The 144,179-nt window shown below is 40.6% G+C and overlaps 1 protein-coding gene and 1 pseudogene across 1 annotated transcript; both read left to right on the top strand.

Moving 5' to 3' along the window:
• Positions 1–47,326: 47,326 nt before the first annotated feature.
• Positions 47,327–54,003, top strand: LOC108710190 (annotated as a pseudogene).
• Positions 54,004–66,321: 12,318 nt separating this feature from the next.
• On the top strand, positions 66,322–134,156 carry LOC108710191 (glycine receptor subunit alphaZ1). The gene is made up of 9 exons (XM_041586033.1): positions 66,322–67,629; positions 109,411–109,541; positions 111,469–111,536; positions 122,937–123,160; positions 123,345–123,427; positions 125,893–126,030; positions 127,843–128,057; positions 129,116–129,262; positions 133,754–134,156. The coding sequence occupies exons 1-9, from the start codon at positions 67,574–67,576 to the stop codon at positions 134,042–134,044; spliced, it is 1,353 nt and encodes a 450-aa protein (XP_041441967.1). The 5' UTR covers positions 66,322–67,573; the 3' UTR covers positions 134,045–134,156.
• Positions 134,157–144,179: the final 10,023 nt, after the last annotated feature.

Here is a 144,179-nt window from a genome sequence, read left to right as displayed (position 1 = left end):
ATATATGAATGCTGCTTGAAAAAAGTGACTCCGGTGTTTTTTCTGGAGACGGTAATATTATGGATATTTAGACAGAATGGGAACAAGGTCACACAGCTCGATGGCGGGTTGAAGAAAACAGTGTGCAAATAATGCCTACAAGGCCAACGTATACACTACTACAGCGGTGGATACGGATTACGTAAAATATATGAATGCTGCTTGAAAAAAGTGACTCCGGTGTTTTTTCTGGAGACGGTAATATTATGGATATTTAGACAGAATGGGAACAAGGTCACACAGCTCGATGGCGGGTTGAAGAAAACAGTGTGCAAATAATGCCTACAAGGCCAACGTATACACTACTACAGCGGTGGATACGGATTACGTAAAATATATTATGGCTGCTTGAAAAAAGTGACTCCGGTGTTTTTTCTGGAGACGGTAATATTATGGATATTTAGACAGAATGTGAACAAGGTCACACAGCTCGATGGCGGGTTGAAGAAAACAGTGTGCAAATAATGCCTACAGGGCAAATAATGCCTAAAAGGTCAACTTATACACTACTACAGCGGTAGTAAAATAAAAAAAAGTAAAATAAAAAAAAAATGAATATTAAAAAAAAAAAATTAAAGTTGGTGCTGCTGAACTACTAGGAGCAGCAGATTAGCACACCAGTCCCACTCCCCAACACTGCTAGACTAATAGCACTGGGCTCTTATAGTAGTAGTAGTAGTAGTAGTAGTAAAACAACAAAAAAATAAATAAAAGCAGTCCTTACAAGGACTACTGTTATTGCAGCAGTCAGCAGATGAGATCAGAAGCAGGACAGCTGCCCACTGCAGCTACATACAGAGCACTGCAGTAGAAGGTAGATTACTAGCCAGCAAAGCTACCTAAGCTTAAATGTCCCTCAAACCCCTGCAGACTTCTGTCCCTCCAATAACAGAGCAGTATCAAAACGATTACTAGCCAGCAAACTTTCAACTGTCCCTGAAATCACTAACAGGCAGCAGCTCTCTCCCTACACTATCTCTTCAGCACACACAGGCAGAGTGAAAAAACGCTGCAGGGCTTCGGTTTTTATAGGGAAGGGGAGTGGTCCAGGGAGAGCTTCCTGATTGGCTGCCATGTACCTGCTGGTCTGGGGTGAGAGGGCAAAAAAAAGCGCCAACAATGGCGAACCCAAAATGGCGAACGTCGCGCGACGTTCGCGAACTTCCGGCGAGCGCGAACACCCGATGTTCGCGCGAACAAGTTCGCCGGCGAACAGTTCGCGACATCTCTACTAGTAAATAGATAGCATATCCTTTTATAGATCACACTAGGAGTGATAGAGAGGTTATTTAGTTGAGCAGCTCAAAGCTCCGATGAGGATATTAGAGGGATTAAGATCCCAGGGTATTACTGACCCAGAGTAGGGACAAAGTGTTGAGACTAGGGATGATAGGAATTCCCCTAGACTGCCACTCAAAGAGATCATGAAAACTGGGCAATACCTCTCACAAGCTGCAAACTCTGCTGATGTGTCCCTGGCCTGCAGGGATTCAGCCTATACTGGTACTGTGAGTATATGCTACCTTTATGCTGTCTGAATGTTCTAAGCTCCATTGTGGATATTTGCTATGTGCTATGTTAAATAAAGACAGTTCATTGGTTAAGCATTAAAGAACTACTGGCACCCCTCATTTGTGCTATCGCATCTGGTTACAGTTGCACTACACCCTGCCTCCACCCCGATGTGAGGGCTTAACCCTGAGAGAAAGGGCCCCATTTGTGGCATTATCCCACAACGGAAAGTAGCTAAAACTGACTACAGCAAAGTCAGTTTACTATATCGCTTCATACAGATTCACTCACAATTCCATAATTTTTTCTTGAGTTTAGCAAGAAGAACAAAGGTTATGCTGCAGGTATGCCATTCATGAATCTCATTTGCAAACGTCAAATGAACTCTAAGAACTAAACTCAACATGTAATATTACAGGAACTTCAGCTGTCCTATATTCATTGGAGTCTTATAAATTGTGAATACTCTTCCAAAAGTTATCATTTATAGCCTGGAATAGGCCAATCTCTGCAGACAGAACAGATAGTCTCTTCTATGGAATAAATCAGACGGTGCTCTAAATTCCAGGCAATTATCATTTCATCCATAGCTACGAATGGCTTTGTTTTAGGCATGGCTAAAATGGACCATGGGGATATGCACTGACAATGATGAAGAATGGAGTAGCATACTGTACAGCATGCAAGAGATTAAAGTGAATAGATATAACCTGTAGGATATTCGGGACAGAATGTTCTTTAAGGAATTTCACAAGGTCTTTCAGCTCAGGAACTGAAATCTCTTTAGTTGTCATTGTACTTACCTGTCTTTTGTCTCTTGAAACAGATAATGTTTTCATTAAATTCACGCAAAGCAAAAAATTTTGTGCAAAGGCATAACTTTTCGCATTGTGAATAGTTTTTCCGTAAGCGACTTTTATTTCATTCTCACTACAGTACAGTAAAATCTAAAACTAACGCTATGGCAAACTAAGCAGCAAAAGGCTCTGTTGCATAAAAAGGATTAATTTGGTTTTTACTTAAAAGGAGAAGGAAAGTCTCTGTTTACGTGGGGGTGCTAAAAGTTAGGCATCCCAAGTGATTTGATATACTTACATATATACTTATATACTTACCTCACACCCCAGGCCGGTGCTCCTATCAGCAGAAAACTGCACTGAACCAGAGTGCAGTTTTCTCCTGATAAGAGCACTGGCCCGGGGTGTGAGGTAAATATATATTATCACTTGAGGGTGCCTAACTGTGTTTTGTGCATATAGTACTTTCTTGCAAAACCTCACAAAAAAAACCTCTGATTGCATCATCATATTAATTACAGATCTCCTAAAACCAAAGCATTAAAACTGTGCAATTCAGGGCAGAGAACCAGACAAAATTTAAATTTCAATTAACTCAAATTTTCAGACTAGCCTTAGTTCTGGCCCTGCAGACAATGCACATGCTACCCATGTCATACATGCTAGCTACCACACATGCAGTTCACCACTGCACAAAATAGTGACCATGCATGGCGAAATAAATGCACAAGACAGCTGTCATGCCTGCAGTCATTGACAGGCTTTGCAAGCTCAAGTGCATGCAGAGCACCAGTGCGTAAGGCAACTAGCACACAAGTAATAGCACATAAGCCAGCTCTACACTTGCAACCCCTGGCGCACAAGTCACATGCAAAACACTGGTCCAAAAGCCAGCTACATTGCAAGTAAGTATCAGAACACAAGGCCAAACACCAAAATAAATGCACACAAGACTGAAGCAAAGGTCCCAAACATTGACCCAACAGCTGCTGAATACCAATAAGCACAGGAAATAGCTATTGCCTATACAACTCAGGGCAACCACCAGCTAGCATGTTGATGGAAGTCAGCAACCATGCATGCAAGGACCGTAGCCAAAGCCATAAGCCTCATGCACCAATGATGTTGCCCTGCCAAGAAATTTCACATCGCAAACAGTCATGCCTGCCAAACATCACAGGAAAGACCAGCAGCCACAACTACCAAAGCAAAGACTAGAAGTCATGCTTGCTAAGGCCCACAGCAAAGGCCAGCAGTCACATGCACCAACGGTCATAGCCAGCAGCCACAGATGCCAATGGCCACAGCAAAGGCTGGCACCCACAAGTGCAAAGGGCCACAGAAAAAGCCAGCAGCCACATGCACCAAGGGCAATGGAAAAGGCCAGCAGCCACATGTGCCAAAGACCACAGAAAAGGTCAGAAGTCACATGCACTAGTATAGCAAAGGCCACAACACACATGCTCCAAGAACCATGACAAAAAGCCAGCAGCCACATATGCCAAGGGTCATGGAAAAGACCAGCAGCCATAATATCAAAGGCCACCAGTCACGTCAACCAAGGGTCATAACAAGGGCCAGCAACCTCGAAAGCCAAGGGCCATAGAAAAGCAAGTGACCACACAAGCCAAGGGCCATAACAAAGTCCAGCAGCCATGCAAACAATGGCCATAAGTAGGACCAGCTGTCATGCAAACTAAGGGTTATAGCCAAGTGCCATTGCAAGACCAGCGGACATACAAGCCAGGGGCTATAGCAAGGCAAGTGGCCATGCATAGCAAAGGACAGAGGCCACATGAGCCAAGGACCATAGCAAAAACCAGCAGCATTGCATCCCAAATGTTAGCACAAAAAACAGCTGCCAAACAATGTTGGCTCATAATATGCTAGCAGACACTAGAGTAAATTTCTGCCAACACACTTATTAAAGGAGAGACCAGTTAACAAAACTTAGTAGTAGGGGTGAGTGAAAAATTTTGCAGTGAAAAAACACCCCTAGAATCCAATGTATAGTAAAAAAATGTGATTTGAAAAATGTCCGGTGAAAAAATGGCCATTTACGTCAATTTGTCAAATGTTTTGCTGTTTTGCAAATCTTTGGCAAAGCTATACAGATTTGCTCCTTAACTACCCAGTAGGTGTAGTTGATCTACAATTGGACTCACACATAAGCCCACCAGATAGGAATGGAATCTCTAAAGATAAAACCTATATCTTAATGCACCACAGATATAGGAAAACTGGCTGTAAAGCGCAGAATCATTATAAGAAAGGAAGGAGGTACAGAAATAGGAAAACTGTCTGTAAAGCGCAGAATCATTATAAGAAAGGAAGGAGTTACAGTAAAATACTGTATCAACAATAGAAATGAACTATAACTCCCATCTTGGAGACTTGGGGACTATTCAGCATCTTGTAAGGTACAGACTCATTGTAGGAAAGTAAGGAGGTAGAATACTGCTTCTGCAGTGCAAACCCCCAGTCAGTCCTGGAAGCACCCAGAGATGCCAAGCAATCCTATGTCATGAAGGAGATAATGATCTCCATCCAGTCCTGTACTTTTTTAGGGGCATATAAATTATGCTATGTAAAGCAAATCTTGCTTGATAAATAGTTCATCAAGGTGTGTACTCCGTCCAAACATGCATTTGACGCCATTAATATCCATTGCTGAAGACCTTGTGTAATCCATTAAAGTCAATGGGAAATTTCAAGTGCCCAGCAAGTTCTGACGGAAGTCACTCTAGAAGCTGTATTTTTGCCATATTTCGGTAGCCAATGTCCTACCTCTTAGTCTGGGAGGGACAATACTACCCATTTGTACTGACATGAATGGGGCACAGAAGGAAAAGGTTTATTTATAAATTTTAAACTAACAACTGATAGCAAAACTTGTATTCAACCCCTTAGGACATCTTGTTTTAAGATAAACAATCCATCCTTTTTTAGTATTGATTCTGCATTGTTGCAACCTTTGATGGGAATTTTAGCATGGTGCTCATCTTGCCTCATGGCAGAAACGACCCTACCCCTAGTTCTGACACTGTTCTAAAGTGCCTGGCAACTGGGCTACTTTGTTTGAATTGCTGCATCACTCTACACTTGAGGGCCCTAGTACTGCAGCCAAGATATTGTTTTGGTCAACTCATACAGGTTAATAGATAAACTACCTTATGGGAGTTGCAGTTCATATAATCATTCAATTTTCCTTGTTATGCTGCTTGAAAAAGAACTAGAAATGTAAATATAGTGGCACATTATAATCCACATTTGTAACACCTTTTTACATTTAGCCAATCCCTACTACTATTCCTCTTTGATAAACTCAGTGACAAATAAGCTCTTCTTTGCAACTCATTTCCAGCCTCTACTGGTTATACTGTATAAATCTGGATCATTTATAAAGAATTGGTAAATTCCTTTTTATTACCCATTTAATGTTATAGTATTGATTGCTAAATGTAGCTGCAAACACATTCTCTAACAGTTTCCCTTTTTTAGGTTGATTGGTCAGTAGCTCAATTTGGGGTGTTTCCTTAGCCTTAAAAATACTTTTAAAAAATGCTTTTAAAAATGATTTTAAAAAAGCATTCCGTACATTTTTTTTCACTATACCCCTGGTCCTGAAAGGTTTTTTTTACCATATACTGTACTCTCCCTCATTATAAAATTATCCAATATACAGCAATATTGACCAAGGGGTATGCCCTTGAAAATATGTCCAGGATTTACAGAGTATTCCCCACACAAAGTTTATGGTGGTATTTTGAATTTCCAATCTGGTTTTCACAACAAACACAAAAGTCTAGAAAATGTACAGAATCCACATTAGACTCATGGATAAACTTCCACATCCACATCTCCAAGATTATTTATTGTATTAGAGAACTGTCTAGTATCTCACTTCCATATAAATATTAATACATGAATGTACCAATATGCATTGAATTATGTTACCAGAACCCTCATTTTGACCTCCCAAGATGCAGGACTCCTCCCACCAAACAGGTTGGCAAAGGTGTGTCCAAATCATGCTCCCCATTGAAGTCCTGAGATAAAAGACCCCATTAAACATAAAGTAATTGTGGGTCAAGAGATAGTGAATTGAGTAGATATGAAAGCTTTGACTGTATCAGAAAACTGGCTATATCTGTCCAAATCAGGGCTGGGTTGAGGCACCAGGCACCATAGGCAACCGGCCTGCCACCAAGCACTCGCATGCACCTTAACAGAGTATTGCGCAGCAGAGGTGAGGGCAGGGGAGGGAGGAGAAAGCAGCAGAGGGGAGGGCAGAAGAGGGGAAGGAGGGGAGAGAGACAGAGGGGAGCAGACATAGACTAGGGGGTACATAGTTACATAGTTAAAACGAGTTGAAAAAAGACAAAGTCCATCAAGTTCGACCCCACCAAATGAAAATCCAACATCCATACACACACACCCTCCATTCTTTTACATAAATTTAATATCCCAATACCTATACTAACTATAGAGTTTAGTATCACAATAGCCTTTGATATTATGTCTGTCCAACCAAAAAATCACTCAAGCCATTCTTTTTTTTAAAAGTTTTTATTTTTGCATTTTCAAAACAAACAGACATACACACACGAAAATAATAATAGGACATACATAGTGAAAGTAGAACCAGCAGTCAGAATATCATCACAAAAGCAACACAATCCTAGTGCGTCTCCTCATATTCCAACCAAGCTCCCCAAATGCCCTCGAACTTCTTGGGGCAACCCCTAGCAACATAAACCAATTTCTGGTAAGGGAGGATAATATTAACCTGTCTCCTCCAGAAGGTAACGGTCGGGGGGTCCACTGATTTCCAATGTAGGAGAATAGATTTTTTAGCATAAAACAAAAGCTGTAAGTAGCACAGTTTGACTACAGCTTTCAAACCCAGATCATCCATAACGCCCAAGAGACAGACTAAGGGGGTCCTAAAACTCGGGACATCCAAGACTAGAGAGATGTGCTGCAGAACCTCTTCCCAGAACCCCTGAATCCTCGGGCAATCCCAGAAAACATGCATAACAGTGCCTACCTCCTGGCTGCATTTATTGCATTGGTCCGAAACCATAGGATATATTTTCGCCAGTCTATACGGTGTAAGGTATACTCTGTTTAGAAACTTGGTTTGTATATACCTGTCTCTAACTGATATGGTGATATCTGGGACCTGCTTCAGCGCATCAATCCACATCTCCTCTTCCAGGCCCGGAATATCCTCAGCCCACTTATCCCTAATCTTCGTGAGAGGATCTGGACCAGCCTGTTCTAGTATGACATAAAACCGGGAGGTAGGTTTCCGTAGGTCCACCTTCCTCAGATAAACCTCTAACGTAGTCTCAACCAGTGTAATGGGTCTAGTGGGGAATTGGGTGGTAAAGGCATGCCTGAGCTGAAGGTATCGGAAAAACATGGAATGCGGCAAGTGGTAAGTGCCCTGTAGGCTCTGGAACTGCTGCAATTCCCCATTGACCACAATATTGTTCAAGGTTTTAACCCCCCGAGTGGCCCAGCTGCTGATATCCGGCAGATCCTGTAAGTGTGGAAGAGCACTGTTCCCCCAAAGAGGCGTCCAACAGGACCACACAGGTCTTGCCTTCTGGGCGATCCTCAGCGCTTTTTGGAACACTCCCACAACAGTGGCCATAGGTGTAGTGATGGAGCACTGCGAGGAGGACCCTCTATACAGTAATTTAGTTAGAGCTTCCAAAGAACCCATTGTCACTGCCTCAAGCATAGTGCAAGGATTGTCGGGCTGAGGAATAGTCCACCAATGCGCATAGGTAAGTTGACTCGCTAGAAAATACGATCTGAGATTGGGCAAAGCTAGGCCGCCACCAGATGTGGGCGCCTGTAGGGTTCGAAAGCCCAGCCGTGGATGTTCACCCGCCCAGAGAAACTTACGTAGAATGGAGTCAAGATACTTAAACCATTAATTCCGGGGCATTATTGGGGAATTGTGAAATAAATATAAAAATTTGGGGAGAAAAACCATCTTAAATAAATTAATCCTGCCAGGGAGAGAAAGAGGCAAATTCTGCCAGACCTCTGTCTTTGCAATCAAAGATTTGACTACTGGGGTCAAGTTATGCTCCTCAAATTTTTTGAAGTCTGCCTGTATCACAATTCCCAAATATTTAAAGGAGCGTACCACCTTCAGTTGACCTAGTCTCTCCGGCGTCCCTGGGGGTAGTGGATCAATCGGGAAAATAACTGACTTTGACTGGTTGATTCGCAGCCCCGAAAATTCCCCAAACTCCGCAATGCTCTCCAAAGCCTTACTCAAGGCCCTGCCGGAATTAGCCAAATAGAGAAGCATATCATCAGCATATAACTATAGTTTCTCCTCAATCCTGCCAATTTTCAGACCTTCCACTTCCGGGGAGTCCCTAAGTCTCGTTGCCAAAGGCTCTATGGCCAGGGCAAACAGCAGTGGAGAGAGGGGGCATCCCTGCCTTGTCCCCCTCCCCAGCTGCACCACATCTGACAGCAAACCATTCACTAGCACCCTAGCCTTAGGTTTTAAGTATAATGCCCGGACCCAGTCCAAAAAGCGCTGGCCAAAACCAAATTTAGTCAAAACCTCCCATAGATAAGCCCATGATATAGTGTCAAATGCTTTTGCTGTGTCAATAGACACCACTATTCTGCTGCCCTTGTTTCTGTGGTCTAAAGCCAGGTTGTTATACAGCCTCCGAATATTGATATCAGTAGCCTTGCTAGGCATGAAACCTGTTTGGTCCGGGTGCACTAACTCAGCAGTTACCATTTTCACCCTATTAGCTAGGACCTTCGCAAATATTTTGGCATCACAATTTAGCAATGAGATGGGACGATAGGATTCACAGCATTCTGGTGGTTTCCCCTCTTTTGGTATCAGGACGATATGGGCCATATAACATGACTCTGGCAGTGCCTTGGTTTGGGAGACATTATTAAACAACGTGGTGAGCCTGGGAGTAAGGATTTTAGTATGAGCCTTATACCATTCAGCAGGAAGGCCGTCCGGACCCGGGGAGCGTCCCGTTGGCATATCCGCAATAGCGCTCTCTACCTCTTCAGCTGAGATGTCCCTCTCTAGTTCGGCCACCATAGGACGTGAGAGACAAGGGAGGTCAATTTGAGCCAAGTAATCAACCAGATGTTCAGTAGGGATTGGGGGAAGGGCAGCGTACGTATTATGGAAGTACTGCCTAAATCTGTCAACTAGCTGCTGCTTATCCACAAGCAGATCCCCCCCTTCTCCTTCAACACTGTGTATGACTGTATGCGGGACATCCCCTTTAGCTAGCAGAGCCAACAGCCTCCCATTCTTATCCCCCTTATCATACCATGCAGCCTTCCTGTAGAGCTCACTCTGGGAGAATTTATCAATAAGTAAGAGGTCTATATGCCTCTGTGCTGCTGCCATCTTTTCCTTAACCTCATCCGTGGGAGATGCAATCAGGTCCTGCTCCCGCATAGCCAATTCCACCTTAGCAGTCTCAATGTCGGCCTCGGTATCTTTCCTCTTTGCCGAGATTAGAGATACATATTCCCCTCTAGTATGAGCTTTCCCCGCATCCCACACTACATTCTCTGGGGCCGTCCCAGGGTTATCCTGCCAAAAACCTTCCAATAATGGGGTGTATCCTTCAGCTACCTTAGGGCTAGAGATCCACTTAGGGGAGAGCCTCCATAGCGAGGCAGTAGCTACATCCCGTCCCTCCAGATTGAACACCACAGGGGCATGATCAGAGCACACCCGAGTAGCAAAATGAATAGTATCAACTTTCCTAAGTAAGTCTGCAGTAACCAATATAAGATCAATTCTCGACAAGGCTGAAGAGGAGGTGGTATAACAAGAGAATTGCTGCCTGCGGGGATTTTTCCATCTCCATACATCAGTGAGGCCGGTTGCGTCCAACCATTGCGCTAGGGCCCCGGAGTCGCTTGCTATGGGACGGAGTCTATCCAAGACTGGGTCTGGGACCATGTTAAAGTCCCCCGCCCAGATCATAGGAAAGCTACCCAAAGTTGCTACCTTGTGTAGGATCTCGTTAAGAGTTTGTATATCAGCTGGGGGTGGAAGATACACATTGATGAATATATACGTGACACCGTGTACTTGGCCTTTAAGGATCAAATATTTTCCCAGTCTATCCGTTATTACCTTATCAAATTTAAAACTAAGGGATTTCCTCACTAAGATGGCCACTCCCCTAGAGTATGTGGAGTACTCTGCATGGTAGATATTAGAGACCCAGTGTCGCTTTAGGGCCCTTACCCGTTGTCCCACCAGATGAGTCTCCTGCAACATGATAAGGTCCGCCCCTGATTTCCTAAGCTGGCTTAATATCACAGACCTTTTAACTTTGTCATTCACTCCCCTAATGTTCCAGGACAGGAGCTTGAATTTAAGTTGTACCGCCATTGACATGTGCTAGAAAAGAGATACACTTGAGAAGGAGGAGAGCACCCACGTCTCCCATCACATTGGTACTGAACTGCATCCGGTTCCACTTTGGCAAACGAAAGGGGTTAAGACAAACATACAAAACATATATAACCACAAATCCCAAACCTTTCCCCCCACCCGGTAATCTCCATAAACAGAATAGGAGATACATCATTCCCCAAAAAAACTGTATCGAGTGAGAGCTCACAACTGTAACCAACAATTAGTCCATCAGTATTCACTAAGTCCCGTGAAACTGCAGTGTTCAATTCCCTTCAGAAATCTTAAAGGGTCTTAAAAAACGTAGCAAAACAGAAAAATCAGAGATTCGCTCCGCAAAGTACAAAGTACCAACCCTCGGTCAATATTAGCGGACAGAAAGGGGTAGTGGTCATCGTAGGCATAACTTGTTAGGAAATGAGAGGACCCCAGAGGCCCCGCAGTCACGGACAGGAAAAACTAACAGGGGAACCATCTCCAAGTAGCATGGGCCTAATCAGATCCAGGCACTGGGAACAGCAAAGCAAATTACTCACAGCACCCTCCGGTCGGGACAGGCCTTCGTTCCATCAAGGCTGACGAGGAGGACTGTCGTGCGGCCTAGGCGGGCTCCGCTGGTTTGCTCTAGGATGGGCGTCCAACCAATGCTGGACATTGCCGGGATGATCGAAGAGCTGCACTTTGCCGCCATCCGCAACCCGCAGCTTGGCCGGGAAAATCATGTTGTAGGAGATCCCCATATCACGTAAGCGCCTCTTTACTCCAACAAAGGTATTTCGTTGGCGTTGCAGGGCAGCTGAATAATCCGGATAAAACGACACCCGAGCACCCTGGTAGTAGATGTCACCCTTGGTTCTAGCAGCTTTCAAAGCCGCGTCCCTGTCACGATAATTCAGCAATTTGATAAGGAAGGGTCTCGGAGGGGCACCAGGTGGCAGGGCTCTCGTGGGTACCCTATGGGCTCTTTCTGCCACGAACTGTTGTGAAAATATCTCATCTCCCAGCATCTCCTTCAGCCAGCGCTCAGCAAACAGTTCAGGAGACTGCCCCTCACTTCTTTCAGGCAAGCCTACCACCCTGATGTTGGAGCGCCTTTGACGATTTTCCATATCTTCCAGGCGATCAGAGGCCTGCTTCATCAGTTTGTGTAACTGGGTGATCTCATTAGGCAAGGGAGCAGTGCGATCCTCCACAGCCCCCACCCGCTCCTCCATGGCACTTGTTCTTTCTCGAATGTTCTGGACATCATGCTTAAGTAGCGAGATTTCCACCTTCACTTCCTCTATCTTAGTGGTAAGGGCTGCTGTCAGTGTAGCTTGGCAGGTAGAAATGGCAGCAAGTACATCCTGCATGGTAGGTTCCGTGTTGCCCTGGCCTCCTGCCTCCGTGTCTCGTGCACAAAGCTGCTCAGAAGGGGAGGTGCAGGCGCCATTTTGACTTGCGCCATTATCCAGGGCCTCAGGCTCCAGCACGGCCTCTGTAAGCGGTCTCGGGTCTTTCTTACCTGCCGCAGGTCTTGACGCCATCTTATGCGCTAATGGGGAGCCCGCGCTAGCAGCGTTGGCTATCCCCCTGGAGGCAGATTTCTCCGGAGAGGGAGAGGAAGCGGAGGATGTGCGAGCGCCATCTTGCTTAGAGCCTCTGGCGTACTGCTCCAATTTAGCAGCCGTTTCGGAGCGCACCCGCTGGCTGCTCTGTGTGTTCCGCCTCATCTGCAATACCTGGCGTGCTACAGCGTCCAGCGATCCAGTCAGACCAACGATCGTGCGGATTGCGGGTCAGTTATGGGCTGTTCAGGGTAAATGACAAGCGGAGCTCCTCTGCTGTGCGGCATAACGGTTCGGCATGCGGCTCCGCCCCCCCACTCAAGCCATTCTTAAAAGCATTAACTGAATCACAACATCACCCGGCATTGCATTCCACAACTTCACTGTCCTGACTGTGAAGAACCCCCTACGTTGCTTCAAATGAAAGTTCTTTTCTTCTAGTCTAAAGGGGTGGCCTCTGGTACGGTGATCCTCTTTATGGGTAAAAAGGTCTCCTGCTATTTGTCTATAATGTACTTGTAAAGTGTAACCTTGTTCAATCGCAAGCGCCTTTTTTACAGAGAAAACAACCCCCAACCTTGACAGTCTACCCTCATAATTTAAGTTTTCCATCCCTCTAACCAGTTTAGTTGCACTTAGTCTCTGCACTTTTGCTCACTCTCTTTATATCCCTCTTAAGGACTGGAGTCCAAAACTGCACTGCATACTCCAGATGAGTCCTCTATAAAGAGGCATAATTATGTTTTCATCCCTTGAGTTAATGCCCTTTTTTATGCAAGACAGAACTTTATTTGCTTTAGTAGCCACAGAATGACACTGCCCAGAATTAGACAACCATCATACCTCTGACTCTGAGACAACAAACATTTACTTTAAAGGCAGAATTTCCTATAACAGGTACCTGCCCAGCCTCCCCTCCCCCTACTTTTGAACCCTATGCAGGTGCCTTTTCTGCCTTCCCCTAGTTCTGACCCTGGTCCAGATGAAATTTCATGCAATACCTATGCAGAATGCTAGAATACAGAGAAAGGTCTACTGTTTCCCAATTAATATCTTGCTCTCATTGTATATTAGACAAACTCCAATGTAAATGCTTGTTGTCTCAGAGGTATGATGGCAACTTAAGTAACAGGGTTTGTAAATCTTTGTCAGTGAAAGTTGACAGGTTCTCATTCAAATACCCTTAGCCCAATACACTCAGTTGGCAGCAAATAGTGCACAATGGGTAACAGTGGGAGAATCAGGAACCAAACGATCCTTTATCCGCTCACTAAAGACCTCACTTGTGAATCTTTCATTGGCTAGAGGAATTGATAAAAATAATATTTTGTGGGATTAGTTTTTATATTTTGAGAAGTGTTTAAATCATTTAACTGGCAAGGGGATTCTTTCTCATAGTGGCTAATGTTTCAGGTACAACATATCCCCTCTATCAGCATTCATGTTTATCAGTACTATCTGTAATTAACAAAGCCACTTTCCCCTCTCACTTTTTTCTTTTTCGAATCATGCCAGTTTGGTTATCCTGCTAGTTCATTTAGTACCCTTAGCCCCGCTTATTGAAATCTATCTAAATATTCACCTTGATGGACAGGGTAAAAATTAGATTTTACTCAATTTACTCAAATTCACCTCAGAGGGCGGGGAGGGGTTTCTCATGTAATGATCAGTGAGATTGTTGTCTATGATTAAGTACATGTTTGTTTATAATATATGAACACATAAAGCCAGTTTTTATGCAGTGGATTAGATCGTACTGTGATGTAACTCTGGGACTACAAAAAACTGAAGCAGCAGCACATGACCACCAGAGTGGCTGAACAGCTCTTCACTTCTTCTTCTTTGTTCTCTTAATCACTTCTCCTCACCTACTATCATCTATTCTTCCTTCCATTTCTCCTCCTTATGCATACAAGGCTAAATTGGTGGGTGAGCAGGAGGGCCCTATAACACCTGGGCCTATCAGAAGTGGACAGACAATGCTTTTTCATTGTCTGTTCCACACTCAGCAGACAGTGGACAGAGGAATTAATCTCTTTCTCTATGACACTTCTACTATATCCATCAACCCACCCAGCAATTCTGCAGTTTCATAAAGTAAAGTTTGATAAACCATGGCACGGGGCCTTTGTGAGTTGGAGAAGTAAGAATATTTACTGTATGCTCTGGAAATGTGCCTGGTTGTGCTGTTCCTTATTTGGCTTTTTCAGCAAAAATGGGCGGCAAAATTGCTTCTCTGCTGCTCAAATTGTGTTAGAGTTGCATTCATTTCTCACTTTTATTGCATTTTTCAACCCCAGACTCCATAGATCAGGTTGTTCTCTATACAGATATTTTTTGCAGATATCACTGATCGATCATATTTTATACTTGACACACAGGCTCACGCTAAAGCACTGTGTTACAAATCAGCATTTCCCTCTCTCTCTGTCTCAGTTCTTAATCTTTATGATCCCCATAAAACTGTACCTGCAAAGCAGCATCAAAAAAAGGCTAAGAGAACAACTCTCCCTGCAGCAAGACCAGGTGTGCTTGTGCTTGAATGTGTTTGCAAAACATTTATAAACGAAGACTGGGGACAGTGTGAACATTAGTGTACCCCGCATAATTGGATATGAGGTTGCACGACTGGGCATCGAAGGAAGGAATAACAGGGCCGCTGGATATTTTACAGTTTTACTTCAAGCAGGCAGTGTATGAAACTTACATAGATGCAATACCAACTAGCAAAATATATATACATATTTTTTTTAATTATTATTATAGATGTGTTAACATTCTGGCTTATTTGATCCTTATACACTGTAAAAGTAGGATCTATTGTGCTGGCACGTCCATGTCATTGGTGTACATTGTATAATACCAGTCACATAAAGGCTTAAAGTGACTGAATGCTCTCCAATACATTCTACAGCTCTCCAAAAATAGGAGGTACCAAAGCTTAATTACAGATGCAATACCAGCACTGTATTATTCTTCTGATATCTAATATAAGGAGGTTAGTTAGTAATTGCTGCTAGTCCCAGAGAGCTGGGGAAAAGCTATACATTTTGCTTTAAGAATCCATCTTTAGACTACAAGGCCCAACACGCTTGAACCTTTCAGTGAAGCAAGGGAATTAATGACGGGGGTTGGGAGATGATGCAAGGGGGAAGGGCAGTGATGTAATGGGAGGAGTATAGTGTGCTGGAAAAATTATTAGCACCTGGGCCCCATAAGTGGTGGGCCCTGCCAAAAAGTAAGTCAGGGCATCTGTGAAAAAAATGGGCCTTCCATGCAAGGCCATACCTTTTATCTGACCCAATCACTCCCCACTTATTTCAGAATTCCACCCATGACCCATACAAGCCTCACCCCACTGCAGAACACAGTTCACCCCTTTTGCAGTCCACAAATCCTGCTTTTTCTTAATGGGACTACAATAGACCCATGATGGTAGCCCTGGCCAGCAGTATTCCCCTTTAAAATAGGGGCTTACCAGCAGTAGGGAAATATGCATTTTAGACACAGAATGGAGCTGTGGAAGAGTGGCTGTGTTCAGCATAATTAACGTTGTGGCGGGGGTTAGTATGCTCTGTTTTATAGCAATAGGGCCTGTTTAATAACAGATGGGTATATTTTATTTAATCATAATCCATCTTAAAAATTAATTAAAAAAAAAGCATACTAGAATATACTATATTCATCTAAAGGCACAATAAATTATATTAGCTGGTGGCTTGGTTTCCACAGCCTTGGCAACAAGGGAGTTAAACAGCCTTTATTTACCAGCAGGAGGATGTGACATGAACTGTATAACTCACGGCTCTTTTTGGTGTGCTGGATATGAAACACTAGGGTGAAATTCACAAATCAGAATACTGTTTGGCTTGCTTTCTCCTCCCACGCACAGGAAGATAAATGGTCGTTCCATTTGCCTTTTGCATTAATCCAAAACATTATTTCATTGTGCCTGGCTGAGTTGTACTACACATTGCAAAGAAACTCACCTGCCTAATATATTTTACATACTGTCCACTAGGGCCTAGCACGATAATGCTGACAATGTTGCAAGGGAAAAAGGTACCCAGTGACCCCTTTGAATAGATGACTGTATCATGGCTTGCTGTGTGCATCCACAAATGAAACCTTCTTTTCTAAAAGTCTAGGCTCTGGGGAAAATGTTAATCTCTTGCCCTCCAAACTAAAGTCATTTATTGCTTTTTGTTTATTCAGATTGAATACAGTCACATGGAAGTGCTCACAGATATTAAGCTTCTCCCTTGATCAACAGTATTAAATGTTGTTGAAATGTTGTGTAGGGGAGAAGAGAAATCCTTCCCCTGCTTTTCTGTCTGTGACATCATTCAGCCCAGAAACAGGCTGGAGAGCAACCTGATTAGCTGGACACCGCAGTGCATCCTGGGAGGAGAGGGTGTGCCAGACTGTGAAGCTGTGTGTGTAGGCCCTGCTGGATCTGTGTGTGTAGGCCGTGTGATTGAGTCTAACACGTGCTGTGGAGAAAGGATCAAAAGGGAGAAAAGTCCTGCAAGAGCTGCTGGATCTGTGAGGTCTGCAGGAGTGCAGAAAGAGGCTGTCTGACCCTGCCACGCTGCTAAAGCTTCAGAGGAGGAAAGTGCCATTGGTGAGAGTGATTCTGGAGAAGAGTTACTTGTGATTCCAATGTGATCTGCCTCTGAGAGAAATCGCTGAGTAAATCCCTTGAAGAGAGGATTTGCCACAGTACTTAGCCTAACAGGAAGACAGGCCTTGTGTAATTTTGCCTGCTACGTGGGAAGCTGCTATTTACCAAGGGAAAAGGTACTCTGGGAAAGGTAGCGCTACCAGGGGAATAAGAGCTCTGGGGAAAGGGACATTGCATTTTGAACTGTGTGCTTTTTAACCCTTCCAGACAAGTGGGACTGTGATACTATACGAACTGTGTTTGAACAGATAGTTAAAACCTAATAGGGATTTAGGTGGTGTCCCTTATATTCCCAACAAGGCGTGACTTTTGTATTAGTTACTACTTTACAGTTTATATAAAGTTATTATTATTGTTATCTGCAAAGTGTGTGTGTTTATTATTTCCTAGGGGATTCCTCTGAGGTACGTTCCTCAGTGCTCCCTAGGTGGAGGCACTGCGCTGTGATTCCTAGTTCCCAGTACTTTTCGACTTGCAAAAGGGACTCAGGGCCCCTGAATTGCCAAGGAAGCTATTATTTAAAGGGACAGTAACCAAATTAGCGTTACATTTTGGAGGCACCGCTGGGATTCTGCCGGGGTCCTGTTGAATGTTCTTATAGACAGCCCCAGAGAGATAGATCGTGACCGTGTTCCCCCTGATATTGATGCTGAAAGTGAAGGGCCCTGGAAGATTGTTCTGCCTGATATGTCTGATGACACAGATGAGTTAACTTCCCAGGGTGATGCCCTTACTACCCAGTATGCAGTGAAGGCACCGGAGAGTGTGCAGCTGAACAAGATGTTGTTTGATTCGCCAGCTGAAAAGAGTCACATAAAGAGATGTCCATCTTGTGAGAGCGTGGTCTCCAAGGGGAGTCGCCATAGTTCTGGTGGCCGGCTGGATACCCCAGAGATTGTGAGCGCGCTGGGACAACTTACTGACCAACTGACACAGCTAGCCTGGAATGGTAATTTTAAGAGACTTAAAGTGTTTTCAGGTACCAATCCTGTACCCTCAGATGAAGAGTCCTTTGAGAGTTGGAGAGACTCCACTGTTGTGTCCGTGAGAGATTGGACTGGGCCCGAGACTACTATGAGAAGGAAGATCCTTGAGAGTCTTCGCAGCCCTGCCGTGGATGTTGTTAAGTCCTATATGGTTGGTCACCCCGATGCTACTTCGGGTGATCTGATTGAAGTCCTGGAGGTGACGTTTGGCCCTGTAGAGAGTGCTACAGAGATGCTCTATCGCTTCCACTCTACCGTCCAGAAAGAGAAGGAAGATTTGTCTGCTTATCTTGTGCGGCTAGAACAAGGCCTGAGGCTGCTAGTGAGCCGCGGTGCAATTACAGACGATGAAATGGATTCTATGAGAATTCGCCAATTGAAAAGAGGGACCCTGAATAGTGACCCTGTTGCCATGACAATTAGAGCACACTACCAGGATAAGCTACCCCCTGGGTATGTGGCTCTGATGGAGAGAGTTCGGCGAGAGGAGGCTGATGCCTATGTGAGGGTCAAACGGAGTTCCACTGCAGGGCATACAGAGAAATCCCCTGCTGAAGCAAAACTGGCAGAAGAGAACAAGAAACTTCGCAAAGAGTTGGAGGACTTAAAAGCTCAATTGTCTGAGAGAGCCAAACCCCCAGCTGAAACTAAGAGAGTTCCTACGTGTTACCGGTGTGGAAAGCTTGGCCACATCCAGTCAAACTGCCCAGTTCCTGATGAAGGTGAAACCCAATCTGCACTGTGTAAAGTACGCCGTAGGCGTAGAAGATTCCATGGAAGATGTTACAAGTGCCAGGTGATGGGTCATCAGGCCCGAAGTTGTAAGACTTACAAAAATTCCACCATACAGAAGTCTTATTATGAGCCTTCTGTCTGTGAGAGTGACTCCCCTGAAGAGGATAGGGTGTTGAGTCGAGAGAAGACTACTGTGGAGAACCCTATTGGCATGAAGGTGGCCCCTGAAACCTTTGATACCCCCGATAGATCTAAAGTACTGGGTCTGGGTAAGCGCAGGTCTCCAGGTAAGGCCAATGTTAGGGTCCCAGGTAACAATAGTGATAAAGACATTTTTGACTGTTTTGCTGTCCAGGCATGCCAGGGCATACGGCAAGCGAGGACATTGCCGATTTGTCCAAGGGGAGAATGTAGGGGAGAAGAGAAATCCTTCCCCTGCTTTTCTGTCTGTGACATCATTCAGCCCAGTAACAGGCTGGAGAGCGACCTGATTAGCTGGACACCGCAGTGCATCCTGGGAGGAGAGGGTGTGCCAGACTGTGAAGCTGTGTGTGTAGGCCCTGCTGGATCTGTGTGTGTAGGCCGTGTGATTGAGTCTAACACGTGCTGTGGAGAAAGGATCAAAAGGGAGAAAAGTCCTGCAAGAGCTGCTGGATCTGTGAGGTCTGCAGGAGTGCAGAAAGAGGCTGTCTGACCCTGCCACGCTGCTAAAGCTTCAGAGGAGGAAAGTGCCATTGGTGAGAGTGATTCTGGAGAAGAGTTACTTGTGATTCCAATGTGATCTGCCTCTGAGAGAAATCGCTGAGTAAATCCCTTGAAGAGAGGATTTGCCACAGTACTTAGCCTAACAGGAAGACAGGCCTTGTGTAATTTTGCCTGCTACGTGGGAAGCTGCTATTTACCAAGGGAAAAGGTACTCTGGGAAAGGTAGCGCTACCAGGGGAATAAGAGCTCTGGGGAAAGGGACATTGCATTTTGAACTGTGTGCTTTTTAACCCTTCCAGACAAGTGGGACTGTGATACTATACGAACTGTGTTTGAACAGATAGTTAAAACCTAATAGGGATTTAGGTGGTGTCCCTTATATTCCCATACAGGCGTGACTTTTGTATTAGTTACTACTTTACAGTTTATATAAAGTTATTATTATTGTTATCTGCAAAGTGTGTGTGTTTATTATTTCCTAGGGGATTCCTCTGAGGTAAGTTCCTCAGTGCTCCCTAGGTGGAGGCACTGCGCTGTGATTCCTAGTTCCCAGTACTTTTCGACTTGCAAAAGGGACTCAGGGCCCCTGAATTGCCAAGGAAGCTATTATTTAAAGGGACAGTAACCAAATTAGCGTTACAGTTGTTCACCTTTAAATTAACTTTTAGTATGAAAGTGATATTATGAGACAATTTGCAATTGTTTTTCATTTTTTATTATTTGTGGCTTTTGAGTTATTTAGCTTTTTATTCAGCAGCTTTCCAGTTGCCATTTCATCTGGTTGCTAGACTTAAATGAGAGACTGGAATATGAATAGGAGAGGCCTGAATAGAAAGATAAGTAATAAAAAGTAGCAGTAACAATACATTTGTAGCCTTACAGAAAATTTGTTGCTTACATGGGGTCAGTAACCCACATTTGAAAGCTGAGAAGAGTCAGAAGAAGAAGGCAATTTGTTTTCTAAATAATGGGCATAACAGATCCTTTAACTCTATTGTATGGGATGTATTTAGTATTTTTAATTATTGAATTGTTTGCTTCAACTGCTGTTACCTTCAGCCCACTGGATAAAGTTGGTAGAAAATTAAGTTAGTGAGAAAATTAAATATTTGTAATGTTGCTCTTTGTCTAGTTAGCAGAAAATTTTTTTTTTATGTAAATTGCAAAATTGCTCAGAAGAGCACTATGAGCAATTTTACATTCATTTGGTTTAATAATTTACATTCCCTTTAAAGAGACTACTTTTTAACTGCCCTCTTGGGGGCAAATTTACTAAAGGACGAAGTGACTAACGTGGGCGAAAATTGGCGTAATGTCACTAGTGAAGGAGATAGACTCCCTAATGCCAGGCAAATTTGCGCTCTGGCGAATGGACGTAACTACGCAAATTCAAAGTTGTGCCAGAAATTCACTTCCAGACTTCCAGACTTGCCTTCACCCCCTCAGATCAGACGAAGTGCAATAAAGTAGATAGGAGTTCCTTATAAAATAGTTGAATATTTTTCTAAACCCCAAAAAACACTGGCGACTTTTAATTTTTCACGGTAATAGGCTGCAAAAGATCGTAACATTTTTTGGGGGAGTAACCGGCTTCCCCCCTACATATATGGCATATGGCACATAAACTATACACTGGGCTCATGTGTAGGGCAATATAACAACTTTATTGTATTTTTTATTTATTTTATTTTATTAAGGTTTCCCGGGCTTGTTTAGTGAAACGTATTGGCTGCAACATATACGTCCATTGATCTTTAACTTCCTGCTGTATGCAAATTAGGTAAAGCTAGCGCAGCTTCGCCGGCGTTCATCACTCTGGACGCAGGGCGGATTTTAGTGAATTAGTATTGTCCTAGCCAATCTACGCCTGGCGAAGTGTTTCGCTGTGAGCGAAGCTGACTCTGGCGACTTTTCGGAGGTTAGTGAATTAGTGAATTTGCTCCTTGGCCTCTATGGTCCCTTTACAAGTAGAAGCAGCCTTGTTCTACAGCTTTCCGGTTTAGTATTCAAAATCTGCTTGAAAGTTGAGGTGTTTATACAAATGGCCTGTAGATGTCACTGTGCTCATACTTATACTGTGCATACTTCCTGGTAGCTTAAAAGTGAAAGTTACTGTTGTGTAATGGCTGCATGAGTCTCTGCTAATAAAACACTGTTATACTCTACTCATCCTCGGCTACCCAAAACATAACAAATTGACGACGAGATGGCTCTTCTACCTCTGCAGCAGCTTGCATCTTTTCTTCCAAACCCTGGTGAGCCTACCATACATTTTACTGCTTGGATCCATATGTTTAAAAATTACATTATTGCAGCTGACCAAGGGGAGATTTCTGCTGCTAGAAAGCGTGCTTTACTTATCCACTGCCTGGGAGCAGAGGGACAGCATATATTCTATACATTACCATTAGCCGCTGATACTTATGAAACTGCTCTTACTGCTATAAAGAACTTTTTCGTGCCAAGAGTAAATGTGGTTGCTGAAAGATATAAATATCGCCAATGTGGACAACGTAATGGCGAATCCACAGAACAATTTGTAGCAGCTTTGAGAGAGCTGGTTGTTACCTGTGAGTTTGGGAATCTAACAGATGAAATTCTAAGAGAACAAATAGTGGAAAAAACAAACTCACCTCGCATTAGAGAGAGACTGCTCCTAGAGCAGGAGTTAACCCTTGCAAAGGCTATTACAGTTGCTAGCCAAATTGAAACATCAGTGGCAGAGGCTAAAACTCTCAGTCAGGGAACTGCTGGGAATGTACAGGTTGTGAATTCAGCACTAAACGGTAAACGGTGCCGCAAATGCACAATCAGGATATTGTACTAAGATCTGCCGTAGTTCTGCTAAAGATGTTCATGAAGTCACTACTAAAAATGTTACGGTATTAAGTGTGAATAAAGCTGATACATTTATTCCAGACAAGTTTATATGCACTGTCAGTGTCAATACTGCTTCCAAAAACGGAACTAGAGGGGGCGGGCCCTGGTGCAGGACGCACAGCCGGGCCCCCCTCCGTAAACCCGGAACTGGCCAGGATATGCGCGGCGCGTGGACTGCCGGGGGGCCCTGAGGGGGTGCTGTTTCTATACTACTAAAGAATATTTTCTTGAAATACTTTGCAAAAGATCCACTTGTTGCACCTGCCCTGAAACTGGTCAGTTACTTAAAGGATCCAATCCCTGTGCTTGGTTGCTTGCCAGTGACTGTACAATTTGAATCAAATGCAGCAAAATGTGACATTTACATTGTGAATAAGGGGACTGTTATACTTGGAAGGGATCTCTTTGCTGCATTAAACCTACAATTAGTTGATGGTCTCATTACTAAAGCACCAGTGCCTGCCACACAGCCAGTGTCTAAAATTTCACCACAAAGCAACACTTCACTGGGCTGTGCAAAGAACTTTGTACACAAAGTTAATTTGAGACCAAAAGTAAAACTAGTTCCATTTCCTGATTCAGCATGGGAAAAACTTGCTATTGATATTGTTGGTCCTTTTACAGATGCTCCTATAGACTGTAGATTTGCTATAACCTTGATAGACTATTACAGCAAATTGCCTGAAATTGCATTTTTTTCTCATATAACATCAGATACAGTAATAACATTTCTGTCTACAGTCTTCAGCAGAGAAGGTAATCCAAAGGAGCTAATATCAGACAACGGACCACAGTTTGTCTCATATGAGTTTGAATCCTTTCAGAGAGAGAGGAATTGTAACGATCGCCGCCCGGAGCAGGCCCAGGAGCTCCAGGCGGCGCGTCCATCTTCGCCGGCGTCGCTCCCAAAATGGCGGCGCCCATGGCCGCCACGTGGGTAGCGGCGCCGGGCGATGACGTCAGCGCGCCGACATCGGCGCAAGAGCGTCAATGACATCAGAATGGCGCCAAATTTGAATATAAAAACTCCAACTAGACGCCAGAATGGCGCCCAAGAATAGGATTACTTTCCTGAAGCATATCCTGGGTTTCCTGTGTGCCTTATTGCCTAATATTGTTCCTGCCTTGTATCCTGACCCTTTGCCTGGACTTTGGACTTTGATTGTATTCTGCCTGCCTGTGAACTCTTGCCTGATCCTGACTATTCTCCGTTTAACCCTTTGGATACCGCGACCTTGTTCCCTCAAGAGGGCTTCCTCCTTGATCCAGACAACCTCCCTGGAGGGAGCTCCCGGCTCCCTGACATTATTCTTGGGCCATGGATCCTTCTGAGGAAGCCACACCTCATGTCGGACGAGCGCTCCGCGGACTGGCATCCCGCATGGAGGACTACGAAAACCAGCAGGTTCGCATTGGGCAAGCACTCGATGTCCTGCTGGCTCAAGTGCCTTCTGCGTCCTCCACTGCTCCACCTACTGGGGATCCCCCCATGGCGGCAGCCCCCACGAACACAAGCTACCCGACAGGTGAGCCTCGCATTCCTCCTCCCCCTCGTTTCAGTGGGGACCCACAAGCCTGCAGGGGATTTGCCACGCAATGCCAAATTCAATTTGAGTTCCAACCCACACAGTTTCCAAGCGAGCGTTCCAAGGTGGGGTATGTGATGTCTCGATTGGAAGGCAAGCCACTGGAGTGGGCAACGTCTCTTTGGGAGAAGAATTCCCCGCTGACTTTCGATGTTAAAGACTTTCTCCAAGCTTTTCGTATAGTCTTTGATGCTCCAGGTCGGGTTACGAACGCCCCTGCCCGTCTCTTGCAGCTCCGGCAAGGAAGCCGCAGTGTCAATGAGTATGCTATAGACTTCCGAACACTGATGGCGGAGACTTCCTGGTGTGATGACGCTTACAAGGCTGTATACTACCAAGGCCTATCCATCCGCATCAAAGATGATCTCGTCTCCAGAGAGACTCCTGACACCCTGGAAGGGTTGATCGCTCTATCCATTAAGGTGGACACTCGTCTCAGAGAGCACCAGGTGGAGAGAGAGCACAGTAGACGATTTTCTCCCATGTTGGCCCCTCGCTTTCAAAGGCCGATTCTGCAAACACCCGCTGTTCCTGTGACCCATGTGTCGACGTCTCCCTTGGAGGAACCCATGCAAGTAGGAAAGACTCGCCTCTCCGAGCAGGAAAGACTCCGAAGACGTATGGCAGGTCTCTGTTTATACTGTGGTGGGCATTCCCATTTTGCCAACGCCTGTCCTGCCAAAGCCAAGAGTTTTGTACCCCGAGGTATGTCTCAGGTTTCTTATGTAGGGGGCATCACTCGAGGTTCTCTGGAGAAGTATCAAGAAAATTCACGCAGGCTTCTCCTTCCTTTGCAGATTCACCTGGCAAGTAAGTCTATCTTCGAAAGGGCCTTCCTCGACTCCGGAGCGGATGGCAATTTCATGGATGCCTTTTTTGCCGAACGCATGAAGATTCCTCTGCTTCCATTGTCTTCTCCCCTGCGAATTACTGCCATAGATGACAAACCCTTGGAGTTTGAATTCGTCACAAAGTTCACGGCGGAACTATCTGTACAAGTTGGGGCGCTGCATCAAGAAAAACTTTCATTCTTCATCATCCCCTGTCCTTCTACTCCAGTGATATTGGGTCTTCCATGGTTACGTCTGCATAACCCCACCATAGACTGGTCCACTGGGCAGATCTCTCGTTGGAGTTTATTTTGCCTGCAACATTGCCTTCCGCCAAAACCCCTCGAGAAGGTGAATGTCTCCTCTGCGGAATTAAAGACTTTGCCCTCCACTTACAAGGGATTTTCCGATGTGTTTTGTAAAAAGTCTGCAGAGTTCCTTCCCCCACATCGCTCCTACGACTGTCCGGTTGAACTCCTGCCTGGAGCTATGCCCCCCAGAGGGCGCACCTACCCTCTCTCTCCTGCAGAGACTACCGCTATGAAGGAGTACATCCAAGAAAATCTCCAGCGGGGGTTTATCCGCCCTTCTACCTCTCCTGCAGGGGCTGGGTTCTTCTTCGTGGAGAAGAAGGACGGAGGCCTTCGGCCTTGTATAGACTATCGGGGTCTGAATAAGATCACTGTGAAAAACAGATACCCTCTGCCCCTGATTGCCGAGCTCTTTGACCAGCTGAAAGGGGCCAAGATTTTCTCCAAGTTGGATCTCCGGGGGGCCTACAACCTCATTCGCATCCGGGAGGGTGACGAATGGAAGACGGCATTCAACACTCGGGATGGGCACTATGAATATCTCGTTATGCCCTTCGGCCTATGCAATGCCCCTGCCGTCTTCCAGGAGTTTGTGAATGATGTGTTCCGAGATCTCCTAGGAAGGTTCGTAGTCGTATACTTGGACGACATCCTGATCTTTTCCAAGGACCTTGAAAGTCATCGCTCCCAGGTGAAGGAGGTACTCTCTCGTCTGAGGAAGAACTCTCTTTTCGCCAAGTTGGAGAAGTGTGTTTTCGAGGTATCCAAGATCCCCTTCCTAGGATACATTATCTCTCCAGAGGGATTTGAGATGGACCCCGTGAAAGTGTCGGCCATCCAGGAGTGGCCTCTCCCACTGAGTACCAAAGCAATCCAGAGATTCATCGGATTTGCTAATTATTATCGACAGTTCATCCGGGGGTTCTCTTCCCGCATTGCACCTATCCTGGCCCTCATCCGAAAAGGGGGTAAACCCAGCCTGTCGCCTCCATCTGCTATAGAAGCCTTTCAGTCCTTGAAAGAGGCCTTCACGTCCGCTCCTGTTCTTCGACATCCCAATCCTGCACTACCCTTCTGCATCGAAGTTGATGCTTCTGAAGTCGGAGCCGGAGCTATCCTGTCTCAGAGACATTCCTCTGATGGAAAATTGCACCCCTGTGCGTTTTTCTCCAAGAAGTTCTCATCCGCAGAGCAGAACTATGACGTCGGGAATCGAGAACTCTTGGCAGTCAAGCTTGCCCTTGAAGAATGGCGTCACCTCCTGGAGGGTTCTGAAATTCCTGTCCAGATTTTCACTGATCACAAGAATCTGGAGTTCATACAGTCCCTCAAGAGGCTAAATCCCAGACAAGCCAGGTGGGCCCTTTTCTTTTCCCGATTTAACTTTGTTTTGACTTATCGCCCAGGTTCCAAAAATCTGAAGGCCGACGCCTTGTCTCGTAGCTTCACTCCGGTGGACCGTGACCCTGAGAGACAGGAACCAATCATTCCACCAGTCAAGATCATTGCCTCTCTGTATCCCCAATTTGCCGACCAGATTCTGGCTGGGCAGTCCTCGGCTCCTCAAGATACTCCGATTGGCATGGCCTTCGTCCCTCCAGAACTTCGCCTGGCCATCCTGCAACAAACCCACTGCTCCAGGCAAGCTGGACATCCTGGTTCGGCTAAGACCCTTGAACTCTTGAGGCGCCTAGTCTGGTGGCCTGATATCCGCAAGGATGTAAAGGACTTTGTGGCTGCTTGTAATGTCTGCGCCACTTCTAAGCCTAGCCATTCCCGCCCCAGTGGGTTGTTACAGCCTTTGCCGGTACCCTCTCGTCCATGGACGCACCTCTCTATGGACTTTATTGTCGAACTTCCTCCCTCCGGTGGGAATACTGTGATCTGGGTTGTTATTGATCGCTTCTCCAAAATGGCCCATTTCATCCCTCTGAAGAAGTTGCCCTCTGCGGTGGAGTTGTCCCAGCTTTTTATCCAGTACATCTTCCGCCTGCATGGTTTCCCGGTGGAGATCGTCTCCGATAGAGGCACCCAGTTTACTGCCAAGTTCTGGCGTTCCTTATGCAAAGACCTGGGAATTGTTCTTCAGTTTTCATCTGCATACCACCCGCAAACGAATGGGGCAGCTGAACGTGTCAACCAAGCCCTGGAGCAGTTCCTGAGGAACCACGTATCCCTCTGCCAGGATGACTGGTCTGATCTCCTCCCATGGGCGGAATTCGCTCATAATAATGCTTGTCATTCCTCTACAGGAAGGTCTCCGTTCATGTCGGTGTATGGTCAGCATCCTCAAGCTTTTCCCCAAGACTTTGTGCTATCTGACGTTCCGGCTGCTGACGACTCCGCAGCCCATATGTCTGCTATTTGGGCTGCGACCAAGTTGAACTTAGAGAAGAGTGCTCTTGTTCATAAGACTTTCGCGGATCGTCGTCGAAGATCCTCTCCTCTCTACAAGGTGGGTGATAATGTCTGGCTCTCTTCCAGGAATATCCGGTTGAAGATACCATCTCCCAAGTTGGGTCCAAAATTCGTGGGACCATTTCCCATCTTGGAGATAATCAACCCTGTGGCTGTCAGACTCCAGCTTCCACCAGAGATGAGAGTCCCCAACGTGTTCCACGTGTCTCTGGTGAAACCCGCCATCACCAACCGGTTCTCTGGCGGTCAGTCTCCTCCTCCTGCCATCTCAGTGGAGGGTCAACTCGAGTACGAGGTGGAGAAAATCCTAGACTCCAGAATCTCCAGAGGGTCCCTTCAGTACCTCATTCAGTGGAAGGGCTTTGGCCCTGAAGAATGCTCCTGGGAAGGACACCGTGATGTTCACGCTCCTCGTCTGGTGAGGGAGTTCCATTCCAAGTTTCCCCAGAAGCCAAGTCCTGGTGGTCCAGAGGCCCCCCGTGAGGGGGGGGGTACTGTAACGATCGCCGCCCGGAGCAGGCCCAGGAGCTCCGGGCGGCGCGTCCATCTTCGCCGGCGTCGCTCCCAAAATGGCGGCGCCCATGGCCGCCACGTGGGTAGCGGCGCCGGGCGATGACGTCAGCGCGCCGACGTCGGCGCAAGAGCGTCAATGACGTCAGAATGGCGCCAAATTTGAATATAAAAACTCCAACTAGACGCCAGAATGGCGCCCAAGAATAGGATTACTTTCCTGAAGCATATCCTGGGTTTCCTGTGTGCCTTATTGCCTAATATTGTTCCTGCCTTGTATCCTGACCCTTTGCCTGGACTTTGGACTTTGATTGTATTCTGCCTGCCTGTGAACTCTTGCCTGATCCTGACTATTCTCCGTTTAACCCTTTGGATACCGCGACCTTGTTCCCTCAAGAGGGCTTCCTCCTTGATCCAGACAACCTCCCTGGAGGGAGCTCCCGGCTCCCTGACAGGAATATTGTGCATAGGAAATCTTCAGTGTATTACCCACAAGCAAATGGAGAAATTGAGCGATTCAACAGAAGTCTGAAAGCACTACAGACAGCAAATCTTACCGGGAAATCTTTGAAAGTATTTACAACAGAGTTCCTACATAACTACAGAGCAAGGTGCCATGCAATAACCCAATCATTTCCTGCTAAATTATTACATGGCAGACAGATGCGCACTAAGTTACATGTTGCAGACATCAAACTTCCAAAAAATACTGTGCCTACAAAATCATCTACTGCTGACATTGTGAAACGTCAACAAGCCAAATGCAAGGCTTATACTAACAGAAAACGTGGTGCCAGAGAAATACACTTTCAGCCTGGATCTTAAGTCAGAATTAATAAACCAGGAATACTGAAACAAGGACAATCTAAATTTACTACACCACTTGAAGTGAGGCAGCAGCGAGGACCATACACATATGAACTGTCTGATGGACGCATATGGAATGTAAGTCATCTTGCTCCTGTTAGATATGACTTTGGAGAAGCTCCATTTCATGAAGGACATTTTCCTACTCCTGATGTCAACTGCAATAGGCCTGAGGAAAGTGAACCTACAAGTCCTACTGAGAGAATCAGAAAACTACCTGCATGGACCAAGGACTATTCAGTGTGAATAATGTATAATATTGCTTTAAGATGCATTGTTGTTGTTAAGTGCATTTGCCAAAATGCTTTCCTACTATAGGGGGAATATGTGGTGTTTATACAAATGGCCTGTAGATGTCACTGTGCTCATACTTATACTGTGCATACTTCCTAATAGCTTAAAAGTGAAAGTGAAAGACTGTTGTGTAATGGCTGCATGAGTCTCTGCTAATAAAGCACTGTTATACTCTACTCAACCAGGCAGTGGTCTGAGTAACAGATTGGAAGAACATGAAAACAGGAAGAATAAAAACAGTAAAGCAGAATGAATAAAAACAAACCTCAGAAGGTTTTTAATGTTCTACTTTCAAGCCACTTTCAGAATGCCCCCTTCATCAATGTGAATTTAGTGATTAGAGCTTTTGTTGATCATACTTTTTGCCTACCGTTTTAATCATTGTTTATTATTTATTGAGCTTAACATGGGAAGATTGAATAGACTCCATGTTTGCTTCTTTTAAGGTAGATAGTAAGATTACCAGTATACCTCAATTCATCCATTGTTGTGACTATTTTGTAAGCAGTAGTCTATTATGCAGGGGGATTATATGTGCACTGATATCTTGCAAGGATATATTGTGCATTTTGCAGAATACACAATTCTGCAGTTCATAATGAAGTGTTTACTCTTGAAACCTCTAGAGAATACAATACTACAGTGCTCACATGATCATCTATGCTGAAGCTTAATCAGTTCATATCTTTCCACCCTAGAATATGTGGTCTTTCTCCCCACACATACTAATGTTCTTAGATAATGATTTCCTGGGGGAATTTCATTTTCTGTAAAATGTTCATTCTTTGTCTTTTTTTTGTGCTTTCTGATTATCCTCCCTAGTCTATTGTGCTGCATTGGCAAAAAAAAATATTATAAATAAATGATGGTAAACTATAATAATGCTTTCACTAAAATGCGTATACATTTTAATCTGTTATTTTACTTATTCATCAGTTTGACGGTTATTTTTTTTATCTTTTGGCGAAGTACACAAGGAAGCTGATTTGCTAGAATGTAAGGGGTGTATTACCAAGAAGCTGACACTGCACAACAAGTTTTTATAATATTCTCTTTGAGGTCCACAAACCAAAAACAGATATTTATTTTTTTGGTCAAAGAATATATATGAATATTTATATATATATATATATATATATATATATATATATATATATATATATATATATATATATATATATATATATATATATATATATATATATAAACAGAAATGTAGAAAATACCCGCACTCCTTCACATGCGTTTTCTTGCCGGGTGCTAGGTCAAATGTAGTGTCCAACGAAGCGAAGCCAACGTTTCGACCCTCTTTGGGGTCTTTATCAAGGATCTTGATAAAGACCCCAAAGAGGGTCGAAACGTTGGAGACACTGTGAGTTTTGAATAAACCGTTGAATTCTTTTGGAACACGGAGTGCTGGTCCTTTCTGACATTTTTTCATATATATATATATATATATATATATATATATATATATATATATATATATATAGATATATATATATCAATTAAAGGAGGTATAACCCTTAAAGGAGAAGGAAAGGCTAAAATGAAATAAGCTTTATTAGACAGGTCTATATAAATACACCAGTAAACCCTCAAAGTAGTGCTGCTCTGAGTCCTCTGTCAAAAGAAACAAAGAATTTCTTTCCTTCTATTTTGTATACATGAGCTTTTTTTTAAATCAGACTTCCTGTTTTCAGCTTAAACCTCTAGGGCAAGGCCTTGAGCATACTCAGTTTGCTCCTCTCCCTCCTCCCCTCCCTGCTGTAATCTGAGCCCAGAGCTATGAGAGAGCAGGGAGAGACTCAGGCAGGAAGTGATGTCACACCAAGCCAATATGGCAGTTGCTATCTTAAACAAACAGAGAACACTTCAAGAGCTGTTTACTCAAGTATGGTAAAGCATTCTGCAGAATAAATATAGGGTTATAGCTTGCACTATTGTGGCTAATCTATTGGCAATAAACTGCTTCAGTAGCTTTCCTTCTCCTTTAAAAATGTATGTAAAATTGCTCAGCTTGCTTTTGAACTTTACATTATTTCCCCCACAAGTTTTTGCACTGCTAATATAATGCATTTGAAACAACAGCACCTCTTGCTGTTTATTTTGGGTCATTGGATCAAGTTGGTAGAAAATTAAGTTAGTGAGAAAATTAAAGTCTTGTGATGCTGCCCTCATCAGAACATTAAGTCTTGAGCAGAGCAGAGCCAATTCTATGCAAAGCAACATCACAAGACTTTCCCTTTTTACTATCTTGATTATTTACCATGTCTAGTCTGCAGAAATAAACTGGTGGCACTGTACTTTCTAATTAATTTTATTAGCAGTGGAAAAAGTGTTAATATCTTGGCGTGCACACTAATCAACTTTTTTTTTTTTTTTTACAAAGATTAACATTTCCAGCTTTTAAACCAGATGACCTTTTTTTAATGACCAACCTGGTCTCTGGCGTTTTTCTGGGCCACAGGTACACATATCCATATATCAATTGTATATCTGTATATGCTGAAGCAGCAGGGTTTCCTGACTTTTAATTAAAGGACAAGTAAAGTCATATTCACTGTGAGTTTCAAGGTGATTGGCACTCATAATTGAATAGAAACACTAACCTTAAATACCAGGCTGGTGCTCATGTTTGCTTAAAAGTGAACTGGAACTGTATGTTACTTCTGGTTTACTGCTCTATGTACACTTGAATTTATCAGCTTGGTTTTATACAATATTTCTAAGGGCATAAGACAACACTAAGGGGGTTATTTATTAAAGTCCAAATTTTAAAAACTCGAAAAATTTTAGTTTTTTTTCCTCTAAAAAACTAATTTTTAGTGGGGAAAAAAACCTCAAATTTTTGGGATTTGTTAGACCCAGAGGCGGCAAAAAGTCATAATCTAAAAAATACTCCATTTTCAATCTGTCGAGGTCCTGTGGAAGTCAATTGCAGAGGTCCTATTTGCAATTTGAAGACATTAACGTCTGCGCTGGGTTTCGTACGTTTTTTTTTTCGGCGATTCCATGAAAAAAGTTTGACTTTTCGGGTGTCAAATCCTAAAAAAATCGTGGATTTTAGTTTGGTCTGACTTTTTTATTTAAAAAAAATTTGGATTTCGATAAATAAGCCCCTAAATCAGTAGTTTGCTGTTGTGGGGCATAGTCAAGTCATATTCACTGAATGGTTTCAAGGTGTTTGGCACCCACAAGCAGGGCCGCCATCAGGGGGGGACAGGGGGGACAAGCGTACCGGGCCCGGGCATGAAGGGGGGCCCGGCAGCGCTGCATTTTTTGAAGATCCGGGCCCCCCTTACGAGCGCCCGAGCCGTACGTCTTGCCTCTTGCGTGCCGAATGCGGAAGTGCCGAAAAGCCGAAGCCGATGCGCCGAAAAGACCCGAAGTCACGGAAAAAGCCGGTCACGAAGCGCCGAAAAGACCCGAAGTCACGAAAACAGCCGAAGCCGAAGTCCTGAAGCAGCGCAAAGACCCGAAGTCACGAAAACAGCCGAAATTGAAGTCCTGAAGCGGTGAAAAGACCCGAAGTCACGAAAGGAGGCGAAGTTGAAGTACTGAAGCCATGAGTTCAATCCTACTGAACACCAGTTTGTGGGTTTTTTTTTTTTAATCCCCTGGCCACCAATGTATTATTTTAATATTCTATAGGCCCCTGCCACCAATCTTTTTTTTTTTTAAAACTTTTTTTTTGGGGCCCCAATTTTTTTTTTAACTCGTAAGGGGCCCCTTGCCACCATTGTTTTTTTTTGTTTTTGTTTTTTAAAAAAAAATAATTAATTTTCTTTTTTGGTGGCCCCAAATTTTTTTAACTTGTAAGGGGGCCCCTGCCACCAGTTTTTGTTTTTTTTTCAAAAAAAAATTTTTTTTTTTTCAAATTTTTTTTTGGGGCCCCAATTTGTTTTTAACTTGTAAGGGGGCCCCTGCCACCAGTTTCTTTTTTTTTTCAAAATTTTTTTTTGGGGCCCCAATTTGTTTTTAACTTATAAGGGGGCCCCTGCCGCCAATGTTTTTTTTTTTTTCCAAAAAAAAATTAATTTTTTTTCAAATTTTTTTTTGGGGCCCCAATTAGTTTTTTTTACATTTTTTTTTGTTGGGGCCCCAAGTTTTTTTAACTTATAAGGGGGCCCCTGCCACCAATGTTTTTAAAAAAAAAAAAAAAAAATGTTTAATTTTTTTTTTTGGGGGCCCCAATTTTTTATAAGGGGGCCCTGACCATCAATAGCTTTTTACAACTTGTGTGTGGGGGGGGTTACTTTTTTAGCGCTGATGTCTGTGTGGTTTTTTAACTGCGATGTGGAGTGGGCGGGATATGGGGCGGAGCTTGGTCATCCGTGTGGGCGGGGCCCAGGGGGCCCCAAAAATTTTGTTGTACGGGGCCCCGTGATTTCTAATGGCGGCCCTGCCCACAAGTGAATATAAACAATAACCTTAAAGGAAAAGTTCAGTGTAAAAATAAAAACTGAGTACATAGATAGGCTGTATAAAATAAAAAATGTTTCTAATATAGTTAGTTAACCAAAAATGTATTATATATAAAGGCTGGAGTGAGCGTATGTCTAACATAACTCAAAAATCGGTTTGCATTTGATTCTTAGCATGCAGGTCAGATTCAAAACCAATCTATTTGGATTTTGCCAAAGTGTTTGATAACGTGCTCCACAAATGATTGCTTTCTAAACTAAGGTCTGTTGGGCTTAATGAAGTAATTTGCACATGGATAGGAAACTGGCTACAGGATCAGGTACAGAGGGTGGTTGTTAATGGTACATTCTCTACTTGGAGTAAGGTTCTTAGTGGGGTCCCTCAGGGCTCGTTATTAGGTCCACTTTTATTTAACTTGTTCATTAATGACTTAGGGGAGGGTGTTGTAAGTAATGTATCAGCGTTTGCAGATGACACAAAACTATCCAGCCCAATGAATTCCACCCAGGATGTGGCATCCTTGCAACACGATCTTGACAAACTGGCAATCTGGGCAGCTAAGTGGCAAATGAGATTCAATGTTGATAAATGAAAAGTCATGCACCTGGGATGTAAAAATATCAAAGCCACTTTTACCCTTAATGGGACTGCACTAGGCAAATCCATTATGGAAAAGAACCTTGGAGTCTTTGTAGATAATAAACTTGGCTGTAGCAAGCAATGCCAGTCAGTAGCATCAAGGGCAAACAAAGTCTTGGACTGTATTAAAAGGGGCATTGATTTGCGGGAGGAGGTGGTTATTCTGCGACTGTATAGAGCACTGGTAAGGCCCCATCTAGAATATACCATACCATTTTGGTCTCCAATGCTCAAACAGGACATAAATATTACTGAATAATAGAGGGTCCAGAGAAGGGCAATTAAGCTGGTAAAAGGTATGGAGTAGGAAAGACTGTCCGAGTTGTATTTGTTCACGCTGGAGAAGAGGTGCTTAAGGGGGGATATGATAACTATGTTTAAATATATAATGGAATCAATAATCTCCCCAATGCTTTATTTACCAGTAGGTCCTTCCAGCTAACACAAGGCACCCATTCCAATTAGAAGATAGGTGGTTCTGTCTCAATATTCGGAAGAGGTTTTTTACAGTGAGAGCTGTGAAGATGTGGAATTCTCTCCTTGAATCAGTCATACTGGCTGATACATTAAATAGCATTAAGAAGGGGCTGGATGACTTTTTAGCAAGTGAGAAAATACAGAGTTAGAGAAAATAGCTTATAATACAAGTTGATCCAGGGACTGATCCATTTCCATCTTGGAGTCTGGAAGGAATTCAGATGGGGTTTTTGCCTTCCTCTGGATCAACTAGCAATTGGGAATATATATATATATATATATATAAACAAAAATGGTTGAACTTGATGGGCATGTGTCTTTTTTTTAACCTAACTATGTTACTAAGTTACTATGCTTTTCTAGCTATGAACTCCGAAACAGCTCTATTATTGCCCTACTGAACTTTGACTTTAGTGTAATATTGGCAAGACAGAGCTGTAAAGTGATCTTCTATGTAAGATATACATCAAGATACTATACTTACTACACTATGCACAAAACTCATAGGATGGAGTTCTTTTTGATGTATCATATGGTGTAGTGATATGCGGGCCAGGTTTACCCGCAGGTCTGGTGGGTTCAGGCCGGCTGCTGCACAAAATCTTCGACCTAGCACTGCCTGCTTCCAGCCCATAAATTTATAGACTTGTGCAGTCCCCACCCCTTTCGTGACATTGGGGTGGGGCAGGCACAGGTCTATAAATATAGGGGGAATGGCAGGCCGGCTCGGGGGCAGGTTAGGAAGGAATGGGTTAGGGTCTGATGCAGGTCGATGTTGTGGCAACAGTAGGTGTGGCTTCAATGATGGAATTGTTTTAAAAAACTCTGCAATGTGGGGAAAAGCATGGCTAAGTGTTCATGAAAATTGCATTTGCACACTGTGCTGCATTTATAAATGCTTCATTTGGTATTCCAAATGCCAAGTGCTTGCAGCGTTGAAAAACTGAAAATTTGACTAATGAAGAATTAATGTAAGTATCACAAGTGTTAAAAAAAAAATATTAAATGCAGATTTATTAAATGCTGAATTTCTAACAATTATGAATTGTTTAAGCCCCCCCTCGAGCTTTGGGGATATGGTCTGCTCTGAAATTTTATGTATACTATTGAATAATATGCATCATAGAGATATTTTGCTGGTCCTTCTGGAACAACTGCTGCCCCTATTTTTATGCCCCTTAATTGAAAGTTCTCCTCTAATCCAAGTTTATAGGGTTGTTTTGTTGTCTGACCTAATCACAGTCTGCCAGACACAGTAATCACCTCCCGATCACCGCTAGGAAATTCTCAGCCTTTATTCTCCATACCTTCTATGTTAATATCAAAATGTGTATCTCAATATCTCATGCCCCTGGAATAGGTCTGCTGTTGACTGCACATATTTTATCCATGGCAGCCATAGTCCCCTGAGCCCAGTGATTGAAGCTATTTTCATCCAGTTGATACTAATCTGACATATAACAAATTGTCTTTTTACATAGCTGGGCTGGATACAATTTTAGAAGAAAGTTTCTCTTGTGAGAGTTAGCTGCAGCCGATCGATGGCAGTAATGGAATAAATCTGATCTGAATTCAGATATTCTTACATTACAGGGATTCTAGTTATCCTTATAACCCCCAATAAGAAAATCAGGCTGTTTTCGATCCAACTTGATATGCTCTGTTACTAAACATATAGACCCATAATGCAAAGACCTGATTGGTTGATATTGGGAACTGCACCTGCATGTTTGTAAATTAGCCCCAAGTATATATTGACTCTTAGACAGCAAGATCCAAATGCAGAATAACCTGTGTTTATGTTTCCCTTTACATTCACAGGACAGTCAATTAACTCCTTCTGATACATGGGGTAAATCTAATAGGATTGCAGCTGCAGCCATAGATTAATGGTTACACATTGGTGTAAAAAGGCTGCTAATCTCAAATGACAGCACCAACTGAACTCCTTTCGTTGCTAGGCCTATTGTATTACAAGCCAATTTCCTCAGCCACAGTACAGTGTCCAATAATGCAGCAGTGAAATCAATATGTGCCATCATGTGGCCCTTTAATGACGCAGGGCATATCAATCTAGAGTCTTGTGTCTTGCAAACTGCGGCTACATCTTAGATTATCAGAAAATATGCTAACCCCAATTAATTGTCATTTTGTGTAGAAGTAACAAAACAAGGCTGAGTAGTAATTAATTTAGATTCACATTACATGGCAGCTAAGAAATCAGTACCTTTTGCATCAAGATCAAATAATAAGCCCTGTGGCATAAACTTTTATAAAAGCATTTCATTTTTGCTTGATAATTACCACCAACCCCTAAACTTAGCTTCTCAACAGCAACCAGGATCACAATCAGCATGTGTAGTAGTGTCACTTATACTCAAAAGACTGCCTAACAAGATCCAAGATGGGGAGCTCTTGTGCAAAACTTTGAAGATCTGGATGATTACTGTTCAACATGCATTTTTAGGCTTTAGTTATCCTCTAAAAGGAACTCTCTTAGCTTTTTTACATCTTTCTCACCTGAAAAGTATCAGTGCTTCTTTATTAGTCATTGGCTGTCCTACATTTGAAGAAAATAGCTGAGGGGTCCTCAAGCTACTAGCAAAATAAGTGTGCACCAGATGCATCAGTCAAGTCCATTCTGTCTTTATGTGTGAGCGATGTTAATATATACAGTTGCACCTCTGCCCTTTAAAAAATGAGAGGCACATAAAATCTACATGATAAATGACTAATTAGAAATTAAGCAGCTGCTCAGAACAGGGGCAATTCTAGCTGTGATGCCGCCCCCCCCCCCTTTGCTTTCCTTTTCTGAACTGGAGGGAGTGACTATGCAATTAGTGCAAAAGCACAATTACACTCTCTGCACTAGAAAAGCAGAATTTCTTGTTTTATTAAATGGAGATGGAGAGGAGTGACTTTTTGCTGCTCTTGATAACTACTGTGGCGCTGCTGCCTGAGGCAAGTTTCTCAACTCACCTCATTGCAGGAGCACCCCTGGCTCAGAGGCCAGTGAAGTCTGCAGCATACATATAAATACATTGTTAATTAAACCTGTGGATCTCATATGCATCCTGGTGTAAGTGAAAACAAAACTTATTGTGGGAAGGTTCATGAGCTTATTTTCATTGGATTGGACCTGTATGTGTATGTGAATAACTATGTTGCACGTACAGTGTCCAAAGAGAGGTTTAGGGCATTACAGTAGAGTGTAGATTGTTGTGCAAGGTCATAACTGTGTAGGGATATGTCAGATGGAACATGTCCAGTTTTAATCTTTAATTAACAGTTTTACACTTTGCCTTTTCTCCCAGTAAAGTAATCACAATTGTCATCTGTGTCTCCCTCTTGTCCTTCCTCACCTTTTAACCTTACAGATTGAAAACTCAGCACAAGGTATTGAGTGCAGTGATGAAAGGTGCTGTAGAAAATGTATTTTGTAAATAAAGGGTAGGTATGGTTCTACTGGTCTTTCATGCTCTGGTGCTCCAGACTCTATAGTTCTATATGATGTGCAAGTTAAGGGTGTTCCAATATATGCTCATGTAACAGCCACCTCCTTTACTGCTGACAAACATATGCAGCACCCCTTACAGAGAAAGAGATAGTCTACTGTATGGGGTGTATTAGAATCCTATGGTAATATACTATTGGTTATCAGGGTCCTCCCTTGAGGCCCAGGGTAATAGCCCACTGCCTTCCTGGGCCCTGTCAACTAAATATAACGAGCCCTAATAAAAACAAAATTATTTGCACCCTGGATATTGGCCAATTCGGCAATCAGGGAGGTTTGGAACTGATCATGTTGACTAATGTGTGGTGCACTGGCAAATGAGTAAGCTTAGAGGAGCCAAAGCTCCTTTTCACCTACTAATATTGTGTATGACCACTTATTGTGTATGTATACCAAGTATGGTATCCATATGTTTACGCCACATAAGTAAATGCCAGTGTATAGCCCTCTTCAATATGATGAAAATGTTTTTCAAACAAGCCTTTACCCCATCCCTTTTGCAGTGTGTGAATCGGACCAGGACTCCAACTACAATCTTTACCCTGAAATTGCTCCTTTGCTTTAAAGCAGAGCAAAAGTCAAGTATAAAATGAGGTAGCTCTGGAGAAGCCTTCTTCCCCTCTACAGACCCATTTGCCCTACCTTTTCTCAAAATGCAGAGCAATGCAATGAAGTTGTCAGGCAACATCTCAAACCACCTAATCTTCTATTTGAAGTAAGAGGGATAAAGACCTATTCAGGGGTTTCTTGAAAGAAATATCTAGATCTTTGTACTTATGTTTTATCTCTGTTAGTTACTATTACATATAGACACCTCAGAGGGAAGTTCCAGAATTAAATTTATGGTGCTGCCTCTTAATCTGCTGCAAGAAATGTGGTTTCAGTAAGCAATCTTGCACTATATGGATTTCTAAGTAATATAAAATATATCCTTGTCATTTTATATTGCGCTCAACATCTCATGAGAAACCGGTGTCCGAGAACCCGCCTCAGGTGGGAATTGAAATCAATATATATACATCCTTGATAAAGGCCCTAATGGGGGCCGAAACGTTGGAAATGCATCAAAGAATAAAATAACACTGTTTTATTCACTGAAAAATGGTGTGCGAGTCCTTCTATCTTCATATATATATATATATATATATATATATATATATATATATATATATATATATATATATATATATATATATAAATAAATGGCATGCAGAAAGTTTAGCAATTACAATAATTTGAAAAAACCCTGTTTCTCTATCTTGCCAGGTTTTTTTTTTTTTCTTGCTTATTTCAACCAACTGATAAAGGCTTTGAGCAGTGTTGGGGGGAAATAACCCATTAAAGTGCTGCAAGATAGATGAATATGCTACAGACAGGGCTGGAGACTTGTATTCCTTTGCTCATGAATAGTGATGGGTGAATTTCTCCCGTTTACCTCCCGATTTTCTTGCAAATTCGTGAAACAACAAAAATGAGTGACACTCGAAAATTGATGCGAGCGACTGTTCTGGCACGCGTCCAAAGTTTTTTGATGCCGGTGAATTTTTGCAAGAGTTTCGCAAATTTATTTGCCACAAAGCGCGGAAATTTGCTGCCAATTCATTCGCCCATCACTATTCATGAAACATGCAATATGTACAGTATATAAGGACATTTCTCCAGCTGCATCTGAATGCTAAGTACATAACACGGCCCTATTGAGATGTAAGAATTTACAGTAAAATTTGATGCTATGTTTGTGTAAACAGAACAAGCAGCAGGGCTGCAGTATTTTAATATGCAAGTGTGCCATAGCAGGAATGGAGCCGTATCTGTGATATTATACCAAAGCACTGAATTTATACATAAAGGAACAGTGCTACAAAGAAATGCAGAATTGAAGGACCCTTAAGGACATTTCTATTGTAACTGGATCATCAGGATGCTACTGGAAAATAACAAGAGAATAGCAAGACGATATTTTTCTACATGATATATTTTCTGCATTAATCCTATAATGCGTTACATAGATGACACAGTTGTACGAACATGTGAGCATCATCTCTGTAAAGTCCTGCGTTAACATGTTAGCAGACATTTATAAGGAACAATATTACAATATAAAAAGGTTGTAGCCATCCCTTGAGATGCCATTGACTTTCCACTCATACCTACTGATACACTTCATACTGATGGTGCAGTGCAAAGTACACTCTAAGGCTTGTGTATGAGTGTATCACAAGGTTTTGAGTTAAATTTTGGACACAAGTGTGTCATGCTTTTTACCCACAATGCAGCATTTTCTGTTGTGAGAATTGCAACTTGTGCACAATGCACCATTCATGTCAACTCAACTGTATGTTTCGGGACTCACTTTGATTTAAGCCCCAATCACAGGTCCATCACCCACTGTCAGTAATTTGCATCTAAAATCTAACTTACCAGTTCCATTGAAGAGCATAGAATCATCACCCAAAATCTTCCAATGACAGGTGAGTGGTCTGGGGTCATGGACTGGGGAGAATGGGTGAGGAACAGGGGCAGGGAACCCTTGTTTCAGTGGATTCACTTGAAGCAAGTTCAATAATTAACCAAGGCTGGTGCATTAGTGCCATCACAAATTGTTAGGAGCACATACATAGTAACATAGTAACATTGTAAGTAAGGTTGAAAAAAGACACACGCCCATCAAGTTCAACTTTTTAGTTTGATCTTTCCGGTGCAAAATAAAAGGGGTTAACTCCCAGACTCCCAGACTGCAAAATCCTGTGTGTGTGTAAGGATCCGTTTTCAAATGATTGCTGTTGCTAAAGGACCCTGCCGGGTCAACAGAGGACCAGGACCAGCACCACCTCTGCAGTCCAAGTGAATTACAGATGTGCGGTGGAACTATTACATTTCTGTGCTTTTTACCATTTGTGCGGCACTCAGGAGTCCTTGCTCATTCTTGCACCTTAAGATGATGTTGATGGGTCACCCATGGCCTGGTCCTTAATTGGCAGCTGAAAGCTGTGCATTTCAATGTGTCATTCTCTGAGTTGTGCCTTTTAATGTCCCATACTGGAGACCAATCATTGACTGAATGTGCAGGTCCCAAGCCTGATTTGTTTACCAGAATGAATTGGTCAAGGCATCCACTGGCTGATACAGATACCATTCTGTGCAATCATAGTTGCCAATGAAATTACTCTTTAACTGTTGGGTTGAATAGGCAGATTGGGGTGGAAAGTCCACATACAGGACCAAACAGAACTGTTTGGTTGCCACTGGCAATATTTACTTTTCAGTTTTTCAGATTTTCATCAGTTAATGTATTGTTTGGTCTTTAGTCTGTCATTTGTTTCTCCCGATATGAAATGATAGGCTTGGCAAAATGACGTTTTTCTATGGAGAATAAAAACTTTTTTTCCCTGACTAATTAATATGCAGAAGCAGCTTTTTCAAATTTTGAACGCCACTTAGCTGAAACATCATCATTATTTCTCATTCAAAAGATTAACTTTTGCAAAGTCGTACCATCTGGCTTCTTAGGCTTTAAGTTCATCTCAATGGTTTTATCTATTCTGGCCTTTATAACTCAGAAAAACTGCACACTACAGAAGGAAGAGCATGCAAAGCAACTGGTGGTCAGATAATTTAAAGTGATCTTGAACATTCCATAAACTCTGCAGTTTGTAACTTTCTACAATAGACACTTTTCTACAAATTTCTCCAATTAAAAAGCATCTCCAGAAGTGCTACCAGCCAAATCAATGCTCTAATCAGACATCAGAATGGCAGACAAAATGCTTTTAGATGATCAACACTTGCGGGAAAAAGAAGTGTTGTACAAAGAGCATGCAGGATTTTCATTGGAAGATCCTGACCCTGGAGAACTGAAAATCAGGGGGTAACGCCCCCCCCCAGTGCTTACCTTTCCTGTGCCAGAGTGGGTCCTTGAGGGGTAGGCATTTAGGTCGCCGCAGGGTATCTTTTGATGTGTTTTGTATTGTCTATGACCCTATACCCTCTGACCTAGACTCTTTCATATACTGGGGTGTACTAATGTTGCACAATATAAACCCCAAGATGCTTTGAACCTTGCTTCTATGTTGGAGAATGCTAGAAGTTGTCAATATCTGATAACCCAAGGTTCAGAAACAGTACGGGTCTTCTCCTTTACGAAAGTGCAAGATGCAAGAACACTTAACACTTAGAGGGTAATTTATTCTATATTTATTTAAGTCTGAATGGCAAAAATTTTAAAAATTCGATTTTTTTTTTACTACAAAATCCCAATTTTTAGTAGAAAAAAAGTCTCAAATTGTTGGGAATTTATTAAACCCCCAGGGTGTTAAAAGTCTAAATAAAAAGGTACTCCAACTTAGACCTGCCAAGTTCATGTAAAAGTCAATGGGAGAAGTCCCGAAGATACCCTAATCTGTGCTGGGTTTCGTGCAATAATCAAATTCAACGCTAATTCAAATTTTTCATGAGGTAATTATTGGGAAAATGTATTGATAAATAGGGGAAAACCTTGTACGGATTTTGTCAGAGTAGCTTTTAGAAAATAATGACACATTTTTGGATTTTGATAAATAACCCCCTTGGTAAATCACCTCCAGTAAGTTTATGAAGTTGTTTAAATTTCATACATTCTTACTTACGTAATGAAAGTTCCCATACTCCTTGCCATGGAAAAAGCATGGAAAATTTTGGTAAAAATAGACTGTTGATCCAAGGAGAAGTCAAACTTAAACAAGCTGTAGCTTCAGCAGGTAAAAATGGCAGTTTGAACACAGTTTTCAGCATAGATTAACATTGGCTTTCATGCTCAGCAAAACTGACAAATTAAACAGTTAATTTTCCCATTCAGGGATCAGGCTCACCTAGCCTTGCAAAATGTTGAACTCCCAGTCAGGAGAGCAGTTCCCAAACACACTTCTCTCGTGCAGACCTCACGTGTGTCTACCAACCCCCTTCCTGAACTCTCAGGGCTCTCTTAACTCCTGCACTGCTGCAGTAATTAGCCCTGCTGTGCACCCTCCAGGTACCTGAATAAAGGGGAAATATACCTGCTGTCCAGGACCCACCCCTGGAGTCCTGTACAGTATAAAGGAAAATTTGATGAGAGGGAATAGTTTACAAACATGGCCAATGCCGTAATGATCCTTTGCAATACTGTATAATGTATCTCAAATGAAACAAAATGTAAATTTGAAGCCAGTCTGTTGTACTCAGTCTTCTGAGGAAATTAGGAATGTTCAGTGATGTTGTAGGTGAAAAAAAAATCTGCTGAGTTTTACTTGCTGTTCATTACACGACTTTGGTTAGAGTTGCTGAGATGCCTAGAGCTTGCAAAACAGCTGGTCTGAGATTTCATATGCCACAGGCCCCCAATCAGAGCTCAGTGCAGATGGCAAGGGCTCCAAACTTGCCGGCTCTTTAGCCATCAGTTAAGTTATTGAAGAATAAAGAAATTAATTTTGTTTTCTCTTAGTCTCACAAGGGATGTGTTTCTTCTTTCTATTAACACTTACAGCAATGATTTAAAGTAATCTACATACATGTATTTGCTATTTCAAGCCATATCGTTAGCCAAAATTTGTAAATGTTATATATAATTGTTTGATAAAATGACTTATCAAAGAGGACTATGCCCATTTCACTAATAACTCACTTTGCTGACAAAAAACTTGAGCCCTGAAAGATGTAAATATTAAAGTGGATATAAACTTTTCATTGCATTGTTGCTCCACCCAAATGTCGACGGATGATAATTCCCTCCATGTCCCCGTATATTATCAAGGGTTATGACATTTATTATTCTTACTCTAATAATGCAAGTTAGAGGTACAGGCAATGTTTCTGCCACTTGTATTGCTTGGAAATATGGCCAAAAATATCACATCTTAGTTTTAGCTAATCATGAAACCTTTTTCCAAATTCCAGCTGGGTCACTATTATGTTTTTGAAAATGGGGTGTTCTCAATATTGGCAAGTGTATCTGCTCCCTGTGGTTTGTCACTTTTTGCCCTGATCTTGTAACTTGGTGGTATGTATATATTTATGCTAATACTGTTGTACATATTGTACCCGTTTGTCTGATACTTTATAAAATAATTTTTTTTTTGAATACCACCTTTGTTTACCAAGTATTATTTCCTTCATTGAGTGTGCATCCCCTCTCTATTCTTAACTATTATGGTTTTGGCCAGCTCTAGATGTGCTTTCAAATGATTCTGTTGTGCAATTCTTCCATACAGGTCATATTGTGATGCAGAGCTCATAATATGGTTGACACATCTTCACAGTGAAGTGGTGGACTTATGTTACAGTGCTAGAACCATCTGTGGAAGAAAAACGCCTTTTTAAACAGAAGTTTTAGTGATGCCCTTGTTCCCTGGATATTTGGCTAGACATCACCATTTAGCATTATCTTGAATAACAAAAGGATTTACATGCATTAAAGGTGTTTAGCTAATTTTATTGAACACAAAATAACATGTGATAAAGCTCAACATTTTAGTTTGATAATCCTCCCTTCATCCTGACAAATCATTGTGCTTCATCACAAGCCAGCCCGTGACTCAATAAAACTGGCTAAATACCTTAAATACATGAGAGTGTCATTCCTTTTGTTATTTGATGTAATGGTAGAACCATTCCTAACGTGAAGTGGTAATAGTAGAATCATAATGAGAGACCTGGTATTTAGTTGGAATAGAAGCGATTGAAGATGCAAAATACTGTACAGTCAAATGCTCAGAGACTTTGTTTTTTATGTTTTTTATAAACTGTATATGACACTTGGTCCATCTTTCAACAGAACAATGAACTGAAACACAAGGCAAAGTAACTGGAGGCTGAAGAACAAAATAAAAAAAACAATGTCCTGCAATGATCCAGTAAAACCCCTGGTCTTAATCACTTAGATCTGTAACCCTGTGTGAAAATTGTAGAGTAATCCAACCAAACTAAACAACCTGGAGCAAATCTATACAGAAAAAAGGGTATTTAGAGGAATGGGTCAAAGTCAATCCAGACAAAGCTGGTACATACTAACTCCAAATGAATTGTTGCTGACAAAAATGGCCCCACAAATGATCAAAATGAGGATATTGAATACTTATTATCATTTTTACATCAAAAGAGACAAGGTAAAGGTAACTAACCAACACAAGTGGGAGGGTAATAAATGCTGACACTCACAATTGTTGGGGCATTGAATCATAATTTTTCAAAACTCAAATCAGATTTTTCGCATTTCAAATTTTTGAACAAATAATGTTAAAAAATGTTGTATTGGCACATACTGAAGAACCAAGGGAAAATTCATTGGTGCATAGTTGGCCTTCTGGTTCACACAATGCAGCCCCATCCACCCTACTAACACAATAAGGTAATTAGGGGATAGCTATCATGTGAGTTAAGACATTTACATATTTTGAGTTCCATATTGGAGTTCCACCAGTTCCTCTTTCTTGAGTGGTTGTGTTCATTTGCGTGTACTCCACTAACCTGTGTCTTCTTTACTCCAGTTTTGCCCGCTGTACTGTTCTTTCTTCTCCACCTTGTCATCTTTTCACTTTGTGACCATGCCTTTTTTTTATTTGCTTCTCTTTACTTTCTTCTTTTACTAACTTCTGCTCTTCTCTTGACTCCATATCTACCCTTTATTCTCATGCTCTGCTACACTATTTGCTGGATATAGTGACATTAAGGGGCCAATTTATTAAAATTAAATTTAGCTTTTACTCTTTTCTAGAAAAACATGAAGAAAAACTGCAGGTGAAACAAATATGAGCAAGTATAGTCAGGATTTATTAACAAGAAAGACGCCTAAAAAGCTCTGCAAGTATGTATAGAAGTCAATGGGAACATCTTAATTTTATGTTTACTGGGGAAAAAGGAACAGAAAATGATCAAATCAAACTACTCCTTGCAACAACACAAACATTTTGTGCATTGCCGGTGGCGAATAAATTTGCGAATTTGACACAAAAACTTTTTTTTTGATGCCGCCCGGCCAGAATATTGCCTTAATTCCAATACCTCCTGCACAAATCAGGCACGCCATTGAAATAACAGTCAGTGTTAACTTTGCCAAGTCGGAACCTCCCATTAGGGTAACTCCTTTTTCAAACGCAACTTTAAAACTTAAATTTAGAATTCCAAACCAACCATCTCAACTATTTTTTTTACAGAATCTGCCAAGAACAATTTCAGTTTCTTTAAAGGACACCAATGGTGAGTAGGTTCAGGTTTTCAGAATCTTTAATGGGCCCCACAAATCCAAGCATTATTACTTGTGTTTTTTCCTATTATAATCTCTTTGGAAATTCCAATAATCAGCAAAAATATAAAACATACTGTTCTTAATTGCTCAGAACCTGTTAACCTTTCTTTATTAAAGGTACCAAATTTCTTTGGTAGTCATTTAAATGTGGGGCAATACATACTGACAATTCACCCTCCATTTCCAAGGGCAAAGCGTACTAAACACTAATTATAAAGATAACAAAAAAGCAGCCACACTCCCTATTTTTCCTTTTCTTTCTTATTTTTATCAGGGAATTAAAAAATTCTGTTGTTGAAGTAATTTCCATTCACATTGTTTCATAATGGGAACATCCTGATATGGGAAATTACATTTGCAAATATGGGTCCCCCAACTACAAGATGAGCATTGCCTAATAGAAATGCAAATACGGCAGCCTCCCTGCTACACAATGGTTATAAATGATTTCATTATTCCATGCTGACTTTCAAGTGAATGGGGGATAGCTGACAAGGCCATAGCTCCTGCAAATTAAAATGCATTGTATGAAGGTGCAATGCATCAAATAGAAGTAGGTTATAGCTGTGACAATATCAGGGCCAAACAGAAGTTGTCACCATATTTAATATAGGCTTTCTCCCCCTTCTTGGACCTTTATACGAAAAGGCTTCCCAGGGATAAGGAATTGGAGATGCAGCTGATTCCAACACAGCACAGTTAAGTTCAAAACCCAATGTTAAGCCAGGTGGCAATGGTCATATCCTTAGTCAGGCACAAAACTTGGCAGTGGTGGAAATGCTACCGAGCCAAACAGGGATGCTCCTCCTGGCTCGAACCATGAAATCGTCATGAAGAATAACAGCGTGGGGTGTTCCGATGTGCCTGAGACAAGGAAAGAGATCTCCGTGCTGGATCCTGCTGACTGAGAGGATTGTTGGTCCTGGAAAAGTAAAAAGGAACAGGTCTGTGCAACTATCCTCCCTAACTGTTGTTGAAGTCCAGCCATGTTAAGCTACTACACCTCTCCAGCGAAAGGAGAGAATTGCTACTTTTTCTAATCTTGCAGCCTGAAGTAAGTCCTGTGAAAACTGTTAAACCTCAACCAAAGGATAACCTGTGACTGCTTTAAGAGAGACCTTTGCAGGGATCTTGCATCAGTGCAAAATTCCTAAAGGGAACAAAACCTTCCCCTGTAAAGAAAATTTTGGTAATTTGAAGACAGAAAGACTTAAGCTGGCCATAGACGCAAAGATCCGATCGTACGAATCAACGTACGATCGGACTTTCCCATCTCCCGACCCTCCACTAACCATTCAGATCAAAGTCTTTACCATTCCGATCAAATAAGAACAGATCACCCAATGTTCTGCCCCTGACAGCAATCGTACGATACTAATGTCTGACAACACTAGTGACAGTCTCCCTCTGAAAATCGTACGATCGGCAATACACGCAGAGATATTATCGGCAGGCGACAGAAATTTTCTAACCTGTCCGATCGACCAAACGACCGATCTCCGACGGACGAAAAATGTTGGGACTCTCCACACATGGTCCGAAAATCGTACGAATCCACGATTCGTACGATCGGATCTTTGCGTCTATGGCCAGCTTTAAAAGAGCTAAAAAAATTAAGGTATTTGCTTCATGAAGAACTAAGGAAAGAGTGAAGAGCATTGAAAGGAAAGTAGCACAGGACATTCACAGTGAAATAGACCTAAGACCACTCCAAAATGACCATGAGAGAATTCATTAACAACATTCACTGAAAACAACCCTAGTTTTTTGACAAATTGATATGTGACAAGTCTCCCACTGCTGAATCTCAGAGTGCTGGACCAGAAAGATAAACTATTCCCATGGAAGAGGATCAAGATGAAGAGTAAGACAAAAGTCAGATATTGGTCCCATGTGTGAAAGTGACGGTGAAAGAGGATGGCTTAATGGTTTAACAGTGGAAGTGTTAAACTAAAGGTCCAATTGTTGAGAATGATGATGAGGCTCCATGACAACGTATTCAAGTTTTTGGAACACCAAACACTCAAAGTCATGATCAGATAAAGAAACAGACATGTTCTTTTTGGTAAAAGCAGTGTTGGAACAGACTTCTCAATGGTAACACATCTGAATTTTAATGTTCCTTTACTAAAGAGTTATTTTATTTCAGCAAGTTTGGTTTTTTTATTGAAAATATAAAGATACAAAGCAAACATATTGTTTCACAAGTATTGTGTAAAATGATGATAATAAACTGTAGAATATTACAAACTTGTAGCCCATGTTTTATCATTGGGTGGGATAAGGGAAGGGAGGGATGGAGGGAGGGAGGGAGGGGAAGGGTATGGAGGGAGAAAAAGAGGAACAGTATAGGTAAGAAATCCTTCATTTTTAGAAGCCAGAGCTATGAGCTCACATAATTTCACTCTAACTGTAACTAGGGTTACATCTGTAGCTTTTTTTAAAAGCAGATTTTTAAGAACAAAAACTGAAATAATGGCTAAAATTAAAACAAAGCCTAAACTTAAAAATTTAAAAACTCAGATGGCTCCTTCAGCTCTCCGCCGGGTCACAGGTTCCCTTCAGTAACCATTGGATGGCCTCTAAGGTTAAATACCAATTTATGTCTATTCTTCCTTTTCCCTATTGATGAATTTGAAACGAGAGCACGCTCAGACCAGATGGGGTGGCATAATGTACCCATGGGTCCCATATCTTTTGGAACTAAGTTTGTTTTTCATATATAATGCTGGTCAGTTTCTCGTTAACTAGAATCCAGTTTGTTTTGTTTTTTAGTTGTTGAACAGGTAAAAGTAGAGATTTCCAAGATGTGGCAATGGTAAGTTTAGCTGCAGTAAAATTATGGGTGATAAATTGATCCTGTAATTTTCTTAGGTTTTTCCAGGTAACCAAAAATATAATTTTGTAGACTCTAGTTCAGAATCTTTGTACTCTGGGACATTGCCACCACATATGGTAAGCCATGCCCACACGTCCACAGCCTCTAAAACATAGGGGATCATAGTGGTTATCTATTTTGGGTAGCCTGGTGGGAACTAAGTACCACTGCATGTGGACCTTACATCCTGCCTCAGGCAACAAAGTATTGATTTAACTATGAGTAACTGAGTCACAAATACTGAACCAGCCTCGCTCTTCAAGAGAGCGACCTAGGTCTCCTTCCCAGGTTTTGACATAAGGCAGAATTGGAGGTTTTGGTAGTTATGAATGCTCAGGACCTGGGTTTTTCCTGCTCGTATGTACATATGTATGTGTTTTTATAATGTATAGTCATGCTATATCATGTATGGGGATGATTACTTTGCGTGAACAATCACGCTGAGATTGTTGCAAACAGAACATTTACAACAGAGACAAATCTAGTGTAGGTCAGCCAAGAAGCCAAACAAAGAACAAAGAGTGGTTTCACGAAAGTGTTCCAAACAGTATCGGACTGGGCAGACGGGACACCGGAAAAAAACGGTGGGCCCCTGGCTCTAGTGGGCCAGCCCAGATCCTCAACCTAGATTTCTTCTTCAGGGCCCCACCTCCGAACTCTGAGGGCTACTGCCTCAGTGCCTCTTTTCTGACAACCTCGCCAGCGCTCGTGTGCGCAAGTGCACAGACACAATAACACACATAGTTTTTTGCCGCATCCAGTGCTTGTGAGAGAAGGGTGCGAGAGGAGGGTACAGGTTGGGAGGCCCTGAGGCAGCAGCCCTCAGGGTCTGCAGGGGGCCCAGAGACAAAAGCCCCGGTGGGCCCCGTGCCCCCCAGTCCGAGACTAGTTCCAAACAAGATTTGTTTATAATCATAAAGGTGGCCTATTATTAGCATAGGGAGGAAAAGAGTATATCAAGCCAAGCAGAGCCCAGTAGACCAGTTGTGAGTATGAAAAAAAGAGAAGTGAGCTACTCTGGGATCACAACGCTATATAACATTAAGGTAGCTATACTTGTTGTTATTTGGTACCTATAAAGACTGTCTCAAGTTTGTATGTTTATGTCTGTGTCATATTCTAGCATTATTTTGTTCTTGTTGTTTCTTGTATTTTTACAAGTTATAGAGAGATTTTGGAACCTAAAACACATCAGGCATCCATTACACTGCAGCCACCTGTTTTTCAATGTTCCAATAAACAGAGGTTTTTACTTTATGAGGTGGTGTGCCCTCCAAAATATTTTTCTTGAAATTGAATACATACTCTTTTCTTTTGAAAGGCCTAATCTTCTATTTTTACAGGTACAGTATTCAGGCATAATTTTTCCTACACAGTTTGTAAACATGAGGATTTCCCTTCAGCTTCAGTATATTCATGTTCCATGGACAATACCAGCCAAGAGCCCACTGAGCAAATCTAATTAAGGAACAAGATGCAGGAACAGAGGGCAAAGATGCAGAAATGGTAACAATGGAGGGGTCTGTTTCTCAAGAAGAGTGCACACCGTCCCCTGTTATGTATTCGCCTTCCCTGAGAGGAAGACTGCAAAGTCCAAAACTAAATCTGTTGCATTTATCTGAACAGAAAAGGGAAAAAAATAACTTAAAGCAGATATCCAGTCTTTTGAGGCAGCCAATGAGGATACTGTTAAGACCACAGAGAACTTGAACCTGACACAGAGAACCATTGAAAAACCCTTGAGACCATGCATTGGATATATTTTCAACAGAAGAAAGCAGGACAACAGGGATAGCCCCTGCTGTTTCTTGTTTTTTGCCAAGTTCCTGTCCAGATAAAATTCAAACTTTCTCTGAAAATTAATGCAGAAGCAGATGGTAATCAAAGAGATGTGGAAACAGATGAGCCTGTGAAGACTTAGTGCAAAAGAACACTTCTGTGGAGCAGGAAGAATTGTCCCCAGCTATAGCAGCACCTCTGTCAAGAAGCAGATTCCAAAAGCCAAAGTCTAATTTAAGGAAGACATCTGTTAGAAAGGGAAAGAAGATAACAGATGACACTCAAAGTGAAGGGAATAAGGCAGCTAAAGACAACTTATCTGAGATGCCAGAAGTGAAAAAAGAAGACACCTCATTATCCGAAAAGCTTCAGTAGATGAAGAAAATGTTCCTCCATGCAACCAGTCATTGTCTTGTGCCTCTGTGCTTCCCCCAACTGTGAAACCTGATTCAGTTTCAGAAAAGTTTGAAGCAAAAGGTACAAACAATAATTCCCAGAAAAATAGAAAACAAGAGCCACTGATTACAACAGTGTTATTAAGGGATAGATTTCAGAAGCCAAAAGCAACTATAGGGCAAGCAGCGGCAGTCAAGAAAGAAGTGCTTTCATCCCAAGATGGAAGTTCTGATGAAAACAGCTTACAGTGACCAGCACATGGAGTATTTACCCACTGATTCAGTTGTTAAGGAACAAATCATATTAACATTCAGAAAGGCAAGAAAAGAAGGACCACTCTTCCCAAGTGAGCAAAAACCTTCCTCTAATACCACTGTTCAAGAAGAGCCTCTTACTGAGGGAACAGAATATGTTAATGTACAGTAGATGCATCAGCTTCAGCTGTGGTGGATAAAGAGTAAGATAATTCTAAAGTCATTCCTGCCACACCTAACCAAGAACTAGAACATGCTAAAGAGGATCCAGCACAGGAACCCCTGACACCAGCAGTACCATTATAGGGTAGATATCAGAGACCAAAGCCAAATTGCGGCAGAGCAGCCACACACAAGGATCCCTCTGCATGTTTAAAGAACACCATATGTGAGACAGCTGAACAGCAAAGTGCTTCTTCTACCCCAAAGGCTAAAATGATGGTTATGCTAGAGCTGCCAGAAAAGCTGAGTGGGTCAGTTGAAGACTCTGAAACATCTTAAGTGGGTAGCGAGGATGTTCAAACCAATGCCAAACCAGACCTTAAACAAGAGGGTATATCCTAACAGCAATCTGTGAAAGCAAACAGCAAATCCCTTTACTTCGACCATCACCTCTGATGGGTCGTTTTCAACGCCCCAAACTGAATCTGATGAGAGCTGTAATCAAGAAGGCAGAGTCTCCTGTAGTCAAACCTGCAGATGATGAAAAGACAGGTGATGCAAAAATTGATTCAGGCAGTGGAGCCAAAAGCAGCAATTCTGTTTCCGGTGAGCAGCTTTCTGTTGAAGAATATCAACCTAGAAGTGTCTCTACTGTTGACTTATCAGGGAATGGAGCAGGAGATAAGGGCATCTCTCCAGCTGCTGACACTATATTAAGGCCCCCATACACGGGTCGATAAAAGCTGCCAACAGACCAAGTCGTCAGCTTATCGGCCCGTGTGTAGAGCCCCCCGATGGCCTTTCCTGGTTGATATCTGCCCGAAAGTTGGACAGATGCCAATCGGGCAGGTTAGAAAAACCCGTCAGATCCGACTGGCCGTTTGGCCTCCGTTCTGATCCGATCGTTGGGCCCTAGGGCCTTTAAAAAGGCATGGAAGGAAGGATTTTTGTCTCTGGTTTGCAAAAGCAAGCAGACTAAGGTGAATGAACTAACCTATACAGCATATACACAAACCAATTGTATGCACAAAGCCTCCCTCAACAGAAGTGCAGTCCCGATATTCAACTGTTTCTGAAGTCTCTGACAGTCAGGCAGCCACCCCCATGACACCCAGTGCAAATGAGGCCTCAGAATATCCCTCTCTACATCAGTGATCCCCAACCAGTGGCTCGTGAGCCACATGTTGCTCTCCAACCACGTAGATGTTGCTCCCAGTGGCCTCAAAACAGGTGCTTATTTTTTTTAATTCCTGGCCTGGAGAAATGTTTTAGTTGCATTAAAACCAAGTGTACTGCCAAAGAGAGCCTCCTCAATCACAGGCCATGTTTGTCACCCAAGGAATTTTTTCATGCTTGTGTTGCTCTCCAACTTATTTTTACATTTGAATCTGGCTCAGGGGTAAAAAAAAGGTTGGGGACCACTGCTCTACATCATACTAAAAGTTAACTCAGAGAACAACCCCTTTCATGAACAAATGGGAAATAGCTATATTTATTTATTTAAAGTTTATTTATTCGCTCCTTCAATGCAGGTGGGGTAAAAGGCTGCTGCTACTTATTGCCATGCAATGGACTGCAAGCCTCTCAATTCACAAGGATTCTGGGAGCAAAAATCCCTTGCATAAATAAGTTAAATTATATCATTCATTGTTTTCTTTGGTCTATTTGAACTGAGGTTTGACATTACAGGCCAACTCTTGATTTCCAAATAGAGACTTTGGGACTTTAAAGGGACATATATTTCTTTTCTTTTATCAAACCTACTGCTGCTGTTGGAGCAATGACTCCAAAATTTCCAATTTGAGCCTATACTTAGCAAAACCTATCCCATATGTTACAGTGGTTCATGGGAAAATGAGACACAAAATGGGCAGATAGATTTGTTCCCTTTCTAGATGACAAACATCTTTGCGAGATTCTGCTGCTAAACAGCTGGTGCAACAATTGCTCTTACCATCACAAAGGGATTAGTGTGGGGGTGTAATCACTGATCCTTACAATTTTAATTATGAGGGGAAAGATTTTGACCTCATGCGATTTGTTTTTAATTAACAGTCATTGAATAAGAGAGGGATGCTTGGGCAAGATTGGTGATGAAACTTATGTTCCTGTTGGCCAGTTGCCTAATTGAATTAAATAAGGGAATAACCTTTGATATTTTCTTAGTGTTGTTTAGGTCCTTGGAAAATACTTGGTCAATAAGTATAATTGGCCTTTCGTATATACAGTAGTCACAATTCTCATTGGAGCCGGGGCCTCCATAGATCACTATTGACTCGATAAACTGCTGTATATATGTAATAGGACATTTTACCAAAAATGCATTAAACAATTTTTTTCACTTATTGAAGTCTATAGGTGTCATTTTTGTGGCGAAACTCAGCGACGAATTTGAATTTGAATTTGAAGTCCACCTTCTTTATGGGGTTCCTGCCCCTCAACTTCTCTAAGGTGGTTGGTCACTAAGGGCTCAGTGTAGACCAAAAATCAAGTTCTACTTTTCCCTCATTAGCCTGAATGAAAGCGGCAGAATTCATCCATTGACTTCATCATCAAAACAACTGAATAATAAAACTGGCATACACAAAAAACTCTTAATTAAATGAAATATATTACAGAAGCTGACCATAATTGGACTGTTATGGTAAGAATTTTTTAAGTGAAGTGGGATTTCTATGCAGTGTAATAATTATATAATTAGAACATGTTCAGGGACTGAGCATCATTTGTAGAGCTGAGATTTGAACTCCCAGCTGTGGGCTCTGTCCCATAAACACACATGCTCACAGCTCTGCACTATATCTACTCACAACAGCATCGCTACATTCTAACACTGCCCATAATGACATACTGTACAATAGATCTTGCTTAAATACAGTACAAGTTTTATTGTTCAGAAACCCATTATCCAGACAGTCTTGAAACAAACACTTGTTTTGGCTGAGTTGCTTTTCTCTGTAACAATAAAACAGTCCCTTTTACTTAATGGAAATGTATTTAGCATATAGAAAGACATATTGGTGGCAAAACAGTCCTATTTGTTTCAATAGATGTGTGATATGTTTTCAAGGGTAGTGGGCAGCATCGTGGAAATGTCTTCTACAACTAAAACTTATCTGCACACAGACCCAAAAACTAAACGTAAAAAGTTGGTATATGAACAACCAAAAAACACAAAGAAGTACCGTATATACTCGTGTATAAGCCGAGTTTTTCAGCACTCAAAATTTGCTGAAAAACTCTACCTCGGCTTATACGCGAGTCATACGCAGAAGGCTGCAAAACAGGCTGCGCTTCATGAGCTCCTCCGTGTCCCCTGCACCCCTGATGGGGCTCCGCATCCGTGGGGTCGGCAAGACTGCCCTAATCCAGCGCTTCCTACCGTAAGTACCGGCGCACAGTAGAGGAGATGCACTATTCAGGGATGGAGATCAATGCAGCAGTGATTTTTCAACAGTTCATTGTGCTGGCTACTGGTCCACTTTCTAGTTAAAGCCAGAGAGCAGTGCAGGCATTAAATCTGTGCCATTCTGCTATGATATCTGGGGGTATTATACATGTACTTGCTGCTGTGCCATCTTTTTGTGAGCTCTGGGGGTATTTAGTAATAGAGTGCCAAGTCTCCCAGTCCATCATTTCTCAGCCTAGGCTTATACGCGAGTCAATAAGTTTACCCAGTTTTTCTAGGTAAAATTAGGTACCTCGGCTTATACTCGGGTCGGCTTATACACGAGTATATACGGTAGATAAAATTCAAATAAGAAAAAAGAAAGAAAATCAAAACAGCCTTAGCTGCTGCTAAGTTGTATTTTCAAGCCTATGATCAAGTTGGATTTGAAAGTAGTTCCCAAGAAGACCATATTTTGAGGAACAAAAGTACATTAGTATTTTGTAAATATTTTCCTGCTGCCTGATGCATGTAATCCCTCGTTTAGTATTGTCCAATATGGATTCCCATCTTTTTTCTTCAATAGTCCTCCCAATATGGGTGTCCACTTTTGCATGTATTTATGTTTACAACCTTCTACCAGGAAGGGATTGACCAATAGCTTATAAATAGTGAAAATAAAACATTTCTGAGTGAGGCTGTGGACTGCCAGGTGTTCAAAAGAAGTGAATAAATCATCTCTGCTTGCTAACAGTATGGGGGCAAAATAATGTTTTTATTGGAGATATTCATACCACAAAAGGGAAAGACTTGGGGCATTGTAGATCAGGGCTTCTTGCTTTAGAAAGTACCATTAGCCTGTTTAATCATGTCTTTTAAAGTAAAAAAAAATGAGTGACGCCTCATTTAAAGTAAAAAAAATGAGTGATGCCTGCGCCCATTAGGAAATCGTCGAAGTTCCGAAATGACATCACACTGGTGAATTTCTGCTAGCATTAGGAGATTCGGGAGATTTTGTCGCCTGGCGACTAATCGACTCGTCTTCTGAGCGACAATCTCCCTGAACTGCCTCAGCGTGTTTTCCCATAGGCAATAATGAAAAGTCACCTGCACTAAAGCACACGCGGCGATGCATTTTCCAAAGTCGCTGAGGCAGTTCGGGGAGATTGTCGCTCAGAAGACGAGGCGATTAGTCGCCAGGCAACAAAATCTCCCCGAATCTCCTTGTGTGAACTAACCCTTAGGGAATCTGCCCCAAAGTTCGTTAAGTGTATCGATAATCTGACCAAGTAATGCATCTGACACGTTCTTCTCATTATAAAGGGACTCTAGATGTTTCAGTTGAGATAACAGGTTTTGCTGTAGCTGAGTTTGTTGACTTTTTCTGGAGGAAGATAAGGCTATAAAGTGTCCTTTCATAGCAGTCTTATGGGCCTCCCAGAGAAATATTCTTTTAATAATATCTCTATTTTGCTTAAGATTTCTGGATTATGTAATATAGTTTCTTTGAGCCTCAATTACAGCATTTTAGATGGGATAGTGCACATGTCAAGGGCCAATATGACCAGATAGTGGTCTGACCACGTAATTGCTGATATATCAGAGGTGTAGTGGAGTCTAAGGCAAGGTTGGGCGACAGTCCAGGCTGGTATGGACTTTGTGCATGGCTGAATAAAATGTATATTGTTGACCAAGTGTGTGATGAATATGCCAGGAATCAAACAAAGCTACATTATATAGTAACTTTTTATAATATTTGGATAGTATATGGGAATTTGTATCAGATGAGGGGTGTGACCTATCAGTGGATTAAGAGATGGGAATATGAAAGTCTCTCCTGAAACTTTTGTCAGGGGCAGAGGAAGCAGAGATTTTATTAAATAAACATTTTTAAGGAATTTCACTTGGCCCCTGTTGGGTGCATAGTTATTGGCAATGAGGAGTGGAGTATTAAGGATCTTCAAGAATTAAGAAATACCCATTAGGGTCACCGGTTAACTGATTTACCTGTAGCGAGCAGTCTTTATGTACAATAATTGCCACCCCTGCTTTCTCAGAACACGCTGAGGTGTTGTACCCTGTTGAATAATACTTGGAATGCAGATTGTGTGGCATGTCCTGGGAGAAATGAGTCTCCTGCACCAGTGCAATATCTGTTTTATCGAACCTTAGTTCTCCTTACAGAGTTAAGAACACTTATCTATAGTATTAAAACCTTTATAGTTAAGGCTTGTAAAAGTAACCGTTTTTATAGTAAAGGGAGAACATGCTATTACAATAGCTTAAAAGTGTGGGGTCATATGTAGGCTGTCGACAAAGAGACTTTACCCCCAAATCTCATTGACCTTAAAACCGTGCATTTTTTTTAAGATAAAAATATTAGTTTTCAATAAAGTTAGCCAAAAACAAAAGCTATAAAGACTGGAATGAACAGATATCTAACATAATAGCCAGAACTCAACTTTCTGCTTTTCTGATTGGTCAGTGACTTGAGGGGGAGCTATATGGGTTATAACTATTTGGTTTTGAATCTCACCTACATGCTAAGGATCAAAAGCCTCACTACTGTTACTGTATAGTTATGCCCCATGTTGCCCCCCTTCAAGTCACTGACTAACTAAGAGTTGGGTTCTGACTATTATATTAGATATCCGCTCACTCCAGCCTTTATGGATTACATTTTTGGCTAACTAACTATATTAGAAACAATTTTATTTTGCGCAGCCTATCTGTTTAGCCAGTTTTTATTTTTACATTGAACTGTTCCTTTAAGAAGTATCTAGGAAAGCAAATACGGATTCTTCTTAAATTCCCATCTAGTTGGCCTTCATGCTGGACTCCAGCTAAAGCTCTGTGCACATCAAAATGGGGGTAATGCCACAGTTTGGGAACCTTAAAACATTACTTTAATGCATCAACTTCAAGTTTAATAAATTATTTCATAGCTACTGATGCACAGGTTAGATATTTCTATAGCCATGGGGCATAGCTGTTATACATTAAGGATTGTATTTATGATGCAAGCCCAGAGATAATTCTGTAGGCATGATTTACTGTATACCAAAAGTATAATTTGTCTTCTAAAAAATAACAAGGTCAGAGCAAATAAGAACTGGGATTTGCAAAGAAACTGAAAGGAAAAAATCTGAGTCATTGTGGAATTATGGTTGGAGCCATGCTATGAGCTTGTAGGATTTTTTATTTGGGACAATAAACAGGAATCCATCTCCAAAACATTAAATTGTAAAAACGCTCACATGTGCAAAAATTAAATCATATTGAATTCTCTACTTGCCAGTACTACTCCATCCATCTTGCAATTTAACTTACACTGTAGACAATACACTGTATTACTCTGTATCCCGTTGTGATGTTATTAAACAGATTGAGATTACTGTGCACTTTTTTTCAGTATTCCAACTTAGGTGTTGCAGGACTGCAGCAACCAGACTGTGCTTGAGGATTTCTTTGAGATGCACCCCACCAACAGCTTTGTCCAGCATCTTCCCAGTACTAGACAAATGATCTAATATGACAGATGCTGATGAGCTGGATTATATTATATAATACTATGCAAATAATTAAATGGAGATCTTGGGCCATATAGAGCTGCATTTAGCCTCAGCCTCTAGCAGGACAGCCCCAAAGTAATGTATTTGCAACTGTCTAAATAATATTCAATAAACAAATAACTTATAGCAAGATGAGGAAAACTCATTTCAAATTATAATGATGTCAATGGAATGTAAAGAACTCAATAAAAACTGACAGGATGTGAGAATTACCTCATTTGTTACTAGGAATAAGTTAAAATAAAGATAATTGAATGTGACAGAGCTCCTTTCTCTATCGGGTATGGGTTTCGGACACTTGAGATACTGTTCATTAAAACTGTAATCAAGGGTGATGATGTTAATCTAAACAGGAGCTCTGCAATTGCACAATGCAGCTAAGTACATGATGTGCTGGATAACATCTGGCATCTTTCTAACTAGGTGCTTAAATGGCATGCAAACATTGTTTATTGCATATAATTTCGTGAGTTTTGAGTGAACCCTGGATCTTACCTGTATTAGATATTTGCAGCAAACTTGGGGTCAAGTGCAACTTCTGTGTGCACACTTTTGACACCATTTATTGTACTTTTGACAAAAAACACTCCTTGCATTTCCCTATAGTGATGCTCGGCACTATGTGTCTCTCCTTTCTTCTCTTCTGAATTGCTAGCACTTGTGCTTACTGGTGCTTGGGAACCCTGCAGCTACTACCACCTTCAAGTTCTAGGTAATTCTAGGATGAACTCTGCAGGCAGCATCAATAGGCACAGCAGATTTACACCAAGTGCATAACATGGAAACATCATATTAACTAATGGTGAATCTGACCCGTTTCGTTTCTCCAAAAATGTACGAAACTGCAAAATTTGCCGAAATGCATTGAAGTCTATGGGCGAAAAAATTGCACAACAAACTTTTGACACACAACAAATTTTTTTCACCCATTAGATTCTATTGGTATTATTTTCACAGCGAAACTGTGCTTAGGGGGGAAACGCTGCTTAGCCATGATGAATTGTGTCCAGAATTTGCATGCTGCATTTTTGTCTGTAAATAAGCTCTATATTCTCTGTCATTGCTTCTTCCTTTCTCTAACCTTATGGGAACACTGAATCCACATGAAAGCTTTGGAGACCAACGTTAGCACTGGAATCTGTGTGTGACAGAAAGGGGTTAAGCACAAATATATAACTTGCTCGGGATGTTCCATCTCTGCACATTCTGTTTTACATATATTGAACTCCCTGCAGGCCTCTTCATCTTTAATTACTTTCCTACCCTATGCAAACCTATGGGCTTTCTCTCTCTCGCTAATAAGGAGCCCCTAGGGAAAAGCCCTTGGCACAGGCACTATATTACATTTAATATCAATTCATACACTACATTAAAATACACCCTATAAGAAATAAGGGAGTGTAAGGGAATACAAAAGATGTAATAATTACTAAATGCCAGTAACAATTTTTCTGAATCCCAGCTGGAATGCTAGGAGGGGATTTATAAATTAAATTAAAATCTCCTGAATTTATATTTTGCTTTGAAAAGCTCGAATGTATAATATTTATTAAGCAGAAGAAAAAAAATCAAAAAATTAAAATGTAAAAGTTCTAATAGTCTAATAGTTGCCAAGTTCATGCAAAAGTCAATGGAAGCTATCTTTTTTCAGTGCAAGTTTTTAAAAAAAAAAATTGCCACACCATGTGCAAGCTGCAACCCAAGCATTAACTGATTTACAATTTTTCTGAATCACGTTCAAGTTGCATCGAATATTTTCAAGGTGGAGATCGCATCATTTCTGGCTTATTGATTTGAGTGGTGGAATTATTTCTTAATCACATGTGGCATTGCAGAAGTGGCTATAACTTGCGCTTCTCCCTTCCTTGGATAGAAAGTTAATTGTCTTTGGCAGCACTCTATTCAAGACAGACAAGAGTAGGACCCCTCCTGCCATGAAGTAACATGAAAACCTTGCCTCAGGTGGCAGTGAGCAGTGTCAGGCTTACCAGATTCTGGAATGGGAGTGCTGAGGAGGACCACCTTAAAAGAACATAAACATCAAAAAATTAAATTGTATTAAAGTAATACAAATAAAATGCCCTGCACTGGTAAAACTGCTGGGTTTACTTCAGAAACACTACTATTGTTTATATAAATAAGCTGCTGTGTAGCAATGGGGGCAGCTATTCAGAAAAGGCTCAGGTTACACAGCAGATAAGCTCTGTAGAACATAATGGTGTTATCTGGTATCCACTATTTACCTGTGCCATATAGTCTTTTTTCATTTTCTACCATTGCTACACAGCAGCTTGTTTATATGAATTACAGTAGTGTTTCTTAAGCAAACACACCAGTTTTACCAGTGCAGGGCAACAGTACATGGTATTTTTATTACTTTAAACAACTTTCATTGTTTGGTGTTACTGTTCCTTTAACATCTCCCCACAAGCACACTCTCAATTATACACAGAGGAGTATCTAGTGAAGACTGGATTATAGGGGTCAAAAACAAGCCAAGGGTCAGCGATAGTTAGGCAGGAGATCAGTCAAAGTACCAAAGGATAGTCAAGCAGGCAGCAAAGCTCAGCATTTTTTGGGCAGGAGATCTGATGAAGTACCAGAGGATAAGGCCTAGAATAGTGAGCAGGCAATAAAGGGTTAGCAATAAGTAGGAGATCAAGCAAGATACCAGAGCAAAGTCCGTTGAGTAGTGGAGCAGACAACAAGTGTCAAAACTGTGAATAAGCAATTAGGTAAAACAAAATGTACTGTGAAAACTCCGAGCACTGACAGTAACACTGAGCCATTTTAAATAGCTCTCCCCACCTATGCCACAGTGTCATGCCATCCAGCGTCACCGCTCATGCCTCCAGAGTTATGACGTACACGACATGACGTCTCCAGGCAGAACTTGCAGGGAACACCCCCCCACCAGGAGTGCGTACATGAACTGGAACAAATAAGACCCTGACAAGGGGCCAGTTACCAGGGGTGGCAAAAAACTCAGAGCTCCCTTATAAGGCGTCTATACTTGTCGCAGTGGAGTAAAGATATTCTTGCAAAAAACAATTTACTTATCTCATCCAAAGATGCTTCCCAGGGCCGGTGCTCCTATCAAAAGAAAACTGCATTGGTCCAGGGTTCTTCCAGCAAGCACCACAGAGCTATGGGCTTCTGGCTTCTTCTTTCTTCAAGCGATTGCGTATTCTCAGTAAGGCAAAATGGCAAACTTTAACTAGGAAGTCATCTATTTAGTTCTGCCATGAGAAATTTGAAGAAAGAAGAAACAGGAAGCTGATAGCTCTGTGGTGCTTGCTAGAAGAACTCCACAAGTATAGAAGCCTTATAAGGGAGCTCTGAGTTTGTAATGTAAAAAAACTAAAAGAATAATCATGTGAGGTGTTTTTAGCTGTACAATAGCATATAATAGCTGGCAAAACATGCTAATTTTGCTGCAAAACTGCACTTAGCAAAAAAGTTTGCTCATTGCTATGTATGATACAAGGCTAATAAGAGTGAATTATCATGGTATTTTTTTAAAAATAGGAGAGCTGATGAAATAGGAGAGCTGATGAAATTTTTTTAATTGCATAAAACAATCTTGACAATCAGGAAAACAAATCAGACCAAACTGCCTTCCACGAATTTAACTCATATAACAATTTTTCTTGAAAAAAAAATGCTGACTTTATCAGACTATCCTTTGCAGATCACAATGTCAAGAAACAACTTCAGAGACATCTGCCATTGACTTCTACATGACCTCAACAAGTTTGAGATGGGTATAATAAATCTCTAAAAATTCAAGTTTTTATTTTTCCATGAAAAATTCCAGTTTTAATAAATGGGCCAAGAGGAACGAGGCACAAAATATTCTGGGAGCAGCAAAGAAAGGCAATATACGAGCAATGGGAGTGATTACTGTGCTGTGATATTCTTTTATTCTGTTTTATGAACTGTTGACTGCAAAGCAGAGGGTGGGGAACCATAAAATCAAATTGTGTGAGTCTGCAGAAGTTTGATCAAATATAAATGGCACAGGGGAATCAATGCTAGGAATTGTGAAGACCATTTGGGGCAGATTTACTAACCGACGAAAAGTCGCCAGCAACCGATTCGCACCCATCGCTACACTTGCCAAGTGAAAATTCACTCAGACAATGCTAATTCACTAAAATGCAAAGTTGCATCCAGGGCGCAAATGCTGGCAAATTGTCGCTAGCGTTACTTCAGCAATCAAACCGAAGATGCGCTAGCGTTGGCTAATTTGCATAGGGTGGGAAATTGTAAAGTTGAATGGACGTATATGTTGCAGCAAATACATTACATTATACAAGTCCAGGGAACCTTAATAAAGAAAATAGAGTTGTTATAATGCCCTACACATGAGCCCAGTGTATAGTTTATGTTCCATATGTTAGAAAATGCATGGGGAAACCCGGTTACAGTTCAGTGAAATCCTTAGCGAATTTATAGAGTAACGTCCATTCGCCGGAGCGAAAATTCGCCTGCCAATAGAGTGTGAATGAGCGCTAGTGTCTGTCTCTTTCGCTAGCAAAGTTACACCTGTGCCCATTAGTAATTTGGCGAAGTGCCTGAAAGTGGTAACGCTGGCGAATTTTCGCCTGCATTAGTCACTTCACCCTTTCGTAAATCTGCCCCTTTGTGATTTAGCTATGGAACATTGAGCAGTGGTTTCCAAACTGTAGGACTGGCTAGATGGAAAAGTTCAGTCTGAAGACCAGTGTGAGATTTAGGAAGACTAATGCAATAACCGATGTAATCATCTGGGAAGTGTCTGCATTCTGAAACAAAGAGCAGAGACCTGCATCCATTCCTATACAGCGTAACACAATGTGCAAAGTGCAAAAAAATGGTAGATTATACAGATGGGTACAATTTATAAAATGTTCAGGCCACCAGAGGTTTCTGGGGGTTATAGTTCAAAATAAATATAGTGTCTTTGTTTGATACCTCTGCTTTAAGTTTAATCAATTCACTTTATTACTCAACAAGCCAATCCTTATAGGTTAGGCCCAGCAAGGAATGATAATTTTGCTTGTATTCAACAGCTCCTATCGAATGACCCTGCGAATCCCTTGCCTGTTGGGACCCTTTATAATTAGCAACCATTGGCCATTGCGATGAGAGCTGCAATCATTGAATCCACTGTTTTATCACTCACCCTGCAACGCTGTAATTAGCAGGAAGAACTTCCCTGGGACGGCAGAGCATTGCAACAATATATACCAATAGTTGCTAGAGGAACCTGAGAAAATAAAATAAACTGTAACTGTATGATTAACTGCAAGCTTTTTACTGTAGTCATTGACTAGTTCGAATTCACCCTACAGGCAAGGCAAGCCTAAAACTTAGACTCCCTATAGCATCATGTGAATTGCTGCAGCGATTATAATGTTGTGGGAACATCTCCAGTGAAAAATGCACCTGTATATTCTTATATTATGCAAAAATTTAACCTGCATATGATTTCACAGAACGCAATCGGTATATTACTCGGCACATATGTCACTTTTAATAAACCTGTAACTTAGAGTAGGTTAAAAATGTGTAGAATGGATGACCTGGATATTACTGGGAGATGAATTGATAAAGCTAGGTTCTTCCCTGAGGAACTTTTCAATCTAGAACTTTTTAGTGAGCAGAATTTAACCTTTGCAAGGTGTATGACTCTTTTATAGCTGTGGCAATATAATCATGCTGCTGTGAGAAACTGCCAGTTTAAAGGTGGCAGGTGGCCCACAGTGACCTGCATCAATAGGCACAACTGCCTTCAGTCAACAGTAATGGCTGTGAGTTAAAGGGGTTGTTCTGAGATCATCTGCAATTGGTTTTAATTTTTTTTTATTATTTGTGGTTTTTGAGTTATTTAGCTTTTTATTCAGCAGCTCTCCAGTTTGCAATATATAAGATCTACCCCTGAAGCATTGTGTATTGCTAAGTGAAAGCTGGGGTGAGTGCCATAATTAACATTTATGATTCAATGCCTCAGTTCTTTTGCCAGCCTCTAGTGAATATGGTAAGAATACTCAATGTATGTGGGAGCAAGGTGAATTTTCAGTTACATACCTTATGACCTTGAGAGGTGAATGCCCACCTTTTCGCCAAAAATTATGAGAAGCGAGCTCCCAAAATAAATAATAATTGCAACATGGAATAATACAATATAAGAAACATAGGTATGTGCTAAATATAGGATTCATTCTGGATTTAACTCAATTCAGATTCAGATTCTAAACCTGTCAAAAATTAATTGATGTAAACTTCCTTTAGCACTTTTGAAATTCAAATACATTTTCTATTGAATAGCGAATTTCTCCGGTTTTGCTTCCCGAAAAATTTGCAAATTTCCCGCAAAATTCGAAGAACTGCGAAAAAGTCGAGAAAAATCATGAAATCTGAAAGATCGTGAAATTCAAATGTTTTCAAAAAAAATCGTGCAATTCAAACGCTTTCACGAAAAAATCTAGCAATTCGAACATTTTCACAAAAAAATTGTGCAATTTGAACGTTTTTAAGAAAAAAAATCGAGCCATTCGAACGTTTTCACTAAAATCGAGCAATTTGAATGTTTTCACAAAGAAATCAAGCAATTTGAACATTTTCACGAAAAAATCAAGCAATTCAAATGTTTTCACGAAAAAAAACGGGCAATTCGAACGCTTTGCAGGGAGATTTGCCAGTGGCGAAAGTGGAAATTCGCTGCAAATGTGTGACTGACAAATGTTTTCGCGCATCACTTATTGTCAGTGGTTTCTGAGATACTACTCTGCAAATGTGCAGAGAACCTCTCTAAGTAACTTTACACCAATTCCTGTTGTTCAGTCACTGTTTTGTAGGTGGATATAGCTAACCCATAAGGATTCAACCAAGTACAATGTTGCTATAGTACAAGTTAATCCAGGGACTGGTCCGATCTTGGGGTCAGGAAGAATTTTTTTCCCTCTCTGAGGCAAATTGGAGAGGCTTCAAACGGGATTGTTTGCCTTACTCTGGATCAACTAGCAGTTAGGCAGGTTATATTCAGATTACAGATTTAGGGTTTAACTTGATGGACGTGTGTCTTTTTTCAACCTAATTTACTATGTTACTATGATTTTGCAGAAGAGTCGTTTAAGGGGTGATATAATAACTATGTATAAATATATAAGGGGATCATATAATAATTTCTCTAATGCTTTATTTACCAGTAGGTCTTTCCAGCTGACACGAGGTCACCCATTCCAATTAGAAGAAAAGAGGTTCAGTTTAAATTTTCAGAAAGGTTTTTTTCACAATGTGAAGATGTGGAATTCTCTCCCTGAATCAGTTGCACTGGCTAATACATTAGAAAGCTTTAAGAGGGGGTTGGATTGCTTTTTAGCAAGTGAGGGAATACAGGGTTATGGAAGAAAGCTCATAGTACAAGTTGATCCAGGGACTGGTCCGATTGCCATTTTGGAGTCAGGAAGGAATTTTTTCCCCCTCTGAGGCAAATTGGTGAGGCTTCAGATGATTTACTGTTACGGTATAGGGAATATAATGACATAGTACTGTCCAGTATATCGGGGGTTAACACATTCCAATGATGAACGTGGTCTATAGCCAATCAACGAGCCTTTAAACCTCATGTTAATCCAGTGAGCTGAGCCAGAGGGAGGGACTTGAACTGCCAGATGTTTGTTTTTTTAGTTTAGTACATGACTACAGCAAGAAATATGTTTAGAACTGAAGGCTCATCCATGCATAAGATTGGACAAGAGAAAAAAGCAACTCCGTATATTATTACTGATGTGTTGCTTTAACCATAAAACGCCCCAAAGTGAAACATAAATCCTTCCTTCTTGACTTTCATACACAAGCGATGGGACAGGCTACCCACACCTGCGACTGAACGATTGACAACATCAAAGATCAAAGAAGAAACAGAAGAAGACAGCAGAGAAGACAATTTGGGGGTGGAAAAGGCGGTATTTTTTAAGGGATACTACAGTGGATGGTGTGCCATTCATCTTAAGATTTCTTTAATGCGCCTTGTTCGTGGGCAGAGACCTGGAGCTGGTAGGAAGGTAGCAACTTCGCTATTGTGGGCTGCCGACAAATCAAGGCGGTCAATGCAGCCGGCCGCTGTCCGTAGTCCTGGCTGATCCGTTACGTTCTGCTACTGTGTGCTGAGCTGTTTTATAGAGACACAACTGCGCTGTCCGAGGTGCTGAACTTGACCTGGCTGATCCATGCAGCTCTACAGCGCGGTGCTGAAATAACTGTGCTATCCGAGACTGTGTATAGGATAAACTGCTCTGTCCGAGGTGCTGAACTTGCCTTACTAAGACCTGGCTGATGCGCTTCTGCAACTGGACTGTCCAGCGAGGGGCTGACATAGCTCCACCATGCGAACCGGTATAATCAGCCCGCCCTCAATCACTGCCCAGTATTTATGGACCTGAATTAGGCCGAGCGCATCATCAGAACCTGTGAAGTGTGTCTCGTGTGTTCGCAGCAGTGCAGCTGAACTAGATCTAGCTCAACTGAGATCTTTGGAGAAGCCGCGTGTGTATGTGGTATTGAGCCAAGCTTCCAGCTGATTAGAAATCTTACAGGACCAAAGTAGCACCGGGTTCAGAGCAGAGGCAACACGAGCAGTTGTTTGTACCCAGCAAACCCTCACTGCCTACATCCATCACAACCGAAACGATGCGCAGCCTTAATGCGCTTGGCATCTACCTTTGGGAGACGGTGCTATTCTTCAGGTAATCATATTTCTATGTCTCTAAGTAGAGGGAGCTTCGAAGGGTTTAATTGTGTAGATTGGAAGGCGGGAATGGGCGGGTTTTTTTTTTTTTTTTTTTACAAGCACCTTTAATGCCAAACATTTTTGTGTGTAATTTGTAAGCGGCACGGTTTTATTGGCGCGTCTTAGGACTTTATATATTATCAGTGCTGCAAAAACGTGGAACCGCAGTGCTGATGAAAGCTTCTGGCGAGGCAGCGGCCACTTGCGGGAGTCTGGGGCTACTACAGTCCGTCGTCCGTACTGTCTCGTTTCACAATTTGTATGTTTGTCATGCATCGGGATGTTACATTCAAGGCAGAGCCGCCCCTGCTCCAACACATTAGGAGATGATTACTACCGGCAAAAAGAAATCGCAGCACTGAGCAGGGTAACCTTTAGCAGCAGCACCGGGGCTTGGCATACAAAGTTGCTTATTTCTATTCTGTTTCTGTCAATAATGCAGCATTTGAGTGACTTCTGATCCTATTCATATCTTATTTAAGGGCTGGGAGGTTTATGGTCATATCCCTAGCATATAAAGATATTGTAGTTTATATATATATATATATATTTATATATATATATATATATATATATATATATATATATATATATATATATATATATATATATATATATAGATATATATGTAGATATCGAATGTGATCACAGAGATACTGTACATCTATCATGATTATGTCAAGATTGCTGTGTTATTAATGCTATTTCTACTCTGCTTGGAGGAAGGGGAGGGTTATTGGCTATATCTTTATTTACATATATACAAACATAAATACACTACGTACATATTGACTGTACTACTGATTTAAATGTCAAGGAAGGCAATTTATCACATTTGACAGAGAATTATGCACATTAAAGCAGCCGCAGTCTCATTTTGTAAGGCGCATGAGGTTTTTTCCCATCCTCTTCAATTTTCCGAAATGTTTTGTTTGTCCCCAGAAAAAATGTAGGCCAGTAGATGGTAAACAACTCAATGTGTTCACTCTAGTTGTTTTTTTTAAGTTTTGGCTCAAAATGTGGCACCAGATGGCAGAAAGGAAAATCCCAGTTTTAGCTCTTTATTTCATTATTTATTTATTGGATGAATAGAGGACTATTTATATGCAACCCACCATTTAATTGATGGCCTTGATCAATTTAATTATCAAGAAAAATCAATTATCTCTGGGTTGAAATGTCACATATAGAATTTGGCAAGTGAATTTAAAAAAAAGTAGTATTTGCCATATTTTTGCTGCTTTAGATTTAAGTATTTTGTTCATGTGTACATGTAGCGTGTGTGTGTGTGTGTGACCCTGTGTAAGTAAGGCCAAGATTGTTCTATATATGGGACCAATAGTCTCATCAGATCTATCAATGTGCTTAAAGGAGTGGTTTACCATTAAGTTTACTTTTAGTAAGTTATAGAATGGCTAATTGTAAGCAACTTTTCAATTGCAATTATTTATATAGGTAAACTGTAGCTCACCAATAAAATGTTGGTTATCCCTCAGTGTATCCTGTGTTTATATCCCAAATGAGGTTACGCATTAAGTTTTTATTTTGCTAAACAAGTGGAAACGAAGTAACAATTATAACTGAGACAATTTATACCTGGGAAAGTGTTTATTAAGTATAAAGGGGTTTGGAGAAGTCTATATAGTATAGTCAAAAACAAGGTTTATTTTCTTTTTCTTCTTCTTTCCCAATATCCCAAATGAATCGATCAAAGAAAAGTTGAATTGCAGGACGAATCCGAGGAATTAAATTTAGACTGCAAATTGTTTTAATTGGGGAAGTGAATGCCACACTACATGTTTCAGGCTAGCCTAGCCTGAAAAACAATTAAAACAATTTGCAGTCTAAGTTTACTGCCTCGGATGTGTCCTGCAATTCAACTTTTCTTTGATCAACTTTTCAACTGTCCATAATTTTTCTAGTTTTTTTATTTTCCTTCGACTGTTTACAGCTTTCAAATGGGGGTCACTGACCCAATCTAAAAACAAATGCTCTTTAAAGGCTGCACATTCATTGTCATTGCCAGTTTTTGACTCCTTTTTCTATTCAGGGCCTCTCCTATTCATATTCCAGTCTTCTATTCATATCAATACATGGTTGCTAGGATAATTCTTACCCAAGCGATCAGGTTGCTGAAATTGAAAACTGGAGAGCTGCTGAATAAAAAGCTAAATAATTTAAAAAAACACAAATATTAAAAAGCGAATATCAAATGCAAATTGTCTTAAAATATCACTCTCTACATTATACCAAAAGTTAATCTTAAAGTGAACAATCTTTTTTAAATTACTTATTTTTATAGACTGCAAGTCTGATATTCTTTTTCTCATCAAAGATGTATCAGATGTGAATAAATGTTGGAGCACAATAGTGCAAGCTAGAATGCTGTATTTATTCTGCAGAATGCTTTACCATACCTGAGTAAACAGCTCTAGACACTGTCTCTGTTTGTTTAGGATAGAAGCTGCCATATAACCTTGGTGTGACATCACTTCCTGCCCGAGTCTCTCCCTGCTCACTTACAGCTCTGAGCTCAGATTACAGCAGGGATGGGAGGAGGGAGGGGGAGAGGAGCAAACTGAGCATGCTCAAGCCCTGCCCTGCAGGTTTCAGCTGAAAACAGGAAGTCTGATACAGAAGCCCATGTGTACACAATAGAAGGAAAGAAATGCTGTGTTTCTTTTGACAGAGGACTCAGAGCAGCATTTCTTTGAGGGTTTACTGGTGTATTTATATAGACCTTTCTGATAAAGCTTACTTAATTTTAGCCTTTCCTTCTCCTTTAACCCCCAGAGCTGGAGTAGATCATTCGTGAAGGAAAAGTCAAGCAGGCAGGAAAGGGACACACATATATAACCTAGTAAGAGGGAATCTGAAAAAAACCCCAGAAAGAGGAGTGGGTGTGAAATAAGAGAGGCTGAAAGCAGCAGTACTTGTCCCTTACAGGAAGTAGTATCCTTCTCTATATGAGGAAGTGGAGTGTTTTTTTAAAACAATATATTTTACTAATATGTGGGTTTACATAGCTAATATTGTGATTAATAGTTATTCTTGCCATCAAGAAGAGATCTAAGAACAAAACTAGAGGTGTCACTATCACATATCCATTGGCTTATGTTTACATTGTTTCAAAAGCCAGAGCCACCAGGGCAGAGAATATTAATGTGTAGACACTGCTTTCAATAGCAATTCAAATACAGATAACTTAAAAACCATAGAAAATATGTAATGAATGTATATGGCAAAGATGCTTAAAATTTTGTTTTTTTTAATTAGGCTAAACATTATTTTTGGGGTTGACATGCCCTTTAAAAGGTTTATCTTGCAAGCAGTCCTGACACAGATCATTCTGTTTGTGCAGGGAAGGCAGGCAAGGGCCACCCATTATCAAGTAAGGCAGAATACGTTAAAATCTCCATAATAAAAAGCAGCACAGAGGGGCGCAGAAGAGAAGTTGCTATCGTATAGTCACATACCTGAACATGAAAGAAAGCAGCACAACTTTGATAAGGAGGCTGTAACCCCTGAACCTGTGTGGCCAAGTATTATAAGCCAACAGCACCATTTAACTGAGCTGCCAGATTCTTCCTGTGAGTCAAGCATTTAACTTTCGGCCTTACAAGCTCTCTGATTAACAAGCCCCAAGGGATCATAAGAATGTGTTGGAGTCAGGTACTCTCTTAAAATAGAAGTGACTTATGTCCAATTTACATAGAAAAGAGGTCACATTGAGATGTCTAAAGGAAATATAGGCATATTTTAAAGAAGATAGAATTAAACTATTCTAAAACATGAGAAGTGTCACTATCCCTCTATCAGACCGGTCTTGGTATAAAAAGTAACCGGGAGTTAAGCAAATGCTGCTTTCAATAGCAATTACATTTACAAATAACTTTTGAAGCACTAACAATTTTAACAGGTTCATATTGGAAAGTTGCTTATAATTGTGTTTTCTTTTATTAGGCTTAAAGAAAAATTAATTTTTGTGTTGACATGCCCTTTAAGTAATCTTTTAAGACAGTGAGACAGACATAAGAGAACACACGCATGGGGTTTCATCATGGCTTTTCCCCTGTTTGTTTGGCCATGGACGCAATGCAGGTCTGAGTGTGGCTAATCCTTCTGCACTGAGTAGGGTATTACCAAGCAATTCTGCTTCCAGGTCTCCTTTAAAAGAAAACTATACCCCCCAAACAAACATAGGTCTCTATAAAAGATATTGCATAAAACAGCTCATATGTAAAACCCCTGCTTCATGCAAATAAACCATTTTCATAATAATATACTTTTCTAGTAGTATGTGCCATTGGGTAATCATAAATAGAAAATTACCATTTTAAAAAATAAGAGCCGGCCCCTGGGATCATACAATTCACTGTGCACACAAACATACCAACAAACTATACTTGTTAGGTCACATGAGCCAATTAACAGACAGAGTTCTGTCTTTTGCTTCAACACTTGTTACAGTTAGAGCTGCAGTATTTCTGGTCAGGTGATCTCTGAGGCAGCACACAGATCATCACAAAATGGTGGTTCAAGGCAAGAGATGTAAAAGGGCAAGATTTACTTAAATATATATTCCAGTTTGATAAGATTATATAATATGCCACTTAATATGATTTAAACTATCTGTTGCTTAAGTGTTCATTTTGGGGGAATAGTTTTCCTTTAATCGCCTACTTTGCTGATTCTATCTCAGATTAATCCAGAGGAGAAGAAAATTACTGTTTATGATAATGTTTAATCTGGATTAAAATATGATTATTTTCCTTTGAAAAGGGAAAAGTAAATTATAATCCATGACCAAGAAATTTTTCTATTGCACATTAAAGTGATTTTTAGCCTTCTAAGGTATCCTTCCTTATCGATGCAAAGATCCCATTGCAGGCATTTAAGGCCAGACATTTCTTGTTTTATGCAGCACAAAACTAATTAGCTATAATTATTATAGCTAATTAGTTTTGTGCTGGATAGAACTAGGAATGTCTGGCGTTAAATGCCTTTACAAGTTCTTTACAAGGCTCACATAGGAACCATTCTCTTATTTTGCAGAGCTGCCATAGTCAGTGTGTTACTATTGTATGCTCTGAATGCAAAAAAAAAAAAGCCACAATATCAGTGCTTCAACCTGCATGCCTTGGAAGGGCATGGAAAAATCCCAAACTGCCAAAATTCCCATATCCTCCAATGATTTAGGGATGCACCAAATTCAGGATTCAGTTGGGGACTCGGCCAGGATTCGGCCTTTTTCAGCAGGATTCAGATTCGGCCGAATCCTGCTGCCTGGCCGAACCAAATCCTAATTTGCATATGTAAATTAGGGGTGGGGAGGGAAATTGCGGACTTTTTGTCACAATACAAGGAACTAAAAAAAATTTTCCCCTTCCCACCCCTTCAGATTCGGTTCGGTATTTGGCCAAATCGTTCGCGAAGGATTCGGGGGTTCAGCCGAATCCAAAATAGTGGATTTGGTGCATCCCTACAATGATTATGACCTTTTTTCATACTCAAGCATAAACTGACAAAGCATTACTGCTTTAACCAATCCTGCTTCCTAAGCATAAAGTGTCTAATGATTTGGGTGCTAAAGATGGAAGAGCAAAGGTGAATGTAAGGACCCCTGGAACATTATAAAATTATGTCAAATATAGCTTTATTAATGGGAACACTTGCTAATGTTAAAGGAACAATGAAATCCTATCCATGCAAACAAATCATGAACATTTCTATGCTAATTATATTATATCCAGAAAGTTAACCGCTGGTAAATCTAGAATAGAAGGAATATGTGATGTTGTTGGAATTGTTTTGATGTCTATGCAATGTAATATTCAGTGTACAAGCAACTAGAACAACGCAGTTCTAGTTATACAATGTTTTAAATTGTGTCCTCATGAGATTACAGATTATTTGGGGATTTATTTGTGCTGTTATCTGACAAATGTAAAAAAATGTATACATGGGATTTGCACAGACTTTTTCCGTTTACCCTTCTTGCTAAAGTCATCATATGAGACAAGCAGAACAAATTCACTGGCACACAGGACAAGTGCAGTAGAGAAATCCCTTGTAAGTTTATCTAGTGGAAAACAACAACATTTCGGGGTCATGTCCTTTGTTAAAGCAGAGGATGAACAGCCACAAGGTGGCACAGGCAGTAAAAATGTTGTTGCACCAATCATTGCTGAGGCCCTAAAAGTCGGTCCCTAAGCACCTGGGCAAGAATGTGTATTACAGCTGTGCATCTCTTTCTTTTTAGACATGCAAAATGTTTCTAGAAACTACAGTCAGAGACATTCTCCACTGGGATCTATAGCAATTGCAACATCTTTTTCTGACCACTGGATTGCAGTGCTGCAGTTATATGCAGGGTCGCAATCAAGGCGGAAAGGGAGTACTGCAATCATGGGCCCCATGGCAGAGATGTCTTAGTGCCATTCGTGAGTTGTGATGGGGTAGGACTTGTTGGAGAGTGGGCAGGTTTAGCGTGGATCATGGGATTTTGCATAATGGGTGTCAGCGGCGATTCCGGTGAAGAAGCCGCCTGAGGCAGCTCCTCAAAATGCCGTCCCCTCACCGGCTTACCCATCTGCAGGGGAGGCATCCGAGGCAGGAACACTAGTGCGGAGAGCGCAACTGCGCTCTCCCGCACTAGTAAAGCCGAATTTCGGGTTTCAAAACCGGAAATTCGGCTCTTAAAAGCAGCTTTTTGCCGTCCATGTAAATGTATCTGGCGCTGCCACCTGAGGCTAGCACCTCAGGCTGCCTCATTGGCCAAGCGTCCCTGATGGGTGTATCTGGGGAACATTGGTGGCATGGTCATGGTGTGAGACATTTTTTACTATTGTAATTCCTGATTATATTAATACGTGATGAAGGTACAGAGAGGCTAAGTGTCAATCCTGAAACACTGATCTGTTTACAAATGTTTGCTAATTTAATAAAAGGGATTTTCCCTGATTATAACTGGATGGGAGGATTGGCATTGATTTGTTTCTCAGTGCATTTGGACCCTGGCTTTGGGCACCCTGCCCTGTTCCTGAATTAATGAGCTAAATATAAAAGTGTGTATAGCAAATGCCTTAGCCAAGTCAAGGAGAATGACAACACCCACTAATCTACTCCACCAAGTACACAGAGAAGCAATATCCTATGTACAGAGTACACTATAATAACACACGTTGCCACTTGTTAAAAACAAAATGAATGGAATCTAGAACTGTCTTCCCTAATACCGTATCACTTCAACCTTCACTTAACAAATTCTATATTCTCCTTAATCTCACTGAGACAATCAATCTCTATCAGCCTGATGTTTCCCCTGAGCAACACTGCATCAACCCTTCCTCTGTACTGTAATCTTTCAAGAGCAGGGCCCTTTGGTCATTAGTTGCACATTGTTCCTGTTTGCTGCATTGTTTGTTCTTGTTGTACAGAGCTGCACAAAATGTCAATGCTTCATAAATAAAATAACAGTCTTGACAAAACAGTTTTTATTGTAATTACTTTAAAGTGCCAGAGCAGTCCAGCAAAATAAGAAACAGACACATGCAGCCATTAATATAAATCTGTAATACCAACTACATGGGGGCATTTACTTACTGCGATAAATCAGTGTGAAATGGGAAAGAAATTATATAGATTGACTATGAAAGCAAATGTGTATATACCTAGAGAAGAAACTATAGGCCAAACACTAAGCAGCTGAAACATTTTCCCATTGGGCTAAAGTAACCTAAAGTAATACTGTATTATACAGTAAGTGCTGTCCAAGTTCTTGCAAACATATTTATTAAAGGTCTGGCTGTAGGCCTGAAAAGTCATGTATTACTCCTAACAGAGCAAGATGGGTATTCAGTTCAGAGAAATTGGTTAAAGGGGAACCCCCATCCATCCAAGACACAACTGCAATTCTAAGAATTTCCAATGTAGCAATTCAAAATGTCATTTTATAGTTATTTACAAATGTTGTTGCTATTGAAAGCAGCATTGGTGCATACCATCCTGCACTGCTGGTCCTGACTGTTGAAACAATGAAGCAAAAGCCAAGACTCCAATTTCCTGCTTACTGCTCTCACAGGCTTATTAATCAGCTGTTTCAAGAGTCAGAACCACTTGGTTGGCAGCACTGTTCAAGTAACAAAAGCCCATCCCTTGTAAGTAGAGGAAAAGGCAAAACAGAAGGACATCTTTAAGATAAGGTCATTATAGGTGTATCATTTTTTTTCTAGGGTAGCAGTAATTGTTGAGTCTTTAGATAAATGTTAGATTTTAGAGTGTGTGCCGGAGCCAGTTTTGTTGTCTTTATTGTTGTTAAACCAGTTATCTGTTACTGGCTAATGCTGCTTGAGTGTCAGATATAGGGCATCTTTAATTCAGTGAACTGTAGCTTTTGTAACCATTGCGTCTCTGTGTTATTAGGTTTCTAGTCCCAGTTTTCTATGATATTTAATTGTCGCTGGAGTCTACAAGATATATTAGAAGGTTATATCAGTTGCAATATTCCATATTTGTATGTAGATTATATATGATAAACATACTGTATATTCAGAACAGCATATAGGTACACTCACCATCTATTTAGAAGGTATAAACATTACGGCTATGCTTTGCTTTTATCATAAAGTAGATATTATGCGAACTCTTGTTTCCCTGAGGAAGGGAAGGTCACCAATAGTGACTAAAACATTGGAACAACATTTAAAATGATTGAATTACACAGATAGACATGCTGAGTGTGATGTTGTTGTGCTCAGAGGCAATTTGGGGCCATAAGTGATCTTGCCCCCATCCCTACCACTCTTTCTTTAGCTTGCGTTGGAGGGGGTCCAGGGGGGCCGCACCAGTAGTTTAAAACCCAGAAATTTGGCTTTTAAAGTTACCAGGAATGGCTTTTTGCTGCCCTCAACTTGCCTCATGGCAGGTGCACCCCTGGTTGTATAAGTGAAATTTCTTGACAGCTAAGAGACTAGTGAGGTCAGGCCACATGACATACAGTAGTTGCAAATGGTTTGTACTGCACACAATCCATAGGCTTCCCCTGTCATTAAGCATCCATTAACTTGTGTTGGTTTAATTTCTGGGAGCATAACAATTTGGTCAGATTTAGAGCTCCAAGCACAGAATAGAGTTCAGATATTCCTCTGCTCATTACCTTTTCTTAAGAAGAAAAAAAAAGGCTTTGATGAATGTGTCAGTTCACTAAACACATTTTTCATTGTCCTGACAGTCCAGAAAAATATATTATAAGGAACTATTGATTTGCTGGGAATCTGGAGTAAATCTTTTCGACATCTTTGCTGAAATGTTAAATAAAACCGAGTAATATTACTTAAGGTCTTTGTATAAATATACAGTATACCTTAAAACAGCTAGGCAACATCTATATACATATGTACAGCCAGTGTGGTAGTAACACACTCCAAACAAAAATAAATATGCATCCAGTGAAATGTACCGTATATCCATCTAAGAATTCTTTAAGTGCAGATGAGCTGTAGGGAACCCAGGAACTACCAGCACCTTCAGAAGTTACCCTGTGTCATATTTGTGTCATAGTTGTGGCATATTTGGGCAAAATTTGGAACAGAAGATAGGAGTGAAGAGCACAACTAAACAGAAGGGTAAGAAGTGACTTTTGGCACAATTAGTGGGATATATGTAGCACAACGACTACATACAATTGACACATCAGTTGTAAATGAGCTTGAAGTTTGCCACTTCCCAAGTGTCAATAGAGGCTTTTGGGCACAATTCATAACAGGAGGCAGGGCAGATGCCGTGGCTCCAAGCACAATTATTCATAAGTGATAGAAGTAGCTTTTAACGCAAGTTGCACTAATTAATTCAGTTACTGCATCCATCATTGCAAAACACAGAGCTCATAACTGGTCCCTATGTTTTTCTCATCAAATTAAATATTTATGTCTGTGCTAACAAAAATGAATGGCAAAAACGAATGGTAAAAATTAGGTGATACATGTACACCATCCTTTTATAGGAAGCTCTGAATTTAAAGGGAGGGAGATGCAGAATGGAATACAGCGTTGTATGATAATGGCCCTGCTGTAAGTCTTTCCTTCTTATCTTATAAAAAAGAAAGGATATAATGGATAAATCTGGATTTGAGATGTTTGATGATTGAGGGAAAACTGCAGAGGCAGAACTGCTGTGCTTTATAGTTGGAATTACACAGCTTAAATATCAATTTAAAGTCTCTAAACAAACAATTAACCTACATTTAGGACACAGAACCTCGACAATATACCACAGTAAGAGTTGTTATAATTGAATCCTACCAATAACTAACTTAACACCATGCGATTCTCAGCACATAATTTTTTCCCATGCATGTTCAATGTAAAGCCTTCCCTTCTCCTTTTTTCTTATCAGAATGGGTGACCTCTCATCCGCTAGAAAACCTACTGGTAAATATAGCATTATAGAGATAAGATTTTTAACTTATATGATTAAAATACTAAAACTACTAATAGATTAGCTACACATTCAAACATACATTTTGAAATGAAAGAAAATCAATTTTCTACTGATTCTATTAAAACATAACTCGCAGAATACCTCCAGGGAAATTAGTTAAGATAAAGATTATTTTACCACTTAGCAGCTAATTAGTCACCCTATAAATGTGACTGTCAGTGAACTACTGATTTCCCATGTATTGACATTCAGCCATTATTATATGGTAGGCACAGGCAGTCTGCATCTCAAGCAGATGTGTGTTGATCTAGTGCCTATCAATAAAATATAGCCTAGACATTGGCAATAGAGGAACTCACTTAATTAGGTGTTTGTTTTTTTCTTTTTGTAACTTATAGTTTTATTGAAAATTTTCATAAAAAAAAAAACAAAGAAGAAAAACATTCAAAGAAAAGAAAAGAAAAAAAAAACAAAAAAAGGAAAAGAGAATGAGTGGGTCAGCAATATATAAAATAAGATACACGAAAAGACATATGAAATACATACATACATAAGTATATATATAAGCGTGCCAGTCAGTGTTTACACATAGGGTACAAAAGGGTAGCCAACATGAAGACCAAATTGAAGAAGCAGACCAGTCAAGAAAATGTACAAAACAGGGCTGGGGTCATAGACCAGGACTCCCTCGCCTGGTTTGGTTTTCAATAATGAACAAATGACTCTACAACTAAGTTACATTCCGCAAGTCCCAAAGAGACCATATTTCCAGGAATTGTGTCATAGTGTTCCGGATGTAAGCAATCCTAGATTCGAAAGTCCTATTTGATTCCACTCTATTAAGCACTTCAGCCAGGGTAGGTGGTTGAAACATCTTCCATATCGCTGCAATTGCCTGGCGAGCTGCCGTCAGTATGTGGTTTAGGTGTTTGTTTTTTTCAAGCCACAAGCTATTTAATATTACCTGCTGATTGGTTGCTAGACTTTTTGAAAAGTTTGTAAGCCGATGGTTGAAAGAAGGGTAGATTTTTCCTACTGAGTAGTTGTAGTAATATAGTACTGGAAGGGAACAAAATGACACAGTTGCCATGTACATGCCCATTAGCATACTGATTTCTTAACCAGGGCTTTGGAATCTGATGGTCCTAAGCAAGTTCATTTCCCCCATCAGCACCAGATGTTTCAGATGCTCAGGTACTGGGAGGGGTTAGTGCAAGTGAGAAGCTTCCAGTCATTGGAACATTTTCTAATTGGACTAGTGTTGTTAGTGGAGTACCGGAGGGCTCTGTACTAGGTCCCTTGCTTTTTAACTTGTATATTAATGACCTGGAGGTGGGCATTCAAAGTACTGTTTCTATTTTTGCAGATGATACTAAATTGTGCAGAACTATAGGTTCCATGCAGGATGCTGCCACTTCGCAGAGTGAATTGTCTAAATTGGGAAACTGGGCAGCAAACTGGAAAATGAGGTTCAATGTTGATAAATGCACTTTGGCAAAAATAATATAAATGCAAGTTATACACTAAATGGCAGTATGTTGGGAGTTTCCTTAAATGCAGTGCAGTTTTGGACTCCAGTCCTTAGGGATATAAATCAGCTGGAGAGAGTGCAGAGACGTGCAACTAAACGGGTTAGAGGGATGGAAGACTTAAATTATGAGCATAGGCTGTCAAGGTTGGGGTTTAGAGATGTCGCGAACTGTTCGCCGGCGAACTTGTTCGCGCGAACATCGGGTGTTCGCGCTCGCCGGAAGTTCGCGAACGTCGCGCGACGTTCGCCATTTTGGGTTCGCCATTGTTGGCGCTTTTTTTTGCCCTCTCACCCCAGACCAGCAGGTACATGGCAGCCAATCAGGAAGCTCTCCCCTGGACCACTCCCCTTCCCTATAAAAACCGAAGCCCTGCAGCGTTTTTTCACTCTGCCTGTGTGTGCTGAAGAGATAGTGTAGGGAGAGAGCTGCTGCCTGTTAGTGATTTCAGGGACAGTTGAAAGTTTGCTGGCTAGTAATCGTTTTGATACTGCTCTGTTATTGGAGGGACAGAAGTCTGCAGGGGTTTGAGGGACATTTTAGCTTAGGTAGCTTTGCTGGCTAGTAATCTACCTTCTACTGCAGTGCTCTGTATGTAGCTGCAGTGGGCAGCTGTCCTGCTTCTGATCTCATCTGCTGACTGCTGCAATAACAGTAGTCCTTGTAAGGACTGCTTTTATTTATTTTTTTGTTGTTTTACTACTACTACTACTACTACTATAAGAGCCCAGTGCTATTAGTCTAGCAGTGTTGGGGAGTGGGACTGGTGTGCTAATCTGCTGCTCCTAGTAGTTCAGCAGCACCAACTTTAATTTTTTTTTTTTAATATTCATTTTTTTTTTATTTTACTTTTTTTTATTTTACTACCGCTGTAGTAGTGTATAAGTTGACCTTTTAGGCATTATTTGCCCTGTAGGCATTATTTGCACACTGTTTTCTTCAACCCGCCATCTAGCTGTGTGACCTTGTTCACATTCTGTCTAAATATCCATAATATTACCGTCTCCAGAAAAAACACCGGAGTGACTTTTTTCAAGCAGCATTCATATATTTTACGTAATCCGTATCCACCGCTGTAGTAGTGTATACGTTGACCTTGTAGGCATTATTTGCACAGTGTTTTCTTCAACCCGCCATCTAGCTGTGTGACCTTGTTCACATTCTGTCTAAATATCCATAATATTACCGTCTCCAGAAAAAACACCGGAGTGACTTTTTTCAAGCAGCCATAATATATTTTACGTAATCCGTATCCACCGCTGTAGTAGTGTATACGTTGACCTTGTAGGCATTATTTGCACAGTGTTTTCTTCAACCCGCCATCTAGCTGTGTGACCTTGTTCACATTCTGTCTAAATATCCATAATATTACCGTCTCCAGAAAAAACACCGGAGTGACTTTTTTCAAGCAGCCATAATATATTTTACGTAATCCGTATCCACCGCTGTAGTAGTGTATACGTTGACCTTGTAGGCATTATTTGCACAGTGTTTTCTTCAACCCGCCATCTAGCTGTGTGACCTTGTTCACATTCTGTCTAAATATCCATAATATTACCGTCTCCAGAAAAAACACCGGAGTGACTTTTTTCAAGCAGCCATAATATATTTTACGTAATCCGTATCCACCGCTGTAGTAGTGTATACGTTGACCTTGTAGGCATTATTTGCACAGTGTTTTCTTCAACCCGCCATCTAGCTGTGTGACCTTGTTCACATTCTGTCTAAATATCCATAATATTACCGTCTCCAGAAAAAACACCGGAGTGACTTTTTTCAAGCAGCATTCATATATTTTACGTAATCCGTATCCACCGCTGTAGTAGTGTATACGTTGACCTTGTAGGCATTATTTGCACAGTGTTTTCTTCAACCCGCCATCTAGCTGTGTGACCTTGTTCACATTCTGTCTAAATATCCATAATATTACCGTCTCCAGAAAAAACACCGGAGTGACTTTTTTCAAGCAGCCATAATATATTTTACGTAATCCGTATCCACCGCTGTAGTAGTGTATACGTTGACCTTGTAGGCATTGTTTGCCCAGTTTTTTTGGCCGCAGCCACTGAAGCACAGAGGCCAGAAAAAATATGCCATATAAATGCTGAAAATAGTCATTTTTTGCCATACGTTGACTCAACGTATATGGCAAAAAATGACTATTTTCAGCATTTATATGGCATATTTTTTCTGGCAACTGTGCTTCAGTGGCTGCAACCAAAAAAACTGGGCAAACAATGTCTACAAGGTCAACGTATGGCGAAAAATGACTATTTTCAGCATTTATATGGCATATTTTTTCTGGCAACTGTGCTTCAGTGGCTGCAACCAAAAAAACTGGGCAAACAATGTCTACAAGGTCAACGTATGGCGAAAAATGACTATTTTCAGCATTTATATGGCATATTTTTTCTGGCAACTGTGCTTCAGTGGCTGCGTCCAAAAAAACTGGGCAAACAATGCCTACAAGGTCAACGTATGGCAGTTGTTTAAAGAGAACAGTAGATTACTAGCCAGCAAAGCTACCTAAGCTAAAATGTCCCTCAAATCCCTGCAGACTTCTGTCCCTCCAATACAGAGCAGTATCAAGCAGATTACTAGCCAGCAAACTTACTATCATCTGTCCCTGAAATCACTAACAGCTCTCCCCCTACACTATCTCTTCCAAGCACACACAGGCAGATTTTTCAGATACATTTTTGCCCTTGATCCCCCTCTGGCATGCCACTGTCCAGGTCGTTGCACCCTTTAAACAACTTTAAAATCATTTTTCTGGCCAGAATTTTTTTTTTTAGATGTTAAAGTTCGCCTTCCCATTGAAGTCTATGGGGTTCGCGAACCGTTCGCGAACCGCTCGCGTTTTTGCGCAAGTTCGCGAATATGTTCGCGAACTTTTTTTCCGACGTTCGCTACATCCCTATTGGGGTTGTTTTCTGTGGAAAAAAGGTGCTTGCAAAGGGGACATGATTACACTTTACAAGTACATTAGAGGACATTATAGACAAATAGTAGGGGACCTTTTTACCCACAAAGAGGATCGCCGTACTAGAGGCCACCCCTTTAGACTAGAAGAAAAGAACTTTCATTTGAAGCAACGTAGGGGGTTCTTCACAGTGAGGACAGTGAGGTTGTGGAATGCACTGCCGGGTGATGTTGTGATGGCTGGTTCTGTTAATGCCTTTAAGAGTGGCTTGGATTATTTCTTGGATAGACATAATATCAAAGGCTATTGTGATACTAAACTCTATAGTTAGTACAGATATGGGTATATAAAATTTATCTGAGAGTAGGGAGGGGTGGGTGTATGGATGCTGGGTTTTCATTTGAAGGGGTTGAACTTGATGGACTTTGTCTTTTTTCAACCAGATTTAACTATGTAACTATTAGTAAGGTGAGGGTGCAGGTTACACTCACAATGTACCACAGTTATTTTTAGGGGTTGGTCATTCATTTTGCTGTGACCCCCTTGCTCTGCACTCTCTGTTTTTAATGAAGTTGGCCAAATGCATTTTTGCTGACAAGTATATTATCGTTTATAAAATTTCCAGTAGGAGGCTTTGTTGTTGAGGACTATGTCTGGCTTATTTTCTTATTTTTTATGATTCCATAAAGGAATTTGTATTAGAAAGGTTTATTTATTTTATTTTAGAAAAGATCAGATGAATTAAGCTTGTATGCTATTTTGCATCAAACAAGCTGATTTATAGAATAATTACTAATTAGATTATTGATTTGTCTTATGTGCAAAGAACAGAAAGGGTCAGATACTGCTTTCAGTTGCAATTACTCTTAAAATAGCTTCAAAACCATTAAAAATAAATTATGTTCAAAAGTTGCTTAGCATTATATTTTCTTTATTAACCAACCAGCAATTACAGTTAGGCCCATCAATCTTTGGACAGAGACAATCTTTTTTCTAATCTTTACATTACCACAATTAATTTTAAATGAAACAACTCAGATGCAGTTGAACTGCAGACTTTTAGCTTTAATTCAGTGGGTTGAACAAAAAGATTGCATAAAAATGTTAGGAACTAAAGCCTTTTTTAAAACAATCATTTCATTTCAGGTGCTCAAAAGTAATTGGACCATTGACTCAAAGGCTATTTCATGGGCAGGTGTGTCCTTTGTTATGTCATATAAAACATTTGGGAGGTAGTGTGATGACTTGGGCGTGGATAGCTGCCAGTGGCACTGGGACACTAGTGTTTATCCATGATGTGACACAGGACAGAAGCAGCCGAATGAATTCTGAGGTGTTCAGAAACATACTGTGTGCTCAAATCCAGCTAAATGCAGTCAAATTGATTGGGAGGCATTTCATAATACAGATGGACAACAACCCAAAACATACAGCCAAAGCAACCCAGGAGTTTATTAAAGCAAAGAAATGGAATATTCTTGAATGGCCAATTCAGTCACCTGATCTGAACCCAATTGAGCTGCATTTAACTTGTTGAAGACTAAACTTCAGACAGAAAGGCCCACAAACAAACAGCAACTGAAAACTGCTGCAGTAAAGACCTGGCAGAGCATTAAATAGGAGGAAATCCAGAATCTGGTGATGTCAAGACTTCAGACTGTCATTGCCAGCAAAGGGATTTCAACCAAAGTCTTAGAAATGAACATTTTATTTTCAGTTTTTTAATTTGTCTAATTACTTTTACTCCCTGTGAAGTGATTGTGTTAAAAAAAGGATTTAGTTCCTCACATTTTTATGCAATCTTTTTGTTCAACCCACTGAATTAAAGCTGAAACTCTGCAGTTCAACTGCATCTGAGTGGTTTCATTTAAAATTCATTGTGTTAATGTACAAAACCAAAATTAGAAAAAAAGTTGTCTCTGTCCAAAGATTTATGGGCCTAACTGTATAGGTCAGGAGCTCTAACCCCCCAGCGAGAGCTGGAGGAGGTCCGGAGGGGCCACATCACTATTGTAGAGTGCTTCTTGCACTTCTGTATGGTTGCATTCTGCACCAAAGTGTCAATCCCACCTAGTTCTGAACTGAGCAAAAGTGTGCAAATGACACCACCTTACCTAATTTTTTGTTTAACTTAAAACCATATTGATATTTTTAGTAAGGATAATGAAATGTGAAACAGTCTCATTTATAATATAAACTATCCATGTGCTCAGACCTTTAAGTTCACTCTGGGCTTGTATGTAATTCAGGCTTAACTTTTCATATATAAAAATAAGTCCTCGAGAGGACAACATCTGAGTTAAGAGCGTTAATAATTTCCTTTTACACAACTAAAAAGGGCATCAGGCAGTTTTATGGACACGTGAAATTCCGTTTTTATATCTTCTGAGCTGTGTAAGTCCTGATTTTATGCCTTTCACAATTCAATGGCCATTGGCTGAAATGTGTATTTGCTCTGGCAGCATACCTCCCAACATTTGAGAAATATAAAGAGGGACAAAAAGATCTGCCAGGTACTGTAGAATGTCAAAATTGTTTTATGGCCACACCCCCTAAATACCACATCCATTTTACAAAATTTGTCAGATTATGGAAATCTTAAACACATTTCTGGGAGTTTTAAGGTCAGGTGTTATGTGTAATTACAGTTTTGCTAATGAAGGTGAATTGCCATTCAAAAGGAGAACTAAAGCTTAGCTAAAGTAGCTAGAAATTTTGTACATTGTGTTTTGGGCTTCTTTATCAGCCTAAGGCAACCACAACCACAACCTAAGGCAGTCCTTTAGCAGGGAATATCTGTGCCTCTGAAGATGCCCCTGTAGCTGCCGATCTTTTTTTCTGATGATTTACTGCACATGCTCTGTGCCGCTGTTAGTTGCTGAGCTAAGGGACTGATTCAAAATATACAGTACACATAGAATATAAATGTCACAATATAAGGCTGAGTTGCACTTAATATAGACAGTGGCGTACCTAGATATTACTGGGCCCCACAGCAAATTATTTTTCAGGCCCCCAAAATGTGTAGAGGTTGACTTGTTTCTCCAATATTTATTGAAATTGTATATGAATTAGGGCCTCTATAGTTACGCCCCTGAATATAGATAATTACTACATGGCAGCACAGAAACCAGTACAACTAACACCATAATTTAATAATCAGCCTTGTAGCATCAGCTTATATTACAGGCCAACCTCATTTCCTGCTTGATAATTTGCAACAACACCTAGCTTCTCAACAGCTGCTTAGAGTCCACTGAACATGCGAGTGTTGCGGACACTTTCCATGAAACTTTAGGCTGGTGCAATAAGCTCAGTATATAAAATAAGGCATTTTTATCCGTAATCATTTTTAGGGTTTAGTTCTTCTTTAAGCTGCAAATCACAGTTTCCCCAAGAGACCTGCTTATCTTAAATAGTTACAATTGTATCTTTGTTTATCTTAAATTGTTACAGATGTATCTAAGTGCAGCTGCTGACTGTTCTAGGCTCTCTGCCAAAAAGCCTCCTATTTTAATTAAGTTTCAGAAACTTTGTATCTTTTTCTGGCTGTTCAGTGCAGGAGATCAAAGAGAAACTTGGGCCATTTCAGTAACAATCCAGAACTGCGGGTTGAACATTCAAAATTAGGACTGTCCTGTGAAAAACAGGACAGTTGGGAGGTATGGTGCAGGTGATGGAATTGTATTTACACAACATGAAACAAATCACTGTGCAATAGTATTTTCTAAGCAGGTTTAGTACATTGTATTTCTTGGTAATTTATATTATATAATTATATTCTGGACCCTGTATTTTCTGGACCCTGTGTTAGTACACAAGAGGTTCACAGCAGCAGGGAGTAGAACAAACTTTACTCAGAACAAAATGTGGCTGAACTGCCAACAAGTTGCAAGTAAGGAAGAGAAGAGACAGGCAGATACTAGGGAGAACAATTACCAGGATGACACATATCAGTTATACACGTAACAGCACCATCTAGTGATCTTACATTAACAGTTAATACATATTGTAATCTAGTTGAGATGTCACTTTATAAACAACAGAGAGGAAATGCCCTCAGTTCTGTAATTACTTCCCCATACAGAAATGTTGCCACCAGTTTCTGATTCTCTGTACCTTCAATTGTTGTCTTTTGTACCTATTTAATGAACGCATGGGCATGGGACAAGCAATTGTTTGCTTAAAGTCAAACATTTTAGTGATAGGGGTAATTACACATTACACACAGCAGCAGACAGTGTCGGACTGGGATGCCTGGGGCCCACCAGATACCTTTGCGGGCCCACTCTACAAAATATTTTTCCTTTTTTTCTTCATTCACTTTTCGTCTTTCTTTATTATTTTAATCAATTCTCCATGGGTGTCCACAAATAGGGGTAAGGGAGGGCACTGACCTGAACTGAAGCTGTTTCAAGCCACTGCCTGTAGATATGATCTCAGTGTCTAAGTTCGGGTACAATTGAACACCGATAGGGTAGGCTAGAGGGATTGACCCAGCAGTATAGCCAATCACTGTGCAGCTGTAAACAATTGGATAGATTGGAAGGATTCACTTGGCATCCTAGCCAATCCCTGTGCAGCTTAGACTTAGACTGAGGGAAAGATAAACAGTTACTGCAGGCAACAGCAGGCTTGGAGTAAGGTAATAGCACTAAAGTTTATTGTCATTGAAAGCGCCAGATCTGTCCTTATCTTCTAATGTCTTGTGTATGTGTGTCTAATGTCTGCTATGTACATGTGTGTGTTTCACTTAGTATATCTGATTCTGCATTTGTGTGTTTGACCTGACCCAGATATCTTTCTGCTGCTTAGGGTTTAGTGGTTGAGAAAGCAATCAGCAGATGGAGGTTAAAATCAAAAGGATGACTTTATTGAGGTATTATTTAAAATAACAGGCATCATTCAAGGAAATATTCCTACTCTATGACATGTGTGGTCTCCTGACGCATTTCATGCCTCTTTCTGGCACTTATCAGATAAAATTATTCTGCACTGTGTTCTGGGGGATTCTTTATTGAGACCACCTTTACACTGTGAGATATTTTGGTCTATTATACACAGAGCTGACCCTATTACCACTCGGAGACAATTTACATGACATTGGCACTGAATCTCTATTCTTGGGCATTACTTATCAGATTGGCACTGCACTGTATGTGCTTGCATGAAGTTCCATTTGACTATGAAACAAGTAATTGAGTTTATGGCTGTAATTAACCGTCCCAAACCAAAACATCACCCTCTGCCTGTGCCTGCACCACCACTGGAGCTCCCAGCACCACTAGTGTATAAAGGATCAAATTAATGTCTTCTCCGAATAAAGCAGTTTTTTTCTATCACATGTGTGTCCATCTCATGCTAGTGCCACATGTGATGTTTAATGGCTTCAACTTCTTACTTATGTCTCTGCAATGAGAGGGCACGGTTTCAGCGTGGGTAAATATACACAGAATGGGTTCCAGCACAAATGCATGTTTTCAATCCAAAATCTGCTATGTGTGTATGCACCCAGGTCAACACTGAGCCTGTCAATGAAAAGTGAGTGAGTTCCAGCAGATCAGTTGTTTCTCATTAGTCTGAACAAACTACAATTTGGAAAGCACACACCCAAGGAAAAATGCTGAGGTGCTAATGCCTAAGGGGGCCGCCCAAAAGAAGCCTCCTAACATGTAAGGATTGCACACTCGAATAAAGATACAAAAAATATTTTATTGTACAAGTACAAAAAAGGATAAAAAGGACTTTTTAGCCTTTTTTGTACTTGTACAATATTTGGCCCCTGATGAAGACCACCTCGGTGGTCGAAACGCGTAGGGCGACCTGCTATTATGTGTTTAACAATAAAATATTTTTTGTATCTTTTATTCAAGTGTGCAATCCATTTTTTGGGTTTCTCATTATTCTGAGACTGTTAGTGCAAGTGTGTGAGTCAATGCAAGTGTGTAATTAATAAAAACAATGGTTACTGACCATTGCATCTGATGCACTGATTCGCCTGCTAATATGTGTGTGCCCAAGGCAAGATTTGCTTGTAAAGTGGATAAAGATGGCCACATTGGCTCAGAGTTATGACTCTTATGACTCTGCACTGCATTTTTTTCCACCATCAGGTTATTTAAAATTTTAGCTGACCAGTAGTTCTCTCTTTCAAGTGTATTAACAATTCCATTTCTAGATTTGTGCCATGAAAATATTTGTAGACATTTTACTTGTGATGCTTTTAGCTACTGTACTTGTCCCACCCTGAAAGATTTTCTGTGGACCCCCATGCACTTCTCCTTACATATTATCATCCATTCTTCCCTCCATTTCCTCTCTTAACTCTTAGAAAAGGGGGGAATGGCTGTGGTGTAGACATGCAAGGCAAATAATTTGGTGAGCAGAAGGGCCCACTGATACCTGGCCCACCGGGAAACCAGGAAAACTCCAGGTGGGCCAGTCCAACACTGGCAGCAGAAAGAGCATACCTCAAATTTTTTGTATAGTACGAATTCCGTCCACTCCCACACTATACAATTTCTTATTGTTGCTGCTAGTTCTGCCCTCAAAGTTTAAGTCCCAGTATAGATTTCCAGGAATTGGATTGGCTGGAGGGAGTTTCAGCATTCACTCTCCAGCAAATCTGATTTTCAGGCAGGCAGCTGTACCAGGGCCAAATTTTTGATGGTAAAACTAGCAGCATCACTTGCAAGACACAACAGCCGGCAACATGGAACATCTCTCCCTCACACAGTGTCGGACTGGGGTACCAAGGACCCACCAGAGAACCTAATATGAAGAGCCTACCAATCATTAGCGAGCCTTTGAAGCATATTTTGTTGAGTATGCCTATGATTGAGAGATGTGTTGTCTTTACAGCCTGATACAAGCAAGTACAGCAGACAAAGGGTAGAACAAGCACATGGACAGGCAATGTACATAAAACAGGCTGCACCTCTCTATTTCCATGCTTGTTATAGCCCAGACTATATGGTTATTTGGGGGAATGTATTAGTGCTTGCTTACCCATTTACACTGAGCCAATTCTTCTTTAGACACTAACCCTGCCAGTCTTGTGTAATTAATTGCCTCCCTGGCTGCTTATCTGGGGCAATATATTATGCCTATATCTTTTTTTCTGACCAGGACACCCCAGTCCTAAATTAACTCTTGCCTATCTTTTTAACATTATTTTCTGATGATTTGGATTCCCCACCTTTTATGAAACATTTATTTTTAAAGAAACACTTTTCACACATTTTTCATTTTGAGGAAGAAACTATGAATACAAGAAGAAATAAATCATATGCATGGAAATCAGTTAACACTTAAGAATCTGTGCTCTAGAAAGGAGTAAGGTTAGCTGCATGGGCTTCCTCCAGTTAACTAATTGCTGTACACATGAGAGCTAATAGAGTTTTAGAGTCTTTGTATTCAAATAAAACTCCCAGTATCTGCATTAGCTTACCCTTTTGCTTGTGTTCTGCTACGTGTAGTCATGTCGGCTTTGTCTGGTAACTTTTTCATCCCATTGAACTTCTGTGAATTATACTCCCATTCACTCCTCAATTTTTACATTTTCGCCCTGCAAATGTAGTTTCATAGCTATTTTGCATTTTAACAATCTCTATTCTGCATTCATTCTTCATTCTACTAACCTCCGTAGCTGAACTTTAACGTCTTTTTTTAACGCTGCTGCTCCTTATCTCCCGCTCGTCATGTAACTGCACCTTTTGACCCTTATATCTTCCACTAGCCTGCATGTTCCAGCTGGTCTGCCGCTCGCTCAATTAATATCTGTCGGTGCCATTTGTTTTCAATGCAGAGCGAGGCTCTCCTTCCTGCTGTCTATTCAAATAATGTTTTGAATAGTGCAGAATAGCTGTGGACACTCCAATCGTCAGTGCACAGGCCAGAACTTTATTAAGATAAGAGAAAATAGGAAAAACTGGCACACAACTGACGGGCCTGGAGGGGCCCACTAGGACTGGGGCTCACCGGGATTTTCCACGGTGTCCCGTGGGCCAGTCCAACCCTGCCCCCACAGCCAGACTTCCTTCCACAATAGTGAGCAGGGTTTTTTTTTCGCTCTGTGTCTATGAAGATTTTAATTCGTCCAGGTAATGATATATCTAGTAGGAGTAAATCTAGAGCAACTGGATTTGCTGATTAATCATTGAAGTTATTCTTCAGTTCAACTGACTGGTAAGGGAAATCCTAGGCATATAAACTCTTCCAATAATCCATTTACAATGGTGAAGTGTAACTATCCAAAGAGGTGACATGTGAAACTCACAGCGGTTGTGAATGCGGTGTAGTCACTGTGATAGAATTACCACTATGTCATGCAACTCAAAGAGGCAGATGTTACTTGTGAGAGTTGCATGAATGGAGGTGTGAAGTTTTGTATATATTTTCAGGTGTCAAGAGACTTGGGTCAGCTTAGCCACCTCTAGCCTTTATATAACTCTGCCCATGCATGGGTCAAGTGCCCTCCTTGTCCCTATTTGTTTAAATCCATGAATGAACTCAATGTAGTACTCTTGTTTTAGTCCCCCTTCCTTTAATGAAGGTGTTACTTGTTCACCTTTCAGTTATTTCAGACATCTGATATTTTAGATTTTAAAGAGATCTAAAAAGGCAGGAGCACATAAAATGGGGAAGTGGGGCATAAAATCGTAAAATTGGTGTAAACCGCTAAAAATATAACAAAATGCAGTAAATGTTAAAATGTTTCTCAAAGAGTAACACTGACTTGGGACTATAAGTGGGGTTTTTTAAGGAAAATTGGCCACAATTCTGGTGTAAAATGCAGGGAAACCTTATTTAAAATCCAGGAATTGCACCTATTGAAATGCAAGAGGAAGGGACTGCAATAAAAAGGGGGAAAACTTAAAAATGTGGGTAAAAAGGGTGTTTGCCTGTATTATTCAGTGCCGGGCCAAGCGCCCTAGGCAACCTGGCCATGTGCATCACCCAATAGATATGAAAAAGAGACGTGTGCATGCTTGCAAAAGGATGCACATGCCGTCCAGAATGGCGAGAGGTGGCTGGACTAGGGGGTAGGAGGAAGAGAAGGTATGTGCCTGGCGTCCTCCCAGCTTTGCGCCCTAGGCACATGCCTACTCTGCTTACCCCTTATTCAGGCCCTGGCATTATTCAACAAAAAACAAAAGCTTTTCTATAAATATACAATGAAGCTTCAGTTTTACATATCCTGATGTGAAGTTTTTCCATCAGTTTTTTGTGGTCCCTCCTATTTATTATGTATAATACATTTCCCTGATTTTACACCTTTTTTTCTGGTCCCCTGAAAAAAATGTAAATGTGGCTTTCACTGTATAAAGTAGTTAACTTTGCAAATGTGAATCATTGGCATTCAGTTGCTGACACAAACTCCTTGTTTGCCAGGAAAGCACATGGGGGGAAATTTACTTACCTCCAAAGATCCGCCAGCTCTGGCTTCGCACACATCGCAACACTTCGACAGGCGTAAATTTCCCCTGGACAACGCTAATTCACAAAGATCCGAAGTTGCGCTCAGGGTTCCGAACGCTTGCGAAGTTGCACTAGCGAAAGTACAATCAACAGTTCGAAGTTAGCTAGCGATCCCTAATTAGCATACGGCGTGCAGTTAAAGTACAATGGCCGTAGATGCTGCAGCAAATACATTACACTACACAAAGGCAGGGAACCTTTATAAAATTAAGTTTTTATAATGCCCTACACATGTGCCCACAGTATAGTTTAGGTGCCATATGTTAGGAAATGTAGGGGGGAAGGAGGATACCCAAAAAAATTTACATTTTTTCAGTCTGTCACCCTTTAAATAGGAAAAAACCCCAGCGTTTTTTGGAACTTTTTTTGGAACAAGTCCTTTCTACTCTATTGCACTTCGCCTGGTCTGAGGTGGCGATGGCAAGTCTGGCGATAGAGGTAACGGTCAGTAAAATCAAAAAAATTGTGAATTAGCATAGTTACGTTTATTCGCCAGTGCAAAAATTCACCTGACGTTAGAGTGCGAAGTTGCGCCAGAGTCTATCTCCTTCGCTAGCGAATTTATGTCAGTGCTAGTTAGTAACTAGGCGAAGTGGCAAAATGAAGTAATGCTGGCCAATTTTCACCAGCTTTAGTCACTTCGCCCTTTAGTAAATTTCCCCCTTGGTCTTGTCTACTTTCTTAGCACAACTACTAGCCAGCAGTTTGCAGAATGTTATTCCCTGTAGAGTCCTAGTTACAGCTGGATACATACAGCAAAGCCTCAATTTTATATGCCCTTATTTTAAGTTTTCCCACATTATAATCCATTGTTGTGGTCCCACCAATGTATAATGCATAATACATATCCCTGGCTTTATACTATTTTGTTCTGGTCCCCTGCAAGATGTAAAATGGGGGTTCTACTCTACATCGTCATATATAAAATGATCAACTTCCCTGTCTGTGCAGAACCAAAGCAGTGCATTCAAGGGAAATATAAATGCTCATGTGGGCAGAGAGTAGACAGACTGATTATTGATAAACTTTTTAAAGAAACAACAGCAGGTAAAGGTTGTATGCAACAAAAGATCACTAGTATAGAATCTATGTTTATGCTATGGATGCCCATCTGTTGACCGGCCTTATCCACAAATCTATCAGTGATTACCTTTATGCTGCTAAGTCACACCACTGCATTTTTTTTTGTAGAGCATTATAACACACTGGAAGGGCTATGCAGTTGATAAGAAAGTGCTGCCTGCCAAGGACAGCTTAAGCTGATTTTTTTCCATTAATTTTATTTCTAAACGGTTTTTTTTTTCATATTACATAGTTTTGCCCTGTTGAATAAGCCATTTTTTAAATTTGAACACTAAAATTTTCAGCCACTAGATTTTTTTTTTCAGAACACTAAATTTTTTTGGCAAAAAACATTTTAACCTATAGGCAAAATTGCTACAAAAGGGAAAGGAAACTCCATGTGAAAAAAAAATAAAATGAATAAATAAATCTCACAGAAGACTTCCTTGAAAAGTTTGTGCTTAGTGAGAAAAAGAAACTTAAATTTAATGATTTCTCACAATGAGTGCCTTTCCTGGCCCCTAAATGAGCCAGCTGAGCCAATAAAATCATTCACAGAATCTAAGGAAGAAATAAATATATATACAGCTCTTAATAATAGGGAAAATAAATTATGGTACAATATCCCTTTAAATATCCAATCATCTGTATTGAGTATCCAGGGCAATAAATAATTCTGTCTCTTCCCTTGCCTAGCTATAGACATTTCTATAAAAATACACGAGCCGCAGCATTTTTCTGCATCCCTAAAAGGATCCATAATGTGGTATAATGCTATAAATCTCCCAGATCTTCATCCTGCATCTGTCAGTGCTAAATACGCTGAATTTCGTTTTCTTGGTGAAAGAAAACAGGAGAAATATTATGTTTTAATAACTAGTGATGGTATGTTAAAAGGTCCATCTATCTGAATGTGGATTTGGTTTTGTGTTTGAAGCTCTTGATACTATGCCTCTTTTTAAAAATTGCAGAGTTTTTTAGGTTCATAATTTGCGTGTTGATTAAGAGGATCATTGTTCTTTACTTGGGGATTGGGGTTTTTGAGTAATAAATATACAGTAGTTGGGGATGGAGAGATTTTTCAGCTGTATGTTCATGCCAAACACTTGCCCTTTCCTCTTTTCTACTTTTGACTGGGATTGGCAAATAATCAGATTTTAGTCATTGAATAATATTTTTTGGTGCACACATGGAGACATGATATGCCAGTTTCGTCAAGAATGTCCACATGTCTGACCATATAACACCTTGTGTAACCAACATAAGGAAGGATCTTCTTGTACAAGGTTAGAGGCATTGGGGGGGGTGCTAAGTGGATATAGTTATATTTACTGTATTACTAATCATAAATCAGTTTGTATTGTAAAATATAATGGTGCCTGATAATGGAGGCACTGAACTTTTTCTAGTATTGTAAGTCAGTGATTGGGACCTGTGTTTTACCGATAAGGAGCAGAGGTAAAGGATGACACTGAAGAACTTTTAATTACTGTATATGGGAATATATAGCAGTTGATCTCTTGTATAAACATCCTTAAATCTTCATTATTTTCTACCTATGATAATAAGTCTTTCAATGGTTGTCACGGTCGGCACCCAACACCAGAACAAATGCCAAGCACCCTGGTCTCGGCTCATGCTTCACCTGTAGAGTGACCGCCTTTGGCCTCTGGAGGAGCCCTCAGCTACTTGGATGCCACCAGGACTTAAACGAGAGGTGCAAGGCTAGAGGTTCTGTATAGGCAGAGGGGCATGACTGTTAGCTAGAGTCTTTAGGCCGAAGGTCGCGGTACAAGACGTTAGGCAATAGAGTAGTCAGATCAGACTGGGACGGGGCAGGCAGAGAACAAACGTAGTCAGGCAGGCAAGGGTCAAACCAGGAAGTCAATCAGAGGGATAAGGCAGAATCGGCGTAGGAAATCAGGCAAGGAGTCAGGATACAGAAAGTAGAATCGTCAAGAACAGGGCAGGGTATTCAAAAACAGGTTTTCAGGATCAGAATAGCACCAGGAACAAATCCTATCATGGGCAGTGTGTAAAAAGAAAATGCACCTTTAAGTACAGATGCTTTGAAAAACATGCAGTCCTAATTAAAGGGGTTGTTCACCTTTAAATGAACTTTTAGGTTTTTATTTACCAAAAAGTTTTATGGTCTGGCTTTTTGGGGCAAAATTTTTTCGAGGTTTATTATACCCCGATGCTTCAAAAAGCCCGAACCCAAAAACCCCGTAATCTCAGACCTGTCAAGGTCATGTAAAGCTGGCCATAGACGCACAGATCCTATCAAGGGTTTGTATGATTTTCGCATTGTGTATGGAGAGTGCCGACATCTTTAGTCCGGCGGAGATTGGTTGTTTGGTCGATCGAACAGGTTTGATTTTGAGCCGACCGATCCCACTGGAGCCCATTGCACATCGCAATTGGATCGTTCGGCCATACGACCGAACATTCAGATTACCCCCGATATAGTCATGCTCGTTAATGGCATATCGGGGAAAGATCCACTCGTTTGGTGATGGGTTTTGTTTTTATTAAAAAAATTAGGTAAAATTGAATTTTAGTTAAGAACCCCCTTAGTGTGATGCAGAGAGGGATATTCTGAGACAATTTGCAATTGGTTTTCATTTTTTATTATCTGTTGTTTTTATTTAGCTTTTTATTCAGCAGCTCTTCAGTTTACAAATTCAAATGCACTGATTTGAATATACTGGAATATGAATAGGAGAGGCCTGAATAGAAAGATGAGTAATAACAAGTAGCAATAACAATAAATGTGTAGCCTTACAGAGCATTTGTTTTTAGATGGGGTCAGTGACCACCATTTGAAAGCTGGAAAGGGTCAGAAGAAGAAGAAGGCAAATAATTCAAAAACTATAAAAAATAAATAATGAATTGGCCATTCTATAACATACTAAAAGTTAGCTTAAAGCTACCACCCCTGTAACTGCAGGTGTGGGGAGTGATGTCATTACTTGGGAGGAAAAGAGCTCTCTGTTAAAAGAAAACTATACCCCCAAAATGTACACTTAAGCAACAGATCATTTATATCATATTAAGTGGCATATTAAAGAATCTTACCAAACTGGTATATATCTATATGTGTCTGTGTGCTGCCTCAGAGATCACCTGACCAGAAATACTGCAGATCTAACTGTAACAGGAAGTAGTGTTGAAGCAATAGAACTCTGTCTGTTCATTGGCTCATGTGACCTAACTTGTTTGGTATGTTTGTGTGCACAGTGAATTGTACAATCCCAGGGGGTGGCCCTAATTTTTCAAAATGGTAATTTTCTATTTATGATTACCCAATGGCACATACTATTAGAAAAGTATATTATTATGAAAATGGTTTATTTCCATGAAGCAGGGTTTTACATATGAGCTGTTTTATGCAATATCTTTTCATAGAGACCTACATTGTTTGGGGGTATAGTTTTCCTTTAAGAAACCAAGAAGTGTGTAAAATAATGGTTGTGTGAGGCAAAGAGGGGAAATTCTGCTGTACTAAGTTGGTTGAAGACTGAGGTATAGACTAACCGCCACGTGGGGCTAAAACTTTGATGTAGAAAGCAGAACTGGTGCTGACAGTGGGTGCAGGCTGTTCTGACTTATGAACAAGAACTGTAAGTGTGTTACTTCTGTTATAAAAAGTTATTGCTCTCTGGAATACAGCTCTGTTGTGAATAAAACAGATTCTGTTGCAGACACCTGGAGGTCATTGGCTTTCTATTGCTAAACATTATTGCTAAGGCTATCATTTGAGTGGAATTCCCACAGTTCTCATTGCCTGTTCCTGTGTGTTGCTGTTATTTTATTTCTGTATTTGACACTGGTCTGTCATTCTAACTTTTCACTCCTAAAGGGCAAACAAAGTCTTGAGCTGTATTAAGTGGGACAGAGATTCGCGGGAGATGGGGCTCATCCTTCCACTGTACAGAGCACTTGTAAGGTCCTATCTAGAATATGTTGTATAGTTTTGTTCTCCAGTGCTCAAACCCTGAATCAGTCGTACAGGCTGATACATTAGATAACTTTAAGAAGGTTTTTGTAGCAAGTGAGGGAATACAGGGTTATGGAAGATAGCTCATAGTACAAGTTGATCCATAGACTAGTCCGAATAGGCATTTTGGAGTCAGGAAGGAATTTTTTCCCCCTCTGAGGCAAATTGGAGAGGCTTCAAATGGGGTTTTTAGCCTTCCTCTGGATCAACTGGCAGTTAGACAGTTAAAAGGTTGAACTTGATGGACATGTTTCTATTTTAAACCTAACTTACTATGTTAATATTTGTCTGGACAGTGGACATTGACCACAAACTTTGTACTGCACTATTGGACTTTCCCTGTCTTGCTTGTCATGTGACTCCTGCCAGTTCCAATAGCTGCATTCCTCAATTCCCACTTCCCAACTATGAGGCCCTGACACTTTGATGTTAATATAGATTAATGCTAGTTTACATAATATCGAGTATATAATATTTAAATAATAAATTATATAAGTTCTTATTATTATAAATTTTAAGTTTAAGCAAGCATGTGACCCTACATGTGACCCTACAGAATATCTCTTGTCCCAATCTAAACTGCAACTGAATACGATATACTGTATGGCTAATATTGTAATATCTTTGGGAATATGTAGCACTGAATGCATTGGTTGGGCACTAACTAGAAGGAGACAGAGGAGGCATTGATTGTAACAAGAAGAAGCAGAGCATAAGAAAGTAGACACAGACTAGAAGATATGTAGGATGATCTGTAAAGGGCACAATTGCTCAGAAACTCAGAGCATAAGAAAATAGACACGGACTAGAAAATATTTAGGATGTTCTGTAACTTATCATGGATACATATATAGAAAAATGTTCAGTGCCTATGCATTGGGCAGTAATTTTGGGGTTAACTTTCCTAGACAAATGGGAGATCCAGGTGCTCAAACCCCAAACTTTCAGCTCAGGAGGGCAATGTAGCAAAATAGAAAAATAGCGATGGGCTGGCACAAACTGGATCACACTCCAAAAATAAAAACAAAAACGTCACAGCAAAGGCCTTACGCGTTTCGTGCCTTAGGGGCACTTAGTCATAGAGCCTATGACTAAATGCCCCTATGGCACGCAACACGTTACTACATTTATTTTTGGAGTGTGATCCAGTTTGTGCCAGCCCATCACTATTTTTCTATGATGTTCTGTAAAGGGTACTCTTGCTCAGGACCCCATGTAGATCTAGGGAATGAAAAGCAAACACTAAATGCAGGAGGCTTGACAGTTAAAGAGGCAGATTTCTACATCACAGAAATGTTCAGTTCCTTTACAGAAGGGGAACCTGGTGGAAGGAACATTCAGCTTTCTGCCTACTGTGCCTATTAAATCTGCCTGGTAATTGGAACCTAAATGCCTGTTTCTGGATTACTGGTCCCTATGGCTGCCTATTATTGTTTATGTCCATGTTATTTTACAAATTCCCAGCATCCATCAACAATCAGTGGCAACTTTGTTCCCCCATAAATTTGCCTCCCTATGAATATAGCCCAGGGCCAGAACTAGTCCGGCAAGTGTTTCTCCAGTGAAAAGTGCCAAGTGGGCGAAGTGGCCGGCTGGCTTGCCTTAGCCCAGCACTGTATAGCCTGCCTGCATATTTATAAGGCACATGTGGTGGGTGTACCCCCCCAGCAATGGCAGGTTTGCTTTATGCCCACGGCACTAAGATTTGCACCTTGCACCGGATTCAGCACACAGAGCAATTTGCATCTCCTCTACAAGTGCCCTGTTAATAGATCCTAAGGGTCATCATTTGGAGATCCTTGGGTCTCTGAACCTATTTAATTGTTATTGCCTGCCGGTCCTCTTCTCTAAACAATGCATCAGATAGAAGTTCTGTTTGCTGAGCACCATGCCACCATCATCTTCTGGATTTTAGAAGTCTCCAATCTGAAGTGGTAAATGCATGCACAGCTCCGAATGTTTTCCAAGATTTCTGTAGTGCACATACACCCACATACAAATTGACTGAGGAGAACAAAATAACATGGCAGAGTGGTGCTCAGCAAATAGTACCCCGTGTTGGTACATTGTTTGAAGAAGAATAGTGCTAGACTGGCAGTTACTAAAAACATTGGTGGGATATCCAATTACTTGCTACCCCCCAGTGATTTTGCTTTCCATCTTCTTTAAAGGGACCCTATTATCACAACAAACATGGTTTTTGGGGGGGGGGGTAACTGAAGTTCATCTAAGGATTAGAAAAAAAACTGAAAACATAACACAATGAGAACAAATTACTCTATACATTCTACGCTCTTCTGCCTTTTTATTTTGCCTTTTGTATTTGTCCAATGAAGTATGAGAATTTAAGTTTATCTGTAAGTCTGTTCCTGAATTCAACCAGTAGTTTACTGGGCACATTATTTCTCATTCTTTACATGAAGGCCACATTTCTTCTGAAACCTCATAACCCTGCGTCACTTGATTTTATAGTGAAGTCTGAGTACATATTATTGATTTTTCTATTAACTAAATGTACAGGGCAATACAAATGAGTGTGCCATTTCAGGCTAGTTTATAAAATGTGGATTTATGTGCTGTGTGGTATGTGAGCATATGTTTTAGCAATGGGAATATCGAAAAAAGGGCCAGCGATAGACACTTAACACTTGTTAAATGCAATGCTAAACTGCAGAAATGGCTCTATGTGTCTAAAATATTTCATCAAAACTTGGTAGTTCTCCTTTACTATAACTGTTAGAATGTTATAGAATGTCCTTCCTATTATTAGCAACTTTCGACTGATCTTCATAATTTACTTGATATAGATTTGGAATATTTGCCTCCTTCTTTTACAGCTTTCCAGCTTTTAAATGAGGGTCACTGACCCTGGCAGCCAAAAAAGGCTAAAATATTATTGTTTATATTACTTAGCTTTCTATTCTATCCCTGGCACTCCATCATGTTTTTGTAACATTCTGTTTGTCCTGCATGCAGAAGAATTGCAGAAGGGCTCTGCATTCCAATTTGGAGAATTCCATGCAGATTGACCCTGGCTGGAATCAAACCTAGGAACCCATTGTAACCAGATAGCATTTCTAATCATTAAGCCACCATACACTAATTGGCAGGTTTATAATATCCTTAGATTTCCAACAAAATACATAACCCGTTCATCATTTCATTACTGTCGATCGGGCCAGCCAGGTGTCGCATTTAAGACAACCATGAACAGACTCTATCAACAAGTATAGAATGCTGCAGTAACCCTGCCCATGTCATTATAAGTATAGATCTTAGGGCTCATTTACAATCACAAGGTACAATGCAATGAATGCCCTTTATTAAACTGGATAATACAACCTAATTACTTAGCTGTCATTGGGCCTGGTGGATTTTCACATGCTTTCAAGTAACAAGGCAGCTGGAGGTATGCAGTAATAGATGAAAGTCATTATGGAGTACAGCTTCGGTTGCTGCAACTTTCTTGATGAGTCACAGCAAGGCAAAATGTGAAGTTTTAATATCCCCCAGGCTAGGAAGGTCCTTCTGACCATGAAAAAGTTGAATAGTTTAGCACTGTTTAACACATCTGTGTCATTTCAGTTAATGGTTTTGCAAGGATCTCCTCGGAGAGAGGATAAATGTTTATGCTGAGATCTTTACACTCTGGGGAAGACTACCGCACCAATAAGTACTTAGTGGTTCATCTTGCAGATTAGCGCCCTGTAGATTGTTCAAGTTCATTGCTATGTGAATCTCTTCTACGAGTTACAGCTACTTGGCGGAGATGCTCTACATTTAATACAATGGTTACACCTTTATTTAATTACACGTATTATCTCTAGGGATGCACCGAATCCAGGATTCGTTTTGGGATTCGGCCTTTTTCAGCAAGATTCGGATTGGCAGAATCCTTCTGCCTGGCCAAACCAAATCCGAATCCTAATTTGCATATGCAAATTAGGGGTGGGGAGGGAAATTGCGTGATTTTTTGTAACAAAACAAGGAAGTAAAAAATGTTTTCCCCCTTCCCCCCCCTTATTAAATATGTAATATTTCACTACCACATTTTAGCCTAATTTGTCCTCAAGCTACCCACCACTTTCCACCACTGTAAATAACTAAGTTACACAGTGTAATGTATGGTATCTCAAAACCCAGAGCAAACCCCAAGGCCTGGTTGGCTCACACATCTGCCAATTGCAGCTCAGATCAGTACCAGTCAGACAGTGCAGTACAGAATCAGGAGCCAAGAATGTATTCAGGATAAACAGGCTGGAGTCAAAACCAATCAGTAACATTGTCAGGATCCAGAAGAGTGATCACACAGGCAAGGGTTCGTTCAGGAAGCGATATAGAAAAAGGTCAAAACAGGCAAGGGTCATGAACAGAAGTTCAGACAGGAATCACACCCAGGAATTAAACCTACATTGAGCAATGAGTCAGTGCAGGTAGGAGGTTTTATAGCCAGACTAATGTCTTACACTCATCACCTGGGGCCAGAATGGCAACAGGTGAAACAAGCCATGCTCACTAGCAATTACTAAGCATAGCCATAGGAGTGAACCAGGGTCTTAACTGTGTGCTTACATAGAGCAGAGGTAATTCAAACAGCATAAGAACACCATGTCCCCAGTTCAACTCCAGGCAGGTTATCACACACAGTCTCTAACCTCTACTAACCTTAATTACCTCCTCATGAGACCTTTGTAGGTGATCATCATTGAAAATCTGTTTCATGAGTGATAACTATGGATGCACCGAATCCACTATTTTGGATTCAGCCAAACCCCTGAATCCTTCGTGAAAGATTCTTGTGACTTTTTGTCACAAACAAAGAAGTAAAAAATGTTTTCCCCTTCCCACCCCTATGCAAATTAGGTGTGGGAAGGGGAAAACATTTTTTACTTCTTTGTTTTGTGATAAAAAGTCATGCAATTTCTCTCCCTGTCCCTAATTTGCATATGCAAATTAGGATTAAGATTCGGTTCAACCAGGCAGAAGGATTCGGCTGAATCCGAATCCTGCTGAAAAAGGCCGAATCCTGGCCGAATCCCGAACCGAATCATGGAATCGATGCATCCCTAGTGATAACTGAATAATGGTGGGCAAGTTATGATGTCACATTTGTGTTGTTTAAGGGGTATCTATAGGTCCTTGGGCAAAATTTAGTATATTACTTCCTTTATTCAACCACGTCTCTTTAACACCTCCATGAAGAATTGTGCTTTGGGTGCTTCACATTGCAGTTTCTGTGGACCCCTAAGGTAGAGTCTTGTAGCGGGTTAGCCACAAATGGGTACCCTGCGGGATGCGGGTACGTTTTTAGGTGCGGGTATAGATGGGGTTCTGCAGGTTGCAGGTCTGCAGGTTTCAGGTCGGGTTGCGGTCTAATTTTCTAACGTTATAATATATATATTTTGCTCCTCTTAAAAAAATTTCAAAATGTTTTGTTCTGTCCCTGCCCACTTCTGATGGTGTAACTTCTGGGTCTGCAGCAACATCACTTGCTGTTTAATGTTGGTTGGTGGTTTGCGTGCCGGGTTACAGATAAGGCAATAGTGGGTTGGGTAGCAGATCCAAGTGGGTAAATATGTGAGTTGCAGTCCGGATCGCGGGCTGTGGGTTGCGGGTTGCGGTCCTGTCTGGGTCTCAAAAATTGGTTCAGTGCCAGACTCTACCGTTTGGTTCTAATTTTTAGATGCAATCATGTCTCCATTAATCCCCTATCGGTTCATGCTTATATTTGCTCAGTTTCCTAAGTGTTACCTAAAAAGTGAATAGAGAAACAATCTTTATACAGATTCTTTTTACCTAGTAGGTGGCCAGCAGCACTGACCTAGATGAAATGTGAAGAGTCCATGCAATAGCTCATAGATAGCTTGTGTCCATCCAATTAGATCTCTTCAGTGAAAGCTATGGATTTGCCCTCAGAACTGTTTGAGAGTCCTTTGAAAAAGCAATACCATATAATTTGTGTGTGGATTCCCAATAAGAGAAGATTGGCATTCTGTCTGTAAATCATCAGGAAAGCACAAGCCCTTCATTCTTCACAGGAGGATCAATTATCATTTTGTTGAAAGCCAGGCCTGCACTAGGAAAAACAGTTTATCAGGGAAAATAAACAGTAAGCAATGTAAGCACTTTCACTTAGATGAGATGTGCAAAAACACAAATCTTCTTCCAGGGCGCCTTAAAAGCTGAGTCCTCAGATATAATGTTTACTATGAATAGAATAGAGGAATTCTTTATTGCCATTGTGTAGTACTGCTGTGCATGTCCATATTCACATGTCATCCATTTTTAGTATGGACCTTCTTTTATAGGACAGGTTTCAGGACTGAATCCTGAAGATTATATAGGCACTGAAAGACAATGTCGAAGGCCGAGTGCTTTTTTACAGGTCATGGAACTCTGAGGTGACTTCTCTATTTTGCAGCAGGGGGTACTTTCCTGTCTTTGGTGTGTCAGTCTGACAGCTCAGTGATCCAGGTGCAGATTCCAAACTGTTTTTTTAACATTAGTTCATACATTTCTTAAAGGAGAATTCAACCTGTTCCCAAAACTTTTGTAAATACCCTCCATAGTGTCTATGCATGAAAAACCCAGAATGCTCTTAAAATAGTTGTTATACATCTGTGGAAATGACAGACCCAAGGGAGATTTGTATCTGCAGGTTCTACAATCATAACTATGATTAAAAGAAAAGTATAACATTCCTATTGTTTACCTTGAAGGCAACTTGTTTTCAAATGTAAATCCTTAAAAGGTGCATTATACCCCTTGCTCATCATGAGTACAATAAACAGAGCTTGTGCTAAACTTACACTTTGTCTACAATTTTAATTAATAAGAGTATAGAGTTTTGTTTGTAATTTACAAAGGGCAAACAGGGAAAATTAATCTAGTTTTGGTTTCTGGCCTCCTGGTTCTTGCAAACAATTATGGAAGGAGGAGAAAATTAGTTAATCAGATTACCAATACATAGATAAACCCCCTGCACAATGGATTTCTGCTAGTCTTTAGTACAAAACAATGGGGTGGAAGGGAGGGGGGTTGTTTACACAGAGCCCATTATATAGGGATGTAGTAAGTGTAAAAATTGAACAGTTATATATTAGTGCTTTGAAAATTAAAATTGATAAACAATTCTCCTTTAATAAAAGAAGAGACGGATTACATTTTGAGCATAACTGTATTTAGTTTGCTAATGATAAAAAGTGCATAAAGGCATATACTGTCCCTTTAGTACAAGGGCACAAAGACTTTATTTCTTCATTTCTGTGGGCAGGGGAAACAACACTCCAAATCACCCCTCTGTTGCCTGATAGCACCCAGCACATTTTTGCTTCAAAACTGCTGTTAAGGATTTTACCTCATTGACTGTCCTCTAGTTAAGATGTCATTAAGCATTTTCTGTTTAAACTCAGTTTGAAGGTCCAACCTTTGGCTAGGGTGTTCTTTGACGGTCCAACCTTTTGCCAGGGTCCCTAGCGTATGCTAGACAGGCTCAAAACAATGCCCCATGCCAGTGGCGTAACTAGATATCACTGAGCCCCACAGCAAATCATTTTTCCTGCCCACAAAATGTCTAGAAACTGACCCCTATACCTCCTGGGCCCCCTGCGCACACAGCGTCTGCTTCCTATGCAGTTACGCCCCTGCCCCATGCCATGAGGAGAGATGAACATTGAGAAGCAGTGAGGGGCCATTGTACGATACATGAGCACTGAAAGTTTTCTAAATTGTAACACGCAAAGGGCCAGATTCAATTCAGTGAGAAAAAGGTTTATCACGTGAAAACTCACTGACGAGATTCAATTTGGGATGCAATTCAATTCAGAAAAACATCTCATGGTTTATCACATGAAAACTCTATTGAAGTCTATGGGAAAAAAACTGGAAATGGATTTGGAGAAAAGTTGTTTCTCCTCGAATTGAATCTCGTCTACTGTATGAGTTTTCACGTGATAAACCATTAGATAACTTTTTCTTACTGAATTGAAGCTGGCCCATTATTTGACTTTAATGAACACTAATAGCTCTGACTGGAGCTGCGAACTGCATTCACTGTGGGCAATGTATCTTTAACACGAAAGTCTGTATGAATATTGAGAGAACATAACATGGTTCTGCCATATTTTCTTTTTTTGTTCACAAATGTTTTTATTTAAGTTTTTAAACAAAACAAAATTGCATATGAGAAATACAAACAATATGTACTAAGTAAAGATTATCAGAAAATGTTAAAACTTTTTGACCACAGAAAGATCTGCCATATTTTATATAAAGGTACCAAAGGTGTTTGCCTAGGGTGGAAGCTTTAGTGTGTATCTGATGCCTGTATAGAAAAATAAATCCACAGTTTAAAAAAAATCCCTCTGACTGTTACCAGTCAATGTGGTTAAATCCAGTATGGGGGAATTAGCCCCATTGACCAGCAACCCCTCCACAAGCCCAATCATCTAGTACCGGGGTAGACTGTATGTATATATGTATACATACTGTATCATATATGTATCTATATCTATCATCAATATCAGTCATATAATATATATATATATATATATCATTTAATCTATCTATCTTTCTTTTGCTCTGCCTATCATCTATAAATTATAAATCTATCTGTCTATCGAGGAAAAAGTTAAACAAACTGATATGATGTCCTGGGCAAATATTTAATGGGAAGGAGTCACAATAAAGTGCTATTGTAGTGTTCAGCAATTGTTCCTGGGAGTTAAATAAAAAGAAAGCACTAGTCATTAAAAGGATGGTTATTCCACATACCTGTACCTGTCTCAGCTGTACAATATGCACAAATGGTTACACAGTACGGCAGCTGTGATGGGATTGCACATTCTGACCTCTACATAATATACAAGGATGAGGAAATGTTCTTCAATTCTCACAATTTTTCTTTTTCTGCATGTAACTAGCACTGTGTGCGGTACTGTATACTATGAGCATAAATAGCATTTTCATTGGGGCATACATAGAATTCTTGATCTGTAAATCCACATCCTCAAAGTCATTATTTAAATAAGCCAGTTCTCGGATAGCTTTAGCACTTTTTTGTTCTTGAGATTAGTTTGAGATTCTTAACGAGCAGATCTATCCCTCTGGTAAGTACAGATTGCTTAGTCTCAATGCTTTTAAGCTCATTTAGGGCATTAATAATTTCCACCACCACCACTACCAGAATCAGAATCAGAAAAAAACTTTTTTCCCCAGTGTCCACAGAACTTAGTCTTCCCAAAGTTTTTTTCCTGCTACAACTTGCAGCAACAGTCTCAGTGTCCCCTCCCCCCTGCTTCCCACCAGCAGTAAAAGTCTCAGCAGTAATAATCTCAGCATTAACAGTCTTAGCATGATTAGATAAATTGGCACTCACCATTCTATCAGCCCCTGCAGAAGGTGTCTCTCTCCGGCTTTCTGATCCTTCCAGCACTCACTCAGCAACTTGTTGAGCAACAGACTCCATTGCCACAGCCAGGGTCGGACTGGCCGGGTGGGAGACGGGAAAAAACCCGGTAGGCCTCGGCCCTAATGGGCCCCCGCCGGGCCAGACCCCTCTGTCAATCTCGTGGGCCTTCTTAAAAAAATCAATATGTGGCGGCGCATGCGCGCCAGCCCCGCATGAGAGCCGCTCCATTGGGACAACCATGCCACCATTATAGTGGGGCCAGGGGGTCCGGAGGGGGCCTTGGACAGCAGTCCAGGTGGGCCCAAGGCCCCCCAGTCCGGCCTTAGTCGCATCTGATTTCAAATTTAGGGAGACTTACTCCTCTCTAGTCAATGAGACCTCATACACTCTCAGGTGTGACGTCTTCCCTGCACGTCTCCCTCCCTTTGCAGCCCCCCACAATAGCTCCACAGCTGGAATCCTGCTCCGGGTGTCTCTTACAGCTTCATCTTGTGAGGAGGATTAATTTTCTAATACTTTTTGCCTTGCTGGTTCTGCCTTCTTTACACAATCTGCAGGTGCCGGCATGCTTGTTTTAGCAGTCCTTCTTCCACTGCATAGGCGAGTTCTCTGCTCACTTGTAGCAGCCATACCTCCCTTTTTCCTGATTTTCAAGAGGAAGAAGTTAAAAAAATAAATAAAAATAAACTGCTGGGGATGTGAAACTGAGGATTGAAAGGGGATAGGGACAAGTCATAAAAAAAGGAAAGTATCTCCCCCAGGACCCCCAAGGGCCTGGGGATAAACATACTCCACAGAGCTCACACACCTGCATCCTCACAGTATAAGGATGAGGGGGGTGACATCACTCCAACTTGCAGTACAGCAGTAAAGAGTGACTGAAGCTTATCAGAGCACAAGTCACATGGCTGAGGGCACCTGGGAAGCTAACAACATATCTAGAAATCTGTTTGCTGTTTTGAAACAGATTTGAATGTAAGATTCTGATGGAGGGATGGCAGCTGTGGGACAGCATGTATATTAGGGAAGAAGGGTACCTATAGTAGCAGTGGGGAAAATAACCTCTGGGAAAGGATTGTGGGACAGCAAGTATAGTAGGGAGAGATGGTGCCTATAGTAGCAGTGGGATAATAGTCTCTGGGAAGGGACTGTGACTGTGGGATAGCTGGTATAGTAGGGAGAGATGGTGCCTATAGTAGCAGTGGGATCAGAGGCGGGCCAGGCTGCGTGGGTGCCCTAGGCAACACAGCCGGCCAGCTCGCCTCCACTTCCCTCATCGCGTGCACCCGTGCATGAGCGGTGCCGTCACGGGTGTTCACACATTCGCGATGACGCCGACTGTGGGAATGCAGGTATAGTAGTCAGAGATGGTGCCTATAGTAGCAGTGGGGATAATAGTCTCTGGGAAGGGACGATGACTGTGGGATAGCAGGTATAGTAGGGAGAGATGGTGCCTATAGAAGCAGTGGGGATAATAGTCTCTGGGAAGGGTCAATGACTGTGGGATAGCAGGTATAGGAGTGAGAGATGGTGCCTATAGAAGCAGTGGGGATAATAGTCTCTGGGAAGGGTCAATGACTGTGGGATAGCAGGTATAGGAGGGAGAGATGGTGCCTATAGTAGCAGTGGGATCAGAGGGCCAGGCTGTGTGGGTGCCAATGGCAACACAGCCGGCCATCTTGCCTCTACTTCCCCCAGCCCGTGCATTCGTGCATGCGTGATGCCGTCGTGCATGCGCATTGACACTGACTGTGGCTGTGGGAATGCAGGTATCGTAGGGAGAGATGGTCCCTATAGTATCAGTGGGATAATAGTCTCTGGGAAGGGACTGTGGCTGTGGGATAACAGGTATAGTTGGGAGAGATGGTGTCTATAGTAGCAGTGGGATAATCGTCTCTGGGAAGGGACTGTGACTGTGGGATAAAACGTATAGTAGGGAGAGATGGTGCCTATAGTTGCAGTTGGGATAATAGTCTCTGGGAAGCTACTGTGGCTGTAGGATAGCAGGTATAGTAGGAAGAGATGGTGTCTATAGTAACAGTGGAATAATAGTCTCTGGGAAGGGAGTGTGGCTGTGGGATAGCAGGTATAGTAGGGAGAGATGGTGACTATAGTAGCAGTTGGGATAATAGTCTCTGGGAAGGTACTGTGGCTTTAGGATAGCAGGTATAGTAGGGAGAGATGGTGCTGATAGTAACAGTGGGATAATAGTCTCTGGAAAGAGACAGTAGTTTGTTTACACCAAAAGATTGTATCAGACAAATATTGTCAATCATGTTGTAATAGGCAATGGGGTGAATAACCATATTAAATCTGATGGAATTGCAATGTGTTGCAACTATTAGACATGATTGCCATTAGAATGATTAATGTACTGCATGCATTATTTTAAAATCACCGCAATACTGATGAGGCAAAACTTTTTTGGGGGGGGGAGGGTGTTTGGTATTAGAAACTGCAGCACCAACAAAAAAACTAATTGGTCAAGCCTTAACAGATCCCATACCTGTAATTTATTTTTGAGACTAAAAATTATACTGATTTCAGCCTGCCCAGTTTGATCCTAACAAAGCCGAATCTATAGAAGGCACTTGCTTATATTATTTCCCCTGCAACCATATAAGAAATATGAGTCAATTAGAGAAGAGAGACAATTTTAGCCTCTGGAGAATGGAATGATTATTTAATAGGGTTCCAAAACTTCTTTCATAGAATCATTACAAAAATGATTTTGCTTTTCACTCCCAGCTGTGCCTTTTCAGCTGACGTGCTGTCTTGATGCCTTGTGTGTTGGCCCCCTACAGAGACCTGCTATCATATTAGAAACCATCATTCCTACAGTCTCCCCATGATTTTGTGAATTCTGTGTCTGATTTGCTGTCTTTTCATTACAGTCTAGCAGCTTCCAAGGAAGTTGGTGCGTCTGCCCGTTCCTCTGCCAAACAAATGTCTCCTTCTGACTTCTTGGATAAGCTGATGGGAAAGATCTCAGGATACGACGCCAGGATTCGACCCAATTTCAAAGGTTCTTTTGGATTTGTATTTATTGGCACAGCAGTATAGACTAAGTACCCCATTCTTATATTATATTTTATATTATACAGAATAATGCACATGTGTATGACATACTTTATGCACTCCTATTATAAATTAAAAAGATATTAGAAGTCACAAAAGAGTTCCAAGAGGAGACCAAGCTAAGCTCTATTGATAGCTGGTGACATCACAAAGCAACAATTCAAAATTTAAAAAAAATATTCTAAAAGCACCTCTGCCGTTTGCAATAATATGCTTCTTTAGTTATTATATTAGCAGTTTTACTCTGCTAATATCATGAATTTATAACAAGAGCGAGAGCTGTTTTGAGAGCTATTTTGTCTGGGCAGTGGATTGGATAGAATGGCTGAAGCTTATAAAATACTCTACTGGACAAGCCACAATTTACTTTATCAAGGTTAAGGGCAATGACATGAGGAGATTAGTCACCCCGCGAGAAATCACCTCTACCCCATGTGACTAATCTCCTCCAAAAGCTTTCCCATCAGCTAACATGCGAAACGCCTCTGAGGAAACATACACAGAACGAAGTCGCCCAAAGTATCCTGGTGAGGAGACTTCGGACTACATCTGAAGCAACTGCACAGTCTATGTTTCCCCAGCAACAATTTGCATGTTAGCCACTGGGAAAGGATTTGGAGGAGATGGGTCACCCACCCACCCTAGAGGAGATTATTTGTAGGGTGACTAATCTCATGTGTCATTTCCCTAAGGCATGCTGGGAGCTGTAGTCAAGCAACATCAGGGTTGTATTCTCAGGGGTCATCTGATGCTGCCCACCTGGCCCCCTAGTGCTTACCTTTCCTGAGCTAAAGGGGGTCTGGGGGGAATGCATTGCTAGTGAAAGGAGCTCAAAAACTCTATATGCACTAGAAGAGTCGAATTTCCAGTTTTAAAAATGGAAATTCATCTCCTAGGTTAGGAGATGCCCAACATTTTCATCAGCTCTTCGGGACCCACAGCTGTATTAAAATATAAGATTATCCTCCAATAAGAATCCCAACTGACCTTTGTCAATCTAGCTCAATATTCTTTGTTCCTGGACCTGAACTTGAAAGTTGGAAGCATTAAGCATAGTTCCTAGTACTAAGCAAATCGGCCCTTCCTCCCAATGTTTGAATCCAGAGAAATATAGTGACACCAAAACGGCATAATAATCTCTTATAAGAGATATTGTATAAGAGCAACATGACTGACAATGACTGGGAATCACCATAGTGCTGGTGAATTTCTCTTGCATCCCTACGTTTTTAGTCACTAGAGTTCTCACTGGTCAGTTGTTTTCCATAATATGATGTAAATTGTAACCTGTTGCTTTAGTATTCATTGTGGGAGTTAAAGTTTTCCTTTAAGTTTTTTGTCAACTGCTGTAGAGAACTAAGGGGTGAAGTGGGACTGCCTCAGGCTAATGCCACACGGGGCTGATTTTGGCTCCGAAGTTCATGTTAACATGTTTCTGCTGCATGTGCCTGCACCCAGGCCTACACTGTGGTTCTGGGTGCAGGCTAGACGGGCCTAGACGACAGGGTGTCCTAGGCACCCCGGTTGGCTACGCCCGCAGCCACCCCCATGCGCGCACGCTCGTGAGTGTGCATCCGCCATAATAGAAGAGACAGGAAGGAGGGGAGACCAATGAAGGGGAAGGACAGGGGGACTGATGGAGGGAGGGGAGAGTGATAAAGGGGAGGGGAGGAGAAAGAGGAGGGAAGCAGAGCAGCAGGGGAGCGGACCACCCAGACTAGGGGTAGGCAGAAGACTTTTGAACAGGTACCTTTCCAAGCCCCCACGTCTTTACGCCCTAGGTGCCTCTTCTGCCTACCTCAAGTTTTGGCCCTGGACTCAAGATTTTTCTGCATCAGTATTAAGCCCTAATTAGACTCCTCTTTTGGTTACAGGTCCGCCTGTAAATGTGAGCTGCAACATCTTCATTAACAGTTTTGGATCAATTGCAGAAACCACCATGGTGAGTATATGCTCCCAGTTGTCCCAACATAGGCAGGACAGTCTTGAATCTCAAACCTCAAAGGAAAGTGGTTGCCTTACTGGGAAGTGGATGGTTTTGGGGCAGAGCACATACTTTTATGGCTGTGACTGAGAATGGTCGTATGGATGGGGGCAGGGTATTAAACGCCCTAGTTTTTAACATTTGAACTTGGGAAGTATGTGTGTTAAAGACACTTTTTATGAACACTGGGCATATCTGCATCCATCCTTAGGTCCTTAGTCCTTAGTCCTTAGTCCACAGGGTAGGCTGAGACATAAACAGACTTGACAAGTAAATGAAATTAGCTTCAAAAACAGACAACGCTGCTGAGCATTTCTGATTCATTTAGATGCTGGGCACAGACTGGACACATACAGCTACCTATGTGCAGTGTGTGTTTCTATAGATAAGGGATAATGTAATCCCAGACTGAATGTTACTTACATGGATATTCCATGACTATATGTAGGTCCCACCATACAATAGGGGATATAATATTTTCTATAATAAAATGCTTTCTGCTATAGGGTAGAAAGTGTTATGGGATCCAGGACAGCCCTGTCCTTTCTGCCTGACATACTTGAAATGCTTGACAAAGGGGGTTACCCCGATACGTTGCATTGCACTCCGCTTCAATAAAAGATTGAAATTTTCACGCAGACCTGAGTGCCGTGAGGTTTTTTCCAGAAAATTGCATTGGGAGGTTGCCGAGCCTCCACCCACATGCAACAGGCTTATCTATATCCATTGGAAAGGAGGGTGTGCGAATCCACACTACACTGTTTGGATTTGCTACAACATATACATCTATTGAACTTTAACTTCCCGCCGTATGCAAATTAGGCAACGCTAGCACAACTTTGCTTTGCTTGCCGCAGTAACGCTAGCGCAACTTCGCCAGTGTTCATCTTCCTGGACGCAATTTCAGATTTTAGTAAATTAGCGTTGTACTGGCGCCACAAAGTGTTGCGATGTGAGCGAAGCCGTCGTTGTTGTAATTTTCTGAGGTTTGTCCTCATATTAAATATTTACAAAAACCTTTAATGTCAAAATATATTTTCTCCTTAATATTTCATCATATTGATAAATCAGGCTGTGTAACTTTTGGAAAACAAATTATTCTATCCCGTTTCAACTGATAAAGTCGTTTAGTCGCTGGCTTTCTCTGGCCCCCTAGGGCAGTTTTCTGTGTGGAAGAAAGAGCTGCTGTAAGAAATCACAGTATTATTGATATTTGCAGACAAGAACAAAATGAACGTTCTGTTCTAACTTTGACTCCCTGGGAGGAGAGTTAATAAAAAAAAGGAAACTTTATGGAAGCCTGAGACAAAAATCAATCAGGCCCTTTGAATATTTTTTTTATTGTTATTATAATTATGATTTTGTTGTGCGCTAAATAACGGCTTGTTAATTTCACTGCTGATAAAATCACGTGGCCTGATTGTGTTTAAATGAAAAATTCTGGCAACGTACCCTTGTGCTGGAAGAACACAGTTAACTCTTCTTGTTCTATGACAAAGAGGATTATCTGGGTTCAATATTTAAATAATTAGCAATGTATAACAGAAACCTGTTTGTATTTTGTTAGATTTTGCATTACTGGGCCCAGAGCAAAATCATATGAGTTACCCCAAATACTGTTATTAAGATATTATTCAGAAGCATTTATTGATCAGTCAGTGCCTCACTGGGTCTCCTATACCTACTGAACCACCCAGCAGTCTGCATCCTCTGTAGTTACACCCCTGTCCTTTATCTATGGTTGCCACCTTTATTGGGGCATTGGAGGAGGTGGGATAAGGGGTGGGGCTATGATGTCACTATTGGGTCTTTTATGTTGCAGGACAGGGTTACATACCTCCCAAACATTTGAAAAATAGAAAGAAGGACAAAAAGTTGCGCCACGTGCAGTCACAGTGAAATTTTTCTGACCATGCCCATTTATGGCCACACCCCTTAATTACTTTGTCCATTTTACAAAATTTGGCAGGTTGTGAAAGTCTGAACACATTTCTGGGAGTTTTAGTGCAATGTTTTATGTGTTATAACAGTTTTGCTAATTAAAGTGAATTGCCCTTTAAGCTGCTAGTCTCAGTTCTCCCAAGAGACCTGCTTAGCTTAAATAGTTACAATTCTTTGCTTATCTTAAATTGTTACAAAAGTATCTAAGTGCAGCTGCTGAATGTTCTGGGCTCTCTGCCAAAAAAACGCTTATGTTAGTTAAGTTTCAGAAACGTTTCATCTTTTTCTGGCTGTTCAGGGCAGGACTGTCAGGCACAAAACGGGACAGTTGGGTTATGATGCTGTGTGGAACTTGAAAAGAGGCTGTCACAAGCCTGGACCCATGAAATAGTAAAGCCGAAGTCAGATTGTAAAAGGATTAAAAAAGCTTACATTTTATTTTTCACAATTAAGAACATCCGGCTGGTGCGTTTCGTGTCTACCAAGGACACTTAGTCATAGGCTCTATGACTAAGTGTCCTCTGTAGACATGTAACGTGTCATCGCTTGGTTCTTAATTATGGAAAATAAAATGTAAGCTATTTTAATCCTTTTATAATCTTACTCTGGCTTTACTATTTCGTGGGTCCAGGCTTGTGCCAGCCTCTTTTCAAGTTTCCTGGTACAGTATCTGCTCCCCTTGCTGAAGGTCTGGGGCATGTGCACACGTGCCCACCGTGTACAGCGGTAAGCTCATTCAATGCATTTTGACTTAGCACATACTGGTTATATATTTGTATGTGATGCTGTGTGGGCATATCCAGTGGGCAGCTGTAGTGGATTCAGAGAATGCGGCTTACAGTGGGTAATTTTAGAAAGTAGCCAAATGAGTAGTTCAAAAGTAGTTCAAATGAACACAGATGTGAAGCATGAGGCAAACCAAGGCTCCCTTATTCACCATCCTGCAGAAAGTACATTTAGTTGGTATTTATGTCTGGGCCCCCAAAGATACATCCGTCTGACACCAATTTGAAACGAAACAGACAGATTTGTCTCACAGGCTAAGAGAATAATGATTCCAGAACATGGCTTTTAATGATGTCACATGATTTTAAATCTCAGAATACACATTTTAGAAACTAATATTTTAATGAATCGGGTGCTTTGATGAAATATTTGAAGTGCAGGAGAACAATTAATTGAAACAAAATTATTCTTCAGGCTCCATTAATGATATCACCCTAAAAAAAGTGAAAGTGTTGATGAGTCAAAATCTTCCCAAGTTCAATTATTCTTCTGTTTAAGGTGGGAAATTCCACTAAGTAATACCGTTTGGCATATTTTTTCAAGATGAATGAAATAATTTTTTTTACAAGAGTGGAATGATCCACCGCACCTGTTAGTAATTCCATTCCTTAAAGTGTCAATAAAAAGAACGTAATAAAGATTGATAGGTTACCTATATGACAGGCACTAATCATATTGATGGCCCCTGCTGCTCAGTCCCTTCATTTGAAAAAAAAAAAAGCAATAGTAATTCCATTGTCAAAGTTGAACTTAAATCTGAGTTGCATCGTTAGCATCTGCAGTTGCCAGATAAATTACACTTTCTATATCCTGAAAAAAAATCAATTATTGATTCTTACAAACCGCAAGAAAATCCAGTCCCCGGAGAGAAAACCTTGAGATCAGCTACACTCTAGGGTCACTAATAAGTCTTTATATGTGAGATATTGAATTCCTTGCTAAATGATATGATATATATGCACTACAAAGAACAGGATACACATATATAGTCCATGCAATCATTTGTTTCACAGGAGGGCGGAATGGCGGATCATTTATTTATATATAATAACGTCTTCTATACTGATAGAACTCATTCCGAATGATCTCTCCTCACTTTATACACTGTTTGTACAGTGACTGCTCCCAAAAACTTAAGAATGGCACATGGGATAATTAATTTAACAAAGAAAGCTGACGTACAGACTCTCACTGGCTCCATGTTTAGTCGTTTAATCAGAGGAGACCTTGCGTGCTGCCAGTATCACTCAGGCCTATTAGAGCTCATCAGTGCATCTCAGATGAATGATACTGGTCAGTTTCAGGGGGTTATTTGGGTTAAGGGTATATTTTTAGAAAGAGAACATTTGAGTATAAAAAGTTTACAAAAGTTCCATACATTATTCTTGAGTAGTAGCATGGGCTCATAAAAATTGTTTCAGATATGCAATTCATTGCAATTAACCGATATTAAAAGAGTAGCTATTATGTTAGTTGGGGTACTTACTGCAATTACTGTTAACTTAGTAGTATGGGGCCCTATGATTTCTAATTACAGTCCCGCAAAGCAGTAAAAACAAACTACACAGAGTATTATATGTATTGTGGCCTAACAATACCAGTGGATATGTATATACTATGGACATTGGATAGTTTGTTTCATCTGCTCATGCATGTTGGCCAATGCATGGTGGATTATCAGATGAGAAGGTAAAGAGGAACCACAGTTCGTCTTCACTCCACACTGTTGAGGGAATTCATAAAAAGGTCAACCACACCATGTATGGCCCCTCGTACAATCTCCATCAATTTAGCCAAGGGGCTGCTTGGTCAGATACCATTTAGGATCAGTCTGTGTATGGCCTCCTTTAGGCATGTGTTATTGCACAGCATCATGCCCCACAGTTGAAGTTACACCTTTTTCAGTTCTGCTCTTTTGTTCCCATCATCCCTGTAACAGTTACCAATGTGTAGCTCATGGAATGTTGAACCGAAAACCTGAATAAGTAACAGCAGGTCTAATATATTGTGAGGCATTATCTGTTCCCATAGGTCTGTTCTGTAGGGATTTCAGGCAGGAGTCCATCTTTGCCTCTCTTTTGCCTCAGGGCCTACAATACTCTAGGGAGATTTTTTTTTTTCTGTGTTGAAAGGGACTGAAACTGCATGAGGTTCTGCTGAGGGGAAAACTCATTCCATGGATTCACTGGCAACTTCAGTATTTGTATATGTTTGACTGCCTGACCCTTCCCTGGGATTCTAAGTCTCCTAAATACTATTAAATTTCAATGTGAGACAAGTCAATTGTCAATGAAATCACATTTTCACAGCAAACCAAGCAACCTGATGGTCTCTCCTTAATATTTTTTATCTCTTTAATATTCTGTTTTCCCCTTGGCCAAATGTTGCCAGTCTTTCAGATGAAGAGACATTCATGCCCTCCTATGTCTATGCCCTCCAAGAGCCCCCCACGAACTTGGCATCCAGGACACACTCTCACGGGAATTAGATTTGCCAAATACTATAGAGGTCATGGACATGTAAGGATGAGGTTTGTTGTGGGATTAGGGGCAGATGCAGGGCTGGAGGTAGTCAAAAGAGGCATGTGTCTCGGGTGCAGTGGTGAGAGAGTATAAGTTGAAGGGGAGCAGCAGAACATGAGGTGGCATGCAGACCCAGCAGCTGGGCTGGGAAGTGGCTTGCAAACAAATGAGGGAAAGTTGTAGGTGGCATGTAGATCAGGGGTGGTATGTAAGTTGTATGTAAGGTGGCTTGTGGACAGATCTGGTATGCAAACTAATGGTAGTTGGGGTTTGCCTTGGGTACAACAACTACTTGGTTCTTCTCTGGGCAGAACAACTAATTGTTATAAACTTGTGTCGCAGGCATGGGGCTGCATGATTTCTGATGGTGGCCTGTGAAGAGCAATAAGTAACTTTGAATGGCAGCATTAAAGCTTCACTGGTCTGGGAAAGAATAATTATAGCTCAGTGATAGAGCACATGAAGCTAAGGGTGGTGTAGCCCATGTTCGACAAAGAGCCCAATTAACACACTAACTAACCCATTGTGCTGCAGCTCTTGCAGTTTGCCTAATGAAATCAAGTGGTTGGCTGGTTGCTATGAGTTACAGGACCAGGGCCAGCTTTGCCCCTTTTATTTCAGCTAAAAAGTAAATCAGTCACAAATGAACAATTGTATGTTTAAAGAGAACATTAAGGCAAATGGCATGGCTGTATTACATGTGACCTAAAGTAGTGACCCTAACAGTTTAATACTTTGCCTCTCAGCTGAAGATTTGGCTTTCTGCATGAGAAATTATTTAATTCAGCAAAATGCAAGAGAAATGTGCCCCTGAGGCACAGTTTCCTATGCAGTGAGTCAGCAACATTGACTTGACGTCTGTAAATCATTTGAATAAAGCTGAACCGTTCCAAATGATGAATGATGCACCTTTATTTATAGCATATTGAGCAGGGTCCTAATGAGGAATGGGGAAATGGCATTCAGATAATTACTTTTACTTAATGCACGTTCTTGCCAATGACAGGTTGATGTGTCAGCAGATTTGTACAGAGATCAAGGTGACATAACACTACTCGCAGTGCTGGGGCCTGGCCGCGCTATCTGGTAGCCTGTTGGGCTCAGTGTGCAAAATTCAGTTGGGATTATTATTGGTAATCCAACTTGCAGCTCTCCAACTCATACTGATGTAGTTCCCTCTATTCCCAGACATATAAAGGCTGAGAGTTGTAGTGTAACAGTGGCTGAGGCTGCATGTTGTATAGCTCTTATACTTAAATAATGCATATGATAAGTAACAATTGTCATACAAACAAACTTAAGGTGGCCATACATGAGTCGAGGAAACTTTTCTTCCAGGCAGCTCATTGGTAAGTGTATAGTGCCACCTGACGGGCCTGTTTGACTTTGACGAGCAGGTTTGATTTTCAGATTTGATTGAGAAACATGTTGATACAGTCCTGATTCCAATGTCCTGCATGGCTCCAAGGTGGGCATATTGGTGAAAGATCATCACATTTATGGCTAGCTTTAGACAGTAGGTTTATTGAGGACTCACAATCTAAACCCACATATATGATATATCTTTCCTGACTTTACACACAAACCAGCAGTTACCATATTGCCTTACTATCACTATCACATAGTTTCATGTCCTTACTGGGTACACTATGCCACAGTAAGCAGTTATTCCTCTGACACAACCTTGGAAACTATACATACAGTATTCCTTTTTCCTTACACCATCTTGCCTAGGACCCCCCAAAAATTGAGACCAGCGGTGATCACCCTTTAAGCCCCTCCCCCATTAAAATGTGAGAAACGAAAGCCTTTTTTTTTAACACAATCACTTCATTTCTGAGGCTCTAATGTAATTGGACAAATTAAAAACTGAAAATAAAATGTTCATTTCTAATACTTGGTTGAAAACCCTTTGTTTGCAATCACAGTCTGACATCTTGAACTCATGGACATCACCAGATTCTGGGTTTCCTCCTTTTTAATTCTATGCCAGGCCTTTACTGCAGCGGATTTCAGTTGCTATTTGTTTGTGGGCCTTTCTGTCCGAAGTTTAGTCTTCAACAAGTGAAATGCATGCTCAATTGGGTTCAGATCAGGTAACTGACTTGGCCATTCAAGAATATTCCAATTCTTTGCTTTAATAAACTCCTGTGTTGCTTTGGCTGTATGTTTTGGGTCATTATCCATCTGTATTATGAAACGCCTCCTAATCAATTTGACTGCATTTAGCTGGATTTGAGCAGACAGTGTCTCTGAACACCTCAGAATTCATTTGGCTGCTTCTGTCCTGTGTCACATCATGTGACTTATGAGTGGCTTGCACCTTGCAGTGCACCCTCTGTATTTACTTTCATGCAGTCTTTTCTTTATGGTAGACTTGGATATCAATACGCCTACCTCCTGAAGAGTCTTGTTCACTTGTTTGGCTGTTGTGAAGCGGTTTCTCTTCACCATGGAAATGATTCTGTGATCATCCACCACTGTTGTCTTCCTTGGACATCCAGGTCTTTTTGCGTTGCTGAGTTCACCAGTGCTTTCTTTCTTTCTCAGGATGTACCAAACTGTAGATTTTGCCACTACTTAATGGAAAGCTCCTTTGACCGCATGTTGTCTGAATCTTCCACATACAAGCACACCCCTCAAATCAACTCCAGGGCTTTTATCTGCTTAATTGATAATGACATAACAAAGGAATTGCCCACACCTTCCCATAAATTGGCTTTGATTAAATTGTCAATTGTGAGTCAATTACTTTTGAGCCCCTGAAATGAAGTGATTGTGTTCAAAAAAAGGCTTTAGTTCCTCACATTTTTATGCAATCTTTTTGTTCAACCCACTGAATTAAAGCTGAAAGTCTGCAGTTCAACTGCATCTGAGTTGTTTCATTTAAAATTCATTGTGTTAATGTACAGAACTAAAATTAGAAAAAAAAGTTGTGTGTGTCCAAATATTTATGGATCTAACTGTATATATAGATCAATTGGTTTTGCATAGATCAATGGCACAGCATTCCTTATGAGCTCTAGCAGCAGTTTGCTTCTCCGGCACTCTTGCTTAGCCCTCGCCCCCACCCTCTATATATTGATTAGCAGCATGTTAAAGTTCTTGGATTATATATTGGCTTAGATATCTGCAGCAAGCAGTGTATCCAGCAATAAATCTATCAGGGCTACCCCTCCCACAGCCATAAACCCACAGCACTTGGCTGCACATTTTGATTTTTTCTGAGGCTTCACCACCCAGTTATATATATATATATATATATATATATATGTATATATATATATATATATATATATATATATATATATATATATATATATATATATATATATATATATATATTACATTTAGGATGAGTATTTTATTTCCTATTTCTTTATATGAATTTATAAATTATTCACATAGCTGAATGGAAAAATAGGAATTGGTTCCTCATTTCAGATTCCACTCCTAGCGCCTTTGGTGTAATTGATTTTCTTATTGCTGCTTTTTATCACTCATTTTTTTAATCAGGCTTCTCTTATTTATATTGTAGTCTCTTATTCAAATCAATGCATAGTTGCTAGGGTAATTTGGAATCTGGCAACCAGACCTCTTACATTGCAAACTGGAGAGTTGCTGAATAAAAAGCGAAATAACTCAAAAACCACAAATAATAAAATAAAACAATTGTAAATCGTCTCAGAATATCACTCTCTACATCATACTAAAAGTAAATTTAAAGGTGAACAACCCTTTTAAGGTACTCACTCACTCTCTTCTACATTCAAATACTCTGTGTTCTCTTTAGAAAAACCCTTTTCAGTTTCCTGTACTGAATGTGCAGAATAAGTAATGTTAGGCAGGATGGACGGGCGCAAGTCTATAAATGGAAGTCGTGCAGGTTAATGGTTCAGGTCTGGTGCGGGTTGAGTTTTTCTAGACCTGAACATCACTACTGTGCAGTGTGCCCTGGCAGATTCCAGATTTGAAAGTGTCACTGTTGAGCCATTTCTTCAAATAGCTGAGCTGCTATGTGCTTACTATCAGTCTACTTTCTGGTTTCACTCCAGTCTGGAGTGCATGGACTTTAGCAAGATGTAGGGGCCTAAGGAATTCAGAGACCCATGGAAGGCTTGGGGTGCCCCAAGACTGGGGAGCTTGACCAGGAGGGTCTAGAGCTGTCTGAAAAAGGATTCCTGTGAAAGAGGCTGAGCTATACTCACACTCCAGATGAGTGTTGGAGCCAGCCTGAAGATTTCTGAGATGCTGTGGATGCCTGTACCAGTTCTGTGTGAGCCCTTGGTGAGTTTTTGCCTGAGGAAAGTGTGATGGGTGAATAAATTTGCTAGGCATGGATTTGTGGTGATTTTCTGCATTTTGCCGCCAGCGAATAAATTTGTGAAACTGTCATTTCACAAATTTTGCGCTCATCACTAGTATTGAATGATGCCAGCATGTGTTTCCTGTGTTAGGACAGGTTGTGCTCGATAACCTGCTACGTGGGAGCTACTGCCTCTATTCAAAGGTGAGCGGGGGCAAGTAGGGTAAAGAGCTCTTGGGTCTGTGTCTGTGTGTCCACCAGGAGCAGAATGTGGGACTGTGTCCTGGGTAGAGACTGTGTCCTGGGTAGAGATTGTGCCAGGAGTTGGAAGACCACCTGAAGGTGTACCCCATAACCCACTAGGTGGAGGCACTGCCATGGAGAGAAATTCCCAGTACCCTTTCATTTAGCAAAGGAGATTCAGGACCTGTGGATGGTAAGATATTAATGGTGTACATCCTATGGCACAGGGGGTGGCCAAGATGGAGTTGCACTACCTTTTACAGTTCCAACTTACTGTAGGAAGTGCAGAAGTGCAAGTGGGAGCCTATCTTCCAAAAATAGCAGCAAGTGTCGGACTGGGCCGGTGGGACACTGTGGAAAAAACATGGCGGAGCATACCTCATAATTAATTGTACAGTAGCAGCAGCGTACCAAGATGGCACTGGGCCCCATTCCGTGCAACAATTTTCCCGGCCCCATGGGCACGTATGCACTGACGTGAGTGTGCTGGTTTGAAACCTTTGACCCAAGTGCGCTGATTGCGGGTGCACATCTACTTGCTGCAGGGGCCCGTAAATTTACAGGCAAGAGATCTGCTATAGAGGAAGCAAACCCTGCGGCCCGTGCCCCCACCCCTCAAGCAAATCTGATTTTCAGGCAGCTGTACCAGGGCCTATACTGTTGATGGATAAACTAGCTTGCATGCATGAAACAAGAGCCAGAGACGTGGAACATCTCTCCCCTCATTGTCAGACTTCCCTCATCAATAGTGAGTGGGGATTTTTAAATCTGTTTATTTTCATTTGTCAAGATATTTGGGTCTGCTTAGCTTCCCCTAGCCGTAATAAAACTCTGTCTATGGTGGGGGGCAAATCCCCTTGTCCCTATTTGTTAATGCCCATGCACATTACTGCCTCTAGTACGTTTTCACCACAGAACTAAAGAATCAGGTTTTTGGATATTTCATGGACAGGTATGTTGGGTTAAATTCAGGTGCCTGAATGACTGGTGCCACAGGTTTCTAATTGTGAGGTTTGGGATGAATGTTTTTATTTTTTGCTTGAATACCCCTGGATCTATACTACAGTGTTTGTTATAACAATATTTTATGTTGACTGTGTGATTATGTTAAGCGATGGAGAAAACCTGGGGAGGTAACAGGATCTAATGCCACACAAGCCATTTTATCTCTAGTTTTTTTCATGTACCAGGATTTAGCTAATTTTAGGCAAACCATCTCACTTTCCCATGTAATAGCAGCAATGGCAATAGGGGCTATAACCAGAGATTTGATTTGAGGCCAGGCTGCAAAATGTTGCCAACTGTCATTGTTTAATTGATAGAATTTTATAGAAAAGATTACTCAATTATGTTTGGTTCATTTATATATCTATATTTCTAGACATGCTTATAAAAGATGTTATATTTACTATGCTATAATTTAAACATTTAATTTCTATAAAAACTCATAACGGGTACTGAATTTAATCCTACTCATTTAACAAAGGAAATCTGCATCGGTCTAATTCAGAAAAAAAAACATTAAGTATGATTGAACACATCTTTTTTTTTTACTTCCAGGATTACAGACTTAATATTTTCCTGCGTCAGCAGTGGAACGATCCTCGCTTAGCTTATAGTGAATATCCAGATGACTCACTGGATCTAGATCCTTCTATGTTGGACTCGATCTGGAAACCAGATCTGTTCTTTGCTAATGAAAAGGGGGCTAACTTCCATGAAATTACAACCGACAACAAGTTGTTGAGAATCTTCAAGACTGGAAATGTTCTTTATAGCATAAGGTATTGATGTGTATATATATATATATATATATATATATATATATATATATATATATATATATATATATATATATATATATATATATATATATATATATATACACATATATATATGTGTATCCCTATTTATGTATGATCCCTGACAAATATATGTAATGGCTTGTTTCCTATGTTTCTGTTTCAGACTGACTCTGACATTAGCTTGTCCCATGGACCTGAAAAATTTCCCAATGGATGTCCAAACTTGCATAATGCAGCTGGAGAGTTGTAAGTTACTGGGAATTAAGGGACCTGTGGATAGCTGTAAATTACTGGGAGCTGAGGGAGCTGAGGAGAGTTGTAAGCTTCTGGGAGTTACAATAAGCTTCCTAAAGGAGCTAAGAAACATTGTAAACTACTGGGAACTAAGGGAGCAGATGAGAGTTACTGTGAACTAAGGATCTGAGGAGATCTTTAGGTTACTAGGAACTATGGAAAGTGAGTAAAGTTGTATTCTCCTGGAATATAAAGATGAAGAGAACTGTATATTACTTGGAGCTAAGAAAGCTGTTGGGAATTGTGAGTTACTGGGAACTAAGGAGAATCTGATGAACATTACGTTACTAAGAGAGTTAAATGAGTTGTATATCAGGAGGAAAGTTTTAAGTTACTAGGAATTAAGGGTGTGAAGTAGAGTTATAAGCTTCTAGGAACTAAGGGAGCTAGTATATGACTGGGGACTAAGGTAGTTGAGTTACAGAAACTGAGGGAGCTGAGTAAAGTTGTAAGCTATTTGTAACTAAGGCAGCTGAGGAGAGCTGAACTTGGAACTAAAGGAGTTGAAATTATACGTTTTTTGGAAACTAAGGAGCAGAGGAGAGCTTTCCTTTAAATAGCCCAACCTTTAGTTAGTAGGAGCTTAGGGAGCTGACAGCCAGGGAAACCTGTTACGCAGAAAGCTCCCAATTAAGGAAAGTCAATCTCCCATAGAATCCACACAACTTTAAAAATGATTTCCTTTTCCTCTGTAATAATAAAACAGTACCTTGTACTTGATCCCAATTAATCCTTACTTGAGGCAAAAAAATCCTGTTGGGTTTATTTAATGTTTAAATGACCTTAGTAGAAGATTAGTGATGGGTGAATTTGTCCAGTTTCGCTTCCCCAAAAAATTTCCGAATTTAGCACGAACTTCGTGAAATGGCGAAAGTCATGGGGTGTCAAAATTATTTTGACATGCGTCAATTTTGATGCCTGCGACAATTGTTACTCTATATGCGCACCTATTTTATCCAAATTCATTAAAGTCAATGGGCGTCCCAATCATTCTGACACAAGACAATTTTAATGCGCACGACTATTCTCACGTGCCCAAATTTTTTTGGGGTGCCGGATTTTTTCCTGGTGAATTTGCCACAAATTTATTTGCCATCACTAATGAAGATTCAAATTATGGAAAGGTCCCTTATCTGGAAAGCCCCAAGTTCCAGGCTTTGTGGATCACAGGTCTCATACCTGTATTTATCCAATTTACAAGCTGGTACCAGTGTTAAATATATGTTTAGTATTAAATACAAGAAATCTGACTAGAAAAATGTGAAAGCTGGAGGTACTGGGAAATGTAATTGGCATTGTTGAAACAGAGCTGAATTTCCTGTTTCCTATCTTAATTCAGATCTTAATTTTGCCAGCCCTGGGAACTTGTATGGAGCTGCCACCTGAGGCAAGTATTTCAACTTGTCTCATTGGCGCAGTGCCTGTGCACTTTGTTGGTTCCCATTGATAATAAAATGTGTCAGTTTCAAGCCCGGATTTGTGGCGAGGCCACAAAGACCCAGGCCTAGGGCAGCAAGGCTGTGGGGACGGCATGCCACCAGCTGCATTCTAAAAAGCAATAATCGTCACTGCGCTCCAGCGCATGCATGCACGCAATCCAGCATGAAAATTGGTGGGCGCTAGGACCCTTCGGCATGACACGGCCTGGGGGTGGTGCAGAAAGCTATGACACTATATTTATTCTGCAAAATGCTTTACCATACTTGAGTAAACAGCTCTTGAAGTGTTCTCTGTTTGTTTAGGATAGCAACTGCCATATTGGCTTGGTGTGATATCACTTCCTGCCTGTGTCTCTTCATGCTCGCTCATAGCTCTGGCCTCAGATTGCAGCAGGGAGGGGAGGAGGGAGGGGGGAGAGAAACACACTGAGCATGCTCAAGGCCGTGCCCTGGAGATTTAAGATGAAAACAGGAAGTCTGATACAGAAGCCCATGTGAACACAATAGAATGAAAGAAATGTAGTGTTTCTTTTGACAGATGACTCAGAGCAGCACTACTTTGAGGGTTTACTGGTGTATTTATATAGACCTGTCTAATAAAGCTTACTTTATTTTAGCCTTTCCTTCTCCTTTAATAAAATGGTTTCTGTTAAAATTGGATGTTTGCCATAACTCAAATTTGGTTTATGAGGAAAATAAGACTTGAACCAGTGCAATAGCAATAGCATTTCCATGCTCTTAACAAAGTAATCACTGGCTAGTAAAATACGATTGTAATGAAGGGAGAGAGTAAGAGCCCCACCATAAGTACATTTTATAAAGTCACAGGTAACTTGAATGGGACTTTAAGCCAATAATGAAGATATAGATTTTGTTTTGAAGGTTTTTGTATGAAAACAGGTTGCTTGTGGACGAGAGCAGTTAACAACTGTTATTCTGAATTACCTGCCTGCGGTAACCTTTGCTTTCTTCTCACAGTTGGCTACACAATGAACGACTTGATATTTGAATGGGAGGAGGTGGGGGCTGTGCAGGTTGCTGAAGGCCTGACTTTGCCTCAATTTATCTTGAAAGAAGAGAAGGATCTGAGATACTGCACCAAGCACTATAGTACTGGTCAGTGGTCATCTATATAAGCAGCAATATTCCACAGCCCATTCGTCATCCCCACCTGTGACCAGAAATAATTTTCATCTCAAGGAGTGCGTATGTGGGTGGTAGGCAATCATTTTCATCTCATGGAGTCTATATGGGTGCATTAGCTGGGTGGTAGGCAAACACTGGAAGAAAACATTTTATCTTGAGGTTTCATTGGTGGGTCATTGAGCAGCTATTGCCATCAAAAAGGGCTACCTACTGCATAATAGACAGACACTGCAATCAAACAGGTTATATATTTACAATATGCAGCAATTGTTGCTCAAAAGAGTTCCATAGTCAAGTATCCATTTGTGTAGCCATTAACTACATAGGGTTCCATATTTAGGTAATCAGCAGCTAGAAATATCAAAAAGATTGCATATTGATGGCATTTCTATCAAGAGATCTGCATAGGAGGGTGGTAAGCAACCATGTTCACCTCTAGCTACTTCTTTGTCATTAAAGGAATCATTCTATTGAGACGCTGCATACATGTAGCAACTAGTTCTATCACATCTGTCTATCACATGTACTTTTCATGAGGGTGTTATCAATTAAATCACATGCTCTACATAATTTGGTGCCTAGCAACTAATTAAATCTTAAAGGAGAACTTAAGCCTAACTAAAGAAGAAGGCTAGAAATGTTTTACATTATGTTTTGGACTTCTGTACCAGCCCAAGGCAACCAAAGCAATTTAGCAGTTAAGGTATATGCCTCTAAAGATGCCCCAGTAGCTCCCCATCTTCTTTTCTGCTGATTCACTACACATGCTCTGTGCTGCTGTCACTTACTGAGCTTAGGGACAGACAATATACATTACACATAGAATATAAATGTTACAATCTAAGGCTGATTAGTAATTGATACAGATAATTACTACATGGCAACACAGAAACCAGTACAATTAGCATCAGAATTTAATAATCAGCCCTGTAGCATCAGCTTATATTACAGTCCGGCCTCATTTTCTGCTTGATAATTTGCGATGACCCCTAAGCTTAGCTTCTCAACAGCTGCTCAGAGCCCACTGAGCATGTGAGTGTTGCAGACACTTTCCAAGATGGTGACAGGTTTCAAGTCCTGGATAATTGCGGGAGAAGCTGAAACTTTAGGCTGATGCAATAAGTTCAGTATATAAAATATGGTATTTTTAGCCATATTTATTTTTAGGGTTTAGTTCTCCTTTAAGTGCTTATTCTGGAGCTGTATTAGAATGATCAGGAGGCAATGCATTATATTGTGTGGTTTGTATGTGAATGATGAGAAATATGTTACATCTGTCTACAAGGCCAGAATTCCTTATGCAATTTATTTCATTACAATACAATTGAATTGAATTTAAATTTTGGGTGACGTTGTTTAAAACAAGTTCGCTTATTATGGTAGCAGCATTGGCTTTCTGACTGGTCAACACTCCAATAGTCACCTGATGTACATATGCCTGTTGGACCCACAACTGACCAAGCTGAATCTGAAGTCACACCGAAAGTAATAGAAGAGGAAAGACAAAAGTTGGTCTTTACGCAAGCCTGGGAGGGGGGCTTATTTTGTTAGTAACCAAGGTCAACATTACTCTCATCTTGTTCAGAAAGATTCTTTTGGTAATGAAACAAATGTTTCCTGCTACAACAGATCTAGAAAGACCCAAAACCTGTGTTAACACTAGATTCTATTTTCTTTTTACATTTTACAAGCTGATCAAACTCAATAACCTAGTCAAATTAAAATTACATCATCTTTTATAATTTATTAAATTATAAATTTCAAGTTTTGTGTCTTCTGTAGGTAAATTCACTTGCATTGAGGCTCGATTCCACTTGGAGAGACAGATGGGCTACTACCTGATCCAAATGTACATTCCCAGTTTGCTGATTGTCATCTTGTCATGGGTGTCCTTCTGGATTAACATGGATGCAGCTCCTGCCAGGGTTGGGCTCGGTATTACTACTGTGCTGACCATGACCACACAGAGCTCTGGATCTCGAGCCTCATTGCCAAAGGTTTGTCATCTGTGTATACAAACTCAAACCATTCAAACTTTCCTTTGCAAGAGTTCAGGATGCAATTAATTATGTAGATTTCACATACCAAATTGTACTACATATTCATGTTTCTTTATTGTTCACTAAGATGTGCATAGAGTTTGAATTATTTGTTTGATTCTGGCATATCATCATAGGTGGTGTATTATTTAAACTGGAAAACATTGTAACTTTGTGGGCAAGTTTCAAATTGTAGGGGTTCTTGTTATTTCATTTAGGGGGTTATTTATTAAGGTTTTCCACGAAAATTCAAGTTTTCAAAGTGTTTTTATTTGTCAAAACTTATATTCTTGGGTTAAAAAAACTTTTTCGAGATTTATTATACCCCTACCCTGGAAATAGCTTGAATCTGGAAATACACCATCTAAAACCTGTCGAGGTCATGTAGAAGTCAATGGCAGAGGTCCCTTGAACCATTTGAAGGAGAGTTTTTGTGGAAAACTTGATGAATTTAAGTTCTTTTGCTGAAAACTCGATCAATTCAAGGTTGTAAACCCCAAACTTGCTGATCAATTTTTTTTTTCTATTCTTAAATTAAAAATCATTTGAGTTTATCTGAGGTCTAAAAAAGCTCACATAACTCTAAAATTCAACCCTTTGATTAATGTCCAATTCATGAGCAACAGAGGGGTGGAGTTTCAAAATGTAATGAATGAAATAAATATCCCCATTTTACTTAAGAATTGCATGGACATTGCTAGAAGCTTCCGTGTGTGTAACACCATTACTGTGTTTTTTTTTCTGACCCTTATTTACTTTGCTAATATCTAGATGGAATATATATCTTCCTTAAAGTAATCTTATTCTGCCATCATTGTCAATGTTTAATTTGCTCACTTTTTTTAACACTCACTTCACATTTCAGAGGTTCCTCCTCTTCTCTTCTTTCTTTCTCTTAAGGTAACTGCTGTTGTGATATCTTCTCATAACAACTTTCCTTTGCCATTCCATATAGCTTTTCTATTTTGTGTCTTTAGTGTATAACTCATTCTTATTCCTGGCTGTCTTGTAACCAGGTCTCCTATGTCAAAGCCATTGATATCTGGATGGCTGTTTGCTTGCTCTTTGTCTTCTCTGCTCTGCTGGAATACGCAGCAGTCAACTTTGTATCTCGTCAGCATAAGGAGCTTCTACGCTTCAGGAGGAGGCGGCGACACCACAAGGTAACCTATTCAGAGCAGGCTGAGCAGCTCCTGTCTGACATATACACTTAGATCAGTGTGGATGCCTTTTTATCAATAGCACCCTTTGGAGAATTCTAGAAAAATAGGGCAGCCTTCAGTGTAGTGGTGGCAGTACATCCGTAGCGTTATTGGGAAGGACTTCCAAATTCATCGACTTTGTCAGTCTGTGACTGGCATATCCTACAGTTGCATAAATCCACTATGATTCATAGTAATTCACTGTTAAAATAATGCTGAATGCTGAAAACTTGCACCTAAGACTGGGGTTGCAATGGATGCTCTCAGTGATTGGTTGCACCACCAAGCATTACAGGGCAGTCAAATGCCCACGTGAAGCCATGACTATAATGCAGGACAGATAGCAATCCAAGCATGTGTCATGTCATTTTGGAAACCTCTCCCGTGGCACAGTTATAGCGAAAGAGACTGCACTTTGAGGCAACTGCATCATGAAAGCTTTGTTTGGATCAAGACTAAAGCAAAGAGAGCCTCCATTAAATCCTTGTGTAGTTATAAATAGCTGTATAGCTGTAAATAGTGTTGTCATAATTCATACCAATATACATGTAAAAATGGATTTATTCAGACTTAATCAGGAGCTGTGGTTGAAAACTAAATAGACTCACCTTTGTATGTTTGTAGATGATGATCAGTTTAGGGAGTTACCCATGAGAAACAAATAAGAACTGTAGGAATGGAACATAATCTTGGAAATGGAGTAAAGAGATTAGGATTATTGCTAACGTGACGCCCATAAGTAAATGTCCCTTTAAGACCTTTGTACTGTTCAGTAAGCCTTTGACGATGGCAAGACAATAAAGATCACCTGATATTATGGAAGAGACAGTTAAAAAATTGTCCCAGCTAAATGCAGATAAGTAAATATTCAGAAAGTTCAAATAGCTGAAACTTAGACAGGTTTAACAAGCCACATATGCCAAATGATTCTGCTCTTTGCCAAAATGTGCCAGTAAATGCAAACTTCTCCTTTGCTGCTATCATTTCTAGACTGAGTCAAACTTTGATAATGTTACTACAAAACCAGCTAAATCCTATTTCTGTGAAGTTCCTGTAGTCAAATGATTTCCAGCCAATGGCACTTAAACTATGGGTAATGGCCATGCCATATGGGACACCCCCAATTTATCTATATTATGTAACTGCTTTGAAGTTATGGAACTCCTTTCTCTGTATCTCTAGCCTATCTTAAGCCAATGTTTTCTGATTCTGAGCAGGTGAAATATGATAAGAGAATATATTTGTTGGGGTGGGATGTTTGAGTGTCACAGTGGGTATGGGTGAGTGGGCTGCAGAGGCAAACCGGGGGATATATTATAATATAAAAACAAGGACAATTTGTAGCAAAGTCACAATATATTCCATTAATGAAATGGAGGAAATAAATAAAGCAGATAAATGGAAAATTCAGTATTGAGTGCCACAACTCTTACATAACTTGAAGTATGAATGTTCTTATGAAGACTATGTATATTTATATATACACATTTCACTCTGATACCGGCACTCTCGATAACTGTTGTAAATGTGCCTGGGTGCAGAGACAGCAAAATAAACAAAATATATCCAGAAGAATCCGCACTCACAGGTCTTACTAATTAAAATGTAAGTTTTAATTTTAAAACACGCTCTGACGTTTCGGCCGACCCATGGCCTTTTTCAAAATAAAACTTACATTTTAATTAGTAAGACCTGTGAGTGCAGATTCTTCTGGATATATTTTATAATTACATTGATGTAAACAATGACAAGGATCCCCTGCTTTGCATCTGCCAAAATGACTGCAAGGCACCCCTCAACTAGGCTCCTCTAATTACTGCAGTGACTGAAAAAATATGAAATTTTGTAGAAATACAACCACATAACCAATGTCACAGTGTATGTCACGTATAAGGTATATGCTTCAAGTACACCCATGGGTCTCCAACTGACAGACCTATTTTGTGGTAGAGTTATAAGGACACATCTTGGTGCTGGGCCTGCCGTTCAGCATAATACCACCCATGTTATTATTAGGGATGCACCGAATCCAGGATTCGGTTCGGGATTCGGTCAGGATTCGGCTTTTTTCAGTAGGATTCGGATTCGGCTGAATCCTTCTGCCCGGCCGAACCGAATCTGAATCCTAATTTACATATGCAAATTAGGGACAGGAAGGGAAATCCTGTCACAAAACAAGGAAGTAAAGAAAATTTCACCTTCCCACCTCTAATTTGCATATGCAAATTAGGGTTCGAATTCGGTTCAGCCGAATCTTTCACGAAGGATTCGGGGGTTCAGCCGAATCCAAAATAGTGGATTCCGTGCATCCCTAGTTATTATACAGTAGCTCTGTTAATAACCCCTTAAAGGAGAAGGAAAGGCAAAAATTAAGTAAGCTTTATCAGAAAGGTCTATATAAATACACCAGTAAACCCTCAAAGTAATGCTTCAAAGGTGCCTTCAGCAACCAATCAAAATTTTCCTTCCAGACAGATCGATGAGCCGACCAATATCCAAGTCTTCTTCTGATATCAGTCGGTTCCCACCATACACGCAACGAAAATCGTACAAAAATTTGTTTTGTGCAATATTATCTGTGAGTCTATGGCCACCGTGATCATAAGCAAATGCTGGACTTCATAGGGATGCTTAAACTGGAATAAAATGCTTGAAAAGGGGTTCTGTCATGTACTGAACAGTTACTAAGTTTGGCAGGCTGTTTGAGCCAACCATAAATCAGCCAGCCTTTCACAGAACAATTAATTTAAAACTGTTAATGCCAGTAAACCTAGAGTGGAAATAAATTAGGGGATTACTACTGGTACTCAGCACTTCAAGAGACTATCAGTGGGAGATGACTCACACAGCCTGCTTATGTTGGAATCTATATGGGTGCCTCCAGTCATCCATATGTTAAAAAAATGCTAAAAATTGACATTTATAAATAAAACCATTTAATTGGCAATACATTTAATTAGATATGTGCTAAATGTATTTGCAACCAATCAGCGCGTGATAGAGCCTGCTTGTCATGGTAGAATACATTTCCGACTTACCTTTTTACATTGGTTGAACTTGAGAGTGAAAGGCAAGGAAAATACTGGTTAAAACATATAATTTATAGACTTATCCCTTTTGACAATTTTGTAATCTTTTTTGTGATATTTGCTATGTAATCCTTGTAATTCCTAAAGCTGCAGAGTGTACTATGGCAACAACAGAGGAAATCCAAGCTCAGTTATTAAATCTGCTTTAAAGAGATAATATCACAGACAACACCAGATGTATCAGTTGAAATCCTTGAAAGCAACAAGAGTGCATGTATTCATTCTGACTTTATACCAAGAATATTTTAGCCTTCTGGACAGAGTCCTTTGATGCACTCTGTTGGCGTTGCCTAAGGGCCTACACCTCCAATCCATATTTACTCTAGTATTTTATGTTTAGAAACTGAGGGAGAGATGTACAATATTCTACAGAAAAATTGAGCTTTCCTGCCAAGCATACAGTTCATGTCCTGCCACAATTATATGTATAGAAAGAGAGCATTTGGGTTACTCTTTTAGCGTTACATTGATCATTCTTTATAATTATTCAACAAGACAATCGAAGCCCAGAAAGTGATCTAGTTTTACTGGATTTTTTTTTGTAATATTAGTTATGTAATTATATATGGTTTGACCTATTACATGTATGGGACCTGTTATCCAGAATGCCCGTGACCTGGGTCTTTCCAGATAATGGGTCTTTATGTAATTTGGATATTCATACTTTAGGGCTATTAGAAAATCATGTCATTCAATAAACCCAATAAGATGCTTTTTATTCCATTACGGATTAAATATATCTTGGTTTCGATCAAATACAAGGATCTGTTTTATTTTTACAGAGAAAAAGGAAAAAAAATTAAACTTTGGTTTATGTGATTATAATGGAGTCTATTGAAGACAGCCTTTTTGTAATTCAGAGCTTTCTGGATTGTTATCCAGAAAGCTCTGAATTACAAAAAGGCTGTTACAGATAACGGATCCTATACCTGTACCTCAAAGCAGTGAGAATGAAGTGTGAGAAAGTTTATGGGAATAGTAAATATCCAAATGTTTGGAAAATCCAGGTGTCTCATACCAGATAAGAGTACATGCAAGCCTTTGTTGACACATGTTTTTACTGTTTGTAACCATTTTGAGACAATGGAAGCCTAGACAAGAGTGAAACTGCAGTCAGTAGAACCTTTATAAATACTAGGAAAACAAAGCAAAATTAATATAATCATCTGAACCTTTCTAATTGACAAGTACAAAGAAAACCTAAATCTGTGGCAATATAAGGCGATCAGAGTCTTTGGTATGTGGTTGTATTATTAAAGCAGAAAATGGAAATACAGAAAGAGAGATTAGCCAGTAGCCCGTTGGAGAGGGTGCAGCATCCATGTTTTATTTTAAGTAGAGCCCTATGCTCAATCTTTTGCAGGAGGACGAAAATGCAGAAGGGCGTTTCAGCTTTGCTGCCTATGGAATGGGGCCTGCATGTCTACAAGCCAAGGATGGGATCTCCACGAAGGGTAACAACAACAATAACCCTGCAAGCTCTCCACAGCCAGCCTCCAAATCCTCAGACGAGATGCGTAAGCTCTTCATCAGCCGAGCCAAGCAGATTGATAAAGTGTCAAGAATCGGCTTTCCTTTGGTTTTCCTGATATTCAACACTTTCTACTGGATCATATACAAGATTGTGCGGAGTGAGGATGTCCACAAGCAATGAGATGCTAGTGGGGATGGGGAGAAAGGTGGGTGTGTAGGGTATCTAATATGAAAAGGCGAAAGTAAAAAAAAGACTGTTCTGAAAGGCAATTAAAGACAATAGGATTTTGAGTTTGGACCGTAGATAATTTAGTAGGGTATGGCATATCCCAATTGGTCAGAAATCTGCCTGATATCCAAGGTAGGGACAAAGAAATGAGAAAGAAGAGATATCATCAATAATCAGCAACCCAATAACTGAAAGTGACTACAAATAATTAAGTAGAACCGAATACAAGCCTTTCTATTACAAAAAATTAAAAGAAAAAAAAAAAAAAGAGCAAAAACTCTGTATTTAGCTTGTGCAATAGCAATGCAGCAATGCATGATTTATTTTACGAATGTGGCAATATCTATATCCCATCACAAGGATCTGGGCCTTTCAAGCCATGAAGCTTGGGATCAGCAGTATAAATGTTTCTAGGCCTTCTGACTCCAAGTGGGGCATGCTGGGAATCAGATGTGTATAACTAGGTCTTTGCAAGCTGAACAGAAGTGCCCAGTCCTTAAATTATATATATATATATATATATATATATATATATATATATATATATATATATATATATATACTGTATATATATAAAAATATATTTATTTATATAAATATATATATATGTATACATGTATATATATATATTTATATTTATATATATATATATATATATATATATATATATATATATATATATATATATATATATATATATATATGCAACCTATAGCAGTACCTTATTGTATTCTAAAATGTAAACATAATAATACTTGTTCCATTTAGTAAGTTGTTGGAGGAGATTATATTTGGGCTCTGTGAGCCATTGTTTATGGAGATATATAAACATAGGAAAGCTGCTGCACCTTATCATTTATGATATTCAATAATAATAATTCTTACTGACATAAACTTTAATGAATCCGAGAAACTTGACCCCCAACATCTTCTGACTTCCAAACAGAGGACTGTTATTATCTACCTATTATCTAAGAGACCATAAATTAAATACTAGAAAAATCACAATGAAAGGAATGAGTGGAGAAAAGAATAAATTGGGTTTCTCAAAATTTTTGGTTAAACCTCATCAATGGCCAATATGGTTTTTTGTACATACACTGGGTGTTCTCACTCCACCACAGTTACTTGTATTCCTACCCTGGATAGCACACTTACATTTATCTGTATCCCTGCCCACCACTGCTGGTCTTCATGCATTTATATGTATACCTGCCATCTAGCCTCCCCCTACATCATCCCATTGGTGTACATGTTCATGTTTATCCCATATTTACCCCCCCCCATATATTAATTTGTATCTGAACCATTTGTATCATTTTTATCATCTCTCACTCATGACACAAACATCCTCAGAGGTTTGTCATATTAAGTAACCACGACTGTTGGGTTATTTGAGATGTTTCACATTCACATGTTGTCTATGATCTGCTTTCCTTTCTGAACTGTTTTTCCTGGTGTATTATAACATATTAGAATGTCTTCCAGCTTCTAACAACATATGCTGTCATTTATAATACACCTACATGGTGGAATTACATTATAACATATTAATGTAACCCCTTTTTGTCCACTCACCTGTGCCAAAGTGCTGCACGGCTGGGCCCCTTAAAACTTCAAAGCCACCGGTCCTGGGATGTCCCACTGATTATGTCTCTCAATATAGTAAATTAGGTTGAAAAAAGACGCACATCCATATGTTTAGCTTTTTATGTCTATATAAAACCTTCCTAACTGCTAGATAATACAGTGGAATGCAAAAACAGCCTTCTGTAGTTTCTTCAATTTGCCTCAGAGCAGGAAAACATACTTCCTGACTCCATGATTGCAATTGCATCAGTCCCTGGATCAACTGTGAGCTATTTTTAATAACCCTGTATTCCCTCACTTGCTAAAAAGCAATCCAACCCCTTGTTAAAGCTATTTAATCTATCAGCCTGTACAACTAATTCAAGAAGAGAATCCCACATCTTCACAGCTCTCACTGTAAAAAAAAACCCTCTCCAAATATTTAAATGCAACCTCCTTTCTTCTAATCGGAATGGATGTCCTTGTGTCTGTTGAAAGGACCTACTGGTAAATAAAGCATTAGAGAGTTTATTAGCCTACATCATAATTTATCACATTCAACAAAAAAAATTCACAGGAACATCTGAGTACTGGAGTGTTTTCTGAACAAAGATTATTAGTGAAGCAGTATTCAGTTGTCTGACATTAAATTAAATGTGAAAAACTGGCTATGCAAAAATTTGGGTCAATACAGATTACTGGCATAACCAAAATGGCTAGATTAGCTCTTTAAGACTTGAACTTCATAGGCAGTTGTGTCCAATTCTAAGAAAATGTATTTAAGATGGCCAATTGCAATTTGTGACAAGGAAGAAAGGCAGTCCTTTAGGTTTAAATGTTACCTTGTGGAGGGAAGGAGGCGTGAATTACTGTTGCCAATTATTCAAAGGAAAAGAAAAAGATAGTAAGAGCCCCCTTACTCTCAAATTAATTAACTATCTTATTTAAATTATATAGTGAACCAATGAGTTAATAATTATAAGTGCTTATAAAGTGCTTGTGCTAATAAACAAGATTTGCTTAGTTTGATTAAAGCTTAAAATGAATAACACAACAACAAGTTCAGAGAAGCATAAGGTTGCTTTTTATGTGTATTACAAAGTGGCCAGTGCCAATTTGTTAATTTATGTACTTAATCTATAAGCAATTCTGAATCTATTGCTTATAGATTAAGTACATAAATTAACAAATTGGCACTGGCCACTTTGTAATACACAGAAAAAGCAACCTTATGCTTCTCTGAACTTGTTGTTGTGTTATTCATTTTAAGCTTTAATCAAACTAAGCAAATCTTGTTTATTAGCACAAGCACTTTATAAGCACTTATAATTATTAACTCATTGGTTCACTATATAATTTAAATAAGCTAGTTAATTAATTTGAGAGTAAGGGGGCTCTTACTATCTTTTTCTTTTCCTTTGAACAATTGCAATTTGTGCTTCTATTTGACTCTCCTCTGAAGAGTGACAGCATGGGATCCTCAAAGCAACTCTCAAAACATCTGAAAACAAAAAATTGTTCAGTATCATGGTTTAGGGGATGTCTGTCCAACTGGCGTCCTGTAGACTACTAGCCCCTGCATTGTTTAAACCTCAAATTCAGACTAATCCCCTGTATTGTTCACACCTGTGGTCCTCCTGCATTGTTCACACTTGTGACACTTCTATTGTTTATATCCTAAAGACTTGTACTGTTCACACCTGAGACCCAGACTGAAACTGCCCACATTGTTCACCTGTTCAAACCTTATTGAAAATGCTAATGGGGCACTAACACTGTGTCACTGTATGTAGTACATATTAGAGTGGTCCTGATTCCTGTCTCCTTTTGTCTTCCCTCCCTGTGTGTTACATAGTACATAGTTAAATTGGGTTGAAAAAAGACAAAGTCCATCAAGTTCAACCCCTCCAAATGAAAACCCAGCATCCATACATACACCCCTCCCTACTTTTAATTAAATTCTGTCTACCCATACCTATACTAACTATAGAGCTTAGTATCACAATAGCCTTTGATATAATGTCTGTCCAAAAAATCATCCAAGCCACTCTTAAAGGCATTAACTGAATCAGCCATCACAACATCATCCGGCAGTGCATTCCACAACCTCACTGTCCTGACTGTGAAGAACCCTCTACATTGCTTCAAATGAAAGTTATTTTCTTCTAGTCTAAAGGGGTGGCCTCTGGTACGGTGATCCTCTTTATGGGTAAAAAGGTCCTCTGCCATTTGTCTATAATGTCCTCTAATGTACTTGTAAAGTGTAATCATGTCCCCTCGCAAATGTCTTTTTTCCAGAGAAAACAACCCCAACCTTGACAGTCTACCCTCATAATTTAAGTCTTCCGTCCCTCTAACCAATTTAGTTGCACGTCTCTGCACTCTCTCCAGCTCATTTATATCCCTCTTAAGGACTGGAGTCCAAAACTGAACTGCATACTCCAGATGAGGCCTTAAGGGACCTATAAAGAGGCATAATTATGTTTTCATCCCTAGAGTTAATGCCCTTTTTTTATGCAAGACAGAACTTTATTTGCTTTAGTATCCACAGAATGACACTGCCCAGAATTAGACAACGTGTTATCTACAAAGACCCCTAGATGCTTCTCATCTAGGGGTTTCCAACACACTGCCATTTAGTGTATAACTTGCATTTATATTATTTTTGCCAAAGTGCATAACCTTGCATTTATCAACATTGAACCTCATTTTCCAGTTTGTTGCCCAGTTTTCCAGTTTAGACAAATCACTTTACAAAGTGGAAGCATCCTGCATGGAACCTATAGTTCTGCACAATTTATTATCATCTGCAAAAATAGAAACAGTACTTTCAATGCCCACCTCCAGGTCATTAATAAACAAGTTGAAAAGCAAGGGACCTAGTACAGAGCCCTGCGGTACTCCACTAACAACACTGGTCCAATTAGAAAATGTTCCATTTACCACCACTCTTTGTAGTCTATTTTTTAGCCAGTTCTCTATCCAGGTACAAATACTATGTTCCAGGCCAACATTCCTTAATTTAACCAGTAACCTTTTGTGTGGCACTGTATCAAATGCTTTAGCAAAGTCTAAGTAAATCACATCCACTGCCATCCCAGAATCAAGGTCTCTACTTACATTCTCATAAAAAGAAATTAAGTTAGTCTGGCAAGATCTATTACGCATAAAACCATGCTGGCACAAACTCATAGTATTATGAGTTTGTGTGCCATTCTCTACTTACTCAGTGCTGCGTGTGTGTGCCATTCTCTGCGTGCCCAGTGCTGCATGTGTGTGCCATTCTCTGCTTGCCCAGTGCTGCTTGTGTGTGCCATTCTCTGCCTGCCGAGTGCTGCTTGGGTGTGCCATTCTCTGCTTGACCAGTTCTGCCTGTGTGTGCCATTCTCTTCTTGCCCAGTGCTGCTTATGTGTGCCATTCTCTGCTTGCCCAGTGCTGCTTGTGTGTGGCATTCTCTGCTTGCCCAGTGCTGCTAGTGTGCCATTCCCTGCTTGCCTAGTGCTGCTTGTGTGTGCCATTCTCTGCTTGCCCAGTGCTGCTTGTGTGTGCCATTTCCTGCTTGCCCAGTGCTGCTTGTGTGTGCCATTCTCTGCTTGCACAGTGCTGCTTGTGTGTGTCATTCTCTACTTGCCCAGTGCTGTTTGTGTGTGCCATTCTCTGCTTGTCCAGTGCTGCTTGTGTGTGCCATTCCCTGCTTGCCCAGTGCTGCTTGTGTGTGCCATTTTCTGCTTGCCCAGTGCTGCTTGTGTGTGCCATTCTCTACTTGCCCAGTGCTGCTTGTGTGTGCCATTTTCTGCTTGCCCAGTGCTGCTTGTGTGTGCCATTTCCTGCTTGCCCAGTGCTGCTTGTGTGTGCCATTCTCTGCTTGCACAGTGCTGCTTGTGTGTGCCATTCTCTGCTTGCACAGTGCTGCTTGTGTGTGTCATTCTCTACTTGCCCAGTGCTGTTTGTGTGTGCCATTCTCTGCTTGCCCAGTGCTGCTTGTGTGTGCCATTCCCTGCTTGTCCAGTGCTGCTTGTGTTTGCCATTATCTGCTTGCCCAGTGCTGCTTGTGTGTGCCATTCTCTACTTGCGCAGTGCTGCTTGTGTGTGCCATTTTCTGCTTGCCCAGTGCTGCTTGTGTGTGCCATTCTCTGCTTGCCCAGTGCTGCTTGTGTGTGTCATTCTCTACTTGCCCAGTGCTGTTTGTGTGTGCCATTCTCTGCTTGCCCAGTGCTGCTTGTGTGTGCCATTCCCTGCTTGCCCAGTGCTGCTTGTGTGTGCCATTCCCTGCTTGCCCAGTGCTCCTTGTGTGTGCCATTATCTACTTGCCCAGTGCTGCTTGTGTGTGCCATTCTCTGCTTGCCCAGTGCTGCTTGTGTGTGCCATTATGTGCTTGCCCAGTGCTGCTAGTGTGTGCCATTCTCTGCTTGCCAAGTGCTGCTTGGGTGTGCCATTCTCTGATTGCCCAGTGCTGCTTGGGTGTGCCATTCTGTGCTTGCCCAGTGCTGCTTGTGTGTGCCATTCTCTGCTTGCCCAGTGCTGTTTGAGTGTGCCCTGCTTGTCCAGTGCTGCTTGTGTGTGCCATTTTCTGCTTGCCCAGTGCTGCTTGTGTGTGCAATTCTCTACCCAGTGCTGCTTGTGTGTGCCATTCTCTGCTTGCCCAGTGCTGCTTGTGTGTGCCATTCTGTGCTTGCCCAGTGCTGCTTGTGTGTGCCATTCTCTGCTTGCCAAGTGCTGCTTGGGTGTGCCATTCTCTACTTGCCCAGTGCTGCTTGGGTGTGCCATTCTGTGCTTGCCCAGTGCTGCTTGTGTGTGCCATTCTCTGCTTGCCCAGTGCTGCTTGAGTGTGCCATTCTCTGCTTGCCTTACGCTACCAATGGAATGTAAGCCTGTTAGGGGTTTGTTCTTGGGGTTTGTTATCATTTGGAAATTGTTGTTAAGGGCCCCTAAGGTGTTTCATCATGTGTTGGGGGGTTGTTGTATTATCCACAGGGGAGGATGAGGCATATGGATTTAAGGGTATCTTTTAACATGACTTAAATTTTTCACGAGTGATTTCCCTGCAGTGAGCACCAACCATTTGGTTTTTTGGTGTGCTACTACCGTTAATGTGGATATGATCTCATAAATTCTTGTGGTAACATGGGTGTGGTTTAAAAGGGAGTGGCCAACACTGACTTCTATTATCGGCCCTCCACCACATAGGCCAGTACAATTTTGGCCGTCGGTACCACAGAAGTTGGACAGCACTTGTTTAGGGGAAGGCTACAAAATCTCAGAAGTTTAAACCGTCAGTTTCAACTGTCAGGAATCTAATCAGGAAACAGAAATCCACAGGCACAGTTGCTGTAAAACCCAGGTCTGGCAGGCCAAGAAAAATACAGGAGCGGCATATGCAGAGGATTGTGAGAATGGTTACAGACAACCCAAAGATCACCTCCAAAGACCTGCAAGAACATCTTGCTGCAGATGGTATAACTGTACATTGTTCTACTATTCAGCGCAATTTGCAAAAAGAACATCTGCATGGCAGGGTGATGAGAAAGAAGCCCATTCTGCACTCACGCACAAATAGAGTCGCTTGTTGTATGAAAAAGCTCATTTAGACAAGCCACAGTCATTTTGGAACAAAGTGACTCTGGGCTTGAATTTAGTATGGCTTTAGAAGAGGGGCTTGTGTTCCTAGTTTATATTACCCTTATAGTGATGAGAGCAAATCTGTACCATTTCACTTATAGCAAATAGCAGAACCGAGGGTAAATATACAAAGCAGTGAAAAGTCTCAAAACATATCGAAGTCAATGGGTGTTTTTTAAAGTGACTTTTTGAAATGGTTTCATGAAATTATGGAGAATTTTGCAGCAAATCCGTGCCTGGCTAAACATTTCACTCATCACCACACCCATATCCTACAGATAATATAGGGGTATATTTATCAAAGAGTGAAGTTAGAGATCACCACAGTGCTCTAGAGTGAAATTCCACCGCTTTCCATTCATTTCTATAGGATTTTCACCGAATGATGAATAAACTTTTAAAAATCCCATAGAAATGAATGGAGAGTGGCAGAATTTTACTCTAGAGGACTGTGGCGACCTCTAACTTCACTCTTTGATAGATATACCCGATAGAATCTTCTCTGAGACCAACTTTTGCCCTTCTAGCCTCAAGCATTTTCATCCATTCCATAAAACCAGGCTCAGATTCCCTGTGCTGACAAGAAGGGAAGGTGACACTCCTAATCCAATTAGAGTTTATTAGCTGTTCTACAAGATTTCACCTTCACCTTATTAATTTGAGTAATAACATTATCTGATGTTGTATAGCTAAAAGCCTTGGTAATTGGAATACTACCATCCACCTCTTGGTCTATTAAGTAACCCCTTAAACAACCACAGAAGAGAAATTGCAGAGCAGGGAATAGTAGAAAAGCAAGTCTGAAACGGCAGGTTGTTACATTTTAGACTGTATTCATTGTGACGCTAAAAAGATCATTTATTACACATTAAAGAATAACTTATTGTCAATACTTAAGAGGTAAATTGTGAACTGTCAGTATCCTGCCTGGCTTTATGTTGCCCCACCCCATCTGGTTTTTACCAGGTCCTTACCCCATATCCTCCTATTGTATGGTTAACTTTCGCCCCTATTTAAAACATTGCCTTCAAGCATACTTTTTATCAGCACAGGTTGGCAAAAAACAACCAGTTGGCAAACTTACAGAAAATCCTAGTGTGCATTAGCAGGAAGATATTGCTACGGTCACCAAGAACCTTCTATTAAAAATAGCCATTGGTATTTATACTTAATTTGATGGACTTACCTACGGCATTGGTATTATTTTTGCATATGAGAAAGCATGAAAGATTGTTAGAAAGAAAGATAGTTCTTTAACGCATCATTCTATTTTAAATATTTTAGTCAAATGACTCTTTGGCTGTGCAAATCAGTCTGGCTCTCATTATATTGTCTGGTTTTTTTTTTATTGAAACAAATATACACAGCTCTGCCACCTTATGGTATCACTGGACACTGCAGGTTCCTGTATGCCATTTCATTACCCACTGATGGAGCTCTTCCAGGTTTCTAATAAAATAGATATCTTATAGATGCTTTCAGCAAATAAAATGGTAAGCAAGGACCCACAGTTCAGTGAGTGTAGTGGATATGTAGTGGATAGTTGTATATGAGTACAGGTTGATTTACCTGTGGGTCATATGAGCTATCTACTTCCCATTCCCCAGAATCAGGTTTTTCCCTTTTTCGCATCCTTGTTCCTAGGTGGTGGTAGGTAGCAGTAGTTGAGTAGTAAGTAGCTGGGTTGGCTGTCTCTAAGTAGCAGTTTAGTAGGAGCTGGTTGGGTATGGGTTAACTGTCCCTGGGCAGTAGTTGAGTAGAAGTTGGTTGGGAAACAGGTTGGCTGTTTCTAAGTAGTAGTTGAGTAGAAGCTGGAAGGGAAACATTTTGGCTGTCCCTGAGTAGTGGTTGAGTAGAAGCTGGTTGTTTAAAGGTTGGCTGTCCCTGAGCAGTAGTCATTTAGAAGCTAGTTGGGTAACAGTGCGGCTGATTCCTTATGAGCAGAAAAGCATATCCTTGCATTTTATTTTTCTGCAGTGCTATTGTGTTTTAAGTTCTAGCTCATTAAACGTAATCCTATGAATATATTGTCATTTTTTTAAATCATTTATGACTTTCTTGATTTCCCTAAACATAACTGCCAATAAATATAGCTATATTATCTGTTAGTATAATGTTGCTTAGTCCTGCAAAGACCCCTTTACTTTACTCTAATATTACAGTTAAGGGGTGCTTTGGGTACAGGCCATGGATGAAGGAATGGGCTCTGCTAATTTCCCTATGTGGTGGAACCCTTAAAAAGCCACTGCAGACAAATGCTCACGTGTAAGAGTCCAAAGAGTTCCTTTAGCACTCTAACAGTGCGCTGGTCAAGCAGCACTATAACGGGAGCTAGGGTTAAAAACCTTCTCTATAGTAACAGTAGGATACTCTAGTCTGAAGTGCTTATTTACTGATCACCTCTAAGCCATGCACTTTTGAGCCCAACACATGTAAAAATTGTGGAGCTCTCAAAAAAATTGTGTGAAAACATATTTTGTTCTTGTTCTTATTCTGTACAGGAAGAACAAATTAGAGGGAACATAAGATCACTTGAAAAGTCACCATATTTTTTACCCCCTGTACAACATTCTTTCCTAGAATTCCAGAATAACTGCACCTGCTACATTCAGCCACAAAATGTGTGACCATAAGAGCAATGGTTTGGGTATGTTAGTAAATGATAGTATGTGATGATACATGTTGTGGTGCAACATCAAACATCTGCAGACATAACATGCAAAGGGGAACTGCTCTTACATGTCAAGGCAGACAAGAAATTATTTGCACAATGGTGCACAATTTACCAACAAATGGGCATAGTATAGGTAAGCCCAAGTAGGTGCAAGTGTTTTGTGTATAGTGATTTCCTGGTGCAACTTGTAATTGAGCCCTTAAATTCCCATTTCTTAACCTGTG

Source organism: Xenopus laevis, chromosome 3L, assembly GCF_017654675.1.
Source record: "Xenopus laevis strain J_2021 chromosome 3L, Xenopus_laevis_v10.1, whole genome shotgun sequence".
Classification (NCBI taxonomy): domain Eukaryota; kingdom Metazoa; phylum Chordata; class Amphibia; order Anura; family Pipidae; genus Xenopus; species Xenopus laevis.
The sequence above is the reverse complement of the archived record's forward strand: the minus strand, read 5'-3'. Positions and strand labels throughout refer to the sequence as shown.

Coding starts and splice junctions, on each gene's coding strand:
- LOC108710191 (XM_041586033.1), top strand. CDS start 67,574: ATGCGCAGCCTTAATGCGCTTGGCATCTACCTTTGGGAGACGGTGCTA. Junction 109,542..111,468: donor GATTCGACCCAATTTCAAAG/GTTCTTTTGGAT, acceptor TTTTGGTTACAG/GTCCGCCTGTAAATGTGAGC. Junction 129,263..133,753: donor GGAGGCGGCGACACCACAAG/GTAACCTATTCA, acceptor AATCTTTTGCAG/GAGGACGAAAATGCAGAAGG.